Below are 135,631 nucleotides of genomic sequence, written 5' to 3'. Positions count from 1 at the left end.
AATAGGAGGACACCTGGTTATAAAGATGTTAAAAAATTCCATATACTTACTAAACGGTTTCAAATAAAAGTAATAAAACCACATGAGCAAGAGGAAGATGCAGAACAAGAGATAAAATTTATTGAGTTTCATGAGAAAAATATATACTAGTGTTGCGACTGAACTCGGGCACAAGAAAGTTATGTGGTAGTAATCGTTGTTTTATGAGTTACAATCAAACAGGAGAAACTAAACGAAATTTAAGCTCGCCTGTAGCCGACTGAGTACATACGCAAGTAAAATATAGTTAAGCGGAATAAGCACGGGGCTAAAAAGTGTCAAGGACCGGATTTCGCTAGAAGTTTCTTTATATTTTTATATAAACGTTAGTAGTTTTTTTTAAAGTATTTAGCTTTATTTTAAATAAACTCCTTTAAGAATTTTTTAAAATTTTGTTTTTTTATTTATTTGCGTAAACAGTTATCGGTTATATAATTAATATATTAGTTTTGAAAGCTTAACATTTCATACACAAACTTATATTTAAATGTAAAACTTTTTGTCTTTTATTAAAAAAAATATTTAAAAAAAATACTTAAGTTTCATTTTAATCTTCTAAGTTTTTAAGTATATGTTTGCGGAATTTTATTAAAACTTTTTCTAAAAGAGACTTCGCAAAATTTTGGGCGTATTCCTCCGTTAACACATTTTCACCTTTTTAATATTTAAAAGTAAAAATATTTAAATAATTTATTATAATCAATTGAAAGTTTTATTAGTACGATTTTTTTACTTAAAAATTTTTATAGTAAGGTGAAATTCCTGCTTTTCATTTAAATTTTATTTTCAAATATATATTAAAAATTGTATAGAAATATGTCTTAAAGTAAAAATCTTAAGCACTCTTATTAATTAAGAATTTATACTTAAATTTTTTAGTCACTTTTGTAATTTGTTTAAAAAATATATATTATCTGCTGAATTTATTAAAATGATTTTTACTTTTAGAAAAGAATAACTTACTAGCCTTTTTTTTACTTAAATATTTATATTCATAAAGGAGCTCCATTTAAGCAATTTGCTTATTTTATTAAATGAATTTAACTTTCTATATTATATATTTTTTAAAAATTGTTTTCTAAAATTGTTTCATAAGTAAAAATTTTTATTCAAATTGTTAAAAATAAATTTTATTTCAAGTTTTTTAACTTGTTAATATTATAAGTATGACCCGTTGAACTTATTAAAATGGTTTTATTGATTAAAAATAGAATCTTTTTTAAGTAAATATTATACTTCCTAAATTTTATAAATTAATTGAAGCTCCACTAAAAAGAATTGCTTTTCTTATATACTTAATAAATATTTCTACGAAATTTTAAACTATTTTTATTAAAATTTGAAGTAGAAAATCGTTTTTAGAGTAAGAATCTTGGAGAAATTTTTATAATACTAATTTTTAAGATTTCTTTAGCCACTTATCAACTAAATAGCATAATTGTTTTATTTTTTTTACTACTCAGAGTAACTTATTTATGCCAAACTTACTAATTATAACTAGAAATTCTTTTTATGTTCTAATATATTTTTTTAAAAAAATTGTAAGTTATTTTAACAATCTAAATAATAATATAATATTTATAAAGAACTATAAAAATACTTAATCTAAACTTTAAAAAATAAATTACTCAAGTTATTATTTAAATTCTGAACCCCCTGCGCAACAAGTTTTTTATAGTTTTCTAAAGTAGCTATAATTTTCTCATTAATTACTGATTCAGGAGAATTCTCTGCGGGCAGCTGACTATTACATAAAAAAGTTTTATAAATGATTACATAAAAGAATGAAATTACAAAAAGTTTTTTTAATATTTAATTAAATTAAAGTTTCATTATTTTAAAAATGTAAAAATAATAAAAGTAATATAAAATTTAGAGTAGACTCCTTATAAGATTTCTGTATAAAGAGACTTTGGTATAGATAAATTGCATTAGAATTAAAATTATTAAAATAAATTATATTTAATTATTAAATTTATAAAAATATAAATTTAATTCATATAAAAATAATATTCGAAAGATTTCAGTGGCGTTAAATTTTTTTTAATAATAAAAGAAAAATGAATAAAATAGTAAAACAGGGATTCATATTTTATCAGTAACGAGATTTTAGTATAAATTAATGAAATAAATTTGGTTATATTAACAAGAAGATATTATTAAGTAAAATTTAAAAATTATTTTGTGTAAAATTTATTAAAAATTGAAATCAAAAAATAATTAAAATAATTAAATATTACACAAGAGATTTTTATTAATCAATTAAATTATATTCGACATTAAAAAATAGATGGTAAAATCAAATCCTAAATAATAAAACAATTATAGGTTTTTTTTTACATTATAAATTTCTCAAACAAAAAAAGATTATTTATGGGAAAATAAAGAAAATTTAATTTATGCAAAAATACTAAAGTTAAAAATATAAAAAAAAATTAGTAAAAAGATTTATTAGTAGTGAGATTTTGGTATAAAACAAATTTATATTTTAATTTTTAGAAGAAAAGATGTTATAACAAAAACAAAATATTGATATGAATTCAAAATCTTTTTACTTTAATAAAATAATTTTAAACAGAAATATTAATATTTACAAAGTAAATTAAAAAAGCTTAATTTGTGTTAAATTTTTTTATAAAAAATTAAAAATAAAAAATAAATAAAGCAATTAAAAATTATTAATAAAAAGATTATATTAAATTAATTTAAATATACTTAATTATAACTCAAAAATATTAATTAAAAATTTTTGATTACAAATAATTTTTTTCTTTTACATTTCATTAAACAATAAAAGATTAATTTATACCAAAGTAAAACAGAAAAACTTAATTATTTAATTTACTAAAAAATAAAAATAAAATAAAACATCTCAAAGAAAATTAAATAAATTATAAAATAAGTACTAATGATAAGTGAGAAGTAATAAATGCTTAAAAAATATTAATTTTAAGAACTAAAAAAAATAAATGATATTTTAAAAGTTTAATAAAAAAAATTGCCAAACCACTTATTTTTATAAAAACTTTTTATGGGTTCCGAATCCTTATCTCTTTCGTAATTCTTATTATAGTATTCGCTGGATTGAAAGTTTTGAATTTGTAAAGTATTAAAGTTTTCATAATCCCTAAAGAGACAAAAATCAAGAAATGCCTCGAAAATTACTAAATTTTAAATTATGTATACAAATTTGCGCCCCAATTTTTATTATAGAAAGTAGATTCCAATAAAGATTGCAAATTAGGATCTGAACTCCCTGCTCTTCTATTCTTGAATAAAAAAAAATTATTAGTATTATATTTTTAAATCTAGTAAAAATGTAAGTTTACTTCAATCTTAAGATCGTCTTCTAAACTATGAGAATCTTGAGTTTCAATAAAGGCCATCAGAAAGTTATAATTTATTTAACGCTAATATAATTTCTTTATAGAAAAATTATAATTATTTACCGACATTTCCGGTAGAACAGGTATTGGCTTTTTTAGTATTAAAAATTATAAATTTAAGTTAATAGTTTATACATAAACTTCCAAAAGAATTCAGAAATCTAGATTTAAACTGTCTCCATACGTTAAAGAGCTTGAAGTAATAGTTTTTTAATACGATTTGTAAAATAAAGCATAAACAAATTCTATTCAAAATAAAACTTCGAAGACGCTAATAACTTTATTTTATTTTCTTTTGGTACTATTAGTCTATAAATCTTAAAGGAAAAATATTAGTTAGACTATTTAATAACAAAATGACCACTAAGTTCAAGTTCATAACTTTCAAAATTTATAATTATTTTAGTATTAAGAGAGCAGATATACTAAAATCTATAGTTTAGTAACACATTTTCAACAATTACCCTATATACTTCAACGATCAAATCAATGAAAATCCTTGTTGAAGTTATAGTTTCTAATAAATTTTTTTTAAAAAAGTTGTCCTTACAGTTATCTAAGTTGCCGTTGAGTTGCTGTTCCTTCTTATGTTTAGAATTTACACAAGCAACAGTTTTAAATTGGTTTAAATCTTGAATTACAGTTTAAACTTCAGAGTAAGTATCTTCTACTATATTGATATTAAAACTTTTCATGGCAACCTTAAATTCGTTTACTCCATAATCGAGCTTTTCCTCTCCCATTCTAATTGCGTATAGCTACCAATTAAGACACTGGCTTTAGCAAAAAGCTTTTACTAGCGGGCCTGAAGAAGTGCCATGCCTATGCAAAACCCCAGCGATATTTAAAAATTTTGTCGGGCCTTGTTTATTTTTATTAAAAAGTTTAATATTGTTTTAGTTGTATAAAAAAAGTTTTAAGAGCTGTACTGGGAATTATGGGAAAATCAAGAAAACAGCAAGTACAACTTTTTTGAATAATTAAAATTGTCAAGTAAAATTTAAAACTATTATAAATAAAATAATAATACACCCCGTTAACGTGTTGCATTAAGGAATCGATAGAGATAATAAATAAAGATTAATTTTTTTTCATAATAAAAAATAAATTTGCCGAGAAGATAGTTTAAATACAGTTCTGTGATGCTTTGAGATTATAAAAGATGGAAGAGTAAATAGTACACGGGTTAAAAAAGAGCTATTAACCCGTACCTGGTGAGGGTGGGGCTCTTTGTGCTAAAGAAGATTAAAGTTGTTCTCTAATTTCTTCAGTGCACCACGATAGTCGTATTTACCGGGTATTTGAAAACCAGCAAATCATTGAGATTTACAATGTAACCAAAGGAGGCGTGAACGCTTTGGACGAAAAATGCACCGTTTACTCCACTAGTCGACGAACTAGCCGATGTCCTCAAGCTACTGTCTTTACTCCTCTAAACATTAGTCTCGTCCTTGCTTACGTATTATTTTATAGTTTTTCTGACAATCGCGCGCAGAAGAACTGATTTATTAAAAGTCTTGTTAAACAACTTGTAGAGCCTCAACTGAACTAAAGGCTGCTGAACAGTCGCCTACTTCGTGAATTGCGGTGAAGATCTATAAAACCTATAACCAGCCATCGTTTACAACTTATGGCAAGCCAACCTGGATGTGCCAATCCAAGAACTAAAGACAGGAAGACAAGATTTATTTGTGTAAATTGAAGCACTCCAATCAGCGGCAGCGGTGTACTGTTAGTCACTGTGTGGATTGTACTCAACTTGATATATGCCAAATAGTTATTGCTTAAATATACTATGTTGTTTTATAGTTAATAAACTTCAATAGAGGCGTTATTACTTGCAAAGCGTTAGCTTTTTCTGTTTGTTATATCATTGAAATAACACACATGTTGTATATAACTGCAAATTTATAATAAACATACCTGGTATGTTAATTTTTTATGTATGCATCTAAAGAGATACTAAATTAACAAAAATTAATATAGGGAGACTTGACAATTTGTTTTCGAAATTAAACCCGTTGTCGAAAGTTACGGGTTAATATTATAGTAAACTAAACTCTATTTTCTTTAAAGCTGTCCAACTGTTGTATTAAAAGAAAATTAATTTACAATATTTTGAATTATTCATAAAAGATGTAACTAACAAGCTAATAAAAGTTTAGCGCAGACAATTATAGCCTGAACAGTTTAAAAGTTTAATTTTAAAATTAGGTAGAGAAACAACCGCTTAAAAATTTCAAAAATTCAATTTTATTTGTTTGGGAAATTAAACTCTTCTTTATGTTCTCTTATAGAACCTTAATTAATTCTGCTATACGCAAAGGAGGCAACATTAAAAATAACCTTTTTAAAATTATAGTGTACGAAGGGGATTTATTATTTTATTATAAAGGCAATGAGAAATATATAATTTTTAAGAATCACAAAACTTCTTTCAAATAGTTTTTCTAGTTTGTTAAACTTAACTTTACCCCGAGTATTTACCTTGTTTTGCATAATAACAATATTAATCTAAAACAAATTGATTTAACTTTTGCTAACTTTTTTCCACAATTATATAAAGTAATCGCAGATAATTTGAAATTTTTTTTTAATTATAGGCATCTACCTTTATAAAGTTATAAAAGTAAGCACACAATGGCCAGCGAAATTAAAGCTCTAATATATTCTTGTAATATTTGTAATAAAAAACTATTAGGACCATGTTTTGAATAACTGCAATTAAAAACGTTTTCTTTTGTATTAACTTCTTTATAAAAGTATATTCTATGATAAAGCGTTGCTTATTTTATTTTACTTGCATTGTTGCTTACTAAAACTAAGAATGTTGCATAACAACCTTGTAATGCTCTAATAGTATATAGTACCACCAAGTGGGTAATATTTTAAAAAGCGATTTTAGGTCAAACCTTTTCAATTTATTGTTTAACTTAATTTACGTTATAGAAACCAGTTATTTATAAGTAAAACTTTTAGTAATCATAATCTTTCATTAAGTTACGATAAATTAAGCTTTTCAGCCGTATTATGAAATTTACAACGCTATGGGTCTGCATAACTCCCTCTTTTCTACTTTGAATTAATATTTCCTCATTTGATTTCCTGCATATTAACAAGAGCAGCAGAGAAGTTTTATTTCAATAATAATATACTTATTTCTTTTAAAATTGATATCAGTACGTTCTTTATAATATATAAAAAAATTAATATGTCCTAAGCCCTTTTACTTTTAGGAGACTTACTTTTTAAATTGAGTTTAGTAAAAAGATAAATGCAGTGCCGCCTTCCTCTTTTTTCTTATTACTTATAGTTCTTTTTCTTAATAATATTGTTATTTCAATTTTTTTTTTACACTAGCTAAACCATAGCCTTTTCATAGTTAAATTCATAAAAGAATACTTAGATCTACAATATCTCGCCAGTTTACCTTCAATTTTTGCATACAATATAGTGCAAAACTTTAAAAGCTGTTAATAAACTTCATCTTGAATCTTTTTGGTTCGGGAATTTGCTTTATTATAAATTTTTAGTAGAATTATAATAAATTTACAAAATGTACACTTCCATAACGTTTTGCAAAACTTTTTACTCTGCACTCTCTTTCAACCGGCTGTAATGCGATTCGGTGGTTGAAACTTTTCGAATTCTGGCATTGATTAAAGGAATTTGTAATAACTTAAAATATTTATTTAAGACTCGAGTTTTTATTTTATTTTGTGTGCGTAAATTTACTTCATACTTCCTGTTTATTTTTTGTTCTTCAAACTTTTATTAAAAGACAGTGTAATATTCACATTTTCATATGCAGTAATTTACTTCATACTTCTTTGTGTTTTGTTCTTTTTTACTTTTACTAACATTGTAAAATTTACAATTTCAAATTTGCACATCTTTCATTAAAAAAAAAATTAGAAAACTTCGTAAAACTCGCTACTTGTTGTGTAATTAATTTGTTATTTAATATATAATTAAAAACACATACGACTTGTCACATATATTTATAATATATTAGGCTTTATACAATAATAAAATTATTTTTATTTTTATACATTTCTGGTTATATTTATGTTTATAATATATTGAAAACTGAATTATTATTTTATTAATAGAAAAGCTACCTAAAAGAAATGCCGAACAATCTTCATACACGCGAGAATTTTAACACTTTAATATATTTTGAACAACATAATCGCTTAACACGCTCTTTAAGTTTTCCTGATATCTTTTGTTATAATTTTAAGAAAACATCAGAAAAGTTTGTTAAACAGCCGCGCAGCCGAAGTTTCGATGATATTTCAAAAATAAATACTTTCTCGTTAAAAGAAACATTTATTTACGCTTTAAGGAAAAATACTAACTTTGTAAGTAATTTAAAATATTGATCGTTACCAAAATAAGATATTTATAACCCTATTTATTAAAAAAATTAACTTTTGACCAAATTAAAGCTAACTTAATTGTATTACGCACATCTCTAAGGACAAGTTACAGGAATCTCAAGAGCATCAATCGGATTTAAATACAACTGAACGGGTACAGAAACAATAATTCTAAATGAACTTTTTATATATTTTTATTAGGAAGTTTCTGTAAAATGCTCAACTTTGGCTAAAGAAGAAGGAGCTTTACTTTGTAGTAACAAATGCGGTTTTTACGGGAATTTAGAGTGGGGAGGCTTGTGTTCTTATTGCATGGAGGTTTATAAATTTGAGCATCGACTAAACTCTATATGCATGCTTTTTTTAATAAAGTAAAGATAAATCATGCAGAAATATAAAACTGGTGGCGCCTTTACAGAAAAAGAGATTTTATCTAGAATTATTCGGGAAAAGTTTGAATCTGGTAATGCTTAATTTTTTCTTTCTGAAATTAAAATATAGCAACATAAAACAAAAATTTGGTAATTGTGGAGAATATAATTTTGTATATAATGTAATTAAAAAATTTTCTCAAGAAGTTATTACCTTTTTTTTTAATAAAAAACTATTAATCACTTCTTGTTTAATATGAAAGCCGTAGTTCTGTAGTATTTATATAGTCAGGTCTAAAGAATTCTTTGACTATTAAAATTTTCAAATACTTTTTTTTATAAACACTCAAAGTATACCAAAAAAAAGGTAGTTTTCTATGAAGTAAAGAAATTTACAAAAGCTGCTTTATTATTATTATTTTTTATCCGAATTATTTTTTTTCAAAAAATTTATCAAATATTTTTATGTTTAAAAGATGCAGGAGTTGAAAGCTCTTATAGCGAAGCGAGTAAAACACCGTATGCTTGCATATATATCATTTACTCCTTTTTAATTTTCTTATGTAAAAAAATATTTGTTTGCTACCGCGACATTTAAATTTTCACGCGCTTCTTTAATAAGCCAGTTTCTCTTTTTATCATATAAAAAGTAATTCACTTAAAATTTTTATATTATATATTTTTATTAATAAACATTGACTTTCAGTTAAAATATTTTTTTATAGTGACCATTATATTGAATATATATATATACTCTAAAACCCTTGCAAAGTACCTAACAGTTTAGTAAATTTAAATTTATAGTAGAATTCATTGAGACGGAACTTTTTTTTAAAATATTGTATTTGGCTTACATTAGCCGAGTTTAATAACTTTACTTTAGCGCTTATGTTGGGGTGTAGAAGTAGAAAAGAAGCAAAAAATGGTTTATTCACTTTTACGAAAACCATGAAAAAGGCTTATTCAAGTTTTTTATTAAACTTTATGGCAGTACTTATTACAAAACGTGGGGTCTTTTCAGAATATACAAATTCTGTACTTTAAAAAAGCTTTAAAAAAATTAATATTTACTATGAAACACAATTTTTTTAATCTGAATAATAAAATTTCAACTTAAACTTTTTTTGGTTTTACATATTTATTAATAATTTTTTAATGAGGTTTATTATAAGTTTTTTTAATATTTTTATCTTTTTTTTTGTATAACTATAACTTATTCAAAACTTTTTAGTATTTCCTGGAGCTACCAAAGTTCACTTTTTGGAAGACTCAAGTATAAATTGCAGCAAAGTTTGTTACATTTTAAGCTATTTGCTACAACTTAATAGGCATATTTTTTTACTATAGGCTCTTTTCCGCTCGATAAAAGTATTGAATTACCTATACTTCTTAAAAATTTGGGTCTCAACGATCTCCACATGCAGCTTTTAAAGTATTTTTTTAAAATTTTATTAATAATATATGCTTTTTGTTTTATCTTCAAAACTTTTTATAAAATTGGATAAAAGTTTTTTTGATTATAAAATTTCTGGAATTTATCAATTATAATTTTTAACGTAAATCTTGTAAGGACTTAAATATTTAATAATATCTTTTTCTTTGAATGGATTTTTATTTATCTCTAGTTTATTTATTATTACTTAATAAAAGAAGTCTTCATATTTTTTTTAATTTCAAGGTATATTGAAAATTTTAAAAACCAAAAAGAACTTACAAGTGAAGAAAAGAGTATCACAGTCCGCACTTTTATAAAAGTTGATACTTTCTTAAAATCTTTTTTTATTTTGTTATTAACTTATTATTTTTACTATTTATTATTAAAATTATTATTAATAACTAAATTTATGTTATTTTTATGTAAACATTATTTATTATAAGTAATGATATTTATATTACAATTTATATAAAAAAATATAATTACATTTATGATTAATAGCAAAAATTTTAAAAAAAGTTATTCTTCCAACTTTTTTTTAAGGTGTAAATAATAATAAAAATAGGATTATTCTCAACAATTTTTGGCTTCTGTTAATTGGAGGAATTTTACTCGAGAGGACGTTCATTGGGCACTTAAGAGTTTGGAACATTATTTATTCCAAGAAATTTACGAATAGTAACTTTAAAATTTTTTGTGTTATTTTTACATGAAGTACTACAAAAAAGCTTTTGTAGGTTGTAAAAGATTTTAAATTATAGATACACTTTTGCTAATTAAGTATTTAAATATTCATAATAAAAGTATACAATGATAATAATAAGTATATAATATATTTAATAATTTTAAAAGGAGAGATAGTGGTAAATATTTGTGTGGACTATTAAAAAAAATATTAATATTACGAACAAAATATTTTTTTTAAATATAAAAAATGAATAAAATAGGCGAAAAAATATGAAAGTCAACAAACTGGTGATAGAAATCAATAACAATTAATATAATAATAATTATTATTAGTTATTAAAGTAATGAAATTTTTAATTTTTTTTAATGCTCACTAAAAAGGAAATAATTTAAAATAATTTTTGAATATATAAAGGAATTAATTGGTTGCTTATTATATATGATACGTCGTGAATTTTTTTCTATTATCTTTTTGATACAGCAAAATGACTTCCCCTATATTTTGAGCTTCATGTTTTATTATATCTAAACCTTCAAACACTTTTTTATATAAATCTATAAACTTCTCAACAATTTTATTAAGGTTCATTAAAGTATGCATTTACATATTTTTTTTAGTTCTTTTCATTTTTAAAAAAAAGCTGCTCAATTTTTTCTTATAAAATTTAAAAATGCTAAACAATTGTTTAAAGTTCAATAAAATTTTAATTTATATAATTTTTTTAGCGCTTTTCAGCATTCAGAAGAAGAAAAACTTAAAAATATTTCTTTTCAGACGCAAATAAAAAAACTGCAGTGGATCTCATTAGAACTTCTTACTGGTTATTGATTGGTTTTTATTTAAAAAATTTCATTGGTTCTAAATTTCAGTAAAAAAATCAACATTTTAAAATTGTAAATTTTTATCCAGTAATTATTATATTTACGTTTCTCTATGATCTTTTTTTAAAGTGTCCAATCAAATTTTTTATTCGGTTTATTAAAATTCTTAGTACTTTCTGGCGCATATGATTAGTAGCTTTCATTTTAATGTAATTTTTATTAGACCTTGTTTGTTGGGTTGAATAAATTATCATTTAATAAAATAAAAAATTATAACAATACCTAAAAAAGCAATTATGTGCTATTTTTTAACTATACATGGCAATGACTCTAACGAAGCATTAATAACGTGGTCTAATCATTTTTTTTAGAGCAAAAATTTTATGGCTTTTACTATATGAAAAAACTCTAAAAATTTACCATGCGTATGCTTGTCATTGTAAAACATGAAGGCCTGATAGAATAATTTATTTATTATTTTAATGATTCAAAAAATTAACTATTACGGTACGTATACAACACGTGCACGAACTTAATGAATTTTCTGTTACCAGTTTTACTGAGCAAAAATTGAGTTATTTTTTTATTCCACACTATATGCCGCGACATTATTAATATAAAATTTTAAGTATAGAAAAAAATTATTATAACTTTTTGTAATCAGAAACATAACATATATTAATTTTTTTTCACAATATTTATGAGCATTTCATTATTTTTCAAACCACTTCAAATATAAACCTAATTTTTTTTAACAAAATTTATAATAAATAATTTTTTTTAGCCAAGCAAAAAAAAAATTATAGAAAAAATATTAACAATTTTTTTATTAAAAAAAAGAAAAAATTTTTTATATTTACTTTTTTTAAGCGAAAACATACAATATAATTTTTTTTCACAATATTTTTAAATTTTTTTAAAAAACAATGAAATTAAAATAATCATTTTCATTATTTTTCAAACTAAGGAAAAAAATATAAACTAATATTTTTTCAACAATACTTATAATAAATTTTTTTTTTACCGAGCAAAAAGAAAGAGTTAAATACAGAAAAAAGTATTATATAAATTTTTTTGATCAGAAACATAAAATATAAATGTTTCTTTCCCAATTTTATAACTTCTTAAAAAATAATGAAATTAAAATAATCATTTTATTATAAACAACTGAAAAAAATATAAACTAATATTTTTTTAACAAAACTTATAATTAATAACTTTTTTTAAAGCTCAGGAAAAAAAAAGGAAAAGCATTGAAAAAATATTATATAAATTTTTAAGCAGAAACATGAAGTATATAACTTTATTTTGTATACTGATTTATTTAAAAGAAAAATAGAAATGAAATAGTCATTTTTATTATTCGTTAAAAGATTGACAAAAATATAAACTATACTATTTTAAAAAATTTATAAATAAGTTTTTTTTTTCTAGCAAAAATTAATATATTTCATTAGCTTTTGGTTAAAAAAAGTATAGAAAAAATATTATGAAACTTTTTTAATCAGAAGTAATATATAATTTTTTTTCCCAATATCTTTATGATTTTAATTAAAAATTTAATAACATTAGAATAATTTTTATTATTTCTCAAAAAAATGAAAAAAAAAATAAAGTTAAATTTTTTTTTTTACAATATTTTTATTTTGTTTAAAAAAAAATAAAAAAATAATTATTTTTATTATATTTTAAACAAAAGATAAAGTATTATAATTAATTTTTTTTATAAGAAATTTATACTAAAGAAAAGTTTTTTATTAAAGCTGACTGAAGGAAAAGATATTTTATGAGACTTCCGTATTATTTTGAACAAAGTATAAAGAAAAACATCATTATTCTTATTAATCAGAAACATGAAATATATATATTGTCCCAATATTTATAGATTTATTTAAAGGGATTATAAGGGGAAGCAATTATTTTCATTATTTTTAAAACAAAAAAAAATATTATAAATTAAACTTAAATATTGTATAATTTTTTTTATTCATTAAAAAAAATTGTCTAAATTCTTTAGCAAAATTCTTTTAAAGGTGAAGTAAATAAAAAAATAATTTTAAAAGTTTCACAAATTTTTTTTATTTACAATATTTATTAAGAACAATTTTATTATTTTTTTAAACAATTAGAAAATATTATAATACAAATGTTTTATACATAAAAGTTTTGTATAAATTTTTATTCACTAAATTTTTAAATGTGCTTCATGAATTTTTTGTTTAAAAAAAATAAAAAGAAATTTTCCCCCCTTTAATTTTAATTTTATTTTACAGTAAAATAAAATAAAACAATGAATGGAAAAAAAAAATAATTTCTAACGGGATTTACAATATTTTTTATAGATTTTCATTAATTTTAACTAAACTTGTATCTTAACAAAATTTTTATGAATTATTATTTGCTTATTGTTTTCTAACAATTTTTATAATATTTTTATTATATTGATATTAAGTTATATTTAGTTTTTTTAATAAAATTAACTTTATTATATATTTATTTATTATTATTATTTTTGGATATAATATCATTTATAGTTGTTTTTTAAAAAAATTTATAATATTTTCTATACATTTTAAAAAAATATTGTTAACTAAAGATTTTTTTTTAACAATTCTTTATATTTAAAATATATGAAAATCGTAATTACAATTTTTTTTTTCAGCAAAAATTATATTATATTATTTTAAACAGAATAAGCAAACAATAATTACCAAAAAAAAATTTAAAAAATAATTTATGGTCTTTTCTAAATATTTTCCTTTTTAGTAGTTATTAAAACAGTTAAAAAAAAATTGGTCAAAACTTTTTTTAAGCAAATTTTTAATTTACACAAATTAATATTAAACTTTCTATATTAATATATTATCTTATAAAAAGTTTATATATACTTTTTGTTGAATACTTACAAGCTGTACATAACTAAATTTGTAGGCAAAATAGTATACAAAAATTTTTTAATGAATGTAAAATAGTAAAAAAGAAAATAAAATCTTTTTTTTACTATACAAAAATCTTTTTGTTAAGCATTAAAAAAAATGGTAACCAAAAAGTTTTGTTACAGACTTCAAAAATTTTCATACAAAGCAAAACTCCCGCTGGTTTGATATAGCACGTGACCAGCTTCTCCATGTGGTTGATCCGCGCGTTTGTCCCGCGCCACGTGATAAGCTCAAGAGAATTGTGGAATGCTGTCGAGCGCTGATTCATACTTTTGATAATACAGTTGTATTGTTCTTTTTTTTTTATAAAACTAATTTATTTTGAAAGCTTTTGCTTTTTTTTTGGAAGTTTACTTTTTTTATATAAAGTTTTTTTTTTTCTATTTTTTTATTAATACTTTTATGTAACAAGGTTTCTATTTATATATTTTTTATCTTAACATATATATACTTTTTTCAAATTATATTTAAATATAAAATACTATATAAACAGATTTTATTAACTATTTATCTTCTTCAAGCTAACTAAATAGTTTATAATATGTAATGATATCTAAAATATTTAATTTTTTTATTTACAAATATTTTTTGAAAAAAAAAAAAAAAAGAAAGAAAGGTAATTAGGATTTGGGTATTTTCTATCCTTTCAGAACAGCTAAAAAAGCTTCACAAAAAAATTGAAGGAAAGCACGTGGCGTGACAATACATTTTTCGCATGTATGAAAACCTCGTGCTGCTTGCGGTTTATTCTGAAGAAATTTAATGTTTTACATTATTTTCTTTTTCGTAAGCAATATTTTATTTTTTTAGTTCCATTAAATTTTTTATTTATTCCCTAAAAATTATACTTTTAAAAATCTTTTTCTTCATTTTTATATAATTTTATTAAAAAAATGCGTTATTTTTTTCTAATATAAAAAAATTAACCTTTTTTTATTTTTTTGTCTACTTTTTACTTTTTTATTTTTTTTTAAAATTTTTTTATTACTTTTATATATTTTTAATTTTTTATATCAAAAGGGAGCTGATGAGTTTTTACCGGTTTTGATTTATACGATTTTGCTATCAAACGTTCCTTCTCTGCGCGCAACTTTACAGTAACAAAATACTTTTATATTTATTTCTTCTGTATTATTTATTTTATAATAAAGTTTTTTTAAGTTTACTTTATTATTGAAAAGTTTATTTATTCTTTTTGTTTTTCTTATTTTTATTTATGATTATGAAAAATTTCTTTATTCCTGTTATTTTTTAATTTTTAATATTGTAATTTTTTTCTTATTCTAAAGTAATATCATTATACATAGTTTTTTTACTTTTTCTTTATTTTTTTTAAGTATTATTTTATCTTTATTGTATTAAGTTTTTTAATTTTTTATTTTTTTATATATATTTTTAGTATAAATTGTTTTTTTTTTTCCAACTTATATTAAATTAAAGTATTTATAATTTCTTTTTTAATATATATTTTTATCAAAACACTTGTTTTTATTTTTTTATTATCTGCTATTTCTTAAATATTTTAATTTATCATAAAAAGGTAATTATACTAATAAAATATTATTATAAAAATTTAATAAATTTTAAATTTTTAAAAGTTTTTTATTTATTTTTTTAAATTTTATTAATCTTACAAAAATTTTAAAATAATTTTTTTAAGAAAAGTTGAATTTTTTTTAATAATATTATTTTAAAACTTTTAAACCCTTAATATACCTTTTTGTTTTTCAGTTTTAAATTATTAATAAGTTTATTTTTATTTTCTTTATTTATTATATATAAATTTTTTTATTCCTACAATATTTTTAATAATTATATTTATACAAAACATTTTATTTAATAATTTTTTACATATTATATTAAAAAGTTTTTATTTATTATTATTTTAAATTTTTATATTTTTTCAAAAAAAAATTTAGAATTATATTTTTTATTCAAATTTATTCTTGAAATATTATTTATAAGATTAATAAAATTTTAACGTTTTATTTCTTAGTTTTAAATAATAAATATAAAAAATTATTATAATTTTTTTAATTTTTTTTATTTTTACAATAATTGTTTTTATTAAAAAAGTTCATATTTTAATTTATATTGAAATATTATTCATAAAACTTTTATTATTTTAATGTTTGATTTTCTTAAGGAGTTTTTTTTTTTATAAAAATTTTTTTGAAGTTATTTTTTATAAAAAAGTTATTCTTCATTTTTTTTAGATTACATATTTTTTAAGTGATATATATATATTACTTCCCTTTAAATTTCAGAACTAGAAAATTTTTTTCTATATATTCTTTTAAATATTTTAATTTTTTATAATTAAGCGTTATACCAATTAGTTTATTATTATTACTAGAAAGTTTTATAATTTTTTATTCTACAATATTTTTTATTTTATATATTTAATATTTTTATGATTATAAATTATTATTTTTGCAATTTTTTTATTTTTTTAACTAATTTTTATTATTCATTACTAAAATATTTATAAATTTTTGGTATAATATTATTTTAAAAAAGTTTATAACTATTTTTAATATTTTCGGTATAAAACTTTATTTTTTATATTTATCATTTTATATATTTTTTCTTTAAATATTATTATTAATTTATTATAAAAAACATATTATTATCATAATTTATTATTTTTGGTATTTTTATTTTTATTATTAAACTTATTTTTAATTACAAAATTGAAAACTTAATTTAGTTTATATTATTACTATTATAATATAAAAATTTCGTTTTAAATTTATTTTTTTATATATTATAAAAACCTTCTTTATATATATATTTTCTTTCATTATTTTATTCATATTATTTCTTTTCTTATATTTTTTTATTTATAAAATTTCTTTTTTTATATTTTCTTTTATTTATAAAAGTTGCTTTTTTGTATTTTTATCAATAAATTTTTTTTATTTAAATATTTTATATTTTATTTATATTTAATTTTTAAAATATTTTAAAAATGAAACTTTTTTATATATAATATTTTTATATATATTTTTTTTCATTTATAATTGGTTTCTTATTATTCTACACAATTTTAATTAATTTCACTATTAAAAAACTATTATACACCAAAAAATATTTTTAAGAACATTTTCTTATTTGCAGCAATTATTTATATTTAAAGTAAACTTTTTTAGTTTTTTGTATTTATTTTCTATTTTTATAAAATTTAATATTAATTTTAATAATATTACTTATTTTTTGTTTTTTATGAATTCCCATTAATAAACTTTTTTTAAAAAAAAAAAATTGAAAACTTTTAGTTAACTTATAACTAATTATTTAGATTTTTTTTTCTATTTTCTTTTCTTATTTTTACTCCAATTGATTTCTATTTAAATTCTATAAAGTGTAATAATCAAGTCAATATTTTATTAATATATTCTTTACTTTTAATTATTTTTTATAATTTTATTCGTTGTTTATATATTATTTAAATAACCTTTTTAATAATAATTATTTTACTATTATTTTTAGTCTTATTATTATTAAATTTAATTTTTACATATTTTTAATAATTTTTTAACTTTATTATAAATTTTTTTTTATAAATATACCAACTTTTGCTTTAAAATATCTTTTTTTTTAATATCCGGAAAAATACTTTTTTTTACTTTTTGTTATTTTATATATTTTATTTAATAATTATAAATATAAAAGTTAAATAACTTCTAATATTTTATTTACTTTGAAGTATTATCCGTTGTTACTTTTCAATCATAATTTTAGATATATCTAATAACTATTTAACTCTAAAGAAATATTATATACACATTATTTTTAGAATTAGTATTAACTTTTGCTTAATACTTTTTATTACCTTTGAAAAAATATTTTTTAGAAAAAATTAAATATTTAAACTTTTTTAACTGAAAAAAAATTTTTATTATACCAAATTTAATATTTTTTCTGATTTATATTGACTTTCGCTTCATAAATTTTTTGTTACGCCAAAAAAAATATATATTTATTTATAATTAAATTTTACTCTTTATATTTTTTTATATTAATTTTTTTTACTTTAATTACTATTATTTATAGTTATTAAATTAATTTTAAATACTTTTAATAATTTTTTAACTTGAAAAAAATTTTTTCTATATTTTTATTATTTTTAGATAAACTAAATAACTTTTAATAATAATTTATTATTTGATTATTATTTATAATTAAATTAATATCTAATAATTTTTTTACTTTTTCATTATTTTTGTATTATTTATTTAATTTTAATTATAAATTTATTTACTATTTTTATATTTATACAATATTTAATAGTTTTCATAATTATTATTGACTTTTGCTTTATAATTTTTTTTTAAATTCAAATTTATTTTTTATAAATCAAATATTTACTTAAAAATATAATTTTTTACTTTTAATAATTTATTATTATTATTTTTTATTAAATTATAATTATAAATATAAATAATTTTTTTACTTTATAAAAGTTTTATTTTCTATACTTTTTTTTATAATTATATTCACTTTTGCTATATAATATTTAAATATATACAGTAATAAAAATTTAAAAGCTAATATTTCATTTTGGATTTTATATTTTTATTAAATTTTTATTTTTCTTGAATTTTATTATAATATTTTTGATAAATTTTATAACAAAAAAGATTTATATTATTTCGCTTAATAATTTTTTTTAAAATATTCTTTATTTTTTCAAATTTTTTTAAAATTTTTGAAAAAGTTTATATAAGAAAGTTTTATATTAATTCGGTTTTTGTATTTTTAGTATTCTTTATTTTATATATATATATTTTTTAATATTTTCGATAAAATTTAATATTAAAAAGTTTAATATTTTTTTGAACATTATTTTTTAATAAATTTATTTTATATTAATATTATTATAAAAATTTATATAAAAAAAAGTTATATATGATTATTATAATAATTAATTGTAAAATCCCTTTTTTCAGGTTTATTTCTTGTTATTGCGATCCTTCACTTCTGCATTCTGGCGAAGGCGGCTATTATTTTACAAATATTGTATATTATTTTGACTTTTTTTAAATATTTGTTTAACTAAATATAATAGTTATTATTATTATTATTATTATTATTATTATTATTATTATTATTATTATTATTATTATTATTATTATTATTATTAAACTAAAAAGTGCTCCGCTGTTACTTATATTGAGCGTTTCACGTCTTCATGTTTATCTCTACCAGAAATGGAGTTTCAACGGTTCTCATTTTTTGCCTTCTTTTTTTTAAAGTTCTTGTTTTTTTATTATTTTTTTTAGTATATTATAGTAATTAATAATTTTTCTATGTAACAAACTTTAATTTAAAAAAAATTTTTTAGGGAATTTTTTTTAAGTTATTATTTCTATACATTATTTTTTAATATTTGCTAACAGCTTTTTTTTTATATAGTTCTTTATTATTATTATTATTATTATTATTATTATTACATTTAAACTTTAATTAACTTTAACTAATTGAATTTTTATAAAAACAAAGTCGTGTCCAGTTGGAAATGTGCGCTTCGCAAGCTCTTCAATTAGTTGACTTTGAGCGTAGAATAGCGGCCATTGCTGATCAAGAAGCAGACGAACTTTACAAGCGGCTTGTGGATTTGAAAAAAAAGCAAATTTTGGTGTGATACTATATATGTATATAGATCAACAAATATTTTAATGCATGCTCCATAAATAACTAAAAAGTAATAAATATTATAATTTTATTCTAAAAATACTTGAAAGATAATTTTCTATATCAGTTTTTTTAAAACTTGAACAACTATTATTAATATTAAAAAAATACTGAAAGTTTTATGCGCTACCATAAATTTTAATAGAAAAATTACCTCAAATGTGGGGTAGTTATATAAATTTTTTTAGGTATTTACACTAAATTGCTTTTAATAATTTTTTTAAAAAATGTTGAGTAGGCATTAATAACGAAAAAATTTTACTACCAATATTTAATACTCATTTTTTTATATTTGTAATAACTTTTTTTAAAACAAAATATAAATTATGCGTAACAACAATAATTTCAATTAATAATTTCTCTATCTAGTATTATTTAGATAATATTATAAATGTTGGGTAAATAATATATATATATATTATTATATTAATATTTTTAATTATTTGTTCTCGTTAAATAACAATTCTTAAGCTTAAAAAATAAAATATTTCTATGTTTTTATTTAGCCTTTTCAATGTTATTTATGAATAATACGATATATTTAATAGTTATTTTTATTTATAATTACATGAATAATATATCTTATTAATACAGTAAGAATTTTTTTTATAATATAAATATTAAATAATGATTTAAATTATTTCTAAATAAATATTATTTATGTAAAGTATGAAAATAATTATAAAAATATATAAAAGTTTATACTGTTTTATATATCTTTTTATATGTTTTATTAAGTGTCTATAATAAATAATGAAATTATGAATACCGAAAATAAGGTTACTTTTTTTTTAATTTTAGTACTTCATTATTTTTCTGGTTCTTTTATTCGCTACTTATCAATTTGTTGCAAATAATTTTATGTAAAAGACTATTTTAATGCCCGTCTATACCAGCGCTAAATTTAATAGTACCCGTTAAAATAGTGTCTATTGGTTTTATTGGACAAACCAGTTTTTTTACAACTTTTTTCTGTATTAACAAATCCTTTATTTTTTTTTTCAAGTTATATTTTTTTCTTAAAAGTTAGTGAGCAGTTTAAATAATAAAGTTTCTTAGAGGCTGTTGGTTTTTCACTATTTTTTTTGAGCAACAAAAAAAAACTACAAAAGTAAAAGTTTTTTAAGTGAATTTCGAAGTAAATTTTTTCATTAATAATTATTATTGATAAGTGATGCTCATTATATATTATTCTTTTTTTATATATTGTAATTCATTAATTTTTATTTTATTTTTTAGTGTCTATTTATTTATATATATTATTAATCTTCATTATTTTTAATTTTTTATTATATCTTTTTGTTAATTATTATATATAATATTTATTATTTCTTTTTATTTTTAATAAATGTTTCAATTTTCGTTATATTCTATTCCCTTTTTTTATTATCTATTATTATTAGCTGACCAATCATATTCGTTATATGGAAAAAGATATGCATGAAACGTTTGAAAAGTATTATCCGTACCGATACAGCGATTCACTTATTGAAAAAGAAAATTTTTATTCTTTTGAAGAGCTATTAACTTTGATTCCTAAAAAAGTTGATGGTTTTCATTGAACACTGTTTGCTACCAATAAGAACGGTGCAAAATGTTTTTTTTAAGCAAACGCAAACAACTTTTATGAGAAAAATATAAATTATAATAAAAAAGTATATATATAAAAATATTCCAATTCAATAAAAAAAATATGAAAAAATAGTTTCGCTTTTCTAAAAATTTATAATAGTAAAAAACTAATAATTTTTAAATGCTTAAGAATATATAAAAACATCAGCAAAAATATATATATAATTTTTTTTTAAAGAAAGTCTCCTACTTACTTTTTACTGTGTAGATGCGATCACAAAGTCCAATGTTAGGAGAAGGATAAATATGTCCGCCAATAGAATAAGTTAAATTACACTCGAATCTCTCAGACGAACTTGTGATTATTACCACCAATGAGTATTGGGGATAAACTACAAAGAATCTGGCCCATGAACATTCACGAGGATTCATGAAAGTTACTATATATAGGAGTGGTAGATTAGGAAACTTAGCATAGGATAATACATACTTCTGTGATATGCACTCCAAAGAGAGCTTTAATTTTTATGAAAGAGTGCCAGACAGTCGTGAAATCTGCTAGCCTTCTATCACTGTTACTCTTATTCAGCGCTATAGAACGAGATCCACATGATAGGAGAGAGCGAACTAACAAGGAAAATAAAAAAAAACTTTTCGCTTTAATTAAAGTTTAATAGAAATAGAAACACTCATCAATAATATTAATAAATTCGAATTTGGCAAGTTATCTACTTAACCTACCAGAATTAACATAAGCTACCAAAGAAAATTCGTGAAAAATAATGCAAGAAAAAAAGCGAATTTGAAAGTCTATTACGTTTATTAAATTCATTTAATATTAATAAAATATTCACTATATATAAAATTATAGTTTTAAAAGTTTTATTTTTTTAAATATCTTAAAAAACTTTTTTCTTGGCGCCAATAGAATTGCTTAAATCTCACCAATAACCAATAAATTTTAATCTGGCAACATATATATATAAATATCCTACCTGATATGATAATGAGCTACCATGAAAACACGTGAAAAGTAAATGGTCATAAGAATGGAAGAGGTTTATTACATTTTACTTATTTGTGGCGGTATTAAAGTTGTTTTCTTTATGAAAATTTCAAAGAAAACTTAAATAATAATAAAAGTTATAAGTTTCATTACATTAACTTTTAAACTTTTCATAGAAGTTACACCAATAGAATTAATTAAAACTTAAAAGAAACCAATAATTATTAACTTAGCAATATATATAACTTAACAGAATCGATAAAATAAATTACCAAAGAAAATACGTTAAAAGTAATATAATATTTGGTGAAACAGTTTTTATTATTAAATATATTTGTTATATTAAACTTTTTATAGAAAACTATATTATAGCAGTTTCATAAGTTTTACTATTATCTTTTTTTTATTAAAATTGTTTTTATAGATGAAACCTTTATAGAAAACTGTAATAATATTTGTGGCATACTTTTTACTTTTAATTTTTTGGATTATATTAACTTATTTTTTGAAATAAAACTTTTATAAAAATTATAGTAAAATAATAATAATAATAGATTTAAACACGTTATTACTAATAACTTTTTTGCATTAATAAATATAAAACTTTTACAGGAACCTATAATAATAACAAAGAAAAGTAAAGTTTTATACACTTAGAAAATTAATTTCTTATATTACAATGCTGTTTTAAATATTAAACTTTTATAGAAAACTATATTAATATGAATAATATGAGTGCAGTTTAATACGTTTCTACTTTTATTTTTTGGGTATTGTTAATATCCTAAAGAAAAATATAATAATATTAAATAATAAGTGGAGTTCTATATGTTTTTCAAATTTAAATTTTAAAGAAAACCATAATAATAGTAAATATAACAGTAATAATGATAACAAAAGTTTTATTATTTTAAGTTTAGTATTTTATTTTTTAAAGTTAATAACTTCATCATATCCACGTGTGTCAATGCTTGTTTCTGTCCTTCAGTCACTCTTCCTTCAACCTTTAATAAAACGTTAAATTTTCTTATAAACTTTTTTATATTAATTTATTATCAAAAAAGTATAAGTTTAAGTTTTTTTTTATATTAATATTATTTAAAAAAAAGAAATCGTTCAAATTTTTTGTAATAAAACTTTTTTTATATTTATTTTTTTTTAAAAAAAATCGTTAAAGTTTTTTATAAAACTTTCTCGTATAGATTTTTGATTAAAAGAAATTGTATAATTATTTATAAAACTTTGTATTTAGTTCTTTTTTTTTTAAATGCTTATAATAATAAAACTTTAAATTATTATTATTATAAAAAATTGTTAAAGCTTCATAATAACAATGTATATATGAAATTATAATAAACTTTTTTTTTTAAAAAAATTATAAATATTAACAAGAATAATAGTTATAAACCAGTTTAATAATAGCTGGAAGGTAATATTTTGTTACAGCGTCGTTGCGGTTTAAGCAGGGAAGAGCATTCTATATTATTAAGTGAAAAACTTTTCTTAGTGTTTTATTATATTTTTTATTATAAATATTAATTAAAAAAATAACAAAACATGTATAACTTTTTAAAAAAGAAAAATATGTTGCGCATAAAAAAAACGAACACTATTAAATTAGTTATGGAGTATATTTTTTATATTCATTAAAGTTATCTAAAAAATAAAGATAACTTTTTTAAAAATATTAAAAATATTTTTTATATTTTTTTTTTGTATTTTTATTATATGAAGTATTTGAAAAAAGATATGCGCATTAAAAGTAATGACAAACGTACTGCTAGTAGCTTTTAAAAAAAAAAAAATAATACAAATGTATAATAAAAAATATATTTTTTATAAATTTAATAAAAAGTAAGCTAAAAACAATAACTTTTTTAAAATGTAAAAAATATTTAATTTTTTTATGAAAACATTATTTTATATGACAACCAAAAGAATATTATATTTCCAATAAAAAGCATCTAATAGACGTTCGGAAGAAACCTATATAAAAATATAATTATTTAAAAAAAAAGTTTCTGTCATAATGTAATGATATATATAAGTTATATAAAAGTATATCAAATAAAAAAGTTTCAGTAAATATATAATAATAATAATGAAAGTAATAAAAATTTTATGTAAAAAAATATATATAATAAATATATAATAATAATGATAGTAATTATAGATTATAGGTAAAAAAAAGTTTTAATTAATATATAATAATTTAAAAAGGTAATCAAGATATGCAAAAAAATTAAGAAAACATATATTCATATATGCAAAACAATTATTTAAAATAAAAATTCTTTCAATCCATATATTAAAAAGTTATTTAAATATTATTAAAAAAATTTAGAATATACATGAAAATAAAGTGAAATATAAAATTATAATAAAAGATCTATAAATTGTATTATTTAATAATAAAAAATATGTAATAATTTTACTATTAAAAAAAAGTTTCAATAAATATAATATTTTAAAAATTAAAATAAAAAAATTTTTATTAAAAAAAAATAAATAAAAATGTTATATAAAAAAAAGTTTATATATAAAATAATAAAAGATTTACAAAAATTATTCTAAAATAAATTTCAATAGATATGATTAAAAAAAGTGTTTTAAAAAATTTATATGTAGAAAAGTTTCAGTAAGACAATTTATTTAAAAATAAATTTATATAAGAATAATAATAAAAGAACTATAAAATTATATTAGATGTAAAAAAGTTCAAACAATTATATAATAATAATGATAAAAGTAATATAAAATTATAAAAAATAAAAAATAAATTGAATGTATATAAAAAGCTAATGTAAAATTGTATTGTTTTAAGAAAATTTCAATAATATAATAAAATAATACTATATACAAGAAAAAGTTTATCAAATATATAATAATAATAACGGAAGTAAAAATATTTTACTTTTATAAATAATTTTAAATATATAATAAAAGTATTAAAAAAATTATATTCCGTAAAAGTTTATATATATATTCATAGTAAAATTATGTAAAAGTATACTATTAAAAAAGAGTTATATAATATAATATTAATAAAAGTAATACAAAGTAAATTATACAAAAAATATAATTATACTTAAATAATATAAATATAATAAAAAAGTAATATAAACTTTATATTATTTTAAATTTTTTAATAATAATAATAACGATATTTAAAGTATAAAAATATTTTCTAAAAATAATAATAATAAAAATTTTAAAAATTCACTAATAATTTTAAAGTAAAAATATTTTTGTTTAATTTTTTTTAAGAAAAAATATTAATATTTTAAATTACATATTAAATAGACTTTTCTAACTTATATTTAAGCTCTAAATAATAATAACAATAATAATAATTAAAAATATACAACAGCGAAACTGAAATATTAATATTAACAAGTAAATGTGTAATAATCCACGAATTTCATATATACTAAGAAAAAAGATAAAAACAATAACAGCAATAATAATAGTATCAATATAATTTACACAAATATTCAAGTGATTAGAGAAGAAATAGAAAGAAAAACTTTCTGGCAAATTTAAAAGTTAAAATAATTGGTTTAAAAAGTTTCATTATAAAATTTTTTCACGTTGAAAGAAAAATTACATGGTTTAAGCATTTAATCTTTTTTAATTAAAACCTGTTCAGTCGTGATAGTTGTATTGTAAATTTAGTGAAAGTTTTATATATAAAAAAACAGGCAATAACGTCAAGGCCAATGGACCCGATTACCAACCCAATAAAGCAATAAACATGAAGTAACGCGAAATATAAGAAAAAGTCATAAAAACCTGATGAATTAGTGAAAGTAAAACAGATTGCGAGAGCGGAAGTGGATTTCTTTTAAACAATTCGTCCAATGAAATTGCTGTGCTGAGCCATTCAAGAAATTTAATGTTTTTTGCAGACAATGCCTGCTCCAGCCCCCCAACAAAAAATGACTTAAATAAAATTTTATGTTTATTATAAGAACCAGAGTAAAAGCATTTTCATAGTCACCGGATCGAAGACAAGCGCTAATTTTCCCCCATAAATTGCCTCTCCGCAATGTTGGGGGCGCAACGTCCTGTGCTTCCTTTTGAAATGCTCCAAACCGAGAGACCAAGTGCGTTTCCCTTTTCTCTTCGGCTAATGAGGTGGGCGACCCCAAAATAGTAGATTCACTATTTCTTTTAAGCTTTTGCTGCCGCGTTAAAAAATCGCTTTGGCGAGTGCATAATTGCAATTGCATTTGGTAAAGACTTTCCAACAATTGGCTAAGCTCATTATTTTTCTTGAACTGAACTTCTTTAAATGCTTCAAAATTCTGATTTGTTGAAAATAAAGAAATCATTAAAAAAGTGCAAGCCAAAAAATGCACGCAATCAGCTTAAAGAAAAATTATAATATATATAAAACGAAAATAATAACCGCATTCAACTTTTTTAGCGCATCAAGAACTTTTTCGTTGCTTTGATTGGCGCATTTCATAAACTGAGCGGAGTAGATTTGAATGTGTGATTGGAGCTTGTTTAAAGACGCTTCCAATAAATGACTCTCTTCAACTTCTGTAGTGAAACGCTTCTGGTCTATAATTATAATCAGTCAGTTTAAAAACTAATGGCATATAAATACTACTAATTCCTAGCAACTATTGCTGTGTATATTATAGCGTTGTAACTTTTTCAGGTATACTTTCTTAGAAATAGGTGAATATTTTCCCAAAATTCATTAAAAATGTACAACTTTCTTTTCACAAGCTACACTATATTAGAAGTACTTTTAAAAAAAGGTTTTAATAAGCAAATTTCTATAACACTTTTCTTAATAATTTTTATGAAGCATAATTATTGTAAACTTTTTTTTACAATAAATTTAATAAGTAAACACGCTTTATATTTTTCTTATTTAAAATTCCCACGTGCTTTTCGTGTTATTACAGACTTCTCTTAAGCCATAATTTTTATCATTATAAAAGGCGCCTAAAGCTAATATAAACTTTATTTAATTAAAATATTATTACTATTATTTATTTTTAGTTTTAAAATTTTAAATTTCATTATTTTATGGTTAAATTGATATTATAAAATCATTGGTTGTTCTATAAATCCACATGAAACAGAAAAATTAATAAGCGACGCCGCCATCAATCGCAAGAGCAAAATTCTTTTTTAAGTTATATAATACGCCAATGAAATGTATTAAAAAAAAATTTGTTTCATATAACTTCTCACAAAAAATTTTAAAGCTGCAATGTAAAAGTGTTAAATTATTTTTATTCAAATTTTTCAATTAACTATTTTCTAATTTATTGTACAGCCAACAAATGACCGTTCTTTGCATAATATTTCTTGAACTCGTTACAGTTTATATACAGTTCCACTATTTTCTTAATACCGTTTCACTTAATATATACATTTTATTAAAATCTGATATAATAAAAATACTTATCGTGCTTTTCAATGAAACCCCGAAAACTACTAGCAATAGAAAATATGATTGATCAAAAAATACATTCAAGAAGTCCTTTTTGAAAAGTACTTTGCAATTGCTGCATCATAACTTGGCATGAAGCGTTAAAAGCAGGCACAATATACTGTAAATAATGATAATAATAATAATAATAATAACAATAATAATTATAATTATAATAATAATGATAAAATAATGAAAATGATGATATATGACATTTTGACTGGTTGAATAAAAGGCGTTAATAATTGGATCATGAAAACTTTTGGCCACTAAAGTCGATATTTTTTCAAGCGTCTATAGAAGTATATTAAAATAATGGAATAATATTAACAATGATAATTATAATACTTTTGGGTTTGCTAATGCTGTTGCTAAAGCTGATTCGATTATTTTTTCAACTTTTATTTCATGATCGTCTATAGCAGAGTCCTGAATATCACTGAAAATTGTGCCTCCGCTCTGCCACGTGGCGAAGATTTGCTTAAAAGCTTCCTCCAGCGTACTAGTCTACCAAAAAAATTTATATCCCATCAATAAAAATACTGAAATAAATAACCATCGCTTCAATTTTAGTAGTTAATTGCTGCTCAAAATATTTATAAAAAACTTCCTGCGTTTTTTCTAAACCAATTATTATTCACGTGTTACTTACTTTCATATATATAAACTAAAACAACTTTGATTCATTAAAATTTTCTCAAAACATTTTTCAAACTGAAACTCAAAATTGGCAGGAAAAATACTTTTTCCCGTCCGAATCTGCAATATTATTAAAGAAAATTTTTTTATATATAAAAAAATACATAAAAAAACTTTTTCATTGGTTTCAGTGTTTCCTTTGGCCTCAACAAAGTCGTCATCATCTAAAATTTTATTATTTATTATTAATTTATTTATTATTATTATTGTTATTATTGTTATTATTGTTATTATTATTATAAATATATGGTACTAAAGTTTTGGAGTTTTTCAGTAGGCAACTTTAAGTTCCCGTCGTTCTCAACTTTTGTCGGAGCGTCCATAAAAGTTTCTGAAGTCTTTTCTTTAGCGGTTCGCGTTAAAATACTCACAACGGATGTTTGAGGTTTCGAATGAGTGACTCGTTTCGTTCGAAACTTCTTTTTATTGGTCGGTTCATTATATATGGAGTCACTGCTCTTCGGTTTTATTGGTTGTAATTGTTCATAAGAATAAGCAGTAGTGGGCGAATATGTGTTATTTAACGGCTATAAAATTAATGAATAGAGAATTATAATAATTATTTGTTGCGCTTGTACAATACTTTATAATAAAAAGACGCTGAAGAGATCAAATTGGACTCCGAAGCGGTGCGGGCAAATGAAGTCATTGCTACAGTTTTAAGATAACCACTAAATATATTTCTAATAATAAAAACAAAACGTACATGTGCGCCCGAGTTCAGAAAGGCCTTCTACTGGTTCGTTCGGCATTTCTTCGGTGAATTTTTGAGCGTTCAATCCCAGTGGGCCGGAAAGTTTCAAAGGAATTGTTCCCAACGGTGCTTCGTACTCTTCGATAACTTCATCGTCGAATTCCTCTTAGTAAAATTTTATATTTATACAAATATTAATAATCATAAATTTTAATGAAAAAGTATTGTTTATTATTTATAATAAATCGCTGTTATTTTTTATTTATTAATAAAATATATCTTTTTGTATTCATTACTATTAATAGCAACTACCAATTATCTTTTCGCTCGTATTATTTATACTCTCAAAATCTTTAAAAAAAGTTTCCGGATTTTCAAAGGCGTCACTATAAATACTTTTTTGAGCATTTTCTTTAAAGCACTTGCGTTCTCGAACAGCTGAGGTATCCTAATAATAATAATAATGATAATAATAACAATAATGACTAGAGAAAACCGTCTCGCTATGAATAACGGGAACTTTCAATAAAAGTGTCTGCACGGATTTCGCTTGTATACAAGCCAATAGGATTTCATCTTCTTCAGAGTCCAGCTTTTTTTTAAAATATTCGCTGTTTTTCTTTGAAGCAGGATTTTTTATGTTTTGAATATCAAAACAACAAATCGGTTGGGAAAGCGCTTTTGTTGGGAATTATTTATTTAATATTTAAAAATAAATAAAATATATAATTTTTTATAATTGTTCATTTCTATTATAAAAGTTTAAAAAAATAAACCCAAAGTAATTGCATGAGAAAAAGCTTTGCGATTCGGATGAACCTTTTTTTGATTGCTTAATAATTGGTCAATTACAAATATGTATAAAAAATTCTGATATATATAAACTAATAAGAAGAATGAATGAAAATGGTTATAGAAATAGCGAACTTCTTCTTTATTACTGGCAAGAAGATACTTCCGCGAAGGATCCAATGAAATTACAAATAAACTTCTTATAGGCTGGGGCAACTTTCCTAAAAAATGTTTTAAAACATATTACACAAAAAGAAGCCAATAAAAGAAAGGTTACCAGCATAACGGAAAAACTTTTAACCAAATAAAATTTTTTAATATTTATAATTAAATAAAAAAGCAAAAGAAAAAAAATATACTTTAAAAACACCTGAATAGCAGATAAAAAAGTTTACGTAAGTAGTAATAATAATGGATGACAATTTTTTTTAGCAAACTTTTATTAATAGAAATTATTAAAAAGATTATATACACAAGAATAATAAAAATAATATATAAATAAGTAAAAAAATATAAAAAGAAAAAAGAATAAGAAAAATAACTTATATAATCATAAAAATAAACTTCGTAAGTCTACTGAAAAGTATAAGTCGGGATTCGCGCCGGAAATATCATAAAGATGGATAAGCGAGTTGTTATTCGAGGCTATAAGAAGCTGCTGGTCACCAACATTCTCTATGAAAGTAACGGGAAAATCTAGGCGAAGAAGGCTTGAACATCTTAATAATAATAATGTTAACTATATTTAATAAGAAAAAATACATATATGCAACAAGCGCAGCACAAATAATAACTTTTTTATAACAAAATTATAAGCAAAAGTGTATTGAAAAACCTAAACCAACCACTTAATTAATAAATGACTATGAAATGTTGAATAAGTAACTATTAAAATGCACGACAATTAATTTAGAAACGACTAATTAAATGTGAAATTAGTAACTCTCAAAATGCAGAACAATTAATATATAAATACCCGATCAATTTGTTAACAAACGACTATCAAATTGCAAAGCAATTAATCCATAAATGACCAATAAGATTTTATATAAATAACTCAACATTCAGAAGAATGAATTCATTATATACAATCAAATTGTAAACATAGAACTAATAATATCCAAAACAATTAATCCGTAAATGACCAATCAGATTGGTTATGAATAATCATCAACATACAGAAGAAAAATTCATAAATGTCCAATCAAATTATAAATAAATGACTTCAAAATGCATAATTAATTCATAAATGACCAATCAGATTTTATATAAATGACTATCAAAATGCATGATAAAGTCGTCATACAGCGATGTGGTGTAGTCCCATACACCAACAAAGCCGTCCTCGCAGCCAAAAGTAACTTGAAGGTGTTCGGATAATATAAAAGTATTAATATTCTGAAAATTATGAAAATTTTGAAAATTAAACATAAACAATATTTTATATATAAAATATACTATTGCTCGTTATGTATACTACTGAATATATAATAATAAAGTAATATAAATGTAAACTCAACATTGATAAAACCTAATAAAATACATATAAACTATACTGTTGTATGTTTACATTATTTAATAATAAACAAATAATAAGATATAAGAAAAATAGGTATAAACTATAACTATAAATATAAATGGTAATAAATAACATTATATATATAGAAAATGCACTGTTGTATGTTTATAAGTAAAAAGGCCCTCATCTAAAGCTTCTCTTCTAAGAATAACAGCTCCATTTTTATTGGATAATAGAATGTTCAGGTCCAGTAAGTCCAGTGAATTCTGGCAGACCACCCCAACAATTCCAGAGTTGCATGGGATAACGCGGTTACGCCTTTCAGAAAAAATAAGTTGAGCGTTGAATTCACGAGTGACAAGGAAAAGAAGATCATATCTACAATAATAATAAATGGAAAAGTAAAAAATATATTAAATGAATTAATAAAATACTATATATATAAATATAATAACAATAAAAATAAGAAATAATTAAGAAGTATAATAGGCTACTTGATAGAAAAGTTAGAATCGTCAGTTTCCTCAGAAAACCGAAATATCTTGAAGGTTCCTGAAAGATCTACAACGGCAAGCTGATCGTTCTGCTCACCAATGAATGCCATATCCTTAAAAAATAATGAATGATAAAACTTTGAAGAAAAATTTTTCTTTATCATTATCAAGTGAACAAGAAGTCATATTTGAAAATTTTTTAAAGCAATAAAAACGTTTGTAGATTTCTAAAAGTCCTACCCAAAATTATATAAACTTATTTATATTTACTCTCATAATTTTTTTATTTGCTAAAGTTTATAAGTATACTATTAAAATTATTTTTATAAATATATTATTGTAATACTTTTTTTATTATTATATAAATAATAAAAAACTTTTACTTACTAAAAAAAATTTATTTTTTTATAACATAAATAAAAAATAATTTACTTCATAATATATCTTCAATTTTATTTTTTATAATTCAATAACAAAGTTTATATAATATTTACTTATCAAAGTTTTTAAAAAGTTTACTAATAAAGTTTACACATTTAAGTTATTTTTTACTCATAAAAAAAAATTTTTTAATAATTTAATTATTAAATTTTCTTTAACTTTTATTCTGGTTTTTTTAAATTTTTATTTTATAATTTCTTTCTATCCTATTTTATATTTTATTTTTTTTTAAAAATTATTCGTCTAGATTAAGCTTTTGTTTAAAAAATAAAAACGAAATTTCCGTAAAAAAAAATAAACCGCAATCGGATAAGTAAAAAATTTCAAAAGTTGAGTGGCTTTAGAAGTTAAGCTCGTCACGCGAATCCAAAAATCACTTTTAACCTGAAGAATTTTATAATAGAATATATCAAAAAAATTAAATAGAATATTTATTTTAAAGTAAAAATAATTAAAAAATTCCAAATAAAGAAGAATATTAAAAAAATATTTATATAAAATTCATTTAAGTTTAATAAAATTATATTGAATAACAAAAACTTAAAAAAAAAATTGAATTAAAAGATTTAAAAGTACTAACTTTTAAAAAAAATTTAAGTTAATTAAAATATTTAGATAAAAGTATTATATAGTAACTTTAGTGAATTTATATACTACAAATAATATAAGGAAACTTTTATAAAACGAAAATCCAAAAATAAATATAAAAATAATTAAAAATCGAATATTATTAATAGTTAACATGCAAATATAAAAGGTTATTAAATAAATTTTTTTAATAATATTTTTAAAAATATAAAAAATATTTAATTTATACAAAAAAATATGAAATTAAATATTAAGAAGTAATAATCACTTTTATATAAAACTTTTAAAATTAAATTTAAAAACAAAAAAAATTTAAAAAAAAATATTAACTTTAATAAACTTAAAGTTTTTCTAGTAATTTTAGTAAATTAAAACACTGCAAAAAAAATGGAGACTTTTATATATTGAAAATAATAAAAATAAAATAACTTAATTTAAGAAAACGAACATTATTAAAAGTTAACATGTAAAATTAAAAAAATTATTAATTATATTTTAAAATGGATTATATTTTTATACTATCAAAAATTATTAATTTTATAATATTAATACTAAATAACACTAAAATTAAAAAAATTTTACTATTTTTATATTAAACTAATAAAATTAAAATTAAATAAACAAATATAAAATAAATTTTTTATTTCGTGATTTCAAAATAATTAACTTTGAAAAGGTTACTTAAAAAAAGTTTTTGTAAAAAATTCGGTGAAATTAAAAAATACAAATAAAAAAAAGGAAACTATATTGAAAAGTAATTTTAAAAATTATAAAAAAAGATCTGAAAGTTAATAAAAATTATAACTTGGAAAATTATTATTAAATGTAATAAAAAATATTTAATTTATAATAATAAACTCAATTTTATATATACTAAACAAAAAAAGAAAATTATAAAATAATAATAATTACTTTTATAAAAATAATTCAAGTTTACTAAATTACACAAAAAAAACTTATTTTAAACAAAATATAATTTACTTCTTTAAAAATTTTAATTTCTTAAAAAATATATATAAAAAGTGTTAAAAAATAATTTAAGTAAAAAAGTAAATTTTTATAATAAATTTTTAAATTGAAATAATTATCAAGAATATGTATGGGAAACGTGCAAATTCTAAAAGAAAAATAATATAAAAAAATTTTATAATTAGTAAGGAAGTTAACGTAACTATGATGGAGTTATAAAAATAATTGATAATTTCAGTACTAATGATAATAATTTATAAATTTTAAGTTATTTTCATTAATTTTATAAAGATGACTTATTTCTGTAGTAAACTAATTTAAAATCTATAAAATAAATTTATAATTAATATAAAAGTTCTAAATTTATTAGCAAAAAAAGGCATATGATATAAATTTAAACAGTGTAAAAAAAAGATATTCAAAAATAAACTTTTATAAAAATAAATTCAACATAATGTAATTATAAAAAAATTTAAATAAATTTTAACAAGCAAATTTTTTTAAAATGTTTATAAATAAAAAAGATGAAAAATTCATATAAATATTGTAAAACTTAAATTTCAGAATTAAAAAAAATGGATTAATGAACTCAAGTATGATAAATTTTTAACAATATATATATATATAGTTTCGTTAAAATATTTTATTAGATTTTTAAAAATAATTTGAAAATTTAAATTGAAGAAAATTATTAAAAAATTATTTAAAGATATATACAATTATATTAAATCTATAAACTTTTTTACTACAAGAAAATTTACTACAAAAAATTATATTTTTAATTTTATTAGTTTAATTATATTATTAGCAAAATTTAATAAAGCTTTTATAATAAAATTTACTTACTTTATAATATAAGAAAATATAACTTTCTATAAAAATTAATAAAATTTGATATTTATAGTACTTAAATAGTAATTAAAAAAAGATTAAATTAAATTTAGAAATTTAGGTATAATAAATATAATGTATATTTCAAGTAAACTTTACTTAAATATAAAAAAAATCTTTTCTTCCTAAAATATTTTAAATAACTTTTAAATTTTCTAAATTATTTATTTTATAATAATTTTAACAATTACTATAATAAAATTGAATCATTTACTGAATTTCATGTAATAAAAAAATTTTTTAACATATAAATTCCTTAAAGAAAAGGTCAACAAATAATATAATTCCACTAAAACTAGAAAAAAAAACTTTCCTTTTCTGAATTAACTCTAATTACATAATTTTTTTTTTTTACTATTGTAAAATAATAATCTTTCTTAAGTTAGTTTATAATTTTTTAACAAAACTAATAATTAATAGTAAACTTTATCACAATTATATATACAAACTCTTTAGAAAAACAGAAATTAACAAAAAAAATTAAGTTTAACTTTTTTGTAAAAAATATTGTAATTTACTATTGTAAGTAGTTAAAATAAGTTATAGTTAAGAAATTTACTTGACCTACAATAGAAAAATAATTTAAAAAAAATTTTTTTGAAAATTAAAATTAAACTTTACTAAAATTTAAAAAAAATTACTTAAAAAAAACTTTAATAATTCTTAAATTTCTAATTATTTTAGTTTAAAAAATTTTATTGTTTGTATAAAAACAATTACAATAAGTTACGATATATTTTAATATTGATAGTAAACTTATATAAATTTAATATATAGTCTCTTCTTTAAAGAAAATAGTAATTAACTAAATAAATTTTATAAAATTTTCATTATTTACTATTAAATACCGAAAAGTTTACTTGAATCAGAAAAAAAATAGTTAAAAAAATTTTGAACAAATAATTTATAATTAACGACCAGAATTGAGTAAGCAAGGAAATAATTATTGACAGCGATGTGCTTCCCAACGGGAAAATTTAAAACTTCGAAGATCTTCGGAACCCCCATTGAATACGTGACGACTTCAATATTACTACTGGTATTAAACGTGCTCCCATATGTTAAAGAAAAGGGGAGAGAAACATCTTTTTCTGCATAAAAAAAATAATTATAATAGTAAAATATTTAAAAATAAAAAAAAATAAAAAAAAATTGACTAGAAAATAAAAATTGAATGTTTGATGCTGTAAAGGGCGTTATCGAATATCCTTTTCTAATTATATCGAATGCATCGAAACTAACGGCTTTAATAGTCTTAATAATGCTGGTGTTAGTTTCGGAGCTCTAATTAAAATAATTAAAGTATAACATTATTTATAAAAACTAGTTAAAAGACATTTTCAGAATCCACTTTCTGTTTGTTAATTAAGCTTGAAAGATCAAAGCATCCAGCTTTTAATAAAAATTAATAGTTAGAAGAACACTAAAATAAATTTTATATAATTCAAAAGTATTAATAATAATAATAACAGATACTTTCAGGGTTCAGAAAGGAATAATTATTTTCCTGACTATTCATTTCCTTCTATTTATTATTACATAAAAAGATAGTTATTTATGAAAAATATTTAATTATTTAAAATTAATAAAGAAATAAATTCTAATATATCGTTAAATAAGATAATAACAATAAATAGTAATAATGAATAAATTAAAAGTAAAAGTAAATGACTTCCCACAATATGAACGAACTACTGGCAAATTTAAGGGGTTAGCGTGCGATCCTGCCACTTTCTACTATTAGCGGGGTTCATATTATAAAATAAGCTGAGACACGCTTTAGTAGTTCAAAGAACTTTATCACATTTAATCTAAAGCTAAGAAACACAATTTAGTTTAGCACAAACCATATGTAAGGTAAAAAAAACCTATTTCACTTTTTTTATCTTTTATTTTTTAGGGTTAAAAATAATTATAGAACTTATTAAGGAGCATTGACTAGACTTGTTAACCGGCGAGATAGAATATCCTGAAAAGATCCTCACTATTTTTATAGCTTATTTACTTATAATATCTTTGAATATACAGTTAAGGTAGATTTTAATTAAAGTTTACCGACATTGACTTATAAACTTTAAAACCTCAAGGGCGATTCAGGGCTTTATTATTGCGAAGAAGCTCTCCCTCCAATATAAAATTTGGAGTTTTCTTTGCATAGCTGAGACTAACGGCGGCTATATTTTTACATGAGCGAGATAGTCAGGAGATGTTTTGCTTAATTATGAAAAGTAATAGATTTCTTTCTTTTTTTAAATTTTGTCTTGCAAAAATACTAACTATTTTGCATTTTTTTTCCTTTACTGTTTGTTAAAGAGTTTTATAGTGTTTTTCTTTTATAAATAAAATGGCTATTATGAATATTACAGTATAAATAATATCTGTTAAACTTTAAAAAAGCCATGAATTTTGAAGACCACAGCATTAAGTGTAGTGGATCTTTATGAGTGTTACCTTTGGGATAATACTAAAGGCATCGGAAGATACAATAATAAAAATGAATATTTTAAAAGAAATTTATAAATGTATTTTTATTATATTCCGTTGCTAAAAACAATAGCGAAAACCAGAAAAGTTATAACTAAAAGTGACTATTACTGAACTAGGCAAGGAGCCCGCCTTTGAAAATGACAAACTGAACTACACCGTTATTTTTTTTTAATTAAATGACTTCTGCAAAAACTCTGCACTCTCAAGCTTAAACTGGCTCATCCTTGAATTTATTATTTTTAAAGTTTCTTTTAAATCTTATATATACCGTGCACGGATTTTCTCTATGCATAGAGGTGCTTTTATAGCACTTTTAGGGCTCGATGAAAGTCTGTGATCAGCTATTTCCGTTATGATCTAATTAGAAAAAATTTTTCCACTGTGATTTTGAAATTAATTCATCCTCCAGAACTTTTAGCTAAAGAAAAAGTTACCTGAAAGTGTTAAAGTTGTTAAAGGTCTGTTTTTGGGGAAAGAAAAAGAATTTTCGCTATGTCCTAAACTTCCTGCAAATAATTACATTTATCCTTAAATTGCTTCTGCTTTCTAGTTGTAATATTTCTTCTAAAAAAAATAATTTTAGATTAGATTCAAGTTCTCTTTGTATTTAACTTAGTTCTAGGCTATCACTCTAAGTTGAGGTTTAATAATGAAGTATGTTCGTTCCATATGCTCTGTGAATTAGTATGTTTTTCTATGGTTTCTAGTTTTATGATTAATTTCAGTTCTTCTCTCTTGAAAAGTCGAGACTAGTAATATACGTCTTTGGTTTTATAATGCGTAATTGCACGTGTTCTATTTTCTCACATTTATTTTAATTCCCTGGTAAAAATATTCTTCCTACACTGAACAGTAAATCGATTGCTACTCCTTTTTTCCTTTGTTATTATATACGTGTAATTAGAAAGTCTACCAAATTAAATATAATCAAATACCAGAAAAACTTAAGGTGTTTAAAAAATTGCATTTTCCCCCAGCCGTCCCTTTTAATAATTTAGTTTGAAAAGCTGATTTTAATATAGAGGTCCTTTTACTTTATTAGGCCATATAAATTTTTTTTAAACTATCAAAAGTGAAGTTGTCTCTCTTTGATTAATAATAAATTTATGTCCTCGCGTAAAAGATATTTCTTGTTAAATTGGGAAAATTTTTAGGCCCTATAAAGATCTTTGTAGGTCTTAGTAAATGTCATGAGGATATTATAATTCTGTTAAACTCTTTACAATAATGCAATCTTTTTTCAAAACTTCCATAAATAATAATCCATATTTAGTTAAAAAGGTAAATGAACAGTAGACAGATATAATAATATCTTGTCTTGTTTTAAACTCGGGCGTTAATTTGGTAAAGTTGGCTAATGCTTGTACACAAAAATATTATCTTATCTTAAAATTAAGTATAAAAAATGCTCAAATTATCCTGCGGTCTTCTGTTTCTCTCTGCGAAATGTTTTTCGTGAGCATATTGTTTTACTTTCTTTATATAAGTGTTACTTGCGCCGGTAACCTATCTCTAAAATTAGCCCGTCTGAATGTCACATTAGTGGAAAGTACAGAAATTACAGAAAATCACTCAAAAGTTTTGCCAGTGGTCGAGTCCCAAAGAGAGCGAGTTTGTTATTTTTACAAGGTAACGTCTAAAACCCACTGTGGCCCGGTCGGTACTTTCTTTTACGAGGTGAATATCACCGACTACAAGTTAGTTGCGGAGGTAAACTTTACTAATCACACTGATCCTTACGTCACACTCACAGAGCATCCTTTCAAAGCACTAGTTGAGGAGGTTCAAATTAATAACTTAAAACATTTAGAGGTTATTTATGATAATGCAATAAAAAACTATGTCCTAAAAGTTGTAATACATCGAGATTTCGATGTAGATGGTAATATCCTTAACCCCAAAAATGATCGTCAACGCATTGAGTTTGCAGCTACAAATAATAGCTCCCCGTCAATACTTGGCTACCCAAATGACACAATGATTTACATGTGGTGGTTTAAACTCTCTAAAAACATTCGACCCAGCAACAACTTTTTCCACATTTTCCAATTAAAAACGGGAAACAACAAATTTACAATGCCAGTGTTCACATTTTCTTTAAGCAAAAAAGGTCAAAAGGAACACTTGACTTGTTACTACCAGAATACAACGTATACTATTGGCCCTCTTACTTTATTTTTGGGAGTGTGGGTTCAAGCGTTTGTAAAAATACATCTTTCTAAAGATGGCTATATAAGCTATGATTTACGAAACTTACAAGGAGAAAAATTTGTAAGTTTATCGAAACAGATAATGAATGTACATCCTTATAACAGCCTTTGGGAAGCAAATTTCTCTTTTATAAGGTATATAAATTAGTAGATATAATATTTTCTAATTTCCAACAAATACAGGCCGAAGTGGGGTCTCTACAGAAGTTTATTATCAAAAAATTTACTTAATTTAAAAGACTCTATATTTTTCTCAAACCTGAGAATTTACAAAAGAAGGAAGGCAACACAACAAAAATAACTTTAGGTTCTTATTAGAGCTCCTTAAAAAAATGTAGGCTTTGAGCTATAAGAGAACGTTATTAACCCATTTTTAGTTAATTAAAAATGTACTTCCTGGTATAATAATACTATTTTTTTTTATTTATTAGGTTTATTATTATTGTTTTAGTTATAGATATTATTTATATTTATTACCATAATGATCTTAGTTACTATTTCTCATTGCTATTATTTTTTATACTTATTGTTATTGTAATTTTCAGTTGTAGTTACTCTTTATTATTATTAATTATTATATTATTATTAAAAGTGTTTATAATAAGCTAATAAAATAAATAACTACACCGGATATTGACTATTCTTATGTAAGAGTGAGGCTAAATGCTATCTTAAGTATTTTAACCGATGATAGCTTACAAGGTTGGACAAGAATCATCAAGCTTGCACAGACGGCTGGTGTGCTTTTTTATAATGTTAGCATCATTAAAATCATACCACGATAAGGTAGGTAATGCGCTCTCTCTTCAAGTTATAATATGCTTTATATGTAAATTTAGAAAAGTATATAATGTAGTAAAAAAGTGAAAGCAGTAGCGGCTTACTGACTAGTGCAACTCTGCTATGTTACTAGTGTGGGGTTAATAAGATGATTATCTCATAGTACACGCTTAAAATTTTTAATATTTGCGAAGACACAATATTGAATGCGATTGTTAAAATCCATTTAATGGCAAATTTTTTTTTTCTCGGAATTAAGGGAAAGATAATTATACATTCTCTGAAGAATAAAAACTGTTGGGTACTTGCGTCTTATCTTAACCCATAGAAAGGGAAATAATGATCGACCAGCGAAAACTTCATGTTATCCTTAATGTACCAGTGATAAAATAATTAAGACAATAAGGTAAAAAACTATTTATTTGTAAAAAAAGGTTGTTAAAAGGGCAGCATTTATGCAAACATTAAGATTTACCTCTTACACATACTTCTACCTGAATTTTTTAAGACCTTTAGTTGGGGTGATAACCAGTCGCTTTTGGGGGATAATTAATAGATAGTATAAAATGAATTTACTGCTTTTAAAAAACTAAATTAATTGTTTAAAGGATTCCTCGGTATCCGCTCTTATGGACCCAAAATGCGAGCAAATTGTTATGCAATTTTGGATTAAAAAAGGAGACCTTTTATGGCAAGGGAAAGTTGTAGCAATAGCAATTATAAACATTATTTAGACGATATTATTGGTAATAGTTGTAGAAACAGTTGGCTTTTAAACAAGTATTATTGTTTAGAATTTAAATACCTTGCCGTAAGGATTTAAATTTGATTAACTGAGGAGAGTTATTTAATCTTTTTAGGTAAATCAAGTCGGCGAGCCTGGATAGCAGCGGTGCTGGCCAGTGTCATCTAATATGCTCCGGTCTCTGTCTAAGGCTGCATCCCCGGGTGGTGGTTTTTAGCGGTTTTCCACCACACTAGACTAAAGATGGAAGTCCAGAACGTATATTTTCCGCTTTATTAGTCCTTCTGGACAATCATAGCTCTATAGAGCGTACACTGGTTGACACTCATGCCTTAACCCCTACAGAAGAGGAGGATTCGATTAAGCGGCATAAGTTCTCTTATGAAGCCTACCGTAGTATACCAGTGGAAAAAAAAAGAACTTGCGGCTCGACCATTTTCGTTACTCAGCCTTTTTTTTTTGGTGTCCTCTGTCTTTGTTGTTGTAGTTTTACGTTGGTTTGGAGAATCAGCGACATTGTGAAGGTAATAGGTTTAGACTAGAGGGCGTTTTAATCGAAGTTGATATATTACTTAGTAGTCTAGAGGACAACTAAGTAATCCCTATGTTTTCTAGTTCATCAGATTATTTAAACAATTAGAATGGTAGTAATAACATATTTCGTATTATTAATTGTAATTAGAATTTAAAAAATGTCATTAAATATGGTAACTTGTAGACCATAATTACGTGAATAAACATTAATGTTATTCCCCTACATTGCGCTCCTTGGCCTTGTATCTGTTTTTTTTTTGTCTACAGAGCTTAACAATCTTTTCAAACTAAAACCAAAAACAGAATAAGAGAAACTCAAGTAATAAAGATTACTAGTAACTGAAAAAGTTGCTAGGAAGACCGGGAAGTAGTATTAGTAAACAAAAATTACGAAAAAAATTTTCTAAAACTTTAACTAAGAATAACTGTTTGGTAAACATTATTTCAGTGTCCCTGAAAAAATTTGAAATACTAGTTTTTTTTATTGATTAGGTTTACCTTGTTTTGTTGTAACTTCCTGTCTTGTAAGTCTGTAAAACTAAGGATAACTTTCGTTGTATACTCTGTTTAAATAGTTATAGACTATAATCTAACTGTAGTATTACTTATAACTAGCATTGTACAGGTTTTTTTAAAAGATTATGAGAACTGACCAGATTTTAGTAACCCTTCGAATTCATTGTATAAGTAGTATGATTTCTTCATTATGAAACCCATACCCTATTGAGCGAACACTTTCTTCTCATCCTCCTCTGAAAAACTAAAGTCTACGAAGGAATTAGATGCTACTCCTCTCGCTAAAAAACCAGTGGTATTACTTATTAATATCGCTTCTAAAAATGCGGTCATCTATGTAAAAAATCGCGAAACACTAAAAGTGATACTCGTTAATGCGTGGACTGCGAATTCTTTTTTGTTAGGAAAGTAGTTTTAGTTTAAAATTTTGTTACACGCTACATGTTAAATAGTAACTATTATATAACTTTTGCTACTAATTTAGTAAAGCGTATCAATCTCTACTCTTCTTCCGGCCATGAATGGAAAAGGCATAAGTATAATGCTATAGATATTTACAGTGAGTAGCTCAATAGACAACTCAAATATATTTGAAAATTTATACTATTTAAATTTATAATTATTATTTATAAAACAAACTTTGTTATTTCTCTCTACCATGGAGCGCCACTCTGTAGGCACTGAGCCAGAGAGGCTTGTTGGATGAGAATGCTGAGCTTAGAAGAGAATCAGATGCTTTAAAGACAAAATTAACTCAACTGGAGGAAGCGATGATCCCCCGAAGTAATTTCTAAAAGACGTAAGGAACTTTTTGGGTTTAACCGCTATAAAAGATGAAATTAACAACCGCCCTTACTTTCCCCTTCAACTTCTAAATGAACCTTGTTTTAAAAGGAGATTATCGAAGATAGCGTTATGGTAAAGACCACCGTAGCTTAGATAGCAGTATAAACCCTAACAACAAAAAACATTGTAAATATAACAAGCTTAAAAACTTTAATCATGGTAACGTTGACTAATAGTAAAGATTTTGATAAATACCAAACCATTACTTCTATTAACAACAAGCCTAATTAAGTCGTTGAAACATTTTTTAAGGACAAGTTAAGTAGTGCGAGTTGGTGATGATGTACCGCATATTTATATAATACTAATAAATGACACTATTTAGTATCATAAAAAACGACACAGAATTTCAAGGCGCATCGAATGCTACAATATTATCACAGGTAAACCATACAGAGGAGGCAGATGGAAAACCTCCTATTGTAATTTATAATAAACTTAGCTTTGAAATTTGTTAAACAACGAATTATCAACAACAAAAAAAAAATAGATATATTAAGCACCAAAGGGGTAAGCTCAGAATTTGTGTGGATATTGCCTCTGCGAACGACTATCGGAAACTAAAACATATTCTTTACGGAAACATCTGTCAATATTATACATACCAGCTTCCCAGTGAATAAGAACTTAAAGTTTTCGAAATATTTTCGCAGAGCTGGATACAGGGACTGTCGAGGCAGCACTTTTAAGGGTTCAACTCGCCTGAATTGGTAAGAATGCGTTCGTTAAAGAGAAAAGACAATTTCTGCTTATTCTCCTAGTCAAGTTGGCTTAATGCGAAGCAAGGATTTAGAATTTTGAAAAGTATAAGGTTTATCGCCGTGTCATGACTAAACCCCTTAAAAAAAAATTAGGAGAATGGAGCAATGCAATTAATGCCAACTATTTGGATATACAGAAAGGTACTGCAAGTCAAGCTAAAATGCGTCAAATGTAGTGACTGGCACCAATTAAAATTTTGCTCTACAAGCGAAATGAGAAGCCTACCAGCGCCAATTACTAAGGGGCCATACTTCGAGTTATAAAGGATGCATATACTCCCCGAAAAATGAATCTCGAAAAAATATAAGAATATTTCAACTAAAGCTTCCAAGAACTGAAAGTTTCTTTGTAAAAAATATAACTATGCACAGCGTTCTAAACTGAATATATTACCTGAAGCAACTAATACGGCTCCCTTAAACGACATGTTGGATAACTTTATAGCAACACTTATTAATGCGATCAGCTCTCATCTGGAAAAGACTATAACGAAGCTATCAAAATTTAGATAATTATTAAGTTGAATAAAACTAGGCCAGCTCTTAGTTCCTTAAGAATTTTGCCAAGGAATACCGAAGGCTTTCATTGCTGACAGGAAGAACCACAAGAACTTATTGCCCGAATGGACCTGGACAAAATTATCAGCTCTGAAACACACCTTAAGGAAGGTAACCGATGTAAGAGTACTTAACTATTCTGTTACAGGTGTGACAGGGAAAAAACTGGAGGAGGAGAAGTAGCTGTATTAATTGAATAAAACGTTATCCACCAAGAGTAATTTTTTTTTTCGATTTGGCAAGTTTAGAAGCTGTCTGCTTAATAAACTCTCTCAAGATGGTAAAGTCGACATAAAAGCTGCTCAAAATTATCTCGATAAGGTTATGCACATTGATAATAATTTTTTTTTTGCAGACTTCTCCATCATGTCAATGGCTGAAGATTAAACTGTAAAAGACCTTTGGTATAGCAGGCGGGGGAACGCCAATGGAAAGAGGTTGGCCAAATTAGTTAACGAAAGATTTTACTGTTATTAATTTGGTACAAAGAAGTTAACAAATCGCCCAGTCAAAGGGGTTTGTGACTTTTAAGATACCAAGGTAACACAAAATATGTACCTATCTGTCATTATTAATACGTTATTTAAACCCTCTTCTGATTATAACCCCATCCTCATGGAGGTAAAAGATAAGCCGGCTTTGAGTACTTAGGTTAAAGAGGTAACTAGTCGGCCAGCATCTCCGAAAAGTTTAAACAAAAACATAGACTCTACGATGTACCCATTAAGAAAGCTCTGACTTAGTCACGTAAAAAGAAGAGCTTCAACAATATAACCTAACAACATTGTCAACGAAAATTCAAGGAGAACGGAAGTTGAATTTTCTTGCAGGCAATCAAGCCGTATACATGCCTTTACAAAAGGTTAAAAAAATTGAGTTCCATAAAATGTATATTTGTTTAAATTAAGTTTGGGAGTATTTGTATGAAATATTTAATCTGGTTCTCTTCAAAAGAAAGGTTTTAACCGTTTAATTGCCATATATGTAATAATGATAATTGGTTAAAATATTCTCTGCCAAAATGTTTTAAAAGATGTTTCCTAACTGAGGGTTTTAGTTTATAATGTAAATGGGGTAGGTTCATCTTTAAAAAGTTGATTTTAGGAGGTTAACCGTTTGATCATGCGTATGGGTATGCTTTCCTATGTAGGTTAGTGCTTGATGTATATTTTTTGATGTAACCTAAGAGACCACATTAAGAGAAGACCAAGTAAACTTTTCAACAAGATCAACACTACAGTTAAGGGTAATTTAAAACTTGGTTTAACGAGAGGCTCGCGCGTATATATATAGTATATACTAGCTAACTACACCATCTCCAACAGTACCGTTACTATACTAGGCCCAACCTAGTATAGGAACAAGCACTACGGAAAATGACGCCGAGCCAACTGGGACCGAATGCAAACCCAGGGTAGAACCACCCAGAGAATGCACCCAGCCCAAGCTGGCAGAATAAATTAGTCTTCTTGGCCAGAGAATAACATTTATCGCACCCAACTTGGGTGCGTTCTCTTTTGGAAGTTCGGTTAATTACGACAGTTTAAAAGATTAATGCTCTGTGGGGGCATGGGTTCGAAACCCTAAGGCAGGCAAGTTTACGAAGTTTCCCGAGATCAAAGAGGGTTTTAGGATAGAACTTGACCTCGGAGTCCCTAAGCTCGCCTGGGAGCAAGCTCTCTTTTATTCTAAAATCAAAAGAGGGCCCCAGAGACAGAAAAAGGGCCCGCCCTAGGACCTCTGAATTACCCTATTTTAGCGACCTAAAAGGACTCTGAACAACCTACCGTTAGAAGGTAAGGCTGGAGTGTCGAACGTGTACCCTTATAACGAATTAATCACACTTAACTGTGGGTCTCCTCTATAGGAGTTATGATAAATTTCGAAAGTAAATTAACAAAGTCTATTCGAATGACTGAGGCTATGAACATAATACTTCTCATTCATGGTGCTGAGCGCACAGCAACGATGACTTACGAAATAGCGGAGGCATTGCCGCATTAGTCCGACGAAAACGAACATCAGTGTCCGCCATAATTGCTTACGTTTAAAGACCTAACTTATTTACCAAGGTTAAGCTTACCACCAGTGCGGGACTTAAAACTACTTAATACAAGGAAAGTCTTGTGCCCCGACGGCACTTATAATCTAATACTTAGAGAAAACTTAACTCCACGAGCTATCTCTCTGACTTCAAAATTAATTAATCAAAAACCTATCACTGCTATCTTCCCCAAACCATAAAAATTGCAGAAGTAATTTCTTCGCTAAAACTTGATCCCCTAGCCGTTCATTAAATATTATGATCCAATAAGCTTGTTGTCCTGCCTAAGAAAGGTGGCAAAGCGGTCATCCTTAATAGGTTACTAGAATGTGACTGGTAAGTGCGCCTGGGGGCCCAGTTTTCAATTTGGTTCACCAAAAATTCCACATTTCACTAGAAATTCAAGCTAACGAAAGAAGCTACAAAAGCTTTTAAAATTAAAAAAGTTTTTAGCAATAGAAAAGTGGCAAGTGTGGTCTCTTTAAATGTTAAGAAAATTGACATGATGGTCTAGTCTTTAAAATGGTTATCTCCAGCTTCTTTTTTCCCTCAACTCTGATGGTAAACTTAACACCTAATAAGTAGGATCTTTACTACTAGAACCAGTTCGTTGAAGTCTACTATTAGACAATGAAAGGTGTGTACCCCACGAGGCTCCTTACTATTCATATCCGCCTGGATGGCGTTTAAAACATGCAGTCTTATCTGATAGTATCTGAGACATGGTTTTTAACGTAATAATTAACGCATCAACAAGTAGTTTTTTAATTATAACTAGAAAAAAAATTAATTCCCAGGCTCCTAGTTTCTTAATACAACAAACTGCCATTCCTCAAAGTAAGGAGGTTTCTCTCTCGGGGTTATGCTTGAGGACAGACTAAGCTGGACTCTGCATCTTGCTTAAGTCGTTTAGAAAACCAGACAAGCTATAGCCGTTTTAAATTTCTTACCATGGAGGACAAGCAAATTGCATATGAAAAACAAGGCTTTTTTGTACAAATAGCCAATTATACGCCCGCTGATGGGCTATGCCTTCCTCACCTGGGATTATTCCTTAAGCGAACATAATTATCGACTACAAATACTACAAGCGCGTTTCGCGAATGGTAGGTGGACACGCCTATACAAGAATACTTCACGGAACTGTCTTATTAGAGCCAGTATTCACATAACATACTAATTAGACAAGCTTTTAATTATGACTTCCCTTGGTACACCAAGTACTTGCGGTCAATGGTTAAGATTATAGTTTATTTTATGAATTTATTAATATTTATTTTTCAATATTATATAACGATGTAATATTGTTATTGTTTTGTTGTTAAGTCTTTACTAATATATACTAAATAGCAGTGATAGTAAAGCGCATTCTTCTCGTTGACAGCACAATGTATCGTTAAGGCCTTTTCACCTCAATAGTAGAGGGAAAGTAGATAAAGCAACAACAACTGATTATAATTTGATCTGTAGTAAGCCAGTGTTAGAAATAGATTAGAAAATAAACAACCATTTTTTTTTTAATTCGTCTCGAAATTGCCCTCTTGACCTTTTCTTATGCGTAATACTTCCGTGGTGTAGGTACAGTTTATCACTTTAACAACACAGATTACTGCGACTGTTAAGCAGTACGCCGTTTGTTCTACGCAATGACATTTTTGTATGGTATGCTGAGTATTGCATAACTCAAATATATCTTATTAAACCCAACAACCATTTTTATAAATGTACCGCGGTACACCGAAACTACTGCTGGTCGCAGAGATTTTAATACGAGTTCGGAACAGGCTGTAAAGAGAAATAGTAAAGATGCTATTCGTTTATGGTATTAGTTTAGTTAACAAAGTCTATGCTCGAGAATGCCAACCATTTGAAAAAGTTTTGAATAATAAAACAAATAAAATGGTAGCGCTGCTTGTAGTTTTACTTAAGTTAGGAAAAGCTGAGAATTTAAAGTAGGTGGAACCCTTTTTTAAACCGCTTTTTTTTTAATTAAATTCGAGAAGGCTATATCGAAAAAAAAAGGGTTCTTACCAGTACCTTTTACGTTTTAGGCTTTAAATAGATAATAAACAATAATTACGTTAGCAAACAAAAAGTATTTGTTTAGTTATGTGGTTGACCTTAGACTTATATTTACGCTATTATTTATTAGCGGACTAATATAGCTAATAACATTTTATAATCTAGTTTTTCCCCTTTGTTGGTAATTAGTTTTGACTTTTTACAAGAACAAGGATTACATTCGTTTAATTACTTTTTTAATAATTCTTTAGAGCTCGTTTAAAGTACTGATAAAGCTTTAATACCAGCATAAGTTCTTTTAGAAAAGAAGAGCGTAGAAATCTTACCTTTGATTAAAAAAATTAAAAAATGAGAATGTACAACCTGAAAGTTTAGATACTTAACCGTTACGCACATTGTAGAATAATTTGCAAATGTCTACTTTTTTATAAAGATGTTATTGAAAGATCCTCTGGAAAAATAATTCATTTGCTAAAGTTTATTCTTAAAGTAAGTTACAATAAAATACAGTGCAGTTGAAAAATTTTTATGAACAGCCTGCTAAAGCTAACGATGCTAAAAAAATCCTTTACAAAAAGTAAGTTTTATTTATACTTAAATAACAGCTTTTATGGCCACGTTAACCATTAAGACAATTTTTTTATCTCATGTCCTTTGTATCTATATTTAATAATATATTTGTTGTTTAAAAGCTTTTATTGTTATTTCATAATTTATTTTACTTTATATAATAAATACATATACATTTCAACTCATCGTTGACGGGTCTTTAGATAAAAGTACGACAACGTGCACTTAATTTTTAAAATAAAATAATTTTATAAAAATTTCTGTTCTAATAAGTCTGTTTGTTGTCTTAATAAAAGTTCATCCTTTTCTTGTGCTTCCTTAAACTGTTTTATGTACGCCATTACATCGAATATTCGCGACTTCCGTGGTTTAGGAGCCGCTTTTTTATTCTCCATTTTAATTTTCTCTAAAAGTTTCGCTTGCTTCCTCAAAAATCTAGTAATTAAAAATAATATCCCAACAATTAGTAAGCAAAAAAAGTTATGTATTATTATATATTTGAGGCCTTTAGGGCATTTATAAAGCTTTACGAATAAAGGTAAATTCTAAAGAAGTGAAGTAGCAGCATATATTTTGTAAATTTAATATTGAAGGCTTCAAATGAAAACAATTTAATAGTCGTTCAATGATTTATAAAAAAGGTGATATCAGACATGTCTAATTCTTTAAAAAACCAAGACTGTCAATATGCAAATACCTTAAGTAAAAACTTTTTTGTATAAAATAAACAAATAAACTAAATAAATACCTAATGTGAGCGCTCCCATATTGTTTTAATAAACCAACAGTAGACTTCACCATAAAATTTTATTTATTATTATATATGAGACCCACTGAGTCTATAACTAAAAGCAAGCTGAACGTCCCAAGGTATCAGTAAGAAACAAAGCGAATCTGTTAAGCTCTGCAAACCTCGGCGATGCTTTAGTATGCGAGCTTCTCGGCTTAAGCAATGAAATAGTCAAATTTATTCAAGCTTAAGACTGCTCGAAGGTCAAAAGAAGAAAATTTAAGTTATTAAACTGTATGATAGCCGTAGTATGATTGTCTTAGGAGTAAGTATTAATTGAATTGGATTTACGATAGACTCATTATCTGGATGGCCTTAAACTCGTTTTCAGTACAAACAATAGATTATAAAAGTAGGTTATAAAAAGTTACGTGAACAAACATGTAATATAAGTTTTTAAAGCCTATAATTAAGTGTTTAGGTGCAATAAAAAAGAAGTATACTCTAAACCTCTATAGTAAACTACAAAAACTCGAGTAATGCCCAAACCTTACGGAGTTTGCGTAAAAAATAAAAAATTAGTTTTCATAGGAAAAGTAATTATTATATGTTAACTTTCATTAGGCCGAGAAGCAATTATGTATATTAACAGTAGTTCACTAATAGAAGTGACAGCAAGAAAGAGTGTTATATGAGCTTCATTTATTCTTTATCTATTTAATATAAACCCGGTTAAATTACTCCGAACTTTTTTTATCTTCATCTGTGCCAGATGTTCTTTATCCGAAATTGTCAGCTTAATATAATAACTTAAGGTTTAAGGATTACTCTGTGTAATAAAACTAGACGTTTAATGTAGCGGAATGCCATATGTTGAAGTTATAATTAGTCTGTAAGTATATCGATCGCGTGGTCTCATTTTTTAAAATGAATTAGCGTTTCTTAATTTTATCATAATTTTCTGCAATTAAAATAACTTAGTCTATATCAGAATGACTTCACTAAAACTTCCGGCTAACCAGATGTCTGAATTTACTATATTTGTAAAGGTGTACCCAATTTCATTTTGGGTCAATATCTTTTTGGCACCTTTTGGTTTCTATCGGGTTCAAGTCTACATAAAATATTAATTAAAAGGTTACAGAAGTTTTAAGTAATTTTATAGTTGTATCTCTACACGCATAAATGTGTGCAGTGTTAATTTTACAGGCTAAAACTTCTTGTTCGGAGGTTAACTAAATGACAAAAGAATACTGCAAAAGTCAACTCATTAGGCGGAAAAAATAAAAAAGGGTAGGAAGAGTGCTGGTCTACTTTGCTCTAATAACGTCCTTGCCTTCCTACAATCTTCCATTTCTTTTTTAGTATACTTTATAATTCGATGTCATTATTTAAATTTTCGTTTGCGTAGGAGGAGGGTTAATAATAATAGAATAAGCCATGGGGCATACCAGACTTGTACCACCCCATCACTGTGCACCATTAATTAATTAATGAAACAACTAAATAGTATTACTTAGGTAAAATTAGTATTTGATCAAATATTAATTCATCATAGCTATTTTTTCCTTGCGCTGTAATGATTAAGTAATTCTGTAACCTCCATTAAAAAAGCTTCTGACCCACTTAAAAGTTAATGCACTGATTATTTAAGGCTACCATCTTTATTAGTAAAAGAGTATTATTTGAAGTAGTGAATAAGGTATTCCCTTTTTTTAACACCAATTTAAGAGCAAATTCAACTACTCAGCTTACTTGCAATTAAATTAGAGTTGATACTAGAATTAGCCCTACAAAAAATGGTCCCCCATCCGTGCGCCAATTTTACTTCATTTTCGCTCTTCTAGGCCCACCCGTGAAACTAACTAATAATTCAATTGACGTATGTAGACTAATTATTGAAGTTTTATTTATTACACAAGATTATTAGTTTTATTACAATTCGAGATATTGTAGCTACAATATTATAATTTTTAAAATTTTTTAATTTTTAATTTTTTTTAAAGTTACTAAGATGAGAATGGTATCCGTGTTTATAAATTTATGTTATGTTTCAGATAAATTTAAGTTTTCAATCTCCTTCTTTCCATTCTTTTTAAAAATTCCGAGAATTTCGTATTAATAGCGTCCTGTCATTATATAAGTATACAATATTAACCGGCCAAGCTTAAGTGACCCTTATTCCTAAGTGAATATAAGAAAAATTCCTAAACATTATGAGCCTTTGATACTTGTCTTCTCATATTACATATGCGTAAACTGAAAAAGCTGTAAGTACGCTCAACACAGTTATTTTCTGTCGGACAGTGTTGGGGTTTACAAAAGCAAAAATTGCTTTATTTTAAAAAGAATTTTTAAACTTTTGGTAACTAGTTCTAGCATTTATTCATTAGTTGTATATTTTGTGCTTTACATATGATAAATTATAGCTTAAAAGGTGTTCATTCAAAATCCCCCTTTTTTTTTTCAACACACAATAAACTTCTGTTTTTATTAACTTTCATGAGAAATAACAAAAGAGTATTTTCAAAGTTCTTGCAAATGCGGTTTGTTGCTACTAAGATACTACTAATATAACCACCCTTATTAATATGTATTTATCATGTAATATAAATTTAACTCTCTTAATCTCTTGATGATTTTCTTCTAAATCTAAGTTATACTATCTTCTGTAGTAGAATCTTAATAAATAATTTTCTATCTTTTAAAAACTAAATTTTATTCAAAACTCTTTGCATGTTCCATTATACTTTGAATTCCACTTGAGATGCATTCTTAACTAAATTTATTATCTAATAGATAGACCTTGAAAAGGTACAGGCCCTTACTTTTCTTTTAACTGGTTAATAGAGTAGTATATAATTTACTAAAAATTTTTTAACTACTCTTCTCTAAAGAGAGTGTCTATATCCCTTAAGGGGCATAAACAGAACGCAGTCTCTGTAAAAAAAATGCAAATAGAGATTGTTATATTTATATAACAATCTCTATTTGCATTTTTTTACTTCTTGAAAACTGAGACTAGACAGGATTGCTCAGAGCTTTTCTACCGAGATCCAATCGAAACAGTTTGTCGTTCTCTCTACTGGTTTTATATCGTAAATACTTTATAGCATGCGTTCTTAGTGTTTTTCTAGTTTACTTTGTTACAATTAAATTCTTTATCAGTAAGGAAATTTTCATGCAAACTACAGTGCAGCTCTAAACGTTATAACTGTTAAATTGTTATCTAAATCTGTTAAAATAAAAGTTCTAAACTTTGTGTCGCTTAGTAAAAAAATAGATTATTTCTTTACACGTTAGCTTGGTATACTGCCCTAAATTTAAAAATTCAATTTTTAAAAATAACATATATCACGTTTGGTGAGGGTACAGTTGTCCTTCAATCACCTCTCTCTTCCACCGAATTTAGGAACACGCAGATAATGGACATCTCCAAAAATTTGGACAGGTAGCTAAGGTGTTATTTTCTTAGCTGGTATTAATAAGAATATATATTATTATTACTGTAATAAAAGTAATTTATATGAAATTATTACAATTGTTAGTTCTTTAAATCCGCGTATTTAGTGTAAATACTACGGAGTTCTGACAATAAAATTGTCTTCACGATTCATCTATTAGTATTTTTTATTACATATCTTATATCTATAATAAAATCATATGTATAGGTTATTTGTTATAATATTGGTATAAACCCTGTCTGTATATATGTAAAAGTTTTACAGAACACTATAACAAACCCTGTATCTACTAGAAATGGGATTGTTTAAAACAATATGTAAAAAACACGTGCTGTGGTAATGTAGGCTCCTTAAGAACGCACTTAAATATCTTCTCTTCGAATATCAACGCTTTAAACTATAGGCAAAAATATATTTGATTCCAGAAATAATTTTTGGCTCTTTGAATCATTAACCAAACCCATTTTGCCTTAAAAAAGTGTAACAACAAATCTTAATACTCTTGAGAATAACTTCATTGATTAGCAATAAAAGAAGCACATAACTACAGGATCATTTGAGAAAAGTCTCGAAAGTGTGAAATTATAAAGTTAATAAAAACGAACAATTTAATTAATGCTTTACAATATAAGTGTTCTAGAATTTTTCCTAAATGGTTTGTTAAAAAAAACCTATACTTTTATGCATAATAAAAAAATGAAACAAACATCCACTACCTTCCTATTATTCCACTTTCTTATAGTAGCGTGGTGGTTTTCATTTTTTAATGCCTGGTTAAAAGCTTTTTAAGAAAGCACGGAAAGTCAGGCTCTTTTAATTTGCTTCTTTTCCGTACTAATTGAGAAGTGCTTGATTTGGCCTCACTAGTTTACCCTTCGAAGCCACCTTGATTTACTGTTTTTTTTAAAATTAGTGGTTAATCATTTATGAGCGACATAAATATATGTGATTAACCATTCTATTAGACAAAAAGATTTGTAATAAACAAAAAAAAATACCTATTAAGTTGCTCACTACTCTTTTCAAACCTCTGAGCTTCAAAATATTATAACCTCCCAGCTAGTTAGAAAAAATAAATTTAGAAAATGGAAAATGTTTAAGTGAATAACCACAAATTTTGTATTCCCATTTACTTAAATATATACTTACTTATTTTTTAATTAATATTGTAGTTATTTACTATAAAAAATACAGTTTTACTATACCAATTTTTTTGTTTAATATTTAGTACAAAAATCCAAATGCTGTTACCACGCAGTAAGTAGCCAATAATAGATAGCAATGCAACGATTAGATTTATAAGATATCTAAGTTTTAACAAAATACTTTTATTGTATATCACAGCTGCGTACGATAGAAATTTTTTTTTTGTATATATTTTGAATACGGCTTGTATGGTAAAGCAGACTTATATATAGCTTAAGGCTTTTCATTTAAATTATTATAATTATTAATATATATATTTAAGGACAAAATAATAAATTATTTGTTTCGTAACAAAAAAAAGATTTTTCGCTATATGAATTTTACTTACAATGAGTCAAACTGAACCAGAGGAAGGCTCTCTTTTGTTAGAAGAGAGTGCTGAAAAGTTGCTTGCCCCCCCTTCTGTTTCGGTTAGTGACAGTTAACAAGTCATTACAATTTATAAAAAAAAAAAATTATATATATGTCCCGAGAAAAGACGATAATTGCATATAAGAGTTATAAGAACTATTCAAAATCTTTTTTATAAAAAATAATAAATAAAAAATGGATAAAAATTAAAAAATATTAATAAGTAGAATTTACAAAAGTAAATTAAAATTTAATAAAAATATAATAACAAGAAATAAACAAAAAATAATAAATGTTTACTAATATAATAAACTAATCGGAAATAATAATAATAAATCTTAGCTTGTGATTAAAAAATTTAACGGTTAGGAGTTTCCTATTTTCAACCAAGAAGCTGCTTATGATGATTTCACAACTATTGACTGGTTTAGGGATTTAAATCAAGAAAGAAACAGACAAAGAATACTTGCCAGAAAAAAAGTATAAAAATAATAATAGTATATTTTATAAAGCATAAAAAATATTAAATTTTTATCAAAAGCGACAAAACTATTTTGGATGGATTCGAAAGATTTTAGGAGATGCTTGGCAAGGTGTTCTTCACGATTTTAGATTAGCTATAAATAAAATTTTAAGTTCAGCAGCTAAAATATTTATTATGAAGGAGGTGTTTTAGGATTAATCCTGAAAAAAAAATTTAAATGAAAAATATTAAACTATCAATATAAAAATTTGTTTAAAAAAGTTTGCAATAATAATTTTTTAATAAAAAGGTTGGCTGGTAACATTTTTAGTAGGAATTACTGTTGGAGGAGTTTCTGGTTTTGTGGATTTTCTGGTTCAGTGGCTGAGTAAGCATAATTATATAATAATAATAACTATTATTTTGAAAATTAATATTCAATTTTTTAATTTAAAGTATTTTTTATAGATGATTTAAAGTTTGGAGTTTGTTGTACTGCTTTTTGGTTAAACAAAGGTTATTGTTGTGGTAATCAAAGAGGTTTTTAGTTAATTTTAAAAATAATGCTTTAAATTAGTTATACTTTATTATTATGTAATAAATAATTAATTTTATAATATTTAAATATATAATAAAGATTATATCCAAAATTTATTTTTAATTTTTTATATATATACTTTTAATAATTAGCGAATTGTGATTCGTGGAAATCGTGGACGGAATTAATTTCAGTGAACTCTAATTTTCTCGCGTTTATTTTTTATGCATTTTGGATGGTTTTTTTTTATTGTTAATAAATTTAATTTGTGCTAATCTAAATTTTAAGATTTAAATTAAATCTTAATTTTTTATAAGTTAATTTTATAAATTTATTTATATAATAATATTTTAATTATAATTTTTTAATTATATATAAATTTATAGCCCTTTTTTAATAGAAAGGAAGATTTGTTAATGATTAAAATTTTGTGCTCAGCTTTCAAGTCTTAATATATTTATAACTCTTTTAACTCTTTTTTAGATTTAATTTTATATAAAAACACTTATTATATCAAAATATTTGAAATTTTTTAAAAAAAAGTTTATTTAGTAAATTATTTTAAGTAGTGCTCATCTTTCGGTTATTAATATATTTAGTATATAAATATTAGTTACTGACTTAATTTAATTTGAGTTCAACTTTCGGATTTTAAGTTTTTTTTAGAAACTAATATTATTTATTTATTTTAATAACTTTTTTATATATAAAATTTTCCTCTGTATCTTTTTATTAATTACTTTATTTAATTTGTAATCAACATTCGGATTTTAATTTTGCCATTTTATAAATAATTTTTTTTTATAAATTTATAATAACTTTTATATATAATCGCAATTAAAATATTTTCATTCATTTTTTAATTTTTTTTTTCCAGCTTCTTTTTTCAGTCCTTTCTGGTGTTCTTGTAGTTTTCTTTGCTCCTTTTTCTGCTGGTTCTGGTATTTCCGAAGTAAAAACAATACTTTCCGGTTTTGTGATCCGTCGATTTTTGAATTTTAATACTTTAATAGTGAAAATTATTGGAACGGTAATTAATTTTTTTCAAAATTTTATGTAATATAATTTACTCTTTTAAAAAATTATATATATAATATCTTTTTTAACTTTTTTTAATTATTTTATATAAAAACTTTTATAAATTTTTGTTTAGTTGTAAGTAAATTTAAAAAATATATTTGAATTTTATTTTAATTAGAAAAGTATATATTTTAATAAAATAAAAAAATAGAAATAATAGTAATATAAATTTAATTAGTATTAAAAGTGTTTAAAATTATTTAAAAAGGCATTTATAAACTTTACAATATTAAGAAAAAGAAATACCCATGTAATATTGTAAGAAAAAAGATTATTAATTAGCACAAGCATATTAATAAACAATAAGCTGGCCAGCGAGAAATTATTAAGTCAAGTATATTTACTTTAGATATTTTTTATATATAAATTTAACTTTTCTTTAAATAAAAAAATTTATTTATATAAATATAATTTTACTTTTACTGAAAATATTTTCGTATAAACTTTTATATTTTTAATAGTTTACTTTTCTGACTTTGGAATAAAATTTACTTTTTTTTTTTCATTATTCTTTTATATAATTTCTTTTTCTAATTATTTTTCTTTAATTGTTTTATTCAAAACTTTTAGATTAAAAGTTAAATTTATTACATTATTATTATAAACCTTTTTACTATATTTTTTAAAAATACTATTTTATATATATTTTCTTTATAATTGTTTATTACTATATATTTTTTTATATAAAAACTGTATTAAATTTTTTTTTTCATAATATGTTATATTCAAATTTGATTTTCTAAAAGAAATTTTATAATTATAATTTTAAAATTTTAATAAAGTTTTGAGAGTTATATTAATCTTGTAAACTTTTATACTAAATTATTTTGTTATAATTATAAATTTATTACTTTATTTAGTTTTACTTGTTTATTATTTTTTTATACACTTCTTCTTTAAATCCTAAAGAAAAACTTTCCTTCTATCGTTTTCTTTTATAATATTTATTAAACTTTTTTTTTTTAAAATTAATATAAAAAAGCATTTAAAAAGTTTACTTTCCGTTTACTTTTTTTTATAAAATTCTTATATAGTTTTATTAAAAAAAAATTTTACTTTTTTTTATATATATAACAATAATTTACTTTTTTTCTATTTTTTAATTAAATTTATGATAATAGTTGACTTTTTGTTTATTTTTATTGTACTTGTAAGTTATTTACTTTTGGTCTTTTATAAGTAGAAAACTTTTTATAATTTTTTTTCTTTGATAGTTTAATTTTATTTATGTTTCTTGTTTTTTTTAAATTTATTTTTTTAAATTTTTTAAATTACTATAAAAAATTAATTTTACTATATTTTATAATTTTTATAAAACTTTTTTACTTTATATTTATGTTAATAAAATTTTATTGGTTTTCTATATATAAAAGTTTACATTTTTTAATAATATTTTTTTTTTATTTTTGGTAATTTCACTTTTTATAAATTTTACTAAAATTAAATTGTAATTTATAAAACTTTTTATCTTTTATTTATGTTAATTAAATTTCAATCGATTTTAATATACAAAAGTTTATTTATTATTATTTATATTCTAAAAAGTTCATTTTTATTAACTTTACTATATAAAAATAATAAAAGTAAAATATATTCATTATTTTTTAAAAACTTTTTTTTTAATTTTGATGATATCACTTTATAATTTATAAAAAATTGATTTTATTATATTTTATATAAATAAAACTTTTTTACTTTGTTATTTCCCATTAACTCTTTATTTATTTTTTATAGTCAAAATTTTTGTTTTTATTATACTCCTGATAAGTTTATATTTATTAATTCTTAATAATAATAATATAAACTTATTTTTTTCCGGATTTTTGTGCTTTAATCTTTTATTAATATAATAAAAATATTAATTTTATTATATTTTATGATATTTAATTAAACTTTTTATTTATTATATATACGTAAACATTTCCTTTATTAATAATTTCCTCACAAGTTTATTTATATGAATTTTTATATATGATTATTATTTATAGCCATTGTTATTATATATTCTATTATTATTATCATTATTAATATTGTTATTACTATAAAAGTGTCTTTCGGTATCTGCTGGGCTCTCATTGGGTAAAGAAGGTCCTTTTGTGCATATCGCTAGTTGCCTGGGTGCGTTATAGTGCATTACCGTTGGTTAAAAATAAAAAAATATTTTTTTTTCCTGTAGGGAATGTTTTTTCTATCATTTTTGAAAAGTATCGCTGCAATGAAGGTAATATATAAATAATAATACTTATAAAAGTATAAAAAGCATATAAGCATATATTAAAATGTATAAACTTTTATAAACTTTCTAAAAATTAATAATAAAAATATAAGATTATAGAAATTTTTTTTCTTAAACTTTTTTCACTATTTTTCATGTTCATTAATTTGTAGCGAAAAAAAGAGAGTTGCTCTCTGCCGCGGCCGCCTCTGGGGTTTCTGTTGCTTTCGGTGCACCAATCGGTGGAGTTCTTTTTAGTTTAGAAGTAAAAGCTTGTGATTTTCTGTTTATTATAAGTTTCTCATGTGAAGCTTTTTGGAAGCTCGTGTATATTATTATAAAAAGCAAAAGTTTTTTATGATTTTTAATTTTTTTTATATATAAATAGTTTCCTGACTTTTTTATTGGTAGAGATTTTTGTTGTTAAGTTCATTATAATTCAGACTTTTAAGCTAAACTTTAAAAAACTTTTCTGTAGGAAGTCAGTTATTATTTTCCCCATAAAACCATGTGGCGCTCATTTTTTTGTGCTCTCACTGCTGCCTCTGTACTGAAGGTCTTTTTTTATTGGTGTTTTTTTCTATTCTCTAAGGAGGGAGAAACAAAAGTATTTGGATCCCGCGAGGACAGGATGTTTGGTGAATTTATCGGTTGACTATACTACTCCATGGCACGTGTGCGAAATACCAGCCTTTTTTCTCATTGGCTTACTTGGGGTACACATGGATATATAAACCACATGTGATTTATTCTTACACAGCGTAGGCATGGAGCACGTGACTTTTATAGCTATTTTATATACTTAAAACGCGTATTTGGGTACTTTCTATTGATATTTTTTAAGTCGGGGCCCATTTTATCTGGTCTACTTATTTAATTTCAAGCGATGACCAGAGTAAACAGTTCAATTTCTCAACTTGTTTTTCTTATCTTGTGAGAAATAGATATATTTTCTGCACTGCTGGGGACAGTGGACAAGTGCTCACCATGTGCTTTAATGATACAAATTAACATACAATGAAAACTACTAAGTGCAGCCAAATTGCTTTCCATGCACCTATTGTTCTTCTCATATTTTTTTTCATTAGCTACGCTTTGTTGTTGCAATTTAATATTAAACTGGCACTTTTAAATGACTAATTGTGTTATATAAAATTACTTATATTCTGTTTGCTGGTCTTTTTTTGGTAACTTTTATTCTTTGTCTGGTATAAACAGGCAGAGTTTACTACTTTATTTAATGATCGTCATTTGCGTTACTTGTGCACGTGACTGTGTTGGGAGTAAGCGTTTTATAAGTTCGCTTTTTGAGTTTATTGTATAAAAAATAACGGTTTCAAAAGCTTAATTCTATATAATAAACTATAAACTAATATTATTATACAATAATAATTGCGATAATACGTCTTTATAGGGAGTTTATGGCTCATTGTTTGTAAAGGCAAACGTGTGGTGGAATCGATATCGGGCCACGTGCTTTATACGTCGTTACCCAATAAGAGAAATTTTAGTCATAGCCTCTCTGACTGCCGTCTGTAAATATCCCATACATCTGTTGAGGTGTCTTTTTCATAATAATAATGACAATAATAATGAATTGAATTTGTGAGCTATTTTGATGCTTCCAATACTGTTTTTGATTCAATTTAAGCTTCAAACTGTCTACTTTTATCTTATCTGCCACGTACTACTGGCAGGGCGTATAAGCAATATTTATTTTTACTTTCCTTTTTAGTACAGCATTACCTGTACTGGTTTTTCTAATTTTTTTAATTAGCTATAATAAGAAAAAGTAGAATATTTTTTAAAGGTTAATAAATCGACAAAAAAATTAATGAAAACAAAAAATTTATATTGCTAAAAAAAAATAATACTATAATATTTTAAATATATATATTAATTGTAAAAAAAAAATAATAAGTAAAGTTTAGTGTAAAAATTCTAATTAAGTTTAGCAGTTAAAATTTTAATTCCTATTAAAAAAAATATTTGAAGAATGTATAATAAAGTTTTCGTGATATTTGTTGTCCTTTTAGTAAAAAAAACTTTATAATAATAACTTTTAACTACCTTAGAAAAGTTAGAGTGTTAATAAGTTTATTACTTTTTAATATATTCTGAAAAAGAATGAATACAACTGATTCGTTAAAGTTACTTCTTTCAAAGTGCACGTCAAGCTCTACTTTACTTGACTGGTACTAAACTTTTTTTTTTTATAAAAGTTTTTTTTTAGAATAAAAAATAAATATTTTTTAAGGTTTATTAACAATAACAAAATAATGAAATAAAAAATTATGAACTTATACATTCCTTTTTAGTATAAAAGTTTCAACGTTAAGGATGAATAACTTTTTTTAATTAGCAATGAAGAATACTTTAAAGCAGCTTGTGTGCTCATTATTTCGGTGGCCTTTACTTTAATATTAACGGCTCTTACATTCGGAATTCAGGTGCTTTTCTGGTTTTTTGTGAGTATAAGTTTATTTTAAATACAAATTATAAAGAAGGTGCATTATTATTTTTAAAAAGAGTGAAATAAAGTTTATAATAAATATATAAAATAATAAAGTATTTTCCTGACTTTTAAAAAAATAAGTAAAGTTTATTATAAAAATAATGAAATAATAAATAATTGCAGGTGCCTGCTGGCATATTTATACCGTCCATGTCCGCTGGCGCGATGATGGGACGACTGGTCGGAATATTCTTCCAATGGCTGCGACGGTCCATTAAATTTTATGAATTACGTTTTAAAATTTTTTTATTGGTTGTATTAAAAAATTATTATTTTTAAATTTGTTTTAATGTGGCAGTAAACTTAGAGAAGTATTTCTGCTTTACATCTTTAGAGTATCGCCGTTTCGATTTGTATATATATTTGTGATAGGTAACCGGCGTTAAATATAATGAAAAGCTGACGCTCAATATTTATAGCGATAATTTCTTATTTTGCCATGTGACTATCAATGTCCATTAAAAAAGATATATGAGAGTCCCATCCTCAACATTTTATATAACGAATTATATAACTAGAGGAAGCATCTCAAAATTAGCATTAAAAAAAGTAATGAAGATGCTAATATCCAAAAAAAAAAATTTAACGACTTTATATAACATTATAATTATAACGCCAATTTCCCTCGTATTTTTTTCTTTTGCTACCGATGTCATTAGTTAGGGTGAAATGGCAATATCCAACTTTTTTAACAAGCCTCGAATAATATTTAAAAAATCGCCAAGTTACCTCGAGATTTTTCTTCAACCTTTAACAACACTAATTATAGTGAAACCCCGATGTACGGTCTTAAATAATTTTAAAATAGCGCCAGTATGCCCAGTATATTTTCCTTTTAATTATAGAGACATTAATTTTAGTGTAACGTCACTGCCCGACCCAACATTTGTATACAAAACTTTATATACCTTTAGAAATAGCGCAACTTTGACTCGTATTTTTCCTTGTAAAAACAATTCGTATTGCATTAATCCCGGACTTTATGCCCTTTGCGGTGCAGCTGCCGGATTGGGTGGCGTTACAAGGATGTCCGGTTAAAAAAATATAATTACCACTATATATTTTTTACTTTCCATATTTTTGTTGTCATTATAATATTATTTAGTTTCACTGGCTGTTATTCTATTTGAGCTCACTGGGGGACTGACGTATATAATTCCCATTATGATCACTATCGTCACTAGCAAGTGGATTGGCGACGCTTGTGGGTATCCCCTACAATTTCTTTTATAATTGTTGATTTTCATTTAATAAAAAAGTATATAAAAAATATTTTCATGTATTTTGCTTCAAATATACTCAATATTTACGTATTGAGTTTTATTTTGCGGATTTTTAAGTAAAATATTGCTATTTACTAAATATATTATAATATTATTTTTATGAATTTCTTATTCGATAAAATTTTTTCATGCTTTTTAATAATTTTAGTAATCTTTCATTATATTTTCATACACCTTAAAAAAATATTCTTTTACATTTTTACTATGAAATTCACTAATATAATAGTACTTCGGGGATTTATGACGAACACATTCGCTTAAAAGGTTATCCTTTTTTGGACAGGTGACTTACTTTTAATGAAATATTTCCTTTTGGTAGTTTCAGTAATATTTATGAAACACAGTTTATCGAATTAGAAAACGCTGCTTTTCGTAGTATTTCCTATTGAAATTTTATTATTTTTAGTTTTTTTATGATTCTTTGAATTCGCAAATACCCGAGCACCACATGCGTTGTTTTTAGTGATTTTCTTTTTAAAGCAAATGTGAATACTCGTCGACGACAACTGCAAGGGAAATACTGCATCCCCAGCACAACGAACCGCCTTTATGTGTTTTACTAGAAAAAGGAAATACCGTTGGCTCATTAAGTATAATTATTTTGTAGTAAAAGTTTTAAACGTATTTACAATAATTTCTATGCGTAAAGTTTATGAATTAACGAATTTATTAAATGAAAATTGAGGATATTATTAACCAATGAAATTGCGTGTTTTTAATATAATTTTTAATTTTTTTTTATCAACTTGATAATTTTATTAAATCTTGATTGGTTAATTTTATTAAGGACAAAAAGTATTGATATTAATGCAAAGTTAAAAGTTCAACAATTTTTTCAAAGAAACTTTCAAAAGTAATAAAAGTTAATTTTTAATAGTTATAAAAAATTGAGATAAAAAATATTTTGATAAATAATAAAATAACCAAAAATAAGAAAAACCGTTACTTTCATATTTTATAATAAACCAAAATTATAGTAATATATATTTGTACTTTTATTTTTCTTCATTATTGTTTATTTTTCATTTATATAAATAACAAAAGAAAGACTTTTAAAGGAGTCGCCTTATAAAGGATTTCCGCTTATTGACAATCTTGAATCGCGAGGATCGCTCGGATTTGTTAATCGGTTTTTTTTAGCCATACTTTTAGTGATAGAAAAAAAAATAGTGAATGAAGATTGATAAATATACTTAAAAAGCCATTTGCGTTATATATAAAAAGTTTTTAAAATATTAATAGTTGATAAAAATCTAGAAAAAAAATATATAAGAAAAAATTATAAAAGTTAACAGTTTTTAAAACTTTTTTAATACATTTTAAAATAAATAATAATAGTTTTTTTTAAGAACATGTAATATTAATTCGTACTATAAACTTTTTATAAACACTTAAAAAGAATTTTTATTTTCTAATAATTCGTGCATTTTTTCATTACAAAAAAGCAAAAAGTGTTTGTCCAATAAAAAAAATTGAAAACTCAAATTTTCTAGTGATAATATTTAATATAAAAATGAAATAATTTTACTGATTGGAAAAAATAAATAATCTATGATAATATATTTATAAAATAAAATTAATACAATAAATCTTGTAATTTTATATAATAATTAATATTTTTATAATTCATAATTTTTTAAATAATATTTAAAGTTAAAAAAAAAAAATTAAACTTTATAAATTTATATAAATAATCCAGGTTAAAAATAAAAAAATAATAATAGTAAATAAATTTTATAAGTAATTTAATAAAGTTAAGAAAAAGTAAACATTTATATGAAACAAAAATATTATAAAACGTTTATGTTATTATTTGTATTATATATTTTTAATTTATAATTTTTTATGCAATATTTAAAAATATTTTAAAAAATACTAAAGTTTTTTTTTATTTTTCCTTTTGTGTTACTTTTATTTGGATTTTATATAATAATCTTTATAATATTTTTAATTTTAATTTTTATACCATATTTAAGAATATTATGAAAAATATTGTAAAACTATTTTTACTTTTACGTGCTTTTTATTTCTATTTTATTAATTATATAATAAACTTTATAATATTATAGTATTTCATAACTTTTTATACAATTTTTAAAAAATTTTATGAATAATATAATTAAACTATTATACTTTTATTTTTATTAGATAATATTACAGTTATGAATATGTTATTTTACATTTTTTAATATCAACTTTATATTATACTTTTTATCAATAACTATTTTTCTACAACATTCAATATTATTTTTTACTTTTTATTAAGAATTGATTTGACAACCGCTATAGAAAAAATCAGTGAATCGACTGAAGTTTCCGAAGCAACAGTAGTTTTTTACTAATAGCGAACAATCAAAAATAAGTTTTATTATTTTTATACCAAAAAAGAGTGTTTGCTTTACTTTAAAAGATTGGAAAACTTACAATCTTTGTATAAACTTGGCCCACATAAACACGGTAAATATATATATATATTAAAAATATATAATAGATAGCTTATTTTTTTATGGAAAACTTTATAAAATAAAGAAAAACGTGTCTGGCAATAATAATAATTTGATAAGGCGGTATGTAATTTAATTGGCGCCTTCTAAACCAATCGCGGTTTTCTTTATTAAGAAAAACAATTTTTATTGGTATATAAAGGTGATGCGAAAATAGTTTCAATTGGTGGAGAATAAAACGTCGGAGTAGCGTTTAAAAGTTTACTTTAATATTAGAAATGAAATAGTATTTAAGCGCTTTACAGAGGAAGTAGTCAAAGTTCTATAAAAATTAAAATTAAAAAATAAGAAAGGGTTAAAGAAACATTTGTTACCACAAAAAAAAAATTTATAGAAAATTTAGAAAATTTCACCGGAAGAAATATATATACTTTGAAAGTTATTAATTTCTGAATTCTATTACAAGAAAAAGTTAAAACTATAAAATTCTTTAAAAAATCCTAATTTAGGCATTAGGCAAATATTCATTTTTAAGATGAAATAAAATAGTTATCCGGGTATTAATGTTTTTTTATAAATATAAGTAAAATGAAAATTCAAAAAAGATGTTATAAGGACTTTATAATCTTTAACACTTTTCATTATTTATACAAAAAGTTTTTAATACTTAGTTAATAATTATTATCAACTTTGATTTTAAAAATAATCGAAATAACGTAAAAGATTCCCATTCAAGTTTCAGAAGAGATGCCTCTTGACATGATAGTTGATCTTTTTCGAAAGTTGGGAGTCAGGTAACTTTTAACAAGCATAAAAACTAAAAATTAAAAAAAAGTGTCAACGAAATTAATACATAAAAATTTAATATAATTTTGTTTGTATATAATTTTGGTATTAAAAAAATTTAGGTATCTTTTGGTAGTTACACACGGAGAACTAATTGGACTGATAACCAAAAAAGATTTGCTAAAGCATTTGGCTAGTGTTTATAGACAAGATCCGGAGTTAATATTATATTATTGAAAAAAAAAGTTTTAAATAAATAGTTATTATCATGCAAATAAGTTTCGCGCTTGTTAAATTAAGTTATATAAATTATATAAAGGCCACATTAAGCATTTATTGTATAAAAGTTACAAAGGAATATTGAAGATTATTATTTCTATTAAACTATTACGTTGCCCATGTTTACATTTCGTACTAATAAGTTTTAAAAGAAATTACAAGCCATTTTAATGAATCATATACGCCGAGTAAATAAGCGTTGCACTTTTTAATATTTACTTATAAAAATTTACAGCAAAATAATTGATCATGCAAAGCCTATCAAGCGATGCTGCGATAGTGCTGTACTTTGAAATACACTAAAAATTAACTTTAGTTAAATGCTACCCTCAAGCCTAGTAGAAGGCCAATGATCTGTTTATGATGATAAGTATGAACTTATTTTAGATAAATAACTAATTATCTGATAATTATTATTTTAATAAATTATTACAACAAAAGAAAAACAAAAAACAAAAAAAGTTTTTAACTTATACAAGAAAACAGAATTAAAATTTTTATAAAATATTTAACTATGAAATTCTCAGGGGAACTGCATTTAAAACAACTTTTTAAAATTATATCTCCAAACTGTACTACATTAAGGCCCTAAATTTATACATAACGAATACTTACCTTAGAGGAAACTATGAAAGCAATGATTTAAAAAATCAAATAAAAACTTTTTAGTATGGATATATTTTTTTAAGACATCTTTTTAATATAAAAGTTGTAGGCAGAGGAATTGATCTGAGGAACAAAAAAACTACTTGATAAAAGTATAAATTAATCTCTACACAAGTTCTCGTAATTGGTAAAGTATACCGCTCGATGTGGAAAAGTTCTAAGGTTCTAATTTAAAATTAAGAAGTGATGACTATTCTGGAAGAGTTAAAGTTCCTCTTAAATTAAGATCTTTAGAATCACCGAAAATAAATGTATTAAGTAAACACGACCAAAAAGTCAGAAATAAAATGTTCAGTATTACATGACGACTTAAAAATTCGAAACTTGCCGAGCTTGAAAATTTAAAAGAAGGCTAAAATTCACCTACACCCCTGAAAACAGAAACTGATTTTTACCTCGACAATAATGACAGGGCTACTTTATTATTAACAAAGTTAGTTACCAGAGTTACCGGATAAAGAACACTTTGTAAGACCGAAAGTAGCAGTGGGAAGGGCTCTGGAGCGCAATTTGCGAGTGTCAACATTGGTTAAACGCTTTTACGACATCAAGAAGGATGGCGCCTGTTGCCTCCTTTAAATGAAGCACGGGTTATCCCCCTGTTAGGAGAAGAGTCGTTGAGTCGTGGGTGTCCTTTTAGAAATTCAAATTAACACTGGCAGGGCGCGGCTTGCCTGCAAATTCTTTCAAAGGGCGCAGTATGACCGCCTCAGCTACTTTGCCAACGGCTGACAAGAGGTTAATAGGCCTGTATTTGCCTGGCGTGGATTCTGGGCGTGGTGTCCCCGGGAGCATCACAACAGTTGCCGTCTTCCAGCGCAATGGGAAAATGCCGAGAGCCATTGTAGGTTGATGAGGCCGCATAGACGTTATTCCGCCACCACTGATAATTGCTTTAACATAACATTTTATGATACTGTCGGGACCAGGCGTCTTTCATCTCTGTAGAGCGTTAAAAATCTCTATTAAATCGACTATGGTAAATGGCTCAAGCTGTTCCTCACCATTAGCGAGGAAGTTTGTTTACAAAGAATTTCATTACAATTAGATAAGCAAAAGTGTCATAGATGGAGTGTCGAGGTAATTAGTGAAAAGTGTCGCTTTGTCAGCATTATTTTCCCTTCAAGTTAGCTTCTCGAATAGTAGGTAACAATAATAAACGCGCTTGGTTTTGTATTTCCTAATAACATTCCAGAAAGAGACATGACTGTTACCCTTATCTTCCGATATATTACCTTATTCTCCCACAATTGTTTGTGGTGCGCCAACAGCTTTTTAAACGCTAATTTATTTCGATGCTTGGTGAAAACGTAACCTTTTTCCTTAAGAAAACTTGCTTCCTTATACATCCCTCTTCTAGAATTTTCGAAATATTTTGATGCCTGAGCTTATAAAGAATTTTCTAATAAAACCACGCAAGCATTGGTGCTTGTCTGTAAGGGGATCCAAGGAGTAACGCAATTAAGAGGTTGTGCAGTATAATTTTTGGTAGTGAGGCTTTAAGGACAAACATACTCGACACTATAATAGCTAAGTTTAGTTAAAGCTATCAAAGGTTACAACTTTAAAAAAAAACGAGCCTCGTACTATTTAACTTTGAGAACGCTTTGAATACGGATGACTTACACTCTTGTACGTACTCTATTTTTTTAACTACCCGCTGGCTATGCTTATGTTTTTTTAAAATTTTTTAAGAGGACTTATGATCAAATGCAATTATGGATGCAATAAATAAAGAAAAAATTCAAGTCTCCCTGCTGTCTCCTATACTATTTTTTTGTTTCATGTATGTGGTAGAACACCTTTTAATAGAAAAAATATTGACGTCAAAAACCGCAAAAATTTATAAGAGAGCTAGAGAAAATAACTAAGAGTCGTTACTCTACGGTAGATAAGATGACATCCATGTTTCTTTTAGCTTTATTTTAATCTAATATTAAACTTTAATTTTTATACGCCTCAAAATTAAAATTTTTTTAATATTGCCTACTACTAACCAGTAGGCGGTTGAAACCAGAAACCCTAACTTTAAGGTGCTAAAACAACCTAATTTTAAAAAAGCGAAACAATTTTATTAAATTAAAAAGGCAGATGGTCCTTTTGCTTATCAAATTACACAAAATCTAATAAAGCTTTAAAAGTTAAGTTTAACTTTACGGCCTTGCATAAACGAACTGCTCATTAAAAAATCACCATCCTACTATTTTTCAAAAATATTAAGAGCTAATTATATCTTCATACAAATGCAGGACTAGATAACAAATTTCCAACAAATTTCATTTGTAATAGTACTATTTACGTTATACACTCCGTATTCACTTGGTTTATTGGCACTTAGCGAAATAAGCTTGTTTTACCTTTATAACCAAAATATTTTAGCCATTAGATATGCTACGCAATATATAAATCTAAGTTCTCAAAAGTTTGATTTTCCATTAACAGCTTAGCTCGTAGAGCATTATGCTTATATTTTAACACAACCATATTCCAGAGTAACTTCATTAATTTTTGCTGTTTTCTTCTATATCTTCGAAACCTACATAACATTTTGAAAAATATTATTGATAATTGTTAAAGTAAAGTAAAAAAATTAATAAGGTAAGAACCAGCAAAAATCATTCAGTGGATAAGGCATAGTGATATTGTAGCGACTTTTCATCATGAAATAAAATTTATTCCAAAGAGTCGTAACAAAATCCACATCGATAACTTTTTGTGCATTTTTATTTTCTATTTCTTCGCTCTTTGACTGATTTTCTTTATTTACTTCAGTTTCACTATCCTCTGTTTCATCTTCCTCAATAGGCGTTAACTCTTGTTTTTTGCTTAGTTCTTCATGAACTAAATCAATCACGAAGGCGTAAGGCATTCTATAAAATGTATAGCCAGCGGCCGCCATTTCGTATACCTATGAGTATTATATATCATGTCAGTAACTTTCGACAGTTCTGTAATGATAAATTTTATTTAACTAATGCGTTCTATGACGTGCAATAAAATCACAATTTCAAACCTGTTGGGCGTAGTTCCCCCCTCGATTTATAAACTCCTCATGGAAAAACGGAACCTTTGTTTTTGCTATATAATAAGGCTCAAACTTTGTTATATATTTTAACTCAGTTGTGCTATTGTCGTAAAACCATTCAAAGTGGTTTGTAGGGCCTTTTACAAAGTAAACAGTTATATTAAACATTACATATTATTATAATTCTCCGCAGTTTAAATAAATAATGGATCTATTATTTGTACTTATTCACGCGCCTACTGCTATTCACCACAGTTTATTAACTTTATGTACAAGATGGAAACTATACTCGTTACATCTCTAATATGGGACACAAAAAAAATAAAGTTTACATCTTGTTTCTCTTTATAAAACCTTAATATTTTTATATAAAAATTTAAATAATTTTTTAATGCGCTCATACCAAAAATAGAAATTGAGGGCTAATGTATAATATAAATAAAAAATTAATTATAACCGTAAGCAGGGCTAAAGTATAAATGCATAGGCTTTGCTTCTCCGTTCATCATTTTTTCAATTATATCCATTTTTTTTAATAAACCTTTTTCAGCGCTTTTCTCAATTGTTTTATCCTCAGAATTGCTTAGAGAATTAGGAGAAATATTAAAGGTATCAATTAGGATGTTTGGGCCAAGACGGTCGAAGTCTGGTTTCAAATTGGTTGTTGAGGATCTTTTAAGAAACTCTTGTAAAGTCGCAGCTTTCATCTCTACTGCAACTGGGACGTATGCGTGAAGACCATTACATTGCTTATCCCTTTTTATTTTTTGTTGATCCTCTATAGATTGTATAAGCCAACCCTTGTAGGTTTCGTGATCAGCGTTCGGAGTAAGATCCACATCGGTAATAAAGGCATAATTTGTTCTTACACCTAAATATATATAACATTGTTATTATATAGTAATCGTTCTGATGGACTTAATTTTTTAAGTCAAATAAAACCTATTTATAACCTTTTTTACTTTTTACTACTCATAAAAGTTTAACAACATCTTACGACTACAGACAAAATTCTATCAAACAAGCAAGGTCTACCTTGCAAACCTAAATTTCGTAAGAAGTTAATTGGATAAAAGGACTCCTGCTCCGTAGAGCTTTGATTATGGCGCCAGACAACGTGAATATCCACGAATCTCTTGATATACTCTGTAAATAAAATATATTACAAAAAAAAAATTAAGTATAAGAAAGCATAAAGAGATAAAAGGACAAATTTTTTTTTTTAAAAAGGCTTAATGTAAGCTATATTAAGTAATGTTAACACATAGCCTTTACAGAAAAAATGTTTACAACGGTGATTATCACTTATTAAACTTACCATCCCGATTAATTAAGTCTAGTAAGTTTTTTAATTCTCTTTCTTTATTGTTTAATAATAAACTAAAGGATATAGGCCCATTCCATATTTTTGCAAGGTGACGAAGAATTTTTATTCTTTAGAAGATTTATAAAATAAACTTACAATCATAGAAAGAGTAAGTCCGAAGTAATGCTTTATTTACAGGTATTATTTACTCGTATACCTATTCCAAGTTCCCTGAGTTGCAATTGTTATGGCGTCAACTTTATCTTCATCGTGTTGATAACCCAGTTCTAATTTACTCTTCGAAAAATTCTTAGTAAAACTTGAAGTATGAAAAAAAGATTTGAGATGAAACATCTTATCTAAAACTTTACGAGACACGACTCCGCTAGGGTCTCTGTTAATTCCTTAAATAATTTATATTATAAGGAAAGATTAAGTTGGGTTTACATGTAGTTGGGAATCCGATCTTGAGTATTACAAGGACAAAGACGAGGCCCAGGGTTTTTAGAGGAGCCATGACAGTATTTTCTATTTAGCCATAAGCTAGCGGATCCACTTTTATATATTTCCGCAGTTTTGGTATACCTCACATAACCAGGTTCATGAGGCTTAATATTTGTAAAAATTTAAGGTGTGATGAAAAGCTTTATATTTTAAACAAAAATATAATACCAGACAGCTGCAGTTGTTATCATCACTTTCGTTGAGTTTTTTTTTGTCCCATTGTACCATTTTCTTTGCATAAAACCCCCCATTATCCACCTCCTCACATGACTTATAAAACATCGGCTTAGGAAATTCTTCATATTGTGTTAACTCTAGATATCTCTTCTGATTGTCTAAAATCTTAAAGTATTTTATTTAAGAGAGCCTCTTAACAATAATAAATTTCAAATAACTTACCATTATAGATACAATCTTTGTCATATCTCTTAAAATTTTATAATCTATCTGCGTGTCCATGCTAGTAACATTTAAAAATCTCAATACAACCTCGTCAGTCCAAATTTCATTGTAATCTACGTTTTTATCTTTCCTTACGATTCCTGCAAAGCTTTCTGACAACAAGTGGTTACTATTTATTTCTTTGTTATTACTAGCAAACCCCAACCAAAAATTTATACACCATATAATGAAGACATATACAACACCTATTAAAGCAGCATAAAGAAATGTTACTTTTTTTTTCATTCTAGAGAGTTTTTAGGCATGATAACAGTATATTTTAAAGTAAAAATAAAAGTAAATATAGATTTCCCGATACCCCTAAGTTAAATGTATTAGCATAAATTTGAAAAACATACAATTCATTCCTCATTATATAAACATTAATTGACACGACTTTCCTATCATTTTTAGGATTTTCACATTAGTACTTGAACTTTTATTTATTTACGAAAGTTATTAGTAGCTTTTTCTTAATTAGGAAAATAATTTTTAAGACTGGTTGAAACATCTAAAAGTGAAAATTATGACCATTTAAACCTAAATTAAGAAAATGTTTGACCAATAAACGAAAAAGAATGAAAAAACGCTGTATATTATTGGTTTTCATAAAATTTTGTTTGGAATTACTAATAAAATCAAAATAAGTTTTATTTACAATAAATTTACTATCTTAAATTAAACGATATAATTTTTGTAATTGCTAAATTAAAACGAATCATTGATATTTTACTGGTAAACAAAAAGAGCTAAATATCGCCGAACAAAAACTAAAATCAGCCAAGGTGATAATTCCTACTTTTTTTTTTGACTATTTCTTTACAACCCCTCTCTCATAGTGTCTAAGTAAGTCCTATAGCTTGCATCTTAAATAGTCTCACAAAAGATAGTATACAGAAATCTGGACGTAAATAAATTAACGAGGAAAAGTAGTCGTAGCTACATTACCTTCGGTAGTTACACAGAAAAGACCTACATTAAGCTGTGCTATTTTGCTTTCATAGTGGCTCTTAAAAAAAAAATTTCCATGAGCCATAATTAATAGTTAAATAAAATTTACTAAAGAAATTAATATTAGCTATTGAGCTAATAATTATTATTTTTTCTAATTTTATACTTAATTTTGCGAATTCTATAATTATGGATTCATACTTTCAAAAATCATGTGATAATTGTACAAAACTAAATTTAATCCGCCGGACTCCAGTTACACTGCCAGCAATAACAATAGTAAGGTAATAGCAGCAAAATTTATCAACAAGCTAGATCGAACGAGTCTTCCCAGCTTTATTAAACACCTCAAGAACTCATCGACTTTCATTCCTAAATAACTGAAGATCAGTATCTAATTTTACTATTTTTTAAAAGCAGAATCTCTTTTGATATGGTCGTGGGTTCAACACTTATTGCTACCTAGGACAGATGATCATATAATATTTGAGAACAATAGAGCATAGCGCTTAATCCATAATCAGGGCCCGTAGATGTTTGATAATCTAAAGAGACTTTCTAAAAATAGCTACATTAGCCAGTCCAAGTTCAGAGGGAGCCTTAGAAGATCGATGTTACATGTTCTGTACAAACTACTCCAATCCATCTTCGCTGCACACAGCTAATCAGATTAGTCTTGTAAATCGTAGCTAACATGAAATTGAACCGATAAATTGTACTCTGTTGATGGTACATACGTGTAATCGGTCGGTACTCCGAGAGGTAAGCTCAAAGCACATTAATGCATAAGTGTACTTCCAGGTCTAAAGTTTTACTTCAGGATTTCCTTTGCATTTCCTTAAAACTAGGGACAACCGTATTTATAGATTAAGGTAGACTCAAATAAGGAAATACATTAATGAGGAAAGTTTTGATGTTAAAGTTGTTACTTACCGAACAAAACTAACTCACTAGCACTCTAGAAATAATAGCTAACTAGCTTTTTCTACTAAATTATTTTGAAAATAAGTAGAAAAGTTATCTTTCTCCTATTTATCTATATATTATTCAAATTTTGTCAAAAATGAACTCCGTTGTAAGTAGGAAAGATGGTCATTGTTTACTGAATGATCTTCAGGTTGACCCTTGACTAATGAATATTGATGGTTCACGAAATTGGGAAGAGTGATACGATTCTAGCATCTGACACATTCCTATGACTTGGTTAACTCAGGAATAAGTAGTTATTATACGAATGACCCTTCATAGAAGTAGCTAAGATGGACACATTATTATAAAGAGAGAACTTACATTTTCTTAATTTAATGTATAATTTGCGTTTTCACCAGCTCTTTGCTACTACAAAGAATAACCTCCTACCATCCTACTACACCTTTAACTGGGGTGTTGCATCTCTTTTACGGTAAGGCTTATATGTAAGAATTACTATCATAACTCATCCCCGGCTATTTTCACTTTCTATTCAAGCTGGCACACTAAGGCTCAAAGTATTAATTTTTTATAATTTATAACTAACAATTTTTTTTTGTATATATGCAAAGGCGTGTGCCTGGCAGCCTTTATTAGGCATAGATCACAGCGATATGGGCTTTCCTTCAATTTTTAAAGGTCCTTTTAGGCAACTGCGCACGTTGGACCAAAGTCTAAATTTAGGGAAGCTTCTTGACCAAGTAAATTACAGACTAAAGTAGAAGTAGATACTATCTCAGCACCAACCGTTGCGACAGGCCGTTAAAAAAGAAACGGATGGATGAGTTGAATAAGTATCCTATTAGTATATTCGTTTAATGGATAATTAGGGTATTTTAAGAGTATAAATTGTTCTATTGATAGAGGTATTCTAGTCATTTTATTCTGTGTTGTAGTTTAACTGCCAAAACATCCGATAAACTAGTTAAACCCTAACAACATCTATTTAACTATTGACTTTATTAAACAAATAATTAGCAAATTTTGGATAATTAAGACCTTCAACTAGAAAAACGGGATTTTTCGCCGTTTGTCTTCTGCTCGAGCATGATCCTGCATTTTTGATTCGAATTAGAACTTTAGTTTTAACTTATATTTAACCTTTATATCTTGTTATTATATATGCTCCTCTGAGCTGGGGCATCCTGGGCTCGAGTTGCGACCACAGCTATCTTGGTTAACGTTGATTTAAAGTTCGGCTGCTGGCCTCAGAAGTGTAGAATGCACTTTAATTGGGGTGCTGTGAATTTTTACTTTTTTTAGCTTTCGTTAAATTATTTAAGCGATATATTTCTAACATTGTATCATCGCCGACATTTCTTAGAAGCTCCTTAACAAGCGCACAGAACAAATAAAAATAGCCTAAAAAATTGTACGAACAGATTCAATGGAGATTAAAAAGGAGCGGGGTCGTAATTAGATAAATCTGTATTTTCTTAGATTTTATAGTACATAGATAAAGTACTGCACAATTAAATAGAAGTGTTTTGGTGTTGCGTGCTGTGAAAAAAAGCCAAAGAATTGCATCCATTTTAATAGACAAATCGTAGGGAGTCGAACAATACACTTTTACATTGAACGTGAGATCGTAAGAATAAACCGCATGAAACAAATGAGTATTTACTGAATTTGTGGCGTAATTCTTGGACAGTTAATATTATTATGGGCTGAAAGTACAAGAAATGAAGTTAATGCAAACAATGTTACAGCATTTTAAAAGAAGAGAGGTAAACTAATAGTGCAAAGCCCGCATAAAGTATGGTTTTATATTCTAAGGAAATGAAGCTAAAAAGAAGTATCGTGGATCAGACAAATGGAAAGGTTGGTGGTCATACCCGTTAACCAGTGTGGTCCCTGCAAACTTTACAGATTTAAAAAATTGAAAGCCATAATACAGAACCACGCTTGCGTCCGCAGGAATGATTATCGGCTGGTATACTAGTGTAGACTAGGGCAGTTGAAGGCGGTATTAAGGCGCTGGTGGTTGTAGTTGGACAGTTAAATAGAATCATAAAGGCTGTGCAGCTATATAAAATCATACAGTGTCAGATAGTGCGAGGTATAAGGGTAATCATGAAGACTGATAGTACAGAAATCCTACTTAAAGGTTTTAGAAGTTATTCATAATCAGATGAAGAGTTGATTGTTTAGATTTGCGTTTTACTAATTAGACACATATTTAGCTATGTGACAAGGAAGAGATTTGCGGTTTACCAAAACTGAACTCTTGTTTACAGTTGTGACTTAGGATTTTTGATTACTTTCGATGGGATGGAAAACTTATTAAAGTCTTGCAACTTATTGAATTCAAACTCTTGTATAGCTATGTTACGAGGAAAATTTAAACTATTTGTATCGAGATGAAAATTTTATACTTTAAGATTTGCGGTTATTTCAAACTTAAACCATATTAAGCTATGTGAGGAAGAAGCTTTGATTATTTATGTAGAGATGAAGAACTTGTACTTATAAGTAATGCGTAATACTAAACCCAAACTCAAGAATAGTTATGTGAAGAGGAAATTTTAAGTATTTGCGACGATATGAAAAATTTATACTCGAAAAATTTACCAGTTAACAAAAATTAAACCTATATATAGTTATGATAAGTTTTGCTAAAGAATTTACACATACTTTCTGGATAACTAAGTTAATTATAAATGTACAGTTTCTTGTAAATTTCAATAGAATTTATTAAAAATAGTTATTGTACTCTTAGAGCCCTTACAAAAAAAAAATCTAGCGTGAGTTATTTTATGGACATTCATATTTTTTAAAAAGGTCAAGGAAAAAATTTTACTATGTCTCTTATTTGAAACCAACAAGTTTATTAAAACATGAATTTTTAACTTTTTCTTGAATTTATTATTGTTTACAACATGGTTTTTTATTTTTAATCTTTTTATAAAGTACTTCTACTTATTGTTATCCTTTTTGAAGTTCAAGTTGAATCCTTATAAAAAGCTTTTAATCTTCTTCAGAATCTATAATTCCTCTTCTTTTTAATTTCAATACTAAAATAAAAGTGTTATTATAAAAGTTATATTATGAGAGAATAAAAAAAACCGGAGATTTCTTTTGGACTAGATTCTCGTAGTGTTTTAATTTTTTTATAGTCTGCAACTTTGTTAAAATATAGTAATAATATATAAGAATTAAATACTATTATTACTACTTGTATCAAAATTTTTTTGTTCTTTTTGGAAATTATTTTGTTTATTTTTCTTTTTATGGAATTTTTTCAAATATTTCGTGAAATCGGTATCCCCTAAAATGGGGGAACAAAGGAACATAATTAGGAAATAAAAGGCAGGAATAAATATTAAGATACCAGAACTCTTCAAAAGATACCCAATCATTTTTATTAAATATTTAACACAATCAGCGCTCCAATCATCGGGCACACTCCACTCGCTTTTTCCAGAAACTTTTCATTTATTAATATTAATATTAATATGATTATTATCTTTAATATTATTATTACCGTCAGGAGGTAAAAAATTACAACTTTTCAAAAAAGCAATAAACTTTTCTTCTGTTATTGCTTTTTGTTGTTTCTTTAAAACTGCCGAGAATTCTTTAGTAAAACAAAAAAAAAGTAAAAAAAAAAGCCAGAAAAGATAATAAGTTTTCGGAACCGCATGAAGTATTGCCAATTTTTTTCTTAATTTGGTAGTAATTATCTAACTCCTGCCAAATAATAATTTTATTACTTGAACAATTCATTAAAAAAGTTGAAAAAGAAAAACCAAACAAGAACAAATGAACGAACGTCTTTAATCCACCGCAGCTGTGCAAAAGAGTCACTATTTTTAAGAGCAGTTGCGGCCTCCCCGATAGCACGGATATCCCATGTGGCTTCAATGCTTCTAATAATTAAAAAAAGTTTAAACGGCGGGAACAAGCAGGACGTTTTGCGTACTTCAGGTCAGACTTCCACAAGCGCTTTTGACTGGCTAGTAAATCCAATTCTTGCAAACATTTGCGATCCTTAAAGTTTTATATATAAGTTGTTACTATAATAAGTGAAAAAACCCCTGAAAACTCGCAACGTTTAGCTTTTTGGCGGTATTTTGCACATGAATTTGTACGTTTTCTTTGGAAAAACTAAAAATTCATTAAAAAGGAGAACTAAATATTTTGATATAAATCAACGAATAGTATTGCAGAGGACCTTTCAAATGCTGCTGTATGCCCGTCATCTCTTTCTTTATAACTGCGCTCACTGTCCTCGTCATCGCTTTCTTCTGAGCTTCATAATAATAAATGAAACGTTAAAAAAAAGGGGGGGGGGGTTCTTTTATATTATGTATATAAATAGTACATATTTAAAGCGAACGACAAGCCGAGTTTTTTCATTCGATTTATGATCTACACCAAAAAAAAAAGTGTTAAAACTGAAAAAAAAGTAAACGCAATGGCCAATAATAAATTGCGAGCTTCATAGTTTGACCAATCCTTAAAAATTTTTTAAACATTAACGAACGCCGGTATGTGTGCGGGTCAACGCATCAGCGAGTCTGCTGATTAGCTCGGGATCTTTTGGATCCATTCTTCCATAAAGGCCGGCTAACAATTGGTCCTTAAAAAAATAGTAATAATTTTAATGAAAATAATAATAATAATAAATAGACATCTTCGGCGGTCCACTTTCTTCGATGGTTAAGCGAATTGTCATCCGCTTCGCTGTCCTCGTCAAATACGTGCAATCTGGTTTATTATTACTAGTAAATAAACCAATAAGAATTAATTTTCCAAAATTTAACGACGAGAGTTAAGGAAAAGGAAAAGAAAGACCCACAAGTTATTGGCGAGTTTTATATATTGTATTGAAAACAAACAATTTATAAAATGATTGGCTTATATAAGACACGTGCCGGTGGCCACGGGGGTGAAAAAAAAGGCATTCAGCAAATAAATAAGGCTTTCGAGATGCCGCTAAAAAAAATTTGTTGACAATAAATTTAATGAAGCTTATTACTTCTGCGTACTCCTGTACCACGTGGTTGCGTCTGGTAAAGGAAAGAGATTAATAATAACCTAGTATAGCAACTTGAAAATTTTATTGATAATATCTACACGATTTTTTATGATTTTTAACGTATAACGTATATTTCAACTATTTGAAATTTTTAGTAATATTTATAACGTTTTCATAAAATGAAGTAAACAAAACTTAAAATTTTTCATAGCTCAAAAAAAAAAATTGCTACGCACTTTACAGAAAGAATGGTATTCATAATTCGGAAAGTGTTGAGCGTAAAAAAAAGTGCTGAACATTTTGCATCCACTGCAATTTTTTTAAACATCATAATTATAATATGGTTGAGCTGCTCGCCGTTTTTCTCATAACTCTACAGTAAAAGTATATATAAAAAGTTCCATATAATAGTAATAATAATAATAAAATATAGTGAATATATACTTCAAGGAGGTGGCAATAATTATAAATAACGAGAGGATGAGCAAAAATGGCATAAATTTTCTTGAGCTCCACAGCAGTTTCCACCAAGTCCACATGGCTCTGCTTATACAAAAAAAAAAAATAAAAAAAAAAATTATTATACAAAAAAAGGTTATAATAAATTTTAGTTTAACTACAAAGAAAATAATAAAAAGGAAGAGAAAAATAAAATGTATTATTATATAATAAATAATAAAATTTTGTATATATTTTATAATACAAAAAATAATTGCGAGAAAAAAAATTTATTAGTATTATTAGTATTATAGAAAAATAAATTATTTGTTATATATAAATAATGGCAAAAACAATATTATTATACGATTAAGCAAAAAATTTATAACAGGAAATAATAACAAAAAATAATATATAATTGTAAATGTTATAAAAAAATTATAAAAAAGGGATAATAAAAAGTATTTTTACTTTCATTATAAACAATAACAATTTTAAGCTTTTCAGACAATAAAAAATATAAATATAAAAAAAGTTTATACTAATATAGGAGAAATATATAAAAACTTTACTATTGAGTACTTTATAAAATTTATATGTATAAAAAATTAACTTTAAAAAAAATGCAATAATAATAAGTATACTAAATAAAAAATATTTATAATTTTTGAAATATTATTAACAGTAGCAAATCCTAATAACAATAATACTTTTTATTAAAAGTTTATATTAAAATATTTTTTATTGTCTTTATTATAATAATTTTATATAATTTTAAAAAAATATAAATAAATTTCTGAAAAAAAATATTTCTTTAGCAAAACTGATATTATACTATTTATTATAATAAAATAACATTTTTCATTATTAATATTAAATCATAAATATAATTATTTATTAATTCAAGTTAATATAAAAACATTTAAAAAAAATAATTAAGTTTTTATAACTATATCATTATGAAAACTTTTTTGAAGGAATAATATTTATAATAACTTTTTTTTGTTATAAGAATAAAAAATAAGTAATTAAATAAACTTATTTATAATAGTTAATATAATAAAGTTTACAATAAATATTATAATTATAAATAAATAAAGAAAAATTTTATATAAAAGTTATTAAAAATAATTTGTTATAATATTAAAATTTCTATTATTAAACATTTAAAAAAAAATATTGTTTTTATAAAAGAGTTAATATTAAAATATTAACATTTCTTTTTTATAATTAATATAATTATAAATAAATAAATAAACTTTTCTTGTTATACTCCATTTATAAATACTAAAAGTTAATATAAATATATTTCATTATAATAACATGAATAAGTTTTTATATTAAATGAATATTAAAAATTATTAATATTTTAAATAATTTTCTTATAGTTGGATAAAATTTTTTATTATAAAATTAAATAAATAGTAAAATATATGTAAACAGATAAACTTATTTAATAAGATGTATTTTTATAATGAATATAGATATATTTTATTATAAAAATAACTTTTTCTAAACTTTCGGTAATATAATATATTTTATAAAAGTTATTATATAAAAAATTTGTTATTATATATAAATATTAAAAATATAAACGAGATAAACTTTTACTATAATACTTTTTTTGTAATAATAAATATTTTTTAATAATTAATATTAAATATAAATAAATAAATATTTATAATAATAATTATTATAACAAAATAATAACTTTTTTTTAAATATTAAATATTATATAAATAGATAATAATTATATATATAATATTTGTATAAAAGTGAATAAAACAATTGAATACATAATAATTACAATTTTTTTAACTTCAAATAAATATTAAAATATATAATAAATTTAATAATAGTAATAATAATAATTTCTTTCAAAAATGTTATAAATAAATAAAAATAAACTTTTATATGTGCATATTTTATAAAAAAGTTAATATAACAAATATATATAATAATATAACTTTTTTAACTTTGAATAAACATATAAAAATATAAATAACTTTTTTAAAAGTTATAATTCTTTTAAGTAAACATAAAAATAGTTTATTGTAATAATAATAATAATTTTTTTTAAAATTTTTATAAATAAATAAAAAATATTTTATAAAAATATAAGTTATTTTTATATAATAATAATAAATATAACTTTTATAAAGAAAATAATATTATATTATAAAAAGATAAATATTTATTACTTTTTCAGAAGTATTAAGTTCATCCGTAGCAGAAGTGACTACAGAAAATTATAAAAAGTAAAAACAAGATATTCAAAGTAAAAAAAAAATTTACTTTTACTATTTTTCACTTTTTTTTCCTTTTTTTGAATTATTCCGCCTATCAGCGTTATGACGTTTATAAAAATAAAAAAATAATAGAAAACATATAAAATCAAATAAATTAAAAATAATAATAAATTATTAATAAAAAAAATTAAGAATTTATAAATAATAAATATTAGAACCTTAAAAAAAATTTTAAGCAATTTATATATAATACAAATAAATAAAATATAAAGTTATATAATATATAATTGTATAGAAAAATAAATAATATTTAAAAAAAATATAAGAAAGTAAATATAATAAATATATATAATATAAGAGTACATTATATAAAGTTATATAAAAAAGTAATGAAAATCAAATATTTAGTAAACAAATACATAAATGTATATATAAAATAAAAGTAAGAAGAAAGTTTTCGTAATAATTATATACAAGATAAAAGTAAATAATATAAAAATCAGATAAGAAAGTATATATAATAAATAAATAAACATATATAGAATAAATACATATAAAACAACAATGGATAAATATAATATAAATTAAATAATATATAGTAATAATAATAATGAAATAAAAAAAAACATATATAATAAATGTGTACAAAATACAAATAAACAAAATTAAGTAAAGTTGAATATTAATAAAATTAAGGAAAACATAATATATGAATAATAATAAATATGAATTTAAAGATATATAAACATTATTTAAAAAAAAAATAAAAATTTATATATATAATAAGTATATATAGAAAAAATAATAAATATAAATATAAGAAAATAAACATCATAAGAAAAACCGTTTATCTGATAAGAATGAGCATCCAAAACTCGAAAGAGCACGTGTATGCACCGCACAAGTTCCTTCAAAAAGTAGTGACTGTGATACTTTGCACGAACGTCCTTCACTAACTGTATAAAAAAAAGTAAAAGTTTTTGATATGTTGGAATATAATAATAGTAGTAATAATAAAGAAAACACGTGTCAAAAAAAACGGATCCAAATGAACTCTAAATGAGGTTAATACGCAAAGGGGACCTGAAAAACGGCTTGAATGCATTCATTGGAGTAAAATAAGTTACTGGCAAATGAGTGGCCAGCAAGAAAGAGATCACGTGGAGAATAATGGATCATCAATTCAATGTAAACTAAAATTTCTTTCAATGCTTGAACGCACAAAAGTTGTTTTTGGCCCCAAGTTTCTGTCATTATTATGCTTCATTATTTATTTTTTATTTATTATTTACTATTAATTATTTATTATTTATTATTAATCGCGGCTATTTTAAGCGTCAATGCGAGAGTTTTTTGGATCGCATGTCTAAATGTTTACTGGAATTTATTTCATAATTTTTTATGATTTTTTTTAAACCTCAAGTTAATATTAGAGAATAATATTTTTATAATTTTTATTGTTATTAGTGCGTTACTATTATTTATTGTTTATTATTATTAGTGCCTGGAGAAACGTCCTTATAAAGTTTTATCCCGTCCTTCAACTCCTCAAGAACTTTTAATATAAAGTTAACGTGGTGCATATCCAGAACATGGGCGACTATAGAAACTTCAAAAGTTCTAAAAATAAAATAAAAAAAGTAGAATAGATAAAATAAGTAATAAAAGTTATATATAAAAATAAAATAATAAACCATATTAATATAATAAATAATAAAAGTAAATAATTGATAAGTTATATAAAATAATAAAATATAAATAATAAATAATAAAAGTAAAATAAATAAATAAAATATAAAAATAGTTAATAAAAGTTATATACTAAAATAAAATATTAATATAATAATAAAAGTTATATAAAAATAAAATAATATTAATATAATATATAATAAAAGTAAAAAAATAAAGTAATTATTATAAATATATCAAAGTTATATAAAAAATAAATATATAATAAGAAGTAAATAAATAAAAAGTGAAATAGATAATAAAATTTATATATAAATGTATAATTCATTGACATATAATAAAAAGTAAAAAAATAGAAAAATTAATAATATAATTAGTAAAAGTTATATAAAAAATAAAAATTTTAAGTGAAATAAATAAAATATTATAGAGAAGATAATAAAAAATTAAAAGTTATATATAAAATTATATATTTCAAGTGATACAAAATAAATATTTTTATAAATAAATAAAAAAAGTTATATTAAAGTAACGTTCAAAAAAAAAATCAAAAAATAAAACTTTGTAGCAAATTTTTTAGACTCGAAAAGGCGAAAACAATTCAAGAAAAACGAAATGGCCCAAATATAGTTTAGCTTATCGCTTTCGGAGAGCGTGCCGCTCTCACTTATAATATCCCGCTAAAATATGGATAATATATTAAAGTTTCAATAAAAAATATATAACATAGTTAAAGAAGCAAACTTTAAACAAGAGTGACAGTAAGACTAATATATATAATATTAAAAAAAGTTATAAAAATATAAATATGAGAAAAAGTAAGATAAGGAAAAATAAAAAATATATATAAGTTAAGAAAAATAATAAATCCCTTAAATTTTATGCAAAAGTGATATATTAAAAAATTAATATATTAGATATATATATGAAGATAATATAAAATATGTAAAATAGTAGTATATATATATATATATATAAATTTAAATAAAAAGCCAAGTAAAAGTGAATAAAATAATTATTTATAATAAAGAAAATAGAAAAAAAGTTTTATAAAAGTATAAATATAAAAATATATATAATTATTATATTAAGAAATAAAAAAACTGCGAAACGATAAAAAATTAAATGGCGCTAAAAAGTAGAAAAAGCGCGCGTAAATCATTAGTCAAACGTAGAAAAGATTTAAAAAAGCAAGGAATAGTGTGCACAATCAAGGGGTCAATGACTGACTTAAAAGTAGCAGAGAATGAAATGATAGTCAAATCAAATAAACGGAAAATAAAAAGTTCGAACATTTTAATGCTCCACCAAATAGCAGATAGATATTTATTATCAGTCAATCACTAGGTCTTAAAAGTAATGGGGACCAATAAAAAGTTATATAAAAATAATGCTCTTTTCTCTAGAAGCGAAGTGGGGAAAACATAAATGCTAGCAAATGCAGAAAAATAAAATAAAAATAAAAGCCCCAACAAAAAAATTTCATTACAATGAATGTAAATAGACATTTATTGTAAGCCAAATAAATATGTTCGGTATCAGTATAACCCAAACGGAGTCTAAAAGCGTATTAAAATCGGCGTTGAGGAACTCTTGAACAAAATCTTTTAAGAAACTCCTTCAATAAGAAGAATAATATTTTTATAGCAACTAATTATTATTATAAAGAAAATTTTTATAATATTTAATAGAAAAAGTTTCATTGTTGTTATTTTTGCTATAAAAAATTACAACAATTATTATTGATAATATTATTTTTTATATGAAAACTATTAAATTTATCATTATTATTGTTGTTGCTTTTATTAAAACTATTATATATTATTATTAGTTCTTTTATTGAAACCATTATTCACTTATTATTACTATACTTCCATTGAAACTATAATTTATTTATTTATATACTTTAAACTATTATTTATTTACTTATTACTATTTCTTTGAAAAAACAATAACTTATTTTACTTATTACTATTATTAACATCTTTTTTTCAACCTTACAAATTTCGAAGATTCACGAGTGACTTCCGTAAAATCTTTCGCTTTACATTCTTTACGTTTTTTTTTCTGATCGCCTAAAGTTTAGTACTTTTACATAAAATATAATAATAAAGTAATATATAATTATAAGGGTAACTGCATATATATTTTAATAATAACAGAATTTACTTCATAAAGTTTATAAAATAAATATTATATAAAAATAAAATTAGAAAATAGAAAAATAATTATAAGTATAGCAATTAAATAAAAGTTATAAAGTTCTGTTGTCCTAATTTGTTTTATTAAAGAAAAGTTTATAAAAAAGTATAGAAACTTTAAAAATAAAAAGTTTACTAATTAGCCCATTTTTTAAAGAATGAAGGCCATTCCCAACAAGTACGGCGCTTCCCGTGTTGCTTACCCGCGAAAAAATGCCACCTTATAATAATAATAATAATTGTAATGAAGCTAATAAAATTATTTAATAATAATACCCAATCGTAAATGGCGCTGGGTAAATGAGGCGGTTTTTGATTGGCTTTGTGGTTGGTTCGAGGATAAAACTTTTTCTTCCGAAGTTGAAGGCTGCGGTTATATTATAATAATAATAATAATAATAATAATAATAATAATAATAATAATAATAATAATAATAATAATAATAATAATAATAATAATAATAATAATAATAATAATAATAATAATAATAATAATAATAATAATAATAAGAAGAAGAAGAAGAAGAAGAATAACTATAGAGAAGGCATCAAACTTTTACTTTTATTATTCACGTTCAACATAAATAAGTTGTATTACTTTCATATACACTTATAATTTTTTTTAATGTAAAAACATTTTAGTTAGTCGTAATATTCGGCGCGTTATAAATGCACCATACAATAACACGAGAGTTGGCTTCAGTCAATAAAATAAGAGCTACCCAGTATTACAGTTTTTAAATATAAAGTTTATTATTATTATTATTATTATTATGAAATTATTATTATATATAGTTATTTTTCCTTACAATTTACCTTAAAAAAATTGTTTTAAACTTTTTATGAATAAAAAGTTTTCTTTGGATTTACTAAGCAGAGAAAAAAAACTTTTATAATTAAATATTATACAAACTTTTATGTTTTATATTTATATTATAGTTATGTTTATTTAAAAAGTAAAAACTATTATAACTTCTTTTAAAAAGTATTATTTATTTATATTTTTAATGGATAATAATAGTAACATTTCTTATAAATTTTATACTAGATAATAAACTAAATTAACTTTTTATATAAAAAAGTTTAATGAAAAAATAAATATAACAAGTAAAAAAAAGTTTGAGCCTAAAAAAAATAAAAAATGTTTAATTTTCTATAATAAAAATTATATTTTCTATTTTATTTAAGTTTATTAATATCTTATAAATTTCTTATATAATTTTTTATACAAAATTAAAATTTACAACTTTTTTAATATTATTATTATCCGCTTTGGTTTATAATAACAATAATAATAACAATAAAAAAAAAATTTTTAATACTTTTTATTATTATAACTTTTATGTATTTTTATTTAATTATAATAATAAATAAAAAATTACTTTAAACAATTTTTATATTAGAACAAATATTTTTTTGGTTTTAAAATAATAAGTAAAAAAATACTTATTTTTACACTTTTTTTCATTTTTATCGTATTTTTTATACTTTTTCTGTAAATTATAATATATTTATTAATAAATTTTATAATATTAATATAAAAAATTTAAAAAAAAGTTTACTTCGTTATAACTTTATTATACTTTTCTTTATTTCTATAACTTTTCGGGTACCTTTTGCTTTACTTTTGAAAAATAAAAAGTTAAACTATATTATTATAAGTATAATTCTAAGTTGTAAAAAAATAATGAAAAAAAAAGTATTATAAGATAACATATATGAAGTATAATTTTAAAAACCTACAATTTTTGTATAAAGTAAAAAATAATATAAAAGTACATAAAGTTTTTTGTAATAAACTATAATAGAGATTACTTGTTGATTATTTTTATATATAAAAAAATTAAAAACTTAAATTTTTTTAAAAAAAGTAAAAAAAAAATCAAGTATATAAAAATTTTTACAACTAAAAATAAATATTTAAGTATACAATAACAATAAAAACAATTTCTTATATAAAGTAAAAAAAATAATAATAATTTACAATAATTAATTTTTTTAATAAAATTTTGTATAAAAGGAAAAGAAAAGTATATGTAAAATTTTTTTTATAAGTATAAAAAAAGTTTAAGTTTTTTATTTTTTTTTATATATTTTATAAAAGTAAAACAAAAACTTTTTACTTTAGCTACAATATAAAAATTTATGAAAACCTTTATAAGTATATATAAGGTTTATTAAGTATTTCTTATTTATTTTATAAATTCATATAGAAACTAAAAATAAAAATTCTTAACTTTAATTAAAATTAAAAGGTTTATTAAAACTTTTATATGTATTCTCGTATAACAATAAAAAAATGGAAGCCAACCAATAATAAACATAAAGTTTTTGTTAATGATTTTATTGGATAATTTTATTTCGTAACTAATTTTATGAGCAGACATTACCTGCTGGATGGACGCTTCTGTAAGAAAAGCGGGTCTTTGAAAGTATAAAAGTCCTAAAAGAATAAATAATAATAATTTTTATATATTCTTCATTTAATACTTTATACAGTTCAAATAATAATAAAAAGTAAAAAATATAAAGTTTAGAAAAATATAATAACTTTAAAGTTTTTATTTCTATAATAAATAATATACAAAAGCTTTATATTAAAAAGTGTATTATTTCGAAATAAATAGGAAATTAATAAAAACATTAATAAGTTTCTATATAATTTTTTATTTAATAGTTTAAAAATTTGATATACTAAAAATAAAAATATAAAGTTTATAAAAATATAATAACTTTTATAAAGTGTTTATTTATTTATTATAATAATATATTAAAGTTTTAAAGTATAAACTTTTTTATTCCTAAAAAAATTGGAAAAAATATTTATAAATATAAAATTCTTGTAAAGTTTATAAAATATTTAAAAATTAAAAAAAAATAAAAGTTTATATATTTTATGTGTAATAGTTTATAAAGTTTATATTATAAAAAATATTAGAGTAATAAAATTTATAATATATAAAAATAATAACTTTTATAAAGTTTTTATTTATTTATTTAAATAAAAGTTTTAAAGAATAAATATATAAAAGATATGATTTCGAAAAAACAAAAAAAATATTCATAAAAATATTATATTTATATATAATTATTAAAAAGTTTATCAATATCCAAAAATAAAAAAAATAAAAGTTATTATTTATTTTAAAAAATAGGAAAGCATATAATTCCAATATGCAAAAAGTTTAATATTTATATTTCGTAAAAATATGATAAAGTTTTTATTTATTTATTTAAAATTTTTTTATAAACTATAATTTGTAAAAAATATTAAAATCCCTAAAAAAAGTTTATAATAATTTAATATCTCTTTGAAAAATACTTCATAAAATTTTATAGTGTATAAAAAAAATTATAACTTTTATAAAATTTTTTATTTATTTTCTTATTTTATAAAAATATTAAAGTAATACAAACCAAAAAAAATAAAAGTATTAAAAATTTTATATTCATAATTATTAAAAAACTTCAAAGCTTATAATAATATTACAACTTTTTTAAAGTTTTTATTTGTATTTAAATACTTTAAAAAATATTATATTATGTATAAAAAATAGGAAAGTTTGTAAAAATAATATAACTTCATAAAAGTTTTTATTTCTATATATAAATACTATTGAAAATTATTTTATTAGAAATAGTAAAGTAAAAAAAGTCATGAAAAAATATAAAAAATAATAAATATTATACTTATACTTATTAAAAAAAATTATTCAAGTTTATAAATTTATTATAACTTTTTTTCTAAAAGTTTTTATTTATTCATAAAATAGTATATAAAGTTTTATGTTATACAGAAAAAATATTATCAAGTCTGTAAAAATAATATAACTTTTAAAAAGTTTTCTTATTTACTTGATATTATATATAAAAAATATCATGAGGTTTATGATATTGAAAATAATATTTATATATTTAGATAGTTAAAAAAGTTTTACATTATTTAAAAAAATAGTATAAAAGTTTACGATATTACTTACAATTAAAAAGTTTTTCTTTATTTTTTTCATATATAATAAAAGTTTTATAGAAAATATAAATTTTATTGAGGTTTTAATAATTTATTATATAAAAAGTGTTAAAAAATAAATATAAATAATTATAGATTATAAAGTTTTCGAATTATATATGAAAATAGTATAAACATTATAATAATATTATCTACTTTTAAAAAATTTTCTTCGTTTATTTCAGATTTAATAGAAGTTTTGTAAAAACTAGACATTTTTTATAGTTTTTAATTATTTATTATATTTGAAATGTAAAGTTAATACAAATGTTTCAACTTTATAAAGTTTTTTAAAAAAAATAATAAATATATTTATATAAAAAGTTTTATAAATATATAAAAATTATCAAAATATAAATAAAAAAATTATCAAAAACTTAATAAAATGCAAAAAAAAGAATAAAAATCTAAATAATAATAGCTTTTAGAGTTTCTACATATAAAAAGTTATAATTATTATAAATAAAAATTATAATAAAGATTTTAAAAAAACTTTTAGTGCTTTAATAATTAAATGTTTATAGAATAAACATTACTGTTATAAAAAAGTTTTAAAGTTGTAATAAATTTAAAGTTTATATATTCATCATTATAAAAAATTTAAATAAATATATAACGAATTATAATAAGTGTATAACATAAGTAAATATTGTAAAAAATATACTATAGAAATAAGTTTTGCATAAAATTTAACGAGAAAATACACAAAATAATAATAATAAAAATATTAAAGTTTTTTAAAAAGTTATTTACTAAATTTTTCTAAAATTAACAAAATTTGCATAATTTCTTTTCACTAAAAAAAATTGCAAAAACCGCGAAGAATATCCAATAGCAAAGCGTTATATAGCCGAAGGCATGGAGTAGTGCTAACGTGGCCGAAAGCAACGACTAAAACGTCGAGCATTTCCGACTTTTTCAAAACACTAATAATAACGAAAATAAATTCAGTCAATCAGAGGACAGTTCAATATTTACTACCAAATTTAGAAATTTCAAGCACGCGGCAAATTTACAAAAAATAATGAAAGCAATTAATTTATAAGAAAAAAAAAGTAAGATTACAAAAAGTTATTAAATAGTAGAGGTCCAAAGAACTTTATTATAAAAGGTTTTACACGATTCACTATATAAGTACACTTCATATTATAAAAAAATATAAGAAAAGTACGTTAAAAGATGGTCATGTAGAAAAGGCTGTTTATCTTTTATATGAAGAAGCTGTTAATAAATAAATATTTTAAAAAAACAAAAAATTAAAGTACGATAAAATATGAAAAAGTATAATAAATTTTATTTAAACATGGAAATAATAATAATAAGACCAACTGTAGCTGAAAAAGAACTTTTATACGTACAAACGCGTGACAGCACACCAATGAAAAATTTTAATAAAATTAATTTCCTTAAATTTTTTTAACATAAAAAAAATTATATTTTTTAAAATATTTAATAATTTTTATTATATTTATTAAAAAAAATAATTATATATAACTTTCTTAACAAATTTCATAATAAATAGTTTGTTTTGAAAATTTTTTGCGAAAAACTTTCGTAAGTATACAACTTTCATGGTAAAAAGTTTTATGATATTATTATAATTATAAAAAACTCTTAGCATATGTCATTTTATAATTATAACTTTCATATAATACTTAAAAACTTTTTATATTATCGTATTTATATATAAAGTAAAAAAATTTAATACCAAAAAAAGTTTATATATAAAATACTTTTAAGTATCATTTTTCATTTATTTTTTTAGTATTTTTATAAATATTATAAAAAATAATTATAATTATAATTAAAAAAAAAAGAGCTACCAACTTTTAAAAGATTTTAATAAAAAGTGCTTATATTTTTATAGTAAAATACTATAGTTTATACTTTTTCAATAAAATAAATGACGTTTTTTGTTTTAATTTTTTTTATAAACTTATAAATAATATTATATAAAAATAATATATAATATAAATTATCTTTAATAAAAGTAGTTTTAATAAAATTAATATTAAAAGTTAAAAAAAAGGAATAAGTAAAAATCAATAGATAAAGTTTTTTATAATTATTTACTTATACTTTTCAAATTTTTATTTTGTTAGAAAAAAAAAAATAAGTAATAAAACTTTTCCTTATTATTTAGTCAAAAATATTTTTCTTTTTACTTTTTAACTTTATTTTTATTTTAGAACTTTTTTCAATATAATAATAATAAAAGTTGTTTTATTTGTTGTACGTTTTTCAGAAGCACCAGAATTAACTCCAATTGCTGCTCAGGGTCTACAGGTTCCTCAGCTGATTGGCCAGGAGATACTAGTTTGCAAAAAAAAGTTATGATATCAATGGAGCTAATAAGAATTACTTTAAATATTAATAATAAAATAAATATAAATTATCATTAACAATAAAAACAATAAAAAGTTTTTGATAGTTATTATATTATAATAAATTTATAATACCCCAAAAGATATATAAAAATATACTTTCGCCTTTCTTTTTTAATAAAAACTTTAAATTTTATTTTTTTGTAAAAGTTTATTAAGAAAATATAAATAAAAAAAATTATATATAAAGATTAGTAAAAGTAAATAAATTGTAAAAACTATATTTCATATTTTTTCAGTAAAGCAAAAAAATTAAAAAGGTTGATAATAAAATTATAATAAATGTGAAATTAATAAGAAAAATACGAAAAATCGCAACGATATAAAAAAGTTTTTACAATTATCATTAAATATTAAGTTTAAAAACAGTAAAAATAAAATTTTCTATATAAAAAGTTTTTTACTTTTTTTTTATCATTAAAAATTTTAGTAATAATATTAAAAGTAAAAAGAAATTTTGATATAAATATATTATAATTCGGAATAAGTCAAAATGTAAATTATTATTAAATTAATTATTTCATAATTTATTTACTTATTGTTATTATTTTTAAGTTATTCTTTTATTATAAATTATATTTTTAGTACTTTGATATTATTATTTTTACTTATTATTACTTAAATAATAATATTCTTGTTTATAGTTATTTTTTATAATTTTTTTTGTCATTATTATTATTAAGGTTGATAACCTTTAACAATTTTTTTCTTTATTATTTTTAATTTAGAATTTTTTTATAATATAGAAACCTTTTACGATAAAGTAAATATTAAACAGAATTATAATATCAATAATAATAATAATAAATAAGTCGCAATGATTAAGTTCTAATAATTATTATAATATTATAGAATCAATAAAAAAAGTAACAAAATTTATAATTATCAAAATTTTTTTTTTTTTATTATACATGTTAAGTATAAAAAGTTTTGTTATTTTTAATTAAAAAAATATAAATGTGAATATAAATTAATTAAGAAAGTAATAAATTGTTAATACTATAATTAATAGTTTCCTTATAAAAAAAAAGTAAATAAATAGAATACTTTAATAATAAAAATAATTATAATAAAATTGCAACGGTAAAAAAGTTTTGGATAATTATTAGATAAATTTTAAAAAAAAATTAATTTTTTTATTAATATTTTTTAGATAAAAAGTTTTTTTATTTTTTTTTATTACAAAAAAAGTTTTATTAAAATATTAACAGTAAAAAAAAAACTAAAAACTCAATAGAAAAAAAATACAAATAGTATATTTATGTAATTTTCATATGTCTTGTGGATACTTAAATTCAAGCTTAATATATTTTAAACAAATGTTTACATAGAATTATTATTGTAATATATAAACTTATTTGTAAATTTAAATATTTTTTTTTTGAAAATAATAAACAAAAGTAAAATAAAATATAAAATTATTAATTGAATATAATAAAACAAATTTAAAATAAAATTATTATTTTTCATAATATAATTTACAAGTGTTTATATACATTAATAAAACAAAATATTAAAAAATAGTAATAATCAATAATTATAAAAAAAGTTATTCTACACATATTTAGACAAGTTTAATATCTAAAATAATACAGAAAAAGATTTATTATATAAAAATTTATAAGTTTAAATATAATTATATATCAAATAAAAAATAATAATAAATAATAAAATAAAAAAGAAATTATTAACTAATAATATTAAAAAAATTTTAAATTATACATAAAAACATTTATATATTTTAAAATAAATTAATAAATCCAATTATATAAAAAATAATAAAATAATAATAATGAAATGAAAAATAGAAAAGGTTATTAATTAAAAGTATTACAAAATTAATGTAAAAAAAAACTAATAAATTTATAATTTTATAAAGAAAATTTATAAATCTAAAATAAATTGACAAAACAAATAATAAATAAAAATATAAAAAAGTTAACAAATTTTATATATAAAAATTATTTTTCATAATTTATAAATTTGAATATAAATTAATAAAACCGGTTATATATTAAAATAAAAATAATAATAATAAGAAAAAAAATTAATAAAATTATTATTTTATAAAAAAATTTATAAATTTAATATAAATTAATAAATTATATATAGATATAACAAAATAATAATTTATTAAAAAATTAAATAAAGTTATTTATTAAAAATAATAAAACGATATTAATAGTATAAATAACTTTTCTAAAAAAAAATTATAAATTTAAATATAAAATTAATAAGACAAGTAATAAATAAAACTAAAGAAGTTATTTAAGAAAACTAATGATATCTATAACAAAAAGGCGCTTTACTTACGCTGCTCGAGGCAAAAGCCAGTAGAAATCGCCAGCACTTCCCAAACTTGAAGGTTAGCAAACCCCTTAACAAAAATAAATTTATTAGAACAGAAGAAATAAATATAAATAGAATATTTATATTATTATTCGATGGAGTTTGTTATTAAAATATATAAAAAGTTAATAAAATAAAGCAAAGTATTGTATTATAATAATAATTATAAATAAGAAAAATATATTTTCTTATATAATTCGACGAAGTGCGGCTTAAAAAAAGGTAAGATATAATAAAATATAAAAAAATAAGACTAAATAATTTATAAAAAATTTAATAAAATAAAGGAAAATATACATTTTAAATAGTAATAATAAAACATATTGCTTTTCAATATTCAGCTAAGTTTAATATAATAATATATATAATTATTATTATAATTCGATAAGAATTCATAAAAAATCAAAAAAAAAAAGTAAAAAAGAATAATTATTTTTTAATACTTAGATAAGGATTCATATCAAATTGAATAAAATAAAGTAATATATAACAAAAGATAATAAAGAAAAATTATTTTTATAGTAAAATTAATAATAACAAAAAACTTTTTTGTAATTCGATAAGAATTCATGAAGTTCGCTTAAAAGTTCGGACTGAAATGAAGAATCCTAAAAAAAAATTAATTATAGTAAAAGTTTATTAGTATCAATAATTTTTTCAGTATATTTTTTTTTACTACTAAATTTTTTATAAAAAAAATTATTTATTATGCAAAGTTTACTTGTATTTATATATTTTCCGATACAATTTTTATTTAAAATATTTTTAAAAGTTTTTTTTTTACATTTTTTAATATATCTAAATAAAACTTTTTATTACTATAAAAAGTTTGCTTGTATTATACATTTTCAGTTGTTTTTCTTTAGATTTAATAAATATAATAAAAATAATTATCAATTAATAAAGTTTACTTTTTCATTTATTTTTTTTATAATTACTGGAAATATAAAAGAAGTTTATAGAAAGTTTACTAATTTTTTTGTGTCAAGTTTATTTCTTTTTAGTAAATAAATATTATAAAAAACTTCATTTACTAAAATCTTTTTATTTGTAGTTCTTTTTATATTAGAATATAATTAAAAATAATATACTTTTTTATTATATAAAGTTAGATGTATTCAACGTTTTGTAAAAAAACTATAGTGAAAAAACTACTTTATATATACTTTTTATATACTTTTTATTAGTTATTAAATTTAGCAATAATAAGAAACATTTTATTATGTTAATTTATAAATTATTTTTTTTATTTAGTAGAAAAACAAAACCTTTTATTACTATATAAATTTTTATATATTTACTTTTTTATAATGTTAAAACTTTATTTATTTTAGTATTTAATATAAAAATATATAATAAATTTTGTAAACAAATAATTTATATATAGAATATATTAAATAATTATTATTATTATTATAAAAAAGAAAATACAAAATTTGTATAATGAAATATCTACTATTAGATGGTAAAACTTATCTTATTTATAAATATAATAAAAAGAATATATATTCACACTGTAAGCTTTTATATATTTATAATAATAATAATAAATTTATCATATAAATATTATTAGTGAAAATCTATTAAGATAACAAAATATAATATAAAGAAAGTAAAATATTAATTTTCATATATTTGTAAAAATGATAATAATATAAATAAATCTATATAAATAATATATATGGAATAAAACAATTAAAAATATAAAAAATAACAAAGAAAGAATAAATATTGGTATAAGTCGAATAGAAAACGTATTATTATTATATTTATATAATATTGTTATTACAAAAAGTAATACTAAGTTTTAAAGGTTTAGACTAAATAAAAATTAAAACGTTTAATAAAAATTACTTTTAATAAACATAATATCATTATTAAGTATAATATCATTATTAAGTATAAAATAATAATGATTCATATAAACTGTACATTTATTATATAAAACATATAAAATATAAAAAACTTATATTTGAAAAATATATAAAAAAATAATAAATTTTTATATTATATGAATTAAATTTTTTATTTAAAAATAGAAAATATAAAAAATTTGGAAAAATATTGTATATATAAAAAATATATAAAAAAAATAATTCTTTTACATGAAAATAGTACATATCGAAAAATATAGAAAAAATTTTATTATATATAATAATTAAAATACATAAACAATATTAATTCTCTATATAAAAAAGAATATTAAAAAAAAAAAGAATACTATGATATATATAAATATTATAATATTATTACTTGTAGATGAAAAAAAATTGTGGAATAAATATTTTTAATATAAAAACATATTAACTATATAAAGAAGATAATATATAAATGATAATAAAAAAATAAATATAAATAATAATATATAAACAATAATTCTTCAAAAAATATATATACTATGATAAAAAAATTAAACAATTTTCATATTAAAAAAATATCAATAAAAATAAAATTATAATAATTACATTTAATTCAATAATTAATAATAACAATAAATAAAAAAATTTTAAAAAAATTATAAAAATATGTATAGGAAAATAAAAATATAATAATAATCAATAATTTTAATAATAATAAAAGATTTCAAGTAAAGAATCAAAGAAAGAAATCAAAATTAAAAAATAATTAGTAAAAACTTGAACTTTTGTATAATATAAATTATTTTGGACTGAAAATTGAGAAATTTAATTAAAAAGGTGAAAATATAAAAAATTTATAATAATAATAATAAATATTTAATAAAATTTTAAATTTACTCTAAAATATAAAAAAAGTTATTCTATAATTTATAAATACAATAATTTGAAATTCTTTATAAAAATTGTACTTCTATTAAAACAATTTTAGTAACAAATTTGAATTTAAATGGTCAATGCAAAAACATAACGATTAGCTAAAAAACATTATAATTATTTAATAATAAGATAAAATAAAATAAATTTATTTAATAAAAATAATAATATATAACTTAAAAAATATTTTTTGCCATTTAAATTTTTTTTTAGAAAAAGTAAATCAAAAAATCTTATTTATTAAAAAAAATTGTTATTAAAAAGTATAATAAAGCTTTTTTTTTTAATGTTTTTTATATAAATGAAAGAAACTGAATTAAAAAATTTTCTTCTGATAAAAAATTTTTAATTAAAAATAAATTTATAAAAAAGTTAAGACCAAAGGGATACCAAAATTTTATTGTTGGTTAAAAGTAATTTAATAAATATATAATTATAAAATATTATTTTTTAAAAAAAACAATTAAAGGAAGATAAATTTTTTATTGTTTTTTTATAATCAATTTTTATAAAAAATTATTGCTGAACGGTTATATAATTTTTTTTGTCTTTTATAAATAAATTTAAAACATTTTAAATCAACTGCTATTTAAAAATAAATTTATATTAAAAAGAGAAAATAATATTTTTCTTTGTTAATAATATAAAAAAAAGTAAATTATTAAATATTAATTTATAATAAATTTATTATTAAATAGTAAAATGAATTGCTTTTAAAAGTAAATTTGTTAATTTCTCTAAATATGAGTAAGTTTTTTTAAAAAAAGTAATTAAGGGGCTTTTTCTTATATATAAAAATATAATTATAAATATTAATATTCAAAAAACTATTTTAAAAGGGTATAATATAATAATTTTTTTACTAATAACTTAATAAAATTAAATTATAGAATACTATTTTAAAAAAATTTTGTACTAAAGGGTTAATAAAATTGTTTTTCATAAATAAATTTATAAATAATTAAATTAGAATATATTATTATTAAAGAAAGGTTATTATTTATTAATAAAGATAAAAAAATAAAACACCAAAAATTTATTGCTTTATTATAACTAAATTTCTAAGTAATTAAATGATAAAATATTACATGAAAAATAATTATTATTGTAAAATAAAAATTTATTTTATTTTATATAATTAAATAAAAAATATTTAAAACATAAATTTATTTATTTAAAAAATATTATTATTGAAAAATATATATTTTTTATATTCTTACTTTTAAAAAAAAATTGAATCAAGAGATTACTACCAAAAGAGATAATAAAATTTGTTTTTTTATAAAAAATTTAAAAAATTTAGTAAATATATCATTAGACTTTTGATAATTCTTTTTAAAAGTAATTATTTATATTAATTTTATTTTTAGTGGCGTTCAAAAAAAATACAACAGAAAAACATTAATTAATACATTTCTAATATAAATTACTAACCATTGTAAGCAATACAACAAGTTTTAAAGCGTTAAATAACAAACGTGAATCTTCGGGAATGGTAAGCGAAGAAATTAATGGAATCTAAAAAAAATAAAAGTTTAGAAATTTTTAACTAAAGAAATTGGCTTGAAAAAAATAAAAGTAAAAATATAAAAATAAAATTCAAAAAAAAACAAAAAAATTAAGTTGAAAAATTTAAAAATTTTACTTTAAAAATGCTAAAACTTAAATTTATAAATCAATAGAAGTTTATAAAATTATAAATACTATAAATATTGACTTGATTTTTTTTAAAATTAAATAATTCAATAAAAATAATTTATTTTTTATAAAAATTTGAAAAAGGGTCTAATAATTAGTTATGAAATTTTACAAGGAAAAAAATTTGTTCTCTTATAATAAAAGAAAAAATTTAAAATAAAGATTTTATTATAAAATAAAAACATGAATATAATAAAAGCTATAAATACATAAAAATCTTAAAAGTTAAGATCAAATTTATTAAAAAAAAAATTATTTTACTTTTTTATTTACATTTAAGTATTTTGTGGTACAAATATGTTTTGTTAAAAAGTAGAAAATGTCTTATAACGCTTTTTAACAAAATTTAACGTTAAGTTTATTTTATTTTAAAAACACAATTAAAATTTTGAATATAAATTTAAATATCAATTTAAAAAAACAAAATTAAGTATTAAAATATAAAATATTTATTATATATATATAAAGTCAACGGAAAAGATTTTGTTATAAATTGTTTTAATTAATATTAATTGCTAAAAAAAATTAAACGCTAAAATAAAAATCCGAAAATTAAATAAAAATATTATAATAAGAAATATTAACTTTAATTTTTTTTTTAACAATAATTAAAAATAATAAAAATCTAAAATTATAAAAAATCAATTTGATATTTTCAACTTTATCTTTTCCATATAAAACATAAAATAAACTGGAAACGAACTTACTTTAAAATTTATAATTAATAATTTAAAAATTTCCTGGACATAAGCAAAATTTTATAATAATGTTTCGATTAATAGATTTTTTAAAACGAATTTTACAAAAATAAAATATATATCATATTTATTAGGTTAGTGACAAGATATAGGTTCTATAAAAAACCAGAAAATATATAAAATCTACAAAATTTATAAAATGTTAGTAAAAATTTTTTTTGTAAAAATCTGCCAGAAAAATGCAAAAATTATAAAAGTATAACTTTAAAAGATTAAAAATAGCATTAAAAAAATTTAATCAAAAAAAAAGAAAAATTATAATAACTCATAATACATACAGAATTTTCTAGCAAATTTCAAGTAATTTTTATATAAAAAAATTTTATTAAAAATTAAAAAGTCTACTAATTTTTTCCAGTAGTAAAACAGAAATAAAAAAATTTATTATTGTAGCGTGGATAAAATATTAGTAGAAAAAATAATTAAAATTTTTTAAAACTTAATATATAAATTTAAGGGTTGACCAAAGAAGAATTCACAACGTTCCATCTTCCAAGTGCGCAACGCACTGGGCACAACTCAGCATCATCCGTCCTGACGTACCTGAGAATGTCCTGAATAGCAACTGAAAATTTATATATATATATAATATATTATACGTAATCCTAAAAATATTTAAAAAAAAATAACACAACACTAACTATTTAACTCAATAATATATATAGTGATTTTTGCCGGGATAATTGTTAAATAATTTGTACATATATGAATTAACTAACAAAGGTAATTAAACTTTTAAACTTTTAAACTTTGTATATTTATTATGTCACAATTATGCCTCTATTTTTTATGCTATTTATTTTAATTCCTTTAGAACTCAAAGAGGGAAATTCAAAAAAAAATTTGTTGACACAAAAAATTAAAATTTTTCTCGTTTTTAACAAAGATATATAAAAAAATTTACCTATCGTTTCGCTTCCTTTAACAAAAACTCTTTTACCTCCTGCACTTTTTTCGTAAGTTCCCAGTTGAGAGCAGATTGCAAACAAATTCTGCTCTTCCCAGTCGTTCATTCCCACGAACACAAACACTAGAAACAAAACTGCAAAGCACCATGTCAGTTTGAGGTACACTTATAATACTTCCCTGTGGAAAGTTCGAAGCTAAAGGGTAAAAGGGTTTACGTTTTCCTGTTGTTTATTACTCCAAAACTTCTAATAGTCTCTTTTTTTATATTAAAATTTTACCACTTCAAGTTATAATATTTATACTTTTAAATATATTTGTCTTACTATTATTATTTTATACAAAGTGTAGTAGAGGGTGAAGAAAATTTTTTTTCTCCGTCTATTACTTAAAACTCTCTTAGCCTCATAACTCAAAGCTAGTATGGTGATAATTTTTTATTTATTTATTTTTCTATGTTTAGGGGGGATGAAGAATTTACTATTACTGTTAAACCTCTCATAAAAACCTCTATTAGCCTCTGTTATCTACGCCTACTCTATTTAATTTTGTAACCAGAAGTCAATATATTTGTAATTCTTTTTAAATTTATTTACCTTAAAGTTTATTTAGCTGCAAAGAAACACTATACACTTATAACTAATAACTAAAACATCAAGGGTAAGAAAATGTCTTGCAATTTTGTTAGTTTCTTGGAACTACCGGCGCAGTGCAAATTAAACTACATCTTATTAATGATGACAGAAAGATTTAAATTTTAGAAAGGATACAGTTTAAAAAACAGTTCTGAGCCGAACTTCACACACACCTTGAGCTCCAAGAAAAGTAATGATATAATTTTTTAATAAAATTTTTATATTAAAGGTTTTTACAATAAATGAAAATATAACTAACATATATAAACAGTAATAACTTTATTTTCTTTCATTTTTCATAATTAAAAGTTTATAGCTAAGAATATGATTTTTTGCGTTTGAGAGTTTATTATTCTGTTCTTTATATCAATTAACAAAAGTATAATGGCCGAACTCTGTTTATATTATAGGAAAAACCTATTATATAAACCGCTTCTTTTATAAAGTAATAATTTAGCTAACTCTCCGTTATAGGTAGCTTACAAGCAGTCATTTGCTTATAAAAGTCGAAACAACGTTGAATACCAATTTTTAATAGAGTTTGCATTAAAAAATGGAAGAGGCCCTGAAATTATTTATAAATATAATAAATTTACCAAAAGCGACTACGGTATTGTAGTGTATTAGTGGTTTTTTTGGAGTTATTAAACTATATACAGAATATAGATTTATGAAACAACAACCATTTTTTAATGAAAAACAATTTTAATAATAAGGCAAAAATGAACAGCTACAAGACAAAGAAGCTTCGTGCTACTTATAATACACTTTTCCAATTTACGCAATAAAGACACTTTTAAACTGTTTCAAAATTATCAACTTTAAGTTTAAAATAGAATAACTTATTATTACGTAATGGATTACTTTAATATTTGGACAAAGTAAATTCTATTTCTAGCTACGTTTTGATTATACTTGAGTAAAAATTGGCTTAATGTCCGAAGCTTATAAATTTAAAAGATAAAGAAACAACATTGCATGCCGAGAACATTTAGTGTAGTAAACGGGGGTTCGATAATGGTACAACTCCTTTCCGCCCTAGTCACTGCTTCTATCCTCTTTAGCATTAAATTTTAGCATTGATCCAGAGTTATATTTTCTCCTAAATGTATACAGGTCCAAAGCTCGTCCAAGTAAGCAGGAGCTGAAGCTTTGAGCCCATTTCCTCTTTAAGATTCCCGTGCATGCTCAATGGGGTTGATAACAGGAGATTAGGAGGCCTGTCTAGCACTTGGAACGACTATAATCGGAGCCATAGCCGCACCGATAGCGTAGTGTGATATGAGACATTTTCCTTCTGAAAAACTATTTTATCAAGATCAAAGCCATATTAATCGCATAGGTCATTAAATAATCTATGAATAGGTGTCTGCGGCGATGCTCCCGGTCAATTTTTTAAAATATTCAAATCCCTTACATGTTATAGAGGCCCAAATCATAATCGATACTCCTAGATGTTTATAGTTTTGCACCACCTATTAATCAAGTATTCGATTATCGCCAGATCGCTTTCAACATTACCTATATCATCTGAATCATATCGAATGATCTCGGTCTCGTCCCAAAAAATTATTTTTCCCGGTCAGAAATAGACCAGTTTTCACACTTCTTTCGCAAACCCAAATCTTAGTCGCTTGTGATGGTCTAGTCAAAGCGGGTTTAATTACCTTTTTTGGCATGACGAGCAGAAGAACGCAATGCCCTAGAGACGGTCGACCTTGAACTGGTCTAGCTAATATTGTTTCTGTAATTCTGGAAGCTTTTTGTGCAGATTCGATTGCATACGATGTCACTTGTCCTACAAGTCGATCTACATCCCGGTTTTTCAAGTTCTATGAACGCCCAGGCCCATTGCAACGACGATTTAAATCATATTGATCTTTGATACGGGATATTTTTTCCCTTCTTACACATTCACAATCAATCTCAGTAAAAGGCTTTTACATCATTTTATTACCGACTGAAAGTTTACGAATTATTATATTATTAAGGGCTGGTCGCTTAAACGTTTCATAAACACTCCCCCTCCTTCCTCCTATGGGAGATCACGTGCAAAGTTGTTTAATTAATACTCAAGCTTTAAAGAGCGATAAAGACTCAAGTGAGAAAAAGATTCCTATAATACAAACTACATTTCATAGATCTTAATCTAAACTTATAGATGAAGGATGATTTATACGAATTATTAATTAAAGCGCTATGAATTTTTATGAAACAAATTAGAACAATGAAACGATTTTAACCTAACCTTTTAAACTTGGCTTATAACTATCACAGGTGAGCTTTAATTCGCAGATGAAGAAAATAAAATTTAATGCACTATTCAGTACTTGTACCGTGAAAAATAAACTTTCGAGTATATTTTAGTTTCTGTACACAAGTACGGCTTACTTTGTCTAAAGCGAGGGCTATATCAATAGTAATATATTATTTGAAAAGATAGGTCGCTGGATGTCCTCCTCATTGGTCCAGTGGTTTAGGATTTTCGACTTTCACTCGGAAGGCCCGGGTTCGATTCCCGGATGAGGAACTTCTTTTTACTCGTTTCGACGTTAACTTTTAGACACAACAATTACGCTCGCTCCCCTGCTAAACATGATGTCGTTCCGAAGTGGTTCCCAGGGAGGAGGGAGGGGGTGCTTTGCTTGCAAAATTCCCCTGTAATGTTATTAAGCTTCTTTTATATCGTTTATCTCTTATTCTGTCAAGCAACAGTTATACCTTTCACATTTACAAAAAACTTCCAGTTATTATACCTTCTTCAGTTCCTCCCAATTTTTGGGAGCCTAAACCAGGAGAGAAGCTTACAGAAACTTCTATACAGATAGCGGGTAGTTTTAGTATTTTAAAACACTTTGAAGCCGGAAATACCTTAGAAATATACTTTTTTTTTTTACTAAAAACTACACTTATTTTAAAGGCAGGATCATAACCCTGCGCACAACTAGAAAATCTTACATTTTTTGATCTTGTTCAAGTTAGTAACAACTTACAGCTGGTTGCCAACTCTAAGAAACTTGAAACAAACATTAAGTACTTTAGATAATATAAATAAATTTGTCCGAATTAACTGTGTTATTGGCCTTTATTTGACTTTTATGTTATTTTTATTTCTTCTCCTCTTTTAATTGAGTATAACTCAGATTTATCCTTTAATATTATCTACCAGTATCATTTATGAAAAACTGATTTACTTATTATATAGAAGTTATAGGCTTTCCTGGAAATACGGAGACAGCGAACTAAGCCTTTTTGGAACAAAAATTGTTGTTATAGCGAATTGCGATCCTATACCGAAGCAGTTACTAACAAAGTTTTTACTTAATTACAGATTTATTTTTAAGAAAAATAATTAGTTCATTCTTTCTATTATAATTACTATGAAAGGCTTAGAGATGTAAAAATCGCTTCTTGAAAATTCTTGTTTCCTCAAATTTTATTAATATTTTACGTGTTCGGTCTAAAATAGTAGGTGAAATTAGGAAAATTTTGAAAATAATTTTGTAGAGGTATTAATTAAATTTAAACAAAAGTATTACTTTTTACGAACCACAAGAGTAGGGAGAACTCAGGTGCTTTCTCTTACAGCCACTGGAGCATTTGAAAGCCGTTTGTAACTAAATTTTCTAGTTCAGATAGGAAACTCTTCTTGCAGATCGCTCCCGAAATTTTTTTTAAGGTCGTTTTAAAAATTATATTTAATATTGTTGATTTTAGTTATATCCAGTGCTTTCATATTTCATAGAATATTGTACGTTATATACTTGCTACTTAAAAAATGCTTAAAATTTTAATTTTTTTTTAAAATTTAAAGTTTCAAAGGTAGTATTTTTCTGTTTCGTTAGCTAAATTTTATAATTTATTATTAAACTCTAATATCTAGACTCTTGTGGTTGGCGGTTTTGAACGAGTTTACGAATTTGAAAAACTATTTAGGTTTTATTATTAATTATCTTCTAATATATTGTTATTTTTATTTTTACGGCGCCCCTTAGAAATGAAGGGTTTAGTCACCGCACTATCCAGCGAATTTTATGAAGCATATGCAAATGTGAAAGTGCTGTGGTTCGCACGAAAGCGTTGTTTCGCCCCTTGGTGAGGGCCTTGAAGGGAAAGCTTGTCGTTGAATTTATTCCTAAATTTCCAGCCCCGAAGATCCGCGTGCGAGAAAAGCTGTTATTCACGACTTTTCAAAGCCATTTTCGAGTGTCCACGTGTTTAAGACCTTTTTTGGAAAAACGAGACTTTCTGCGGATATGTTCGATAAAAATTATTATTTATTTATTACTCTTTTTAGTATACTTGTAGTGTTTTTAATATTAATACGCTTTGAGTAATTATTACTTAAAAAAATTCTTATTTTTTTAATTTCATAAAAAATAAACACAAATATTAGAATTACAGACAGGCGACTAGACAATTCCTTTTTGCTTATCATTAAAGCTCTTTTTCCGCATATCTATTTTTTATGTACTGTAAACGAAACATTGTCTTTTTATGGAAACCGCCAAACCAATAGTCGAGGCTGTTTGCCTGCATGAAAGCCATACTTTCATTACAGTTTTTTACGGCAGATTTGTAAATCATTATGAGAACGCTGTGCACGCGGCTGGGCATCGCCTTCAAAGCCATCGAATCGCAGATACAACTATTTGAGGAGCTCGTCTCGGGCTTGATTGAGCCATCCTGCATGAAGCCAACCTTTCTTGTGGGTTTTCCGTCGTTCATGAGTCCTTTAGCGTGCGACTCTCCCAGCGCGGTAAGTTTTTTGTATTATTTCTGTGTTTATCGGAATTATTTTACTTCGTAAATTGTTGTAAATAAACTTTTTCATATCTTTTATATATATTTCTGACTTACTTTACTTTGTATGTTTAAAACCCAGGTTTGAGTTGTTGTGAACGGGACGGAACAATGCAACTCTTATACCGAGCTCGATTCCGTGAAGCAGCAGCAGAAGTTTACGAACTATAAAGAGATTCCTTTTTTTTTTAAGGATTATTTCTTTTGTTCTTCGCTTTGTTTTTGGTAAAAGTTTTTTTCTGATATAATAATAAAAGTTGATAGCAGTAAATTTACCCCTTGTAGCGGGCTATAATTTAATTCGCAATAAATAAATACAAGGTGTAAGAATTTGGTATTTTTTTACTTTTTTATTGTTTCTTTTGTTGTAAGTTGAATTGGCCCCTTTTTTCTTTTTTTAGTAGGAAAAAGAACCGTTTGACTTTTTTTCCGTTTAAAGTTTTTAGGTTTGTCTATTACACTAAAAAAAGCGAATGCCGCTTCAAAATTTATATAGCAGGCAGCAGAGTTTGCAATAATTTTAATAAATAACACTTACGAGTACCACAAAAATTGACGAATTTAAAACATGGCTATTAATAATTTTGATTATTATTATTATTTGCCTCCGTTGCACATTAAAATTTTTCCAGAGTTGCAAAATCGGGAAAGTTTTGACCACGTGGCTATGAACTATGAACGAGGAGTTTGTAAGGCCCTCGAGTATGGCTTACCCCCAACCGTCGGTAACTCTTTTTTATAGTTTTCTGTTATTTTTTTATTTTTCTTTATACATTTTAAAACTTTTAAGCGAAAATTTATAACTTTATAAAAATATATGAAAAAAATAAAAACAGTATTAACAAGAAGTATTATGAAAAATTGTATAAAAAAAATTTCTATATTTTTGGAAAAATTTTATTAAGCATCAAATTTTATTGTGAAACAATATTACAAAACTTTGAAGTGTATATGCTTTTTTATGAAGTTTAGCAAAGTATGCTGGTTTTTATATAACCATATATACTTCTAAAATAATAAAACTGAATAAAAAATATTTTGAACGATGAAAAGTTTTATATATCTTATTTTTTAGTATTTATATTTTTATGAACTTTCAATATATTTTTTAAAGCAGAAAACAAAAAAATTGTTAAGCACAGAAAAAGTTTTATTATTATATTAATAATTTTAGAATCAACGAAGTTATAAACTTTAAGAAATTTATAAATTTTTATATTTTATTATTATAAACTTAGAAGTTTAGAGCTTTTTATCCTTTATTTCTTTGAATACTATAATTTTTTTATATAAAAAAAACTTTAATAAAATTGTTAATTTCTTTATATATATAATAATTTATTATTAAGTATTAAATTTTTATATAAAACTTAACACGTTTTCAACGTTTATTTGTTTTTTGTAATTATTAAATAAATATTTATTTTTATTAAAAAATTTATTTCCCATAAAATTAACAGTGAAGCCAAATATTGAGTGCACTAAAATCTATTAATATTTTTTTACGAGGCTTATTATTTAAGTAATTTTTTTAGATTTTACATAATTTTCTTGTTTACATGATTTTTAATTATAAAGTTTTCTTATAAGTTGTATTAAAAAAGTTTATTCTGCTTTTATTGTATGATTAAGAATACGATGTGTTTACTTTTTCAATAGAGAAGTTTCTTTTGTATTCTTATATGTAAAAAGAAACCTCAGTTTTTATAAATATAAATATATTTAGTGACTATAATATTTCTCACACAAAATGTGTAGCCTAAAGGGACTATAAAGAAATGCCTTTATTTGAGTTTCTCTGTTACTAAAAAAAAAAAAAATTTGTTTTCTCTGGTACCAGTACAGGAGGAATTGCCATACTTTAGTAAGTTGCCAATGTAGGATACCCAAGTGCAAGAGGGTATAAAACTTATCGTAGTGATTGTATACAGCCGAATAACTTTAATAGGAACCATCTACGCTGCTAATTTTTATAAATGGTTTAATAAGTTTGGTAATGAAGAATATATTTTTAACTAAAGTTTGCTTGTTTCGTTGTACGTATTTGCAGTAAGTAGCTTTTGTTCGTAAATAAAAAAGGTATTATTTTAAATGTGAAGTAAATTATATACTAACTTTCTAGCAACAAGTAATAGTTCTAAGCAGGTATTTTTGTTTTTTCCTTTCTATTAAAACTATGCTTGGTAAGAAAAATGATAAAGTGGGGATCATAAGTTATAGCTGAAGATTTTTATAACGTTTAGTCAGCTCTTCCTGCAAGTTACTGTAAGTTATTAGTTTTAGTAGCTCTAGTTTCGCCGGTAATAAAAATTGATATAAGGTTCGTCGAGTATATTCCCTTTATAATTGAATTTTGAGGTGCTGTCTAAGGAATTTGTATTCTTTACCGGAATCTTTATTTATTTATTATTAATAGCGACTTGGTAGCGTTTTTAAAATAGTTTAGAGGATAAATTTGACCACATTTATTTAAGGTTTTAATAAGAAGGTTCGTCTTGAATCTAAGTAAAGCTACAATTAAAGAACTGATACTAAATCTAAAAGAGCTGAATTACCAAAAAAAAACTTTGCCCATGAATAGGAGAAAATCAATAGAAGCAACCAAGACTTCTACTTTTACTTAAAATTTTATTATGCCAACTTCAAAAAATTACCTAAGATTCGGAGGAATATGTTACGAATACAAATCATATGTTATAACAAAGTGCCAAGGATTGTTTGCTCAACATCTATAAGCGATAACAGGAGCTTTATCACACTTAATTATGGTAAATTAAAAAGTAAGGGTTATAATATCCTAAATAAATAGTAAAAAAAATTCTACTATTAAATATTCGGTAAAAAAAAAATTGAATCCTTTAAAAAAAAATTTATAAAAATTTTGTAGAGTAATGAAAATTCAGAAAAAATATTACTGTATTAAGGACATAATAAATCTTTGTTCACCGATAATTTTCTTTTTTAAAAACCTCTTTACTAGAATGTCTCCCTCGTCGTTCTTAACCTTAAAAAGGTTTTAAAATGCTCCGAAGTCAATTACAATAAAGATCGGGTTTCTTAATCAAAAGTGAGGGAGGAGACGATGAACTGTATATATCTTATATTTTTTGCTGAAGAATGTATAGTGTAAAAGGAGAAGGTTCTTGCGCATGAAAGTTTTCTTTAAGGAAAACTTTATATTAGATGTTCCAAGTTAGAATAACGTTATATCAAGATTTAACTATCCACGCTTGAGTAAAAGCAACACGATAGATACGCTTTTAAACTAGATTTACTAGTAAAAACATAAAACCAACTTAAAATAACCAAGCATTCAACTTATAACTTAAGATGCACCCTCTCAATTAGGCATAACAGTTAACCTTTTTTTTAATTTCATTACTAAACCTTCTCTATACATACTTTTATAAAAACAATATTATTGACACTTTCACTTTTAATAAGCGAAAGCATTACGTTTATAGCCTAAAGATATTTCCTCGTTTATGTTTATACTCATAACAAAGCACTTAACTCTTCCACGCAATATGAATTTCCTGTGCTTTCGGAAAGTAGCTTGAAGAAAACTAATGGCCGAGCCCGCATGCTTTGTGTGTGGCACACTGGCTTGCTTTAAACTTTACGTTTTTAATTTAAAATTTTCCATGCATCGACTATTATTAGAACTTTTTGAGCCATGAATAATTTTAATAAAAATAAAGAAACAGATAGCAAAAATCGAATAGCTATTGTTAACGCTGATAAATGCAAACCAAAAAAGTGCAGACAAGAATGTAAACGGAGTTGCCCTGTAGTTAAAATGGGTAACTTTCATAACACCTTTAAATATTTTAACGCAATACACCCCGTTTTTTTTGCAAGGCAAACAGTGTATAATTGTTAAACCCACGGATAAAATTGCGTTTATATCGGAAACTTTGTGTATAGGATGTGGCATATGTCAAAAAGTACTTTATTTTTTTCTGTTTTTGGGTGCTAACCCTTCACTTCTTGCAATTCTTGAAACAGAAATGCCCCTTTGACGCCATTAGAATAGTTAATATTATGGCCAATTTATCTAAAGACACTACCCATCGGTTTCCTTACTTTCAATTTTATAATTAAAAGATTTTTATTAAACTTTTTAGTTACGGCCCTAATACTTTTAAGCTTCACCGCCTCCCTATTCCTCGACAAAACCAAGTTCTTGGACTAGTGGGGACTAACGGCGTTGGCAAGTCCACTGCGTTAAAAATCTTAGCGGGGAAAATAAAACCAAACTTGGGAAATTTCGATGTCGTTTACCTTGAATTCTTTAAAGCCAATTTGATTACAAGTTTTCTTTTAATAAAGGCACCACCAGACTGGCAAGAAATTTTAACTCATTTTCGTGGTTCAGAGTTGCAAAGTTTTTTTACACATATATTACAAGATGAAATGAAAGCATTAATAAAACCGCAATATGTTGATCACATTCCGAAGGGTTGCTATACTTTTCTAACCGGTGCATAACGCACTGAGTCCTAATAATTCCCTTTCAGCTATAAAGCCCGAAACTACTGTCCGTGATTTATTATCCAAAAAAGATGATAAGCATATAATGGAACAAATTATAAAGGATTTTGGTCATTTTTATATTATAACTAATCTTATAAATTATTAAATGTATTAACTACTTCTGTAGATCTAACAAATATCATAGACCGCGAAGTGGCCGCTTTATCAGGTGGGGAGCTTCAAAGGTTCGCCTGCGCGTACGTCTGCGTACAAAAGGCTGAGATCTACATGTTTGACGAACCTTCATCCTATTTGGACGTTAAGCAGAGACTGAACGCCGCCAGAAAAATAAGAGAACTCCGACAGCACGATACGTGAGCAAAAAGATTGCACTAAAAATGCTATTCCCTGCCCGTTGATTATAAATAGTTACGTTCTAGTGGTTGAGCACGATCTTTCCGTCCTCGACTATTTGTCAGACTTTATCTGCTGCCTTTACGGCCTTCCTGGTGCGTATGGCGTCGTTACTACGCCTTATTCCGTTCGCGAAGGTTTTCAGAGGACGTTCTTTTCTATTCTTTATTACATTATAATAAATGTATAAGGAATTAACGTGTTCCTTGACGGGTACATTCCTACGGAAAACTTGAGGTTTCGGGAAATGGCTCTTTCCTTCAAAGTTACTACTTTGAAAACTTTTATAAAACGCGCGTGCCGAAGTTTCTTTTTTATGTTTAGGTTGCTGAAACTGCCGAGAACGAAACTAAAGGCTCGTCTTCTTATGAGCAGTGCTATCCAGCCATGACCAAGACGCTGGGAAACTTCAAACTCACTGTCGAAGCTGGTGTGGTCTTTTTAAAAAAACACGTGCTCGTTATTAAGGTTTCGTGGCAGGCTCTTTTCAGGATTCGCAAATTATCGTTATGCTCGGTGAAAACGGGACGGGAAAGACCACGCTAGTGCGACTGTTGGCTGGTACCAAGCCGGATGGTGACGTGGAGATGCCTCAGTTAAACGTCAGCTACAAACCGCAAAAGATTAGCCCGAAGTACCAAGGTGGGTTATAAGGCCTTGCAGCACGTGTGCGTTATTTCAGGGTCATAAAAAAGGTTCTGTGCAGTCGCTCTTTTACCAGAAGATTCGGGAAGCTTTTTTGGATCCTCAGTTTGTAGCGGAAGTGCTGAAGCCGCTAGCGGTGGACACGCTGTTGGACCAGACGGTGCTCAACCTTTCCGGCGGCGAACTCCAGCGGGTGGCCATATGCATCTGTCTGGGCACGAAGGCGGACGTCTATCTCCTGGACGAGCCCTCAGCGTATCTGGACTCCGAGCAGCGCATTGCCGCTTCCAAGGCGAGTGGCATGTACTACTACGCTCACTAGTCGGAGTCTAATTTTTTTCTGAGCAGGTTATTAAGCGGTTCATTCTCCACTCCAAGAAATCCGCATTTGTAGTCGAACATGATTTCATTATGGCCACTTATCTGGCCGACCGCGTTATTGTTTACGAGGGAGAGCCTTCCATATCCGCCATCGCTCGCGCGTAAGGCTCTTGTGCGTCCCCACGCTGGTTTTTATACTTTTGCCTACCACGTGTATTGTGGTTAATTAGGCCTGAGCCTCTGCTGAGCGGGATGAACAGGTTCCTGCAGTCTTTGGAAATCACTTTTCGAAGGGACCCGGACAACTTCCGGCCGAGAATTAACAAGCTCAACTCGATAAAAGATAGTGAGCAGAAGAGGAGCGGAAATTATTTTTTTTTGGAATCATAAAAATTGTAGTTTTTATATGAATATTATTTAAACAATTTGAGTATCAAACAATTTTTTAAGAATTTTTGTTATTATTTAATTAATATTAAGAATGTCTTCTACCTGAAAAATGATTGGTGAGGGCGGTGATTATAGTGACGTGTCATATTCTCACCTTTTCGTCTTTCCACTCGAGGAGTGTAGCGATTTTCTTTAGCGGTTTCTTAGCTGTCGCGTTTAGCTGAGCAGCAGTGACAAGAGCGTCTTTGGAATAGTATAAAACTTTTACGTAAAGAGCACAGGAAAGTCAAAAGATTATTCGTTTAAAGCAAAGAAAATGCTTTACATTCAGGATCAATAAAGGCAAGAGGCACAAATATAGCGACAATGAGGTCTGCGTATTTCCCATCGTCCAATAAGAGGTCTTCTTTGAGAGTATCCACGTATGACAGGACATCCTTCGGGTTTGTTATTAACAAACGAGTCTATAATAAATGAAAAGAATAAATAAAAGGCGACGAACAGAAGAGTTTCCTTCGACGCCTTTTGCAAATTTTTGGAGGTATTTTTGTTTTTTTTTCTTGTTGGATTCTTGACGGTATTTTTGGAAGATAACGTCTAAAGCATCGTCCTCGTCGCTCCAATCATAATCGCTAGGCTCGTAGCTGAGTGCCTCATTTAACTGCGAGCGGAGTAGAGCAGCGCCAATAATATTTATTTTACGACGTCGAAACCTCTTCACTCTGCCAATCCAATAAATCTATAATCTCGCGGGCTACTGCTTTACAGTTTGGATTTATTTTGATCGCCTTTATAATATCCCCTTTGCTTTGGAAAATAACTAATATTGAAAAAACTTTACGGGACTATTCTTGCCAATAATAATAATAAGTTGATAGAGACATTCCATGTCCTCAAAGACAACACTTTTGAAAATTTTTAATATGTCCACTGCGAAAAGGCCCTGCTGTGTTAGTAAATCTTCTCGAAGAGAGTCGATATACAATAGAGCATCCTATAAAATGTGTAATTAATAATAATAATAATAATTAATAATAATAATAATAAAGTAATATTAGCGTTGGGATTGCTCCTGGCGGCAGCTACCAGCAGAGTGAGAAATCTCTGTTTATTGGTAGTATCTAGAGCGCATTTGTACAAGTTATATATGCTTTCTATCTGAGAAGAGGCGAGTTTCGGGTGAGCCTTGAAGGCCTAAAAAAAAGTTTTGTAGAGCAAAAATTTTACGAACTTTCTATGGTCTTTTGAAATCCACTAATAAAAATTTAAATATAAAGAAAAAAATTATGATTCTAAATCGCGTATAAAAAGTGAAATAGAACCATTATGGTTATTGGGAAGATTATAATAATTTTTTGGGTGGAATGATATTTATAAGAACAAACTCACGTGCTCTATCACGGGATAAAATATGGGCCGCTTTTCACCAATCATTGCATTGATAAGCGAAACACATTCAAGTGGGACTTCTTCTTCTTCTTTATTAATAGTAAATAAATATAAATACTATAAAAAATATAAAGATAAAAAAAAAGGTACCAGAACGCAACACTTCAACGATATGAAAAACAGTACTACAAGCAATTTGATCGATTGAACAAATGGCTTTTCCTAGAAATCTTTTAATACATAAAACTTTTTCTAATGAAACTTAATTTTTGCAGAATTTTTTGATATAAAAAACTTGACAAATCGCTTTTTTTAAAATCTTTTAATGCAAAATAAAACTTTTTTAATATTAAAAACTCTTCTAAGTTACGGAAAGCTCTTTTTCTAAAATAATTTGATAAAAAGTGTTTCTAGTAAAACTTTTTCTGATATGAAAAACTTTAAACTTTAGTTACTTTAATTTCTTTATAAAGGAAATTATAACCAATGCGGTTAACTTAGAATTTCCTATAAAACTTTACTCTGAAGTGTGTAGTCATTATATAACATACAATAATAAATAAATGTGAAATAAATATAAAAATAAAATAAATATACTTTTCAAAAATAGTAACTGTGTTAGTAAGAAAAACAGGATCTTCGGGTTTTGCTAAGGCCGTTAAGAAAGCTAAAGAGAGATCAACATAAATCTAAAGTAAAAAAAAATTCAGTATTCATAAAAGTAATATTTATATATAATTATTTATATAAATTATAGCAATGGGTTTTATATAATATTTAAGAATAGTTTCTACTAAAATAATCTAAAAGATAGATTTATTACCTTCAAAAGTTAAATTTATATATAAAAATATTATAAAATACAATAAGAGACTAGTAAAAAAATTATAAAAAAAAAGTAAAGTTTTGTAGAAAGATAATCTAAAATATTTTCAGTACTAATAAAAGTTCTATTTAATAAAAGTAATATTAAAAAATTGTACAATATTAAAGTTTCCTATAAAAATTACTAATAACAGAATTAATAATTAATAAATATAACAATTATAAAATATATTATAAAAATGAAGTTTTATACAAAAATATAGTAAAAAAATAATAGAAAAATAAAAAAAGATTAAACTAAAAGATATGAAAGTTTTAAATAATAACAATTTTATAAAGAAGTACAAAATATTATACAAAAATAAAAATTATATATTTAATATAACTATAATTATATTAGAAGTTTTTTTATAAAATATAAATCTTATCATAGTAAAGTTATATAACTTGTAAAAAAATTTTATAAAATATAAATTTAAATCTTAACAAATATGATTAGTTTTTATAAAGATGAAATGCAAAATTAACAAAAATTATTAAATAAAAATGTAATAAATTCTTAGCAATTAAAATTTATTAAGCCACCAAAAATTTCTTAAGGGAAAGCTACTTGCAAAAAAATTATATATTATATTTAAATAAAAATTTGGAAGTTTTTTTATAAAAAAATAAGAAAAATAAGAAAACTTTATTTTTTACTTATAGTATTTTAATAATAATAACTTATAACTTAGGAAAATTAGAAAATAATTTTTTTCAATAAAAAAATAAATTTAACAAAAATGATAAAAGAACACTTTTTTGCTATAATAATTATTAAGTTTATAAAAGTTAATAAATAAGTAATTGCCTGCAAAATTTATAACTTAAACTTGAATTTAAAATTATAAAAAAATAATAAAAAGAAAAAATTACCAATTATTGAAACTTTTACTTTCTAGACTTATTTGTGCTTTACTTTGCATAAATTTACAAGACTTAGTATTATTATTATTTTGAACAATCGAAAAAATTAATTTTCTTCTAAATTCTTACAAAATTTAATGAGCGTAATTCTACTTCTTTCTAACAATATAATATATTTACTATACTTACGACTAAACAAAATTTTAATAACATAAATTATAATAAATTTAATATATATACTAATATATACTATTATAATAAAACATTTTTTTATATTGAAATTATGTAGATAATTACTTTCCTACTATCTAAAAAAAATTAAAAATAATACATTTTGACATTCACTTATGCTGATAAGGTCGCACCACTTATCCAGAAGTGCAGTAATAACAAAAACGTTTCTGAAATATTAATATAAAAAAAAAGTAAAAAAAAGTAAAAATATGCGATTTACTAAATTTATTACTTCTTTTATAAAATACTTAAACTAAAAACTATAAGAACGCTAAAATTTAAAAGCAAGTTAATAAGGTTAAAAAATTCTGACCTTTTAAGAAGTTGAAAGGAACAAATACAGTTAAGATGAAGAGTATTAACTACTGTTTCTGCTCTTAATCTCCTCTCCTGTACACGTAAAAAGAGAGAAGTTAACAAAAAATAAAGATTTTAAAAAAAAAATTTAGCTTCGTTTTCTATAAAGTTTTCTTTTATAGTAAAGTCTAATAGTTTTTCAGCTATATCTTCGAACGTTTCAAGTAAATCTTCTGGTTGAGTTCCCAAAGCCGTATATATCAAATCCTATTTTTATTATAAGTTTATGGTAGTGCAAAGAAAAGGAATTCTGTAACTCTGAGAAAAATTATACTTCCAAATTTGTTGAAATATCATCAGCTGATAATAGTTCATATATAGAATCTATTTTCCCTAACTCTCCTTTATCAGGTTCGTTACTCAAGTCTTCATTTACATTCAGTACAGACTCCATAAGTAGAAAATTCTTCGCACTGAACTATTAGCTTTCGTGTTTGTATGAAGTTTTAATAAGTTTAACTTAAAGCACATACAAGTAGCGAAATAGGTATATTTTATGGCGTTACTAAAAAATTTAGTAGAAGTTCAGCCTTTTTGGTAAATATTTAAATACTTTTACTATATATATTTTTAAGCAAATTAAGTTTAATGACACAAGTTGAGCAGGCTGAACAATACGCCTCTGGCCGTTCGGATCTGAGTATAGGCTAGGTGGAGAATTATTTTAGCTATAGCCCGACCAGCCCGGGGACAACTTTTCTGTTACTGTTAACTAAAGCCAGTACAACTTTAACAGAATTTTGACAAAACAGCTAATGAATGATGGTAGATAGCATTATTCTTTATTCCTAAAGCATTGTAAAACCACTAGATCAGTAATGGACTTGGATAACTAACAGGCTCTTGCTGGGTTGAAGTAGCTTTGAATATTTTCTCTATCTGTAGATTCAGGAACAGTGCCATCTGCTAATATATATAAGCCTACCAACCCAATTCGAAACATTTTTGAATCTAACATGCCTAGTAAGATCAGGTGAACCCCTTGGTGATATCTTGGGTGGTAACCTGTTAAATTCTATAGAAACCATCTTTCGTTCAAGTCAGTAAGGTCCGCTGGAAGTCACGGAGGGAAGATCTATAGAATGAGTGATGATAGCTAACAATATTGTCAAACGCATTGGCTAACATGATAAACATACACTTTTCATGACTGTGATATTTGTATCTACCCATTAACTATAAAAAAACCCGTTCAATACTAGTGGATACATAAATTAGCTAACTTATTTCTAAAAAATTATATATTTAAAATTATATTCGTTCAAAAATGGTTAATCAACTCAAAAAGTTGCTGCAAATAATTCGTTCCAAAAAAAAATTTTTTCTTTACACAGTCCTCTAAACTACTAAATTATTAAACTTTTACCTAACAAGGGATCCGTTTTAATATCTTTCTAATTCTTAAAACTATTACTTTTTTAACCCCACCAGCCCTGCAGGATGAGGCTGAGCGAAAAAGAAGTGGAGAAGGAGAAAAAAACACACGAACATCACTTTTATGTGGATTAATAAGAGACTTTGCAGTTAACACATTAAATTCTCGAACTCTCAATCAGGAGTAGTTGCACTCTTTGCGGGCTTAGTCAAAGTCTATAAAGGGTGCTTATCTCTAAAAATACAAATGACTTTTTAAGCTTGTTTCATCAAGGCTTGTAAGTGAAATCAGTGCTCAGTTAGCTGTTCGTATAATATATAGATAACTATTACGCTGGAAGAGAGCGGAATCCTGCTGGAGATCTGTGTAGAGCGCGCTATGACGTGCGTAAAGTAAGGCCAGGCAGCAGGAGCGATTATCATGGTAATATGATTGTACTATACGTATAGTAGCAGCTTGTTGCTCGGCTAAAAAGTTTTCTCTCACCGCAAAGTAGTGGGCACGACACCACCTTGACCTTCGCCTTGAGAGCTTATTATCTTTAAGTACTGGCAACATAGGGAAATCCGAGCCGTCGCTTAGCGACGCAGGTGTTGCAATACACTTTTTATTAATAAAGAGCGGTAGTTCCTATGCTGGCCAAGTAAACTAAACCCCATAATGTGCGCACCTCGCGCGCTTAAAGCACGGAGAGCAAGGTTAAAGTAGAGACCCTTGCGGAACAACAGCCTTCTATAGGGCTCGAGGGCGGTTTGTGAATTACTCAGCTTTTATACCAAACTAGGTTGGACGCTTTTGGTTAAAACACGGCTTCAGAGGAGGACTTCATAATTTTGAAGAAGCGAGTCTTTCGTTCTGTAAGCCGAGAGAGCAGTTGAGTTGTTAAATGTCCTGCTAAAATACAAATGCTGAGAATTCGGCAAACTCTTGAGAGTGTTAATGACCGCTTTAAAGAGGCGTAGCAGAAGAGCGACCTTTACTACTTTAACGACCGTTCACAAGAAGCTAAGTGGCCTATATTTGTTCAGTAGGGGCCCTGGTGGCATTTGCTTAAGTATTGTATTTGTAATGCTGTTCGCCTCTGTAAAGTTTAATGCTTGTTTTGATTTGGTCGATGGTGGCCTGTTCTAGGGGTTAAGCGTCAAAAGCTTGGAAAAGAAGTGTGGGCCATGCAGTATACATTGAGATTCTCAGTCAAAAGTGTCTCTCTCCTCATTAGTAAACAGTTTAACAAATTACCAGAAAGGGGTACCGCCCTCGTCGCCCGCCTTCTTACGAAATTTATTAGAATTTATAAGGGCGAGAGGTTAAATACAAGACCATCGAAGACCGAAAAAGAAAGTTGCGTTGGTGGGAATCTAATACACAGAAAGGAGTAAAGAGGGAAGAAGAGAGAAGAGAAGGAACAACAACCAAACACGTGTTTTATTTTACTAGTTTAAATTTATTTTTCTTCTGTTATCTTACAACTTTGATAACTTCAAGAACTAATAATTGTATACAGATTGAGAGTAGTATGCTTAATAATATAACAAAGAAATAACATAGAGTTAGTTAAAATTAAGAAGAGTTGCATAATTTATTCGATTGATCTTGAGCCTTCTGAGCTTACTGGTTACCACAACAAAGACAAAAAAAAAGAAAGAGCACGACGCTCATGACTTCCTTAAACCACTAATTAGGGCTGTGCCCTCAAACGGCAATCCTCAATTACGTAAACACTTTTGCAAAAATAATTATTGTACCCCGGCTTTTCACTTGATCACGTGGGGTTTACTTTTTAGAATCGAACCCACGACCTTGAAGGCCGTTGTGCTACGACTCTCGATATCGGTATGATGGTTTTATGTATTTAAACTGTTAAAATATAACCTGGTCTCTTACTGACTGTTGTGGAGGATAAGGCAGCGAAGCTTGCAGCTGAGATCCTAATTGATAATAGCTGTTAAACAAATAGCAAAAATAGCGTTCTCCATCGGGCTAGCTTTGAGATAAGAATCTTATCCTAAAACCAAACATTACTTTCATAAAAAATGGTTCCAGTAGCCTTCATTAGTCCTAACTACCTACAAACTTTGTTTTGACGAAGTCTATTAACGATTGCCATTAATTTCATCACTAGGTTGTGAAACGCAAGAGAGCATGTACGCTGCAAATTTGTTAATGTGCATCAAATTATGACTTGCAAACCTGAATCGCGTTGGTTTTAAAAAATAGAAAATTGCTAGATAGAAGTTATTTTCTTATACCGACTTTTTAATGACCTTAACTTTAGTATGATTATATGAAATCTATATTAACTTAATATTTATTAAATGCTGTAGCATTCATATGGGCTGTCATTATAGAGTCCGTGCTATAAAAGATTAGACCCTGCACAAAATTTATTATAACTTAGGCTTAAAATGCACGATATACCGACATCTAGTCCTATTTAAAAAGAGACATGAATTATAATAAAAGGTTATTTAAGAGTTTAAAGCTGAAAGTATCACGTCATTTAGTAAATGAAAGGAAAACATAAAACTAAAGAACAGTACTTATTTTGAAAAACAGGAAACAGATTTGAGGGCAGTAGGCCTTTTACCTTTGTAAAAAGTAACATGATTGGGGCTTTAATAAAGCTGAAGCTAACTTAAACACCTTGCAAGGTTAGCTTACAGTTCAAATGTTTTCTTAACATTCTTTACCCGCAGTCGGCTCACTGACATGACTTATATTCTTTTATTTCTCATTTAAGATTTCAGTTTGGAAACTCACCAGACAATTTAAAATTTAACAACTGGTCGAAGGTAAAATAAAATTATATTAATTTAATTTATATTACAGCCTCTATTTACTTCCTTATATCTTTATGCCAATCCTTCGTAATGTTTTTGTGTGATTGCTGTCTCTTTCAGTAAGGCAACTGCGCACAAACGTTCATGGAAACTTTTTTCTGAGTTGGTAGAAACTTCTACGGTGCTTAAAATTTAAAGCAACCTAGTATATAACCATTTTCCTGTGTTCATAGCTTTCCCTTGCTTAGTAAACTTCTTAGACCTATTTAAATAAGGATCTATGATATTTAAAAAAATTAGAAAGTTTCATGCTATGCACTTATATGTTGCAAGCTCTTCAGATAAAATTATCTGTTAACTTTTATAAGTACTATTTCACCACCACTATATAATTACTGTATAGTAGCAATAAACTTAAGGTCATTACAGATGGACATTAAAGTTAACATCAGTTGCAAAACTACCTTTTTATTTTAATGTACACTATCGTTCAAAATTGTTTCGATGTTTTAAACTTTTTCGTACAAATTCTATAACGCTTTAATTAATGACTGGTTATATTTGCCCCTTATATATATATAAGTTTAGATCGAGATCTATTTTTAATGTAGTTTGTATTAGAGGAATTGATTGCATAAGGTTTTATCGCTTTTTAAATTTTAAGTATTGATTGCAACGATTTTGCACGTGACCCCCTTCGTGCAAAATTTTTTCAATCTTACTACGAAATTTTCATGATCACTTCATCATAGGGGTTTTTTTAAAGCGTTTGAGTGACTATAAAGATGGCTAATTTAAAGGCCTTAATTTAATAATGCGGAAACTTTTAATCGATAAAGAAACTGATGTAAAATGTCTTTTAGATCAAGGCAAGCCTTATACTGAGATCACTCGTGAATGTGGTGTCAGTCACAATATCCTGGATCAATGTTCAAAATGATCCAAATCGTCTTTGCAATGAACCTGGGCGTCCAAAGATCTTGTAAAACCTGTATGTAGCTCGACTTGCGCTACCAGTGATTTTGGTGCAATTGAACCTGCATAAAATCTTAAAAAATCATAGAAACAATATTAGATAGATCAGCTTCAAGGCCGACCCATACCGAAGGCATTGATTCTGCTGGTCTCTATGCGAAAAAAAAGTTAATTAAACCCACTTTGACAGACCGTCACAACCGACTAAGATTTAAGTTTGCGAAGAAGTACGAAAATTGATCATTCCTGACTGGGAAAAAAGTAATTTTTTTGGATGAGACCAAGATCAAGCGATATGGTTCAGATGGGATTAGGTGGTGTGGGAAGCGATCCGGCAACACTCGAGTGCTTGATCACCCGGTGGTGCAAACGAACAAACATGGGAAAGGATCTATTATGATTTGGTCCTATATAACATTTAAGGGAGTCGGATATTCGGGAAAAACTGACAAGGAGTAGCGCCGCAAGCATATATTTAGACGTCATTAAGGATGACCAACTCAGAACAAGTATTAGGCATGGGTCTTGTTCTGGGTGAAATGGAGTTTCGGCAGGATAATGACCCTTGTCGCACTGCACTATCGGTGTGAACATGGTTCCAACATGTCACGTGCTCTTATACTTTGCTGTATAGTACAATTAATATACTAACGATCTGCATTTTCTTTTTTCGGAGACTTTTTCTTATTATTCGAAAGTATATTTCTTGTTTTAAAAGTGTTATTATAATTATTATATTATTTTATAATCTACGTTATTTATAAAATTAGTTTTATATAACAAATTTGAACTTTTAAATGTTTGTAGTAAGTTAAATTTTTTAACTTTTAATAGTGAATAGCAATAAAAAAGTGGTGTTAAAAATTTTTATAATGGTTTTATAAAAATTAATACAATATTATATGTTTCAAGGCTTAGAAGCTAAATTGAGAACATAATTATATTTAAATAAAGTGAAATCTCCTTAACAAATTTTCTTATTTTTTTTATTTATATACGGTATATCCAAGATTTTAAATAATTTTTCTTTCTATTGTAAATATTTTGTTTTTAAAATTTCAAATTTTTTCTATTACTTTTTTTTCTATATTTGTTTGCAAGTTATGCCTTTACATATAATTATATATATGTATATGTAATATATTTTTATTATTCTTCCGTAATATCAAGCAGTGTAACTATTATGTATATTAATATATATTGACTTTTAATATTTAATTGTATAATTTTTCAAAATTTGAGGAGATTTGTTTGGCAGCTGCTATTATTTACACGAACGATAGTATTAAATTATTTAATGTTAACCGTATAATTTTTTAAAGAGTAGAAAATTTGTCTGACGACAGCTATTATTTACACGAACGATAGTATAACTGTATAATCTAAAAATGAAGATTTATTTGCCAAGTGCTCTCAATTTCATGAAAGATAACAATTAAATATTATTTTAACTGTATATTCTATAAAGTGGAGAAGATTTACTTGACAACTGCTATTAATTACACCAACGGCTCTCCTCACATTGGACATGCCTATGAAGCCGTCACTACTGATGTCTTGAGCCGCTTCCACCGAATATACGGACGTGATGTTCGCTTTCAAACAGGAAGTGATGAGCACGGACAGAAGGAACTTTTATTTTTCTTTTGATTATTTTTTTATTTTAAACATTTTGTTCTGTACTCTTGGTTAATTTATATTAACGACTTTTATAAAACTTAAATAACTTTATTTTACTATAATTTTTGAATTATTTTTTTTAATCTCACCGAATTGTTTACCGCTGTTGATTTGCCCCTTTTTTAAATTTTTTCCTTTTTTATTCCTTATTAATATAATTCTATTAGATTGCCAATGCAGCTCAGAAACTCGGCAAATCTCCAATAGAGTTGTGTGATTTATATGTAAAGGTATTATAAATATATACAAACTTTAAAAATTTTATTTTCTAACTTATTATTTGTTAACTTTTTTGGCTTATCTTTTTTTTTACAATTGTGTATATTTCAATGTGAGTCATTAACATATATATAATTTATTTTATGTAAACTTTATATATAATTATTATTTGAAATATATTATTATGTAGTCTTTAATTAGTATACTTTTATATAGATTTTTATAATTCCACTTAGAATTATTAATATTTTTTATATATTTTATATTATTAAATTTTAGTTATACTCCTATTAAATCTATAAATTTATAACTTATTTATAAAAATTTGTTATTATGGAGTTATAAGATCTGTTTGGATTTTTATTACCTATATTTTATTTTTTTGTGAATTTAAAAAGTTTTTATTTCAATTCTCTTTTATAATTTTTTAAAAATTAATTTTATTTATTTAGGAGTTTCAGAGTTTGAATAAGCAATTGCAAGTCGAAGCAGATCTTTTTTTAAGAACAACAGGTTTTCTACTCTAATAAAATTTTAAAGAATTGGAATTTTTTGAAATTAATATGTCCCCTACTATATTTTATATATAAAGATATAAAATTTTAAGTATTCTACAAAAAATTTATATAATTATGGAGTTTATATTTTGCTTGTTATTATATAAAAAAATATAAAATTAAATTTTAGCGTCTTAACAAATCTTAATTAATAAATTTTCAAATAAAATTAAAAAAAAATAACTAAATTTTTTATATACTATTTACTGATTTTTAATTTTGTTCCTTTTATAAAATTTTATTTACTTAGAAAATTTAGTGAAAGTTAAGATCTTTTTTCAATTAGAAATTTACCAATTTTTATAGTTTCGAAAAGTTTTTATATAATTGTTGTTTAGAAAAGTCTACTAATTTTGTGCGTTTTATAGTAAAAAAATAGTAATTACGATTCTTACGATCAATAATGGTAGAAAATTAAGAAAAATATCTTCTTTTATATTTTTATAGACTCCAAACACCATAAAGTTGCGCAGTTGTTATATTTAAAAGCCAAAGAAAACGGTATAGTAAATTAATTATTATTATTATTTTATTATTTTCAGGAACGTTATTATGTTTTTATTTTTTTTAGAATTACATTTTTTAAAATTTTTTTTATTATAATTTTTAGGAATTTTTATTTTTACTTTTTTTAAAAATTTAGATCTTTAAATTTTTATATTATTTATTTTTTTTTTTGTTAATTATAATTTTGTTATAATTATAGATTTATAATTTTTATAAAAAATTTTTATTATTTTAGAATAATTTATTATATGATGATTTTAATAACTTAATTTGAAAATTTTGTTTATAGAAAAAATAATTTTATTTTATATTTACTTTAGACTATTCTTATAGAAAGTTTTAAATAATGTTAATTTATTTATTAACATTATTTATGTATTATATTTAATTTTTATTTACTTTTTTATATATACTTTTTATATATTTTATTTTTTATATAACTTTTTTAAATTTTTTACTTATTTTTTTTTGATAATAATAAACTTTATTTATATTTACATCACCATAGTCTTTATATTATTATTATTATTTTATTATTATATTTATATAATATTTTAAGGCGATATTTATTTGGACAACTATAATGGTTGGTATAACGTTAAAGAAGAAACTTTTGTTACCGAACTTGAAGCAAAACTCACGAATTTTAAGGACCCCGCTTCGGGCTCGCCGCTCATTAAAATGACTGAAGTTTCTTATTTTTTTCGTTTATCTAAATATCAGGTTTGCTGTATATTTATATAATGAAAAATAAGTTTTTATATATTTAGTATACTTTTTTATTAAAAGTTTATTGTTATTATTTTTATTTTATTATTAAATATTTTAAGCATATTAAAATTATATATTTATAATTATAACAAAAGAAAAAATATAAAAATAATAACTTTTTTTCAGGCGTTTATTATGAGATTATCAAAATATTACTTAGAAAAATATTAAGTAAATTAATATTTTAATAATAAAAACTTTTTATTATTATTTCCAGGCGCCTCTTATCGAGCATCTCAAAAAGTTTCCGTCCTTTATTCAACCGGCTGTCCGCCGTGAAGAAATATTGAAGCGCCTCGAAGAGCCCTTAAATGATTTGTCCATTACGCGGACGTCCTTCCAATGGGGCGTCCCTGTACCTCACGGTGGGTAACTTTTATATATTAGAAAAATAATATATACTAACTTAATATATAAATAAAAAAAGAATTTTTTATAAATTTTATATTTCTTCTACTTTTTATATATTAATTTTACTTTATAATTATAAGAATAGAAAAAATAAATTCTATAAATAATATAACTAGTTAAGATGTTAAAGTGTAATAAATAAAAATATAATTTTTTTAATAATAAGATATAAATAAATATATAACAAATATGAATAATAGTTTTTATGACAATAATTAATATATAAATTAATAAAAATAGATAAAAAAATTTTCTAATAAATATTTTATAAAAATTTTACTTTTAAATAAATATTTTATATATTTTTTAAAAATATTAATATTATTTATTATTATTATATAATTTTATACTTTTTTTATAAATAATATTTTTTGTTATTGCTATTTTTACTTATTTCCATATATTAACTATAAAAAATATTTACATTATAATTTTTTATGTTATATATTTAATTTTATTAATTTATAATTTTCATTTTCGCATTGTATTTATATTTTTAGTTTAATTATTATTATATACTTTACTTTATATAATAGAAAATATATAACTTCTTAGTTTCTCTTATGCTTACTTAGATAAAAAGTATTATTACATAAAAAAATTCCTTTAATTTTTTTATTTACAGTAATTTTATTTAATATTATTTATTATAAAAGTTTTTACGTTTTTATTTATATTATTATTGATTTTTTTTATATGCATAAAAATATTTCTTGAAAAATTTTTTATATATAAAACTTTTTTATTTGCCAGATCCCGAGCACGTGCTCTATGTTTGGTTTGATGCGCTGTCCAATTATCTGACAGGCCTTGATTATCCCGATGGAGATCTCTTTTCCTATTGGCCAGCGGTATAATAATAACCCTTTTTTACTTTTACTTATGCTTTTCTTTTTCTGGAGTTTGTTTGAACTAATAAAACTTTATTTAATTATTTTTTGTGCATTAAAGATTCATGTTATTGGCAAAGACATTCTTTGGTTCCACGCAGTCATATGGCCGTCCATACTCATGTCTTGTGGCCTCACGCTCCCTTTGACTATCTTTGCTCACGGATTCGTGAATGATGCTAATGGAGAAAAAATGAGCAAATCTATTGGAAACGTCATTGATCCATTTGAGATGATTAAAAAGTAATAATAATAATAATAATAATAATAATAATAATAATAATAATAATAATAATAATAATAATAATAATAATAATAATAATAATAATAATAATAATGAAAGATACGGATCCGATACTTTTCGGTTTTTTCTATGCAAACAAGGCGTTTTTGGAAGCGATCTGCCATTTGACGAGGAGGCGCTTGTCCATATGCACAACGCGGATTTGTCTAATTCTCTGTAACATACTTTTTTAAACCTATCAACAAATAGTTTTAGAGTCTCTTAACGAATAACTTTTTAGAGGTAATTTAGTTAATCGTGGACTTTCCTTATGCAACGGATGTATTCCAGACGCTCCTTCTGGTTGACTATTAATAATAATATTATTATTATTATTTATATTTTTTATTAGAAATAATATTTTCACTTGAAGACTTGAGCAAAATTGTAGATGATTATATTAAAAACTTTGAAATTGATAAAGCAGCGAAGGAAATTCTCGCGGTTGTAGCACACGTCAATAAATATCTTACAGTTCATGAGCCTTGGTCTTTTTCTTTCCTTCTTTTCTTATAGAATTTTATCAAGTTTATTAAAAGATAATAATATTTTTACTTTTTCTTTTTTAATATAAAAATTTTTGTTAAGTTTAATGAGAAATAACCAATATTGTACTTTTCTTTACTTTTTTTGAATTATAATTATAGTTATACTTTTTATTATTATAAATTATAAAAAAATTGCTAACTTTTATATGAGAAATTTTTATTACTTAAAAAAAGGTTACTGTTCTTTTTTTTACTTTTTTTATATTATTATAACTTTTAGGAAAATCAAAGAAGACGAGCTTCGAAGGAATATTATTATTAGAAGCGTTGTTGAAGCTATATATGCTCTTACTCATTTTTTATATCCTTTTATTCCTCAGGTTTTGCTTATCATATTTAAAGAAAAAATAAAATAAAGTTTTTTATATTTATTACTTATATGTATATAAAAAAAGTTTTTCTAGTTTATTATGTTTTATATATAAATATATACATATTTAAAAGGGCTGCTCTACTGTATTTGAGAAACTTGGCACAAGCCAATCGGTAATTCCCGTTTTAGATAAGAACTTTAAAAATCTTAAAGCAGGCGAGAAAGTATACTATTATTAATTTTATGACGTTTATATAATAACTTTTTTTATTATAAAGATCAGTAGTAAAAGTATTTTGTTTCCGCGCTTAAACACTGTTAAGCAAAGTTTATGCACTACAAAACAAGTCAATAAAGAAAATTGTTGTTCAAATATTTATCCGGTATAATTATTATTATGTTTCTGCTATTATCATTATTGTTATTACTCTTGTAATCATTACTATTTTAAGGAATTGCCAAATTTTTTTTCTATGATAGATGTTCGCGTTGGGAAAATAGTGAAAGCTTGGGTATTGCCGTCCTTATTAAAACCATTATTTTTATTACTACCATTACTATTATGTAAGGCCCACCCTGAAGCTGACAAACTTTTTTGTGAACTTATTGATGTTGGCGAATCAGAGCCTCGCCCAGTGGCCTCCGGCCTCCGCGCCCATTATGAAATAACCGATTTAATAGGTTGTTTTCTTTAATTTCACAAGAGTTTTGGCAATAAACATATAGAAATATTTAAGGAAAACGAATAGTATAGCGAATAGTATTGTGTTTATATTCTATATTAAAAATAAGTAATAAAAATTAATGGGTAATAATAAGTATTGCACGTGCAGGGAAACCACATAAAACGTACAAAAAATTCTGTTATTTATACTTTATTAATTATAAAGTGTAATAAATGTACTCTCCTAGAAATTTTACTTATAATTATAATGAAAATTGATTAATACTTGTAAAAAGTCGCATGTGAGAAATTTATTATTAAAAACTTTTAATTGGACATCTATTTCTATATAATAGTACAAAAAATTTTGCTTATATTTTTTATAATTATATTTATTATTAATATTTATTATAATTTTGTTTCTTTTTTTTACTTATAAATATAATTTCTTATTTTATTTTTTAATACTAAAGTATAAATATTATAATAACTTCATACTAATAGATCGTTTTGTTCTTGTGGTGTGCAATTTAAAGCCTATGAAAATGTTGGGGTTCCAGTCATGTGGGATGGTTTTGTGCGCCAAAAGTTTGGACGGCGCTCACGTGACTATTTATTTACTTTTACTCCGATTGACGTATTATAAAAATCGTCGTTGAAGGTTGAATTTGTCGATCCGCCGTCAGGTTGCGCCGTTGGTGAACGCGTTTATATTGAAGGCCAATTAGGCCAGCCATTGAGTTCCTCTCAAGTTCAAAAAAAGAAAATTTGGGAAAAAGTTTTATTTAATTTAAAAACAGATTCTGTTGGGTTTTTTTATATTTTTGATTTTATAATTTTTTTCCTTTGAGTCTTTTGTTTTAAATTAACTTTTTATATTAAATCCTTATTTGATCTTTTTTTTTATCTGTAGAATTGCATCTTATTCTGGATTGCCGTTGCTCACCTCTGCGGGGCCTGCACGTGTGCCTTCACTATTAAATTCTATTATTTGTTAGATGGATTTATAAAAAACTCTGTTAATCGAAATAAAATGGCTTACGTTTTTTTTTCTAAAGATTGTTTTTTATTTTTTCTCTCGTTACTGTTATTGTTTTAGTCTATCCGGCCGAATTATGTGAAAAGGGATAAAGAAATTTTATACGCGGAATTTTATTAGCTATGTAACTTTTTAAATAAAAATTTTTAAGTGAATTACTAGGAAAAATAATTTCTTTGGCTTACGTGTCTTTTTTACGTTGCAGAGCATAAAGATTGAAATCTGTTACACTTGATAATAAAAATCGGAAAAGTTATTATAATTCGAATTAAAAAATAATAAAATAAACCGGTTTTTTAACTTTTATCTTTTTTAGTTTTTAAACATTTTTCTTATCGAATTCGCTTTGTAACTTGCTTGCAGGTTCTTTTATTTGTAAATGGAGCGAAGAAGGCTAAATTTTATTACAATTGAAGTTATAATCTAGTAAAGGTTAATACTCGTTGACATTCTTACACGGAAAAAAGCTACTTGAAATTACTAGATGCAGGAAATTACCGTAAAAAGTGGTATAAGGCATGAACAGTAGTATAAAAAATGTTTTTAAAGATAAAAATAATCTGGATATTACAATGTTAAATTTTTATAAATAGTAACAAGCGTTGACAACGCAGTACATACTAAAAATATTCTTTTAATTAACTTTTATATCAAAAAGTTGGTTTAACGTATTAGTAAAGTTAAAAGTCAATAAAATTTTAAAATTTCCATTATTTTTAAAAATTTAAGACAAATATATTGATTGTTTATATTTACAGTTAACACTTAAAAAATAAAAATTTGAATAGTTAAATTAATATGCTTTATTACATAAAAATTTAATAAGTGAAGTAGCCGAAGATCACGTTTACTCTGTTTTTTATCACACTTGGCTAGAAATCGCTGAACAAAAAGCTCCTAAACAGACCTGCGAAAAGAGGAGGCATCTTATTAAAAACTAAACGGGATAAACAAACAGTAAGAAGCGGGAGAACCTTTTAAAAATTCTGACTATTGACGCACGTTCATAAGTAAATATAGTTGTAACTGAAGCATACATTGAGTTTGCTTATAAAACTCTTTATTTTCAAAGTTATATCGCAATTTTAAGCCAGTCCAATAAGTTGCAGTATTGATTTTAAAGTATTTTTTCTATATTTCAAAATATTCCTAATACTAAATGCGCCCAACTACGGTGGAGCCTCACCGGAATTAACGAGAAATTTAAAGATTGTCAGCACACCTTCATCTACGGTGAAAATCCGGTCCTTTATTTTGCAATTAACTTTAAATTAGAGGAGAAAGTGGAGATTGAATTCCAAAGAGTGAAAACCACTTCTAGTATCAAAAAGTCCACCGCCGAAGCGGAAAGGATATCTGAGTACTTTTGTAAACAATAGTCCCTCTTGGTGTCTTTAATCTTCTGAACTTGTTCAGCTAAACCTTTTTTTAATATAATATAACCATAGGCGTAAACTGTTTTTGCTCTGGAAAAAAATTGTTTAAGTTTTTTTGATACGTCAAGTGGTAGTTTTCGGTCTCTGGGACTCTCACCATCTCTAACCTAATCTGAAGAATATTAAGAAAATTCTTAAAAAACCAGGATCTTCATAGAAGTTGGAAATACGAGTCTTAGAGAGTCCATGGATGGCGTGTATGAGAAGTACATCCTTGAGTGGGACAAACTCTATAAAAAAAGAATAATTAGTCTTCATTACCGCACAAGAATCTCTACAGATACCAAAAGACTTTTTAAGCCTACACCAGTGAAGATAAAACAATCCCTCTCCGAGACTTCACTCATTCCTCTACCCTTAATCAGGTGTTGGCCAAAAATTTCATGTTAAGATTGACTCTATTCTGATAGAGAGGGAGAAATTTTCAATGAGTATGGATAAGATTAAAACAAGCTTAGAGAAGATGTTCAGTTTACCGTGGATCAAGCTGGAGAAATTCCCAATAACAACAGAAAAAAGTTGACGATGATTATAAGTACCAAGCCAAGTACAAGACTCGGTCCGTTGGTATTGTTTCGCAGAACAATATTCAAGAGAAAGTCAATAAAGTTCTGGTCAACTCCAAAAAAGGAGTCACTACCATAAAGGGATGATGCAGAAGCTGGGCGTACGGCCAGAATAGAGTCAATGACAAAAAACTTCAGTCAGAGCTCCCGATTAAAAAATTCTTTTCCCTCCTCTTCTTCTCGAACCACTTAAACAATTGCTCCCCAACCGAAAAAGTTAGACGCAAAAGTAGTCACCAAGGAAGCAAGAGCCCACGTCCTTGCAGGGAAGAAGAAAAATCCTCTATAAATTGTGCCCAAAAAGCGCAATAAATTTTAGACAGTAAAAGGTTTTGGCCTCGAAAGCACTGGCTATAAATTATGCATATGATCGTGCACCGGATGGGACATCTGAAAAACACTATTGGTCTATATTTAGTTTTTGCCCTACACTTCCTATTCTGAGATTTAAAGACTATAAAAAAAAAGCTTTTGGCAATTTTGTCACAAGTAAGATTAATGTATAGAAATCTTTCAATCCTAAAAATGTTCCCGAAAGAGGTAAGGTTCTTAATTGTTTAATATCAAATTTCTTTATAAATTACTCAGAGGAAGATTTCAAAAACATTAATAGCCATCAATACTGATAAGAATCGATGCCCTGCGTTGATGACCACTTCGCAGTATGTAATTTGGTGCGGAAACCGTTTACAGAACAAAGCTTATCTTGAGGTGAAATTTATCGATAAGGAGGAGTTGTTTAGTGTGATAATAACGAGTTTATGAAACTAGCAAGATAATCACAAATGAATTAGAAAAGGCCACGGTTAAGCCAAATTCACCAAAGAAGTTTTCCTATTGCGAACCTGAAAGAGGACCTTTCGTAGCACGTGTTAATACTTTGGTTACTGGCATATCAATATGGCTACACTAATATCTATTATTTATAATCGATGTCATCTCTTCTTATATTAGGACTTCCGACGATAATCTGGAAGCTATTCATATAATGAAATTTACCCCGCTATGAAATGTTCTCTCTGCATATATTTTTGCGTTCTATACTTCTCTCTCAATGTAAAGGAGTCCGGTAGATTGCTTGTATAGGCTTTTCGTCATATTATTAGTACCAGTTACTTTCAGTATAACAAAAAAAGCTAAACATGCAAACGAATGGTCCCCTTCTTTTGCTTGCTTCACTTTGCTTTTTTCCATAGTAACACCAGTCTTCATGCAGTATTGCTTTGCAGCTTCTCTCTCGGGCGTCAAATTGGTAACTCCATAACAAAAGTTTACTTACAGTAGAAAAAGGGCGTGATGTATCCTTTTGCATTTTTTTTAATCTTTAATAATCCCTCTAGTTCGGTTGTATACACTCCACCAACTAATTAATGCACCAGGAGGTTTTAAATCTCTCTGTCAGCAACACTATATGTTTTTTTTAAATGTTGTGCTCACAAAAGCGGTGTGAGCCTATGTAATGGAAATAACTTAAAAGCGCTAGCCGCCAGCTCCTGAAGCGCTCGTATAAATCTAAAGTATTAAACTACGATCTCCATTTGTATGCTCCAAGCTTATTTTTTTCTATTTTTATACTCGTCCTAATAACCCCTATATACAATCACATGCTTTTTTTTGTTCGTGTGATGAGTGTTTTCGAACTTCAGGAAAGTTGAGGGCCACACTTTTTCGAGCCAAGAAAATTGCGAAAAGATCATATAAAGGATGTTTAAAAGCCCCGTACTCTTTTTCGCTTTGTTCTCTTGTGAAGTGCCGTATAATTCCACTAAAAAAACTAGGGCAGCTGAAAGAAAATTTTTAAAAATCTTTCTAAAGATTTGATTACCTTCTGGATCAGTAACCTCTGAAAAATATAGTGAAAGCTTTTTCAATAAATATTATATATACGTATATTATTTTTGAGAGAGTGAAAAATTTCGTCTATTATAATACGTCGGTAGAAGAATTTTCATATCCTTAAGAACTCTATCACCCGCTCCTAACCCAAAATTATATAAAAAGCCTTATTTACTTTAACAGAATTGTATTAACTCCAAAAATCCAGAACATGCAAAAAATCAATTTTTTTTGGTTTTAATAAACGTTTTTGTTCTAGTATTAACGTTAAAAACTCGGATCTATTAGCCAAACCACACTATTCTTCGTAAGGAGGCTTTTTATACCCCGTAGCAACCGAATAAAAACTTGCCCCAAGGTACAGGACATACACTATCCCATCCGAAACCATAAAGGCAAATATATATATTTTTTAAGACAACCTTTGCGTTAAAAAATGTAACTAAAAAACTATTTTTTGCGTGTTGTTATGGATGCAGACGGGTGTTTCTATTAGTGTTCTTATTAAAATGTTTCACCGAAAATTTTAGTGGCTTGTTTCGGGAAGTTCCTGGGTGATTTCCGTTTAGACGGAGAAGCTAGTTTCGCGGATGTCGGTCCTTACTAATTGTCTCGAGGTAAAACAGTGCTTAGTGCGTTCCATTACAAACGACTGACTATTATAGACCAAATTTAGTGAAAACTTACTAGGATTATTACTGATATCCGTCTTTTTTAAAATAATTCTTCTATTATTAACATTAATTACTGGTTTATCATGTCTAACTGGCCTTCGAGTCAACAAAGATGACTCGTGAAGGGCGTCACGCATGCTCATTCTTAATAGGCTACACCATGCATACAGAAGTCAGCGGCTTCTAATAATTCTACTCCACTCCCTTATGGTAATGATGAAAGGTTGCTTTTCATGAGTTCTTCACATTACGATGGTATCATTATTGTAGTTCCTTGGCATTAGTGAGTTGCTTTTCTATTTTTATCACCATGTCTTGCCCAAATGCACCTTCAACTTCATCCTGAAAAATTAAAAACCAATATGTGCTGAAATTACATAGCCCGGTCAAGTCATATATTACCATGTTAATATTTTTCAATTGTTTACTAACTTAACTAAGTTCAAACAATGTTCATAGCCATCCTTAATTCCTGCTATGCAGTCGAGGCCTTGACATCCCCACAAACTTTTATTAATTTACGGTCCTCCATTGAATCCTTTTCCTGCTCGCAGAGTTAATGTAGAATATTTATTATAGTAATAACGCATTTGGCATTTTCTATTGCACTGTATATTTTGTTTTCCATGCTTTACAGCATTCACCATGTAATAATTTCTGGTTAATCTAAGCGTTATCGATCAAGATACACAGATAAAGATCTTAGTATAAACTCTTCGTTTTTAACAGTTTAAGACCGTTATATATAAAAGTTTCAAATTCTATATATAGTAACGCGTCTTAAGAAAAATGCTCTTAATATTTACACTTTAGAGCTTCAAGCATGTTTACTCCATTCTTTGTAAAACCCATTAACAAGAAAACCCTGATGATAGTACACTATACGCTTATTAAAATATTAACAATTCTTGTAATATTACAAAAATTAATATCTGATAACCACAATGCAGTAAATCAAAGTAAAGAGAAAAAAAAATTTTATATAGCCCTACACGAACAGAAATTTGTAAAACGTAGGAGACATCACAATTTAACTGGAAGACACTTGAAGCGTTCAGGAATGCAAAACAAAAATCTCACAAAATTTTTTAAAAAAATGATCCGTGATCAAACCAATCAGTAACCAGAGAGTTAGCCAATGAAAAAACAACATGAAGTTAGTTTTCTACCAACACAACAAGCAAAAGGAAATTCTAATAAAAGTTTCATGTAAAAATTATTAATAGACGATAAATGTGTAAGCTTATTACAGCTGAACTTTATTTATCACTCACACCAGTAAAGGCAACCCAAAAAAAAATATTCGCCGTGTTCGGCTCAATATTTTTTCCACTGCGTTCCATCGTCCCTTCACGTAGAGCTTACAATTAATCTTGGCGCTGCAGAGAAGTATTACTAATAGACTGCCTCAAAATAGTGCTTGTTTCATAAAAACTTCAATTACAGCTCTTTCTCTTTATTGGTAATAGTAATTTCCTATAATTGATTTTAATGACTCGATTATAAAGTTGTATTTTCTAAACAAACTTTGAATAATCACGACGTTCAAGTCACATAAAGGATGCAAAATAGGCCTTTTGATTAGTAATGATTAAAAGCTTATTTTTATAACCATATAAAAACTTTAATTTACTTAATAATACTTTATAAAAAAACGCACACCCTCACTTAAGCGATAAGAATTAATAAATTTAGCTTCATGCAATATATCAAAAATTTTAAAAGTCCACTAGAAACATCCCCGGATTATATGATAGCAAAACGATCGTAACTAAAAAAACATCAACGGCGCACAAAATTAACGATTCATCCTCTTTAATACTTTATATCAGAAAGAAGACTGTAAAAAGCAGTAAAAAATCTTTCAAGGCAAATGCGCTTAAAAGGACAATAGTACTTAAAAAAAGCTAAAGCAATTTTTAATGCTAAATCTGTTGTTCTTTGCGGTTTCTCTTGCATAGGTTCCCTTGTTGTCTCGGGCGATAGATCTATTTTTATTGGTTACCAGCAGCCTAGTAGTTTTCCAGTGAAATTCTTAATAGTGATAGTAATAATGAAGGTTGCTCCGTTAAGATGACTGAGTTCCAAAAG

General features: G+C 24.5%; 7 protein-coding genes, 5 long non-coding RNA genes and 1 other non-coding gene across 15 annotated transcripts; 7 read left to right on the top strand and 6 right to left on the bottom strand.

Annotated features, from left to right (window-relative positions):
- The first annotated feature begins 7,730 nt into the window (after positions 1–7,730).
- Positions 7,731–21,320, top strand: LOC135142729 (rab5 GDP/GTP exchange factor-like). The gene is made up of 16 exons (XM_064074476.1): positions 7,731–7,789; positions 7,908–7,961; positions 8,009–8,125; positions 8,198–8,270; positions 8,655–8,697; positions 9,410–9,468; positions 9,526–9,610; positions 9,857–9,932; positions 10,179–10,291; positions 11,027–11,121; positions 14,184–14,347; positions 15,082–15,158; positions 19,014–19,083; positions 19,218–19,288; positions 19,567–19,702; positions 21,162–21,320. The coding sequence occupies exons 3-16, from the start codon at positions 8,120–8,122 to the stop codon at positions 21,318–21,320; spliced, it is 1,227 nt and encodes a 408-aa protein (XP_063930546.1). The 5' UTR covers positions 7,731–7,789; positions 7,908–7,961; positions 8,009–8,119.
- Positions 21,321–23,241: 1,921 nt separating this feature from the next.
- On the bottom strand, positions 23,242–31,347 carry LOC135142728 (enhancer of mRNA-decapping protein 4-like). Its single transcript, XM_064074475.1, has 21 exons — positions 31,283–31,347; positions 30,541–30,695; positions 30,112–30,197; positions 29,961–30,054; positions 29,681–29,862; positions 29,497–29,632; positions 29,197–29,349; positions 29,074–29,141; positions 28,744–29,017; positions 28,605–28,654; positions 28,469–28,550; positions 28,348–28,412; positions 28,140–28,298; positions 28,005–28,085; positions 27,831–27,912; positions 26,748–26,905; positions 26,311–26,643; positions 26,129–26,251; positions 24,269–24,322; positions 23,745–23,813; positions 23,242–23,340 (listed from the first exon to the last, which is right to left on the bottom strand). Exons 7-21 carry the CDS (start codon positions 29,240–29,242, stop codon positions 23,242–23,244), a joined length of 1,743 nt encoding a protein of 580 aa, XP_063930545.1. The 5' UTR covers positions 29,243–29,349; positions 29,497–29,632; positions 29,681–29,862; positions 29,961–30,054; positions 30,112–30,197; positions 30,541–30,695; positions 31,283–31,347.
- A 319-nt stretch (positions 31,348–31,666) lies between these two features.
- LOC135142714 (uncharacterized) lies at positions 31,667–36,273 on the bottom strand. Its single transcript, XR_010282598.1, has 6 exons — positions 36,215–36,273; positions 36,036–36,162; positions 35,797–35,969; positions 32,731–32,814; positions 31,990–32,102; positions 31,667–31,873 (listed from the first exon to the last, which is right to left on the bottom strand). It is a non-coding gene; the product is annotated as an uncharacterized LOC135142714 (long non-coding RNA).
- An 18,354-nt stretch (positions 36,274–54,627) lies between these two features.
- On the top strand, positions 54,628–66,263 carry LOC135142719 (H(+)/Cl(-) exchange transporter 3-like). 2 transcript variants are annotated; one of them, XM_064074468.1, is made up of 25 exons: positions 54,628–54,761; positions 55,072–55,182; positions 55,244–55,295; positions 55,476–55,553; positions 55,634–55,681; positions 55,856–55,941; positions 56,581–56,733; positions 58,832–58,901; positions 58,960–59,004; positions 59,172–59,263; positions 59,477–59,554; positions 59,607–59,714; positions 60,413–60,558; positions 61,125–61,193; positions 61,361–61,448; positions 61,637–61,722; positions 62,428–62,546; positions 62,619–62,721; positions 63,023–63,079; positions 63,277–63,386; positions 63,841–63,925; positions 65,063–65,123; positions 65,185–65,253; positions 65,964–66,034; positions 66,149–66,263. In XM_064074468.1, exons 1-25 carry the CDS (start codon positions 54,681–54,683, stop codon positions 66,261–66,263), a joined length of 2,181 nt encoding a protein of 726 aa, XP_063930538.1. In that variant the 5' UTR covers positions 54,628–54,680. The 2 variants fall into 2 exon arrangements, with proteins under 2 accessions (XP_063930538.1, XP_063930537.1); XM_064074467.1 differs by having other exon boundaries at positions 55,634–55,693.
- A 15,547-nt stretch (positions 66,264–81,810) lies between these two features.
- On the bottom strand, positions 81,811–83,008 carry LOC135142718 (uncharacterized). Its single transcript, XR_010282600.1, has 4 exons — positions 82,919–83,008; positions 82,680–82,791; positions 81,882–81,926; positions 81,811–81,825 (listed from the first exon to the last, which is right to left on the bottom strand). It is a non-coding gene; the product is annotated as an uncharacterized LOC135142718 (long non-coding RNA).
- Positions 83,009–83,316: 308 nt separating this feature from the next.
- On the bottom strand, positions 83,317–100,704 carry LOC135142727 (uncharacterized). The gene is made up of 15 exons (XM_064074474.1): positions 100,620–100,704; positions 100,180–100,280; positions 98,694–98,777; positions 95,013–95,075; positions 94,432–94,495; positions 91,971–92,047; positions 90,906–90,955; positions 90,551–90,660; positions 88,116–88,168; positions 86,002–86,092; positions 85,862–85,945; positions 85,521–85,599; positions 85,073–85,142; positions 84,086–84,204; positions 83,317–83,455 (listed from the first exon to the last, which is right to left on the bottom strand). The coding sequence occupies exons 3-15, from the start codon at positions 98,694–98,696 to the stop codon at positions 83,317–83,319; spliced, it is 1,002 nt and encodes a 333-aa protein (XP_063930544.1). The 5' UTR covers positions 98,697–98,777; positions 100,180–100,280; positions 100,620–100,704.
- A 3,009-nt stretch (positions 100,705–103,713) lies between these two features.
- Trnae-uuc (transfer RNA glutamic acid (anticodon UUC)) lies at positions 103,714–103,786 on the top strand. Its single transcript has one exon. It is a non-coding gene; the product is annotated as a tRNA-Glu (tRNA).
- Positions 103,787–103,842: 56 nt separating this feature from the next.
- On the top strand, positions 103,843–105,631 carry LOC135142743 (uncharacterized). Its single transcript, XR_010282618.1, has 9 exons — positions 103,843–103,916; positions 103,972–104,087; positions 104,177–104,289; positions 104,462–104,569; positions 104,644–104,765; positions 104,818–104,935; positions 105,140–105,192; positions 105,252–105,351; positions 105,404–105,631. It is a non-coding gene; the product is annotated as an uncharacterized LOC135142743 (long non-coding RNA).
- Positions 105,632–109,735: 4,104 nt separating this feature from the next.
- LOC135142722 (ATP-binding cassette sub-family E member 1-like) lies at positions 109,736–112,466 on the top strand. The gene is made up of 15 exons (XM_064074470.1): positions 109,736–109,862; positions 109,921–110,006; positions 110,068–110,135; positions 110,187–110,334; positions 110,392–110,521; positions 110,580–110,663; positions 110,723–110,909; positions 110,965–111,086; positions 111,141–111,214; positions 111,274–111,379; positions 111,430–111,591; positions 111,645–111,886; positions 111,943–112,076; positions 112,146–112,310; positions 112,396–112,466. The coding sequence occupies exons 1-14, from the start codon at positions 109,736–109,738 to the stop codon at positions 112,303–112,305; spliced, it is 1,830 nt and encodes a 609-aa protein (XP_063930540.1). The 3' UTR covers positions 112,306–112,310; positions 112,396–112,466.
- LOC135142720 (uncharacterized) lies at positions 112,448–113,348 on the bottom strand. Its single transcript, XM_064074469.1, has 5 exons — positions 113,188–113,348; positions 113,019–113,125; positions 112,808–112,966; positions 112,631–112,742; positions 112,448–112,566 (listed from the first exon to the last, which is right to left on the bottom strand). Exons 1-5 carry the CDS (start codon positions 113,192–113,194, stop codon positions 112,448–112,450), a joined length of 504 nt encoding a protein of 167 aa, XP_063930539.1. The 5' UTR covers positions 113,195–113,348.
- An 8,289-nt stretch (positions 113,349–121,637) lies between these two features.
- LOC135142717 (methionine--tRNA ligase-like) lies at positions 121,638–129,049 on the top strand. Its single transcript, XM_064074466.1, has 19 exons — positions 121,638–121,730; positions 122,994–123,056; positions 123,498–123,558; positions 124,050–124,103; positions 124,669–124,832; positions 125,098–125,245; positions 126,045–126,142; positions 126,243–126,424; positions 126,525–126,641; positions 126,706–126,767; positions 126,817–126,952; positions 127,233–127,332; positions 127,457–127,549; positions 127,604–127,708; positions 127,778–127,837; positions 127,895–128,006; positions 128,494–128,594; positions 128,651–128,799; positions 128,903–129,049. The coding sequence occupies exons 1-19, from the start codon at positions 121,638–121,640 to the stop codon at positions 128,985–128,987; spliced, it is 1,983 nt and encodes a 660-aa protein (XP_063930536.1). The 3' UTR covers positions 128,988–129,049.
- Positions 129,050–130,412: 1,363 nt separating this feature from the next.
- Positions 130,413–131,236, bottom strand: LOC135142756 (uncharacterized). Its single transcript, XR_010282625.1, has 4 exons — positions 130,941–131,236; positions 130,749–130,867; positions 130,635–130,694; positions 130,413–130,576 (listed from the first exon to the last, which is right to left on the bottom strand). It is a non-coding gene; the product is annotated as an uncharacterized LOC135142756 (long non-coding RNA).
- Positions 131,237–131,478: 242 nt separating this feature from the next.
- Positions 131,479–132,877, top strand: LOC135142742 (uncharacterized). Of its 2 annotated transcripts, none has more exons than XR_010282617.1 (7): positions 131,479–131,570; positions 131,644–131,741; positions 131,802–131,913; positions 131,985–132,412; positions 132,473–132,547; positions 132,677–132,749; positions 132,809–132,877. It is a non-coding gene; the product is annotated as an uncharacterized LOC135142742 (long non-coding RNA). The 2 variants fall into 2 exon arrangements; XR_010282616.1 differs by having other exon boundaries at positions 132,473–132,570.
- The last annotated feature ends 2,754 nt before the right edge of the window (positions 132,878–135,631 follow it).

The sequence above is a fragment of the Zophobas morio genome, unplaced genomic scaffold (genome assembly GCF_036711695.1).
Source record: "Zophobas morio isolate AGI-343-1 ecotype UQ-CSIRO unplaced genomic scaffold, CSIRO_AGI_Zmor_V1 ptg000052l, whole genome shotgun sequence".
NCBI lineage: Eukaryota > Metazoa > Arthropoda > Insecta > Coleoptera > Tenebrionidae > Zophobas > Zophobas morio.
The sequence above is the reverse complement of the archived record's forward strand: the minus strand, read 5'-3'. Positions and strand labels throughout refer to the sequence as shown.

Excerpts from the sequence above, each read along its gene's own strand:
- LOC135142728 (XM_064074475.1), bottom strand. The coding sequence starts at position 29,242 with ATGCCGAACGAACCAGTAGAAGGCCTTTCTGAACTCGGGCGCACAT. Across the intron at positions 28,551-28,604 it reads ACACTGAAACCAATGAAAAA|ATTCGGACGGGAAAAAGTAT; the intron begins GTTTTTTTATGT and ends ATAATATTGCAG. Across the intron at positions 28,413-28,468 it reads GAAAATTTTAATGAATCAAA|AAAAAACGCAGGAAGTTTTT; the intron begins GTTGTTTTAGTT and ends TAATTGGTTTAG.
- LOC135142719 (XM_064074467.1), top strand. The coding sequence starts at position 54,681 with ATGAGTCAAACTGAACCAGAGGAAGGCTCTCTTTTGTTAGAAGAGAGT. Across the intron at positions 54,762-55,071 it reads TTGCCCCCCCTTCTGTTTCG|GAGTTTCCTATTTTCAACCA; the intron begins GTTAGTGACAGT and ends TTTAACGGTTAG. Across the intron at positions 65,124-65,184 it reads CTGAAGTTTCCGAAGCAACA|AGTGTTTGCTTTACTTTAAA; the intron begins GTAGTTTTTTAC and ends ATACCAAAAAAG.
- LOC135142729 (XM_064074476.1), top strand. Across the intron at positions 9,611-9,856 it reads CTCCACATGCAGCTTTTAAA|GTATATTGAAAATTTTAAAA; the intron begins GTATTTTTTTAA and ends TTTAATTTCAAG. Across the intron at positions 19,289-19,566 it reads CCAGAAATGGAGTTTCAACG|TCGTGTCCAGTTGGAAATGT; the intron begins GTTCTCATTTTT and ends ATAAAAACAAAG.
- LOC135142722 (XM_064074470.1), top strand. The coding sequence starts at position 109,736 with ATGAATAATTTTAATAAAAATAAAGAAACAGATAGCAAAAATCGAATA. Across the intron at positions 110,335-110,391 it reads CAAACTTGGGAAATTTCGAT|GCACCACCAGACTGGCAAGA; the intron begins GTCGTTTACCTT and ends CTTTTAATAAAG. Across the intron at positions 110,910-110,964 it reads GAACTCCGACAGCACGATAC|TTACGTTCTAGTGGTTGAGC; the intron begins GTGAGCAAAAAG and ends GATTATAAATAG.
- LOC135142727 (XM_064074474.1), bottom strand. Across the intron at positions 85,946-86,001 it reads CCAGCGCCATTTACGATTGG|GTGGCATTTTTTCGCGGGTA; the intron begins GTATTATTATTA and ends TATTATTATAAG. Across the intron at positions 83,456-84,085 it reads TCTAAAAAATTTGCTACAAA|AACTTTTGAAGTTTCTATAG; the intron begins GTTTTATTTTTT and ends TTTTATTTTTAG.
- LOC135142720 (XM_064074469.1), bottom strand. Across the intron at positions 112,967-113,018 it reads TGGATTGGCAGAGTGAAGAG|TTAAATGAGGCACTCAGCTA; the intron begins GTTTCGACGTCG and ends CTCCGCTCGCAG. Across the intron at positions 112,567-112,630 it reads TGCCTTTATTGATCCTGAAT|TTTTATACTATTCCAAAGAC; the intron begins GTAAAGCATTTT and ends TTTACGTAAAAG.
- LOC135142717 (XM_064074466.1), top strand. The coding sequence starts at position 121,638 with ATGACCAACTCAGAACAAGTATTAGGCATGGGTCTTGTTCTGGGTGAA. Across the intron at positions 124,833-125,097 it reads TTCGTTTATCTAAATATCAG|GCGCCTCTTATCGAGCATCT; the intron begins GTTTGCTGTATA and ends TATTATTTCCAG. Across the intron at positions 128,007-128,493 it reads TGAAATAACCGATTTAATAG|ATCGTTTTGTTCTTGTGGTG; the intron begins GTTGTTTTCTTT and ends TCATACTAATAG.